This window comes from Hemiscyllium ocellatum, chromosome 15 (genome assembly GCF_020745735.1).
Source record: "Hemiscyllium ocellatum isolate sHemOce1 chromosome 15, sHemOce1.pat.X.cur, whole genome shotgun sequence".
Taxonomy (NCBI): Eukaryota; Metazoa; Chordata; class Chondrichthyes; order Orectolobiformes; family Hemiscylliidae; genus Hemiscyllium; species Hemiscyllium ocellatum.
Genome location: NC_083415.1, coordinates 50142137 through 50259743, shown reverse-complemented (window position 1 = coordinate 50259743; position 117607 = coordinate 50142137). Strand labels below are relative to the sequence as shown.

The window sequence follows — 117607 nt, the reverse complement described above, 5'->3', positions numbered from 1 at the left end:
TCCCCAGTGCTCCAGGTGAGCTCTCACCAAAACTCTGTACAATTGTACCAAGTTGTCCTTACTCATGTACTCTAGTCTCTTTGCAATAAAGGACAATATGTCATTTGCATTCCTGATTCCTTATGTACCCACATGATAATGTTCTGTGCTCCTTATATGAGTACACCTAAGTCTCTATGAACATCAGCATTTATAAACATTCAAGTCTTTTCAAAAAAGACTTTCTTTATTTCTATTCTTACTAACAAAGTAAATATTTCCTCCTTCCTCAGATTATCCTTTTCTTTGTTTCCTCCTCATAGTTTATATTCAAACCTAACTTGATGTTGTCAACAACTCTAGGTACATTACATCTCTTTGTTCAACTCACTGGCTTACATTGTAAATACCTGAGGCCCCAGCATTGAATCTTGCAGCACATTACTTATCTCATGTGTCAACTTGAAACTTCCTCAAGTCTAATTGAGTCTTGTCCATTAACCAACCTCTTATTAATGCTAATATGTTGCCCCTGTCACTTGTGAGTTGACCTTTCATCGTTCTCAAATACCTTTTGAAACCCTGAAGTACCACATGCATTTATTTCCAGTTATCTACTTTATTGGCTCTGCAGAAAACTGTAAACATACTTCCCCTTCATAAAACCACTTGACTTTGTCTCAAGATTCTGTGATTTTCTAAGTGTATTGTTCAGACTTCTTTTTAAATATATTCCAACATTTTCCCAACAACTGATGTCAGATTAACTGGCCTGTATTTCCTTGTTTCCTCTCTTCTCCCTTTCTTGAGTATTGGTGTTCCATTCACTAGAACTCTTAATCTGCTCGGATTGTTCTAGAATCTGGAGAATTTTAAATTCTCATAGCCAGTGCATCCATTATTACTTCAGCTGCCTTTTTCAGAACACTAGGATACAGACTCTCACATCCTGGAAACCTGGCAAGTTTTAGTGCATCAAGTTTCTCAAGTACTTTTTTCTCCATTGATGTTAATTATTTTAAGTCCCTCGATCTTATTAGGCCTTGGTTGCTTTCTATTTTTGAATGTAACTTGTGTCTTCCACTGTGACGAAAACATTTGCTCAATGTCAGCCATTTCCTCATTCCCCATATTAAATTGTCCTGCCTTTGCCTCTCAGGAACAAATATTTGTTTTAGCCACAGCCTTACAGCCTTTTTGGTATGAAGTTCTTTAAGCATATTCTTTTTTCACTTCCTATTAATGTTTTGGTCAGTTTGCTGGTTTTTAAATGCTCCTAATTCTCATGCTTAATGTTAGCTGGTTGTTGGACTGGGGTGGACAAAGTTAAAAATCACACAACCCCAGGTTATAGCCCAATAGGTTTATTTGCAAGCTCTAGCTTTCAGAGTGCTGCTCCTTCATCAGGTAGCTCATCAGAGATTTTGAACATATATTCTGCTTCTTTTTATTTCTAGAGTCTAAAAGAAGTGGGTGTATTGTAAGAGGTGGAAGAGGGGGTGCTGGGGGATATTTGAATGACCATCCCAATAATATCCAGTTCTTGGTTAGCAATGTTGCCAGTGAAACTGCACCAGAACATGCTAGGTGCCCTGCCAGGCCATAGCCATGTTTTGAGCCTCCTGGTACTTGAGATGTAGTGAGGGTGATCTCTCTTCGGCTGCAGTGTAATCTGCTTTCCACCATGTTGCAAACAAGCAGTCAGAATATTTATCACTTTGAATGACCTCCTATATTGAAGTCCTTATCTGGAAACAAGCAGGAGTTTTGTCCCTTGCAAGGCTAGCAGGAAATGGCGTAGTATCTGGATTGCAGTCTAAGTTGAGAGCCTACTGACCTTACCCCACTGGTGTGCTTGAAGTGGCGAAGCATACAAGAGCATTCTGATGGCTTGTCCATAGCATACCCATCTGCTTCCAGCCTGCCTGAAAGAGAAGTCACCGGATGGACCACCTTCCCTTGGACTTGATGAGGGCCTTGCTGTTTAATGACCATTTAAGGCCCTTCTTGCATTGCTATTGACATGCAGATAGAGGCATACACTTTGTGGGAAGCTCGACAATATTAGCTCCATATGCTAATGTTAGGCATTGGTGGGAACCTCTTTTGGGGTCAGCCTAGGACAATTAGAGACACTCCACCCAAAATCAATCCACCAATTTTACCCAGTGTCTTGAACCTGACACCCTTCTCAACAGTTGTCAAGATCTCTGACCCTGGACTGATTGTAGTCTCATCACTGGCCACTTCTTCCAGTTGGTGCTGGTGTACTTACAGAACTGTCAGCCTGGAAAACATCTGTTTAGGGCAGGACTTGGGATCATTAAAGTTCAGCAAAGCAGGACCAAGAAACTGATAAAGAAGAGAATAGAACAGAATAAGCTAGCAAATAACAAAAACAAAAGACTGTAAAATCTTCTGTAGTTATGTAAAAAGAAAAAGATTAGCAAAGTCAACTATATCCATTATAATCTTAGAAATGAGAATTTATGATGGAAAATAAGAAAATGGCTGGAAAAACCCTGGGATCTGATGATCTACATCCCAGTGTTGAAAAACTGGCTACAGAGATTGTGAATGGATAGGTGACCATCTTTCAAAATTACATAGTTTCTGGGACAGTGCCTGAAGATTGAAAAATTTAAAATGTAACCTGATTATTTAAGAAAGGAGAAAGGGGGAAACAGGGAACACCTGTTAGCCTGATGTCATTATGAGTCAGAGTCATAGAGATGTATAGCACGGAATTAGACACATCGGTCCAACCCCTCCATGGCGACCAGGTATCCCAACCCAATCTAGACCCATCTACCAGCACCTAACCCATATCCCTCCAATCACTTCCTATTCATATGCCCATCCAGATGCCTTTTAAATGTTGCAATTGTACCAGCCTCCACCATATCCTCTGGCAGCTCATTTCATACACCAGCCACCCTCTGCATGAAAAAGTTGCCCCTTAGGTCTCTTTTATATCTTTCCTCTCTCACCTTAAACCTATGCCCTCTAGTTCTGGACTCCCCCACTCTAAGGAAGAGACTTTATCTATTTATCCTATCCATGCCCCACAAGATTTTATAGACCTCAATAAGGTCACCCCTCAGCATCCGACACTCCAGATAAAATAGCCCTAACCTATTCAACCTCTCCCTTTAGCTCAAATCCTCCAACCCTGGCAACATCCTTGTAAATCTTTTTTGAACCCTTTCAAGTTTCACAACATCCTTCAAATAGGGAGGAGACCAGAATTGCATGCAATACTCCAACCGTAGCCTAACCAATGTCCTGTATAGCCACAACATGACCTCCCAACTCCTGTACTCAATACTCTGATTAATAAAGCAAAGCATACCAAACGTTTTCTTCACTATCCTATCTACCTGCGACTCCCCTTTCAAGGAGCTATAAACCTGCACTCCAAGGTCTCTTTGTTCAGCAATACTCTATCGGACCTTACCATTAAGTGTACAAGTCCTGCTAAGATTTGATTTCCCAAAATGCAGCACCTCGCATTTATCTAAATTAAACTCCATCTGCCACTTCTCAGACTACTGGCCCATCCGATCGAGAGCCCGTTGTAATCTGAGGTAACCTTCTTCGCTGTCCAATTTTGGTGTCATCTGCAACTTACTAACTATACTTCTTATGCTCACATCCAAATCACTTATATAAATGACAAAAAGTAGTGGACCCAGCACTGGTACTTGGGAAAATACGAGTTATAATTTCAAAGATTGTGATAACTGGACACTTAGAAAATAATGATCTGATTGAGTATAAAGATTAAAAAGAAGCAAGAGTAGGTCATTCAGTCCCTCAACCTGCCATTCTACAAGATCGTTGCTGATCTGGCTCATTCCTCAACTCATCTTTGAGCCAGCTCCTCATAGCATGTCTCCTAGTTTAAATTACCCTCACTAGTGAAAACATTTTCTAATATTTACCCTGTCAAGCCCCCTCAGATTCTTACGTATTTCAATATTTCTTATTGAATGAGTATTCAATGAATAAAGGCCTAACCTGTTGCGTTGTTCTTGATAAGTGAATGCCTTCATATCAGGAATCAGTCAAGTAATGAATCTCTTTGAGCTTGTTCCAATATCCACAAGTCCATTGTTAAATATAGGGACTGAAACTGTTTACCAGGTGTGGCCTCACCAACACCCTCAGCAGTTGTAACAAGTCTTCCTGATGTTTAAACTCCATTCCTCTATCAATAAAGGCCAAAACTCCATTTGTCCTTGCTTAATTATTTGCTTTCACCTACATGTTAATGTTTTGTGTTTCATGCCTAACAACACTGAGATCCCTCTGTGCTACACATTTTTGGAGTCTGTCTCCATTTAAATAATAAACTGCCTTTTGATTCTTCCTAAGAAAGTGCATGACCTCACTGTTTCTGACACTAAACTCCATCTGCCAAGTTTTTGCCCACTCACACAACTCTTGCAGATTCCTTGCATTTTTATGACAAGAGACCCTCTACTTATTTTTGTCTCATCAACAACTTAAGATGTTTCTGCCCCCCTTTCAAGTCAACAGGGTAGAGACAATATGGACCCATGGAAAGGAAATAATCTTTGACAAGCCGGTTGGAGTTTTTTGAAGATATTGCTAGCAGAGTAGATAAGGAGAAAGCAGTGACTGGCTGTATTTAGATTTTCAGAAGGTTTTTAATAGAAGGGCTTGGAAACAAAATTAGAGCACATGGGATTTGGGGTCATATTCTGTGATGGATCAAGGATTGGTTAATAGAATAGGAATGAACAAGTCATTCTCACATTGGCAGGCTGTGACCATTGGCAAGAATCATTTATAATTTAGAACATAGAACATTACAGCGCAATACAGGCCCTTCAGCCCCCAATGTTGCACCGACCTGTGGAACCACTCTGGAGCTCATCTAAACTACACTATTCCATTCTTGTCTAAATGCCTATCCAATGACTATTTAAATGCCCTTAAATTTGGTGAGTCTACTACTGTTGCAGGCAGTGTGGTCCACTCCCCTTCCAATCTCTGAGTAAAGAAACTATGTCTGACATCTGTCCTATATCTATCACCCCTTAATTTAAAGCTATGTCCCCTCGTGCTAGCCATCACTATTCGAGAAAAAGGATCTCACTGTCCAACCTGTCTAATCCTCTGATTATCTTATATGTTTCAATTAAGTCACATCCCAACCTTCTTCTCTTTCACAAAACAGCCTCAAGTCCCTCAACCTTTTCTCATAAGATCTCTCCTCCATACCACCCAGGCAACATCGTAATAAATCTCCTCTGAATCCTCTCAAAAGCTTCCACATCCTTCCTATAATGTAGTGACCAAAACTGTACGCAGTACTCCAAATGTGGCCACACCAGAGTTTTGTACAGCTGCAGCATGATCTCACGGTTCCGAAACTCAATTTCTGTACCAATAAAAGCTAACACACCGAATGCTTCACTAACAACCCTATCAACCTGGGTGACAAGTTTCAAGGATCTATGTACCCGGACACCGAGATCTCTCTGTTCATCTACACTACCAAGAGTCTTACCATTAGCCCATTACTCTGCAATCCTGTTACTCCATCCAAAGTGAATCACCTCACACTTTTCCACATTAAACTCCATTTGCCACCTCTCAGCCCAGTTCTGCAGCTTATCTATTTCTCTCTGTAACCTATAACATCCTTTGTCATAATCCACAACTTTACCAATCTTAGTGTCATCTGCAAATTTACTAACCCATCCTTCTATTGCCCTCACCCAGGTCATTTATAAAAATGACAAACAACAGTCGACCCAGAACAGATTCTTTCGGTACCCCATTCGTAACTAAACTCCAGGACGAACATTTCCCAACAACCACCACCTTCTGTCTTCTTTCAACTAGCCAATTTCTGATCCAAACTGCTAATTCACCCTCAATCCCATGCCTCCATATTTTGTGCAATAGCCTACCATGGGGAATCTTATCAAATGCCTTACTGAAATCTATGTACACCACATCATACCACATCATATGCTTTACTCTCATCAACCTGTTTGGTCACCTTCTCAAAGAGCTCAATAAGGATTGTGAGGCACAACTTACCCATCACAAAACCATGCTGACTATCCCTAATAAATGTTCTTTTCTAGATGATTATATCCCTTGTAAGCCTTTCTAACACTTTACCGACAACCAAAGTAAGGCTCACAGATCTATAATTTCCAGGGTTTTCTCTACTCCCCTTCTTGAACAAGGGAACCACATTTGCTATCCTCCAGCCATCTGGCACTATTCTTGTAGACAATGATGACATAAAGATCAAGCCAAAGACTTGGCAATTTTCTCCTTGGCTTCCAGAGAATCCTAGGATAAAACCCATCAAGCCCAAGGGACTACTTTCCAGAATTACTGACACCTCGTCCTAATGCACGTCAATCCCATCTAGTCTAGTATCCTTCATCTCAGTATTCTCCTCGACCACATTGTCTTTTCCTAGTGTGAATACTGACGAAAAGTATTCATTTAGCACTTCCCCTATCTCCTCTGACTCCATGCACGACTTCCCACTACTATGCTTGATTGGTCCTAATCTTACAGTAATCATTCTTTTACTCCTGATATATCTATAGAAAGCCTTTGGGTTTTCCTTGATCCTATCCGCCAATGACTTCTGATGTCCCCACCTGGCTCTTCTTAGCTTTCCCTTTAGGTCTTTCCTGGCTAACTTGTAACTCTCAAGTGCCCTAACTGAGTCTTCACATCGCAATGTAAGCTTTCTTCTTCCTCTTGACAAGAGATTCAACTTCCTTAGTAAACCACAGCTCCCGCACTTGACAACTTCCTCCCTGGTATAGGTACATACATATCAAGGAACCGCAGTAGCTGTTCCTTGAATTAGCTCCACATTCCAACTGTGCCCATCCCCTGGAGTTTCCTTCCCCATCCTATACATCCTAAATCTTGCCTAATCACAGTGTAATTGCTTTTCCGCCAGCTACAACTTTTGCCCTGCAGTATATACCTATCCCTTTCTATCACGAAAGTAAATATAACCAAATTATGGTCACTATCACCAAAGTGCCTACCTACTTCCAAATCTAACACCTGGCTGGGTTCTTACTCAGTACCAAATCTAATGTAACCTTGCCCCTTGTCGGCCTGCCCAAGTACTGTGTCAGGAAACCCTCCTGCACACATTGGACAAAAAACTGATCCATCTAAAGTACTTGAACTGTAGTATTCCCAGTCAATATTTGGGAAGTTAAAGGTCCCCATAACAACTACCCTGTCACTCATGCTTCTATTGAGGATCATCTTCGCTATCCTATCCTCTACATCTCTGGAAATATTTGGAGGCCTATAGAAAGCTCGCAACAGGGTAACCTCTCCTTTCCTGTTTCTAATGTCAGTGCATACCACCTCAGTAGACAAATTCTCAGATTTCTCTGAACGTTGCGGAATTTCAGCAACTGTAATACTGTCCTTGACTAACAGTGCCACACTATTCCCTCTTTTACTATTTTCTCTGTTCTTACTAAAACATCACCCAATATTTGCAGTTGTGGCTTGAAGAAACAATATCTCTCATCTATATTTCCATTCTCTTTTTTGTCACTTCAACCATGCCACACAGAATTAAATATCTTGAACATGGACACTTCAAATACCAAGTAAAAGAGCTGTGTCCATTATTGGCAGACACATGTTGATATGGGTGGAATGTCTCAGTGACTTTGATTTTCTTCAGACTTGCTACTTCCTTGTTAATCATGTTTTATGAGAGAGAATTTCCAAGTAAGTTAATCCTTTGTCCATCTACAAATCTGTTATCAAATTTGCTAAAACTCCAATTAATGTCATTAAAATCTTCGAGTAAAAAATGAGGTCTGCAGATGCTGGAGATCACAGCTGCAAATGTGTTGCTGGTCAAAGCACAGCAGGTTAGGCAGCATCTCAGGAATAGAGATCTGCCTAACCTGCTGTGCTTTGACCAGCAACACATTTGCAGCTAATGTCATTAAAAAAAAAGTTCTCCTGTGGGACATTGGCATCACTGGGTGGCCAGTATCTATTGCCTGTCCTGTCCCTTGCCACTCTTGAGAAGGTGTGATGAGCTGCCTTCTTGAACCACTTCAGTCCCTGTGCTGGAGGTTGAACCACAACGCCCTTAGGGAAGAAATTCCATTATCTTGACCCAGCAACAGTGAAGAAATGGTGTTACATTTCCAAGTCAGGATGGTGAGTGTCACGGAGGGGAATTTGCAGCTGGTCGTGTTCCTATGTATCAGCTGCCATTGTCCTTCTAGAGGGAAGTGGTCATGGGTTCCGAAGATTCTGTCTTAGATTCTTTGGAGAATTTCTTCTTGAGTCTTGCTGGAGTTGCACTTAACCACACAAGTAGGGAGTATTCCATTATACTTTCTACTTGAATTTTCTAGATGGTGGACAGGCTTTGGAGAGTCAAGAGGTGAGTTATCCACTGCAGCATTCCCACCCTGCTCTCATAGTTACTATTTATATAGCCAGTTGAGTTTCTGGTCAATGGTAAACCCCAGGAGGTTGATAGTGAGGGATTTAGTAATGATAACAACATTGAGTGTCAAGGGTGATAGTTAGATGTGTCTCTTTTTGGAAATGGCCATTGCCTGGCATTTGTTTGGTACAAATGTTATGAGATCTATTAAAATTAGATTCACTACAGCGTGGAAACAGGCCCTTTGGCCCAACAAGTCCACACCGACTCTCCGAAGAGCAACCCACCCAGACCCATTCCCCTACATTCACCCCTGACAATGCACCGAACACTACAGGCAATTTAGCATGGCCAATTCACCTAACCTGCACATCTTCGGACTGTGGGAGGAAACTGAAGCACCCAGAGGAAACCCACGCAGACACGGGGAGAATGTGAAAACTCCACACAGATAGTTGCCCGAGACGGGAATTGAACCTGGGTCCCTGTGAGGCAGCAGTGCTAACCACTGAGCCACCATGCCGTCCCCATGGCAAGGGACCCTCAGTGGCGAGGGATAGGATGGGCACAGGCGGTAGGTGCTGGCTGACTAGTGATGTCAATGTCCCACAGGAGAATTTTTTAAAAATTACCTGCTGCTTGTCAGCCCATGCCTGGATCTTGTGTTGGTCTTGATGCAATTGGCCATCAAAAGCTTCAGCATCTGAGGAGTCACAAATGGTGCTGAACATTGTGCAAACATCCCTACCTCTGACATTATGCTAGAGGGAAGGTTATTGCTGAAACAGCTAAAGATATTTGGGCATAGGACACTATCCTGAGGAACTCCTGCAGAGATGTCCTGGAGCTGAGATGACTGACATGCAACGACCACAACCATCTTCCTATGTGCCAAGTACAACTCCACTGTGGAGAGTTTGCCCCTGATTCCCATTGACTCCATAGCTGCTAGGGCTCCTTGATGTCACGCTTAATTAAATGCGGAATTGCTGTCACTCTCCCCTCACCTCGGGAATTCAGCTCTTTTTATTATGTTTGAACCAATCTTGAAATGAGGTTAAGAGCTGAGTGGTCCAGGCAGAACCCAAATTGGGCATAAGTGAGCAGGCTGTTGCTAAACTAGTACTGTGTGTTAACGCTGTCAATGACTCCGATCACTTTACTGATGTTTGAGAGTAGACTGATGGAAAAAGTGAGGACTGCAGATGCTGGAGATCAGAGCTGAAAATGTGTTGCTGGAAAAGTGCAGCAGGTCGGACAGCATCCAAGGACAGGAGAATTGACGTATTGGGCATGCCCGAAACGTCGATTCTCCTGCTCCTTGGATGCTGCCTGACCTGCTGCGCTTTTCCAGCAACACATTTTCAGCAGTAGACTGATGGGGCAATATTGGCCAGCTTGGATCTGTTGTTTAAATATCAGTCAAAGAGTGCTACTTAGTGCACAGGATTAAGGCCACACTGAAACTGAGATCCTTCACTCTTCTTTTCTACCCTGTATTTAACTCTGACTCTTGCATGTTGTCTGAACCATTTAAACAATACCATTCACATTATCTTGAGTTTATTGCATTTTAACATGATAAACTAAAGAGCAATGTACGTTTTAGGGACTCTGCATCTTAGTTTGGCATATTAATAAGACACCTTTTTGATTTTATGTCTTTTTAAATCAAATTGTGTATCCATGTTCACTGTATGTTGTGAGATGATGATGCCAAAGTGCTTTCTTGGGCACCTTCCATCCCCTCACTTCAGTTGACACAGTGTGCTTCAGACAAAATGTAGAAACTGAGGTTCTTATCCTTTTGCAAAATTGTTGCAGCCGTACCTGAGGAATTAAACTCAGGTTATTTTCTCTGAAATGGTTCTATGATAATGTTGATGAGTTACAGTTCTTATTCCTTGATAGTGCCATGCTTGTTTCTGCTAGATGGGTGCTTGTTAATCTCTCAATAATTTTCTTCCTGAAGTAATCCCTTTAAGAGGTGAGGATTTCTAGCCAAATCATCAAGGTGAAAAAATATTAAGCTTCTAAATCTATTCATTTCATCTATATTTTGGCTCTCCGGAATCTTTTGCAAATGGGTTGTTGCTTCTGGGAATTATTTTAAAGGACCTCAATTTTGATCTAATGTCTCTTTGATTTTCTGACTGGGCTCAATGGGCAGAATCTGTTGAGACAGTGGGGTCTTGTCAGTTGCTTTGAGAGCTGGCAACAGACCCATGCTGCTTCTTCCTGGGAAGGTGTGTTGAATCTAATGCTAATCAAGCTCTGGGCCTTCACCTGGAAATAAGATGCCATAAGTAAAGGTTTCACCTAGTGAGGGCTGCCAACCACTAGAAAGAGGCCATGGCTACTGTGGAAGAGCACCCAGGATCAGGGTAGGTTCTGGGACCAGGGATCGCATGGAGATGTGGAGGCAGTGTTTTTCAGTAGACACCCTCTTACCTTACTTTTACTCCCTTGGTCAGGTATGAAGTGCCTTTGGTCAAATCCATCCCACTCCCAAAGGTGACAAGCTGCTTGATGTGTTGATCATGCTCCCTGCAGCTAGGTTAATTCCAGAAGTGGTGAGCAGAGACCTTCAGTTAGCTATAAGGGACTGTATTAGCAAAGGGGCACGAAGGTCAACCATAGATTCATCGAATATCTACAGTGCAGAAAGAAGCCATTTGGCCCATCTAGTCTACACTGACCCTCCCACTCAAACTGACCCTCTCCCCATAACCCTGCATTTTCCAAGGTTAATCCATCTAGTCTGCACATCCCTGGACAGTATGAGCAGTTTAGCATGGCCTATCCAGCTAACCTGCACATCTTTGGACTCTGGGAGGAAACCAGAGCACTTGGAGGAAGCCCACACAGACATGGGGAGAATGTGCAAACACCACGTAGACAGTTACCTAATGCTGGGATCGAACCTAGGTCACTGGCCCTGTGAGGCAGCAGTGCTAACCACTGAGCCACCATGCCACCCATGGGTTTTCATTCCTCAGACTTCATTTTAGTGGAGGCATTAAAACAGTGGTAGTGTTTGGGCATGACACAAGCCTCGCCTAATTAAGTGCCCTTTCTGCACTGAAACTCGGCATCTTCCAGAGCTGAAGTTTCCATCCAATGAATCTGTGGAAGAAGTGAAGCAGTTGTTCATATGCTCACTTGGAATAAGCAGGAATCCAGAAATTAACAGATTCACAATAAACTTCATCTGCAATTGATTTTATCATTTTAGGACACCATTTTAAGATCACAATTTGAGACATGCAATATTTTCCAAAAAAAGCAAGAGGTCACACAGAAATCATTATAATTTAGGTTTACTTTTTCATAATTTTTTTATTGGCGAAGATTTCATCATGTGTGATTTGTTGAGAAGTTATAACTGACATGTGAGATAAGTTGCATTTTTGCTATATGCACTGAAATTCTCAAACTTACCAATTGAAATTGGGTATTTCCTCGTAGGTTATTGTTACTCTTATAACTGATGTGTGTAATGGCCTGTGAAAACAAAACACTAGCTGACTAGCATTTGTGTCTTTTTAATTACATGATTAGCTCAAAGATCTGTAATCAAATCGAGAGCATCTAGTAACAGAAACAATTCTGTATTTTTGAGCAAGCTCTTATAAATGGTCAATACAAATGTTTTTCTGTTTTACAGTCTCTAACTGCCTAATGTATATCATTTAATTTACACTATTAGCAAACCAATGTCTTGGCAGCTCCTCGCTTATCATAAAAATTCCCATTGCTGCAGTATAAGTTGAACATTAGATACATTTTTACAGCCCAAATGAAGAAGGAATTTTCGTCTGTTCCAGATTTAATTTAGTGGTTGAATAACGTGTTAAGTTAGATGTTGATGTCTGCTGTGTGGTACCTAATTGATCAAGATAACTTTTTAAAATGACTGTTGCTGTTTTCTGAAACTATGTATTACAGAATAGTGTAGTGTGGGTTTGAATCTATCATTTCTTCACACAGCGAGTTTCCAACATTAATAAATTGCTGGGACAGTTAAAGAGCACAGTTGATGTTGTTAAGAAGGGTACATATTCACCATGAATTGTATGTAGAATGCACTTGCAGAACTTCAGAAGCAGGGTTCCTGGTTAACCCTCTGTTTGAATGAGGGATCTTTCAAGAGTGGGACAGGATGATACATTGACCTTCCTAATTTTGGTGCAGACCATTGAAGGATGTGACTGGACGTGTAGCCTATAAGATAAAACCATTCGGCCCATCGAGTCTGCTCCACCATTCAATCATGACTCATACATTTCTCAACCCCATTCCCCTGCCTTCTCCCTGTAACCTTTGATCCACATGCTAATCAAGAAGCTATCTATCTTTGGCTTAAATATGCTCAATGATTTGGCCTCCACTGCCTTCTGTAGCAATGAGTTCCATAGATTCACCACCCTCTGGGTCAAGAAATGCTCCCTCATCTCAGCTGTAAAGGGTCATCCTTTCATCCTGAGGACATGCCGTTGGGTCCTGGTCTCTCCTAGTAGAAACATCTTCTCCACGTCCACTGTATCCAGGCCCCTCAGTATTCTAGAAGAAAAGGTGAGGACTGCAAATGTGGAGATCAGAATTGAAAAGTGTGGTGCTGGAAAAGCACAGCAGGTCAGGCAGCATCCGAGGAGCAGGAGAGTTGACCTTTCGGATATAAGCCCCTTCATCAGGAATGTCATTCCTGATGAAGGGCTTGTACCTGAAACATTGACTCTCTTGCCCCTCAGGGTTCTGCAAGTTACATTGAGATTCCACTTCTTCCTTCTTAACTTCATTTATTTAGTACAGACCCTGAATTCTCATATGACAAGCCCTTTATCCCTGCGATCATTCATGTGGACCTCCTCTGGACCCCATCCAATACCAGCACGTTGTTCCTTAGATATGAGGCAAAACTGCTCACAATACTCCAAAAGCAATCTGACTTGAGCCTTATATAGCCTCAACAGCACATCTCTGCTCTTGTATTCTAGCTGTCTTGAAATGAATGCTAACATTGCATCTGCCTTCCTAACTGCCAACTGAACCTGCATGTTAACCATCCTGAACTAGGACTCCCAAGTCCCTTTGTGCTTCAAATTTTCAAAGCCTTTCCCCTTTTGAAAATAGTCCATGGTTGTATTCTTTCAACCAAAGTGTATAACCTCATATTTCACCACATTGTATTCATCTGCCACTTCTTTCCCCACTGTCCTAGACTGTCTAAATTCTTTTAAAGATTTTGAGTTCATTATTAAGAACAAGATTGCAGAGTACTTGGAAATGCATGATAAAATAGGGCTGAGTCTACACAGCTTAGTCAAGAGGAGGGGATGCTTGACAAATCTGTTAGATCTCTTTGTGGAGGTAATGAGTAAGTGAAACAAAATAGAGCCAGTGGATGTGATCTATTTGGATTTCCAGAAGGCTTTTCACAAGGTGCCCCCGACTCTCTCGAAGTGCTGATATGCGACTGGTGTCTTCCACCGTGAAAACTGATACAATTACCTAGTCAGTTCCTCTGCCATTTCTTTGTTTCGCATTGCTACTTTTCCAGTCTCATTTTCCAGCAGTCCAATGTCCACTCACACTTCGCTCTTTATATATCTAAACAAAAACTCTTGCAATCTTCTTGTATATTATTAGCCAACTTACCCTCATGTTTCATCTTTTACCTTTTTACTGCTTTATTAGTTGTATGCTGATTTGTAAAGGCTTCCCAATCTTCTGGCTTCACACTAATCTTCACCACATTATATGCTTCTGTTTTGCTTTTATGCTGTCCCTGACTTCCTTTGTCAGCCATAGTCACCTCACCCTCCCCTGAAAATATTTCTTCTTCCTTGGGTGAATTTCTGCTGAACCCCCAGAAACTCTTGCCATTGCCATTCCACCACCTTCGCTGCTTGTATCCCATTCCAATCACCTTTTGCCAGCTCTTTCCTCATGTCTTTGTAGTTAGCCTTTGTTATGTAATACAATTATAATTACATCAGACGTCTCTCTTTCAAACAGCAGGGTGAATTCTATCATATTATCATTACTGGCACCAGAGGTTCCTTCACCTTAAGTTCCATAATCAAGTTTGCCTCATTAGACATCACCAAATCCAGCGTCGTCAATTCACTGGTGGGCTGTACCACAAGCTGTTCCAAACAAAACCATCTTGTAGAATTCTACAAATTCATTTTCTTGGCTACCAACCTGATTTTCCCTGAACACCTGCATGTTGAAGTCATTGTAATAGCCAAGATGTAATTTCTGATGTAATTTCTGTCCCCGATGTTATTTTTGCCTCACATCCTGACCTCCTAGGAGGCCGCCAAAACTCACATCAGGGTATTTTTTTGTTTACGGTTCATCAACACTATCCACAAAGATTCTACATCTTCACGACCTTATATCACTTCTTGCCAGTGATTTAAGTTCATTTCTTAATAACAAGGCAATCCCGTCCCTCCTCCCATCTGCATGTCATTTTGATAGGATTTGACCTTGGATATTTAGTTCCCAGCCCTGAATCTCTTGCAGCCACATCTTGTACACACAACATCATACCCAGTAATTTCAATCTGTGCTACAAACTCCATTTATCTTGTTTCATATACTGCATACATATAAATACAACACCCTCAGTACTCTATTGACCAACCCCTTTCTCATAGATTCCCTTTTTCTGCTGCCCGTCAAGTCAGATTGCACTCTGTCCTATTACTTGTTCTGAAAACTTTAATAGGTTCTCCAGAGTCTTCCCAAATTTTAACTTGTTTAAAGTCCTTGTGACCTTGAATTACCTCGAGTTGTACCATCAGTTCTTCTACCACCTTCTGAATCCTTCATGCATTACGATACAAAGCCTTTAAGTTTGTTTTATTATCCTTACACATTTTTATGGTTCCTTCATACACTATGACATTCACGCATTCCATCCCTTCCTTTGATTTTGTGGAAGCAATCAAGCCATCTCTAACCAGCCAACCTACGAAGCCTTCCCCTTCAATTTTATTAGTTTCCACGGAATTGAATTCCTCCCCCTCCCCCCCCCACCTCCCACTCTATAGTTTAAAACCCTACCTATAGTCCTAGGTCAGCAATTCGCCAAGATTCTGATGCCAACACGATTCAGATGAAGCCCATCCCATTGGAACAGCTCCTTCCTTCCCCAGTGCTGGTGCCAATGTCCCATGAATTTAAATGCATTTGTCCCACACCAACCTTCAAGTCACGCATTTACCTGTTTAATCTTGTTAGCTCATGGCTGAGGTAGCAATCTGGAAAATTTTTTTTTTTTTAGTTTTGCTTTTAAATTTAGCCCCTAGCTGCTCACATTCCCTCAGTGGAACCTCTTTCTTCTTTCTACCTATATTGTTTGTGTACCATGACAACTGGATCTTTCCCCTCCCACTCCAAGTTCCTCTGCATCCCAGATGAGACATCCTGAACCCAGGCCCAGGCAAGCAACACAGCCTTCAGGATTCTTGATCCTGGCCATAGAGAATGGTGTCTATTCCCCGACTATATTGTCCCCAATTACAGCTGCGTTTCTTTTTTCTTCGCCTCTTGAATGGCTCCCTGTGCCACGGTCAGTTTGCTTATCCTCCTTATATCCCCCATTCTCATCCACACAGGAAGCAAGAATCTCAAACCTGTTAGGCATGCTCAAAGGACTACTTCAGTACTACTTACTGGATTCCTCTACCTAACTCACTCCTAGTCACACTCTCCTGTCCCTGACCACTGACCAAATTTGAAGTAGTTAATCTAAGGGTGTGTGACTGCCTCCTGAAACACAGCGTCCAGGTAACTCTCTCTGTCCCTGATGTGTTGCAGTGTTTAAAGCTCAGACTCCAGCGCATCGACTCAGAGCCAGAGTTCCTCAAGCGACCAACACTTGCTGCATGTTGCCATGATTTTGAATGTCTTCCATCAGCTGTGAGAAGATATTATATGCCTGTACTTTCAGTTTAGAAGCCATCTTCTTCAGAAATCAGGAAGTTTAACTGGGGAAGATCAATTTCAAACTATGAATTGGTTGACAGGGATGTGGTAGTATCAGCTGTACAAAAGTGATCCGACAAGCCTCACAATTGTATCTAATTATATCAAAGAAAATTCTGGTGCTAATAATTGCCAATAGTGTCTAAACTTTCTGTTATAAGAATTTTTCATTGGACCAATGCTCTGGAAGAAAGCTAGAAATGTTCATGTGAGAAATTTGTGTCGCAATACTTCACGAATATTAGATCAAAAAATGTACCTTTTCAAGTTATCTACTTTTGGGGATATGGTAGCATAGCAATACTTTTAGTGGACTAGTAATTCAGTACAGCAGGTCAGGCAGCATCCAAGGAACAGGAAATTCGGCGTTTCGGGCCAGAGCCCTTCATCAGGCTCTGGCCCGAAACGTCGAATTTCCTGTTCCTTGGATGCTGCCTGACCTGCTGTGCTTTTACCAGCAACACATTTTCAGCTCTGATCTCCAGCATCTGCAGACCTCACTTTTTACTAGTAATTCAGTAGCCTTGGCTACTGAGAACTTAAGTTTAAATAAAAATATTAAATGCCCACATGCTATACTATGTCCATTTACAAATTTCAAATGGCTCCTCATGCTTTCTATGTTCCTGTTAAACCCCCTAGCTGTTTATATGCTGTCTGCCAACTCATAATCCAACCACACCCACCATCCTTTTTCCTTCTGTATGCAAGACAACAAATGTCTGCCTTGGGCATACCTCAGGAGGCATGCTGACAGAAAATAAACACATGTACCTATAGGTAATATTTTTAAAAATTATAAAACACAGTTGCATTGATACAAAAATATCAAAACATTGAAATTCCTTCAAATTCTTTAAGCAAACTAACATTATGTAAGTGCTTAATCCCTTATATAAACAAACTTCTTCATTCTATGCACAGTTGGAAATGCACATCAAAGTGATGACTTGATACACCTTTTGTGAAAATTGTAGTGAGGAAAATCAGTCATGCAGGACAAATTCTATAATCATTTTTGGCAACTGGAGCTCTGAAGTACCGAGCACTTTGTTTAACTCCATGCATTTGTTTGGATAGTTCCTTGACAGCTTCGGCAGTTCCTTTACAGCTTTGGTGTCCCAATCATCATACCAGTCATCAGCAAAGTGATGGAAGAGGTTGTCGGCAGTGAGATCGAGTCACATTTGCTCAACAATAACCTGCTCACTGATGCCCAGTTTGGGTTCTGTTAGGGCCATTCAGCTCCTGACTTCATTACAGCCTTGGTTCAAACATTAACAAAAGAGCTGAATTCCAGCAGAGAGGCAAAAGTGAATGCCCTTGACAACAAAGCAGCATTTGATTGTGTGTGACATCAAGGACCGACAGCTCCTTGGAATTGGAATCAGTGGAAAACGCTCCTCTGGTTGAAATCAGTCCTGGCACAAAGAAAAGTTGTTGTTGCTGGAGTTCGATCATCCCAGTTCCAGGACACGTCTACAGGAGCTCCTCAGGGGAGTGTCCTCGTCCCGACCATCTACAGCTGCTTTATCAATGACCTTCCCTCCATCATAAGATCAGAAGTCGCCATGTTCGCTGATGATTACACATTCAGCACCATCCATGACTCCTCACGTACTGAAGCAGTCCATGCCCAAATGCCACAAGAAAGGACAACACCAGGTTTGAACTGATAAGAGGAGAAAGTGAGGAATGCAGATGCTGGAGATCAAAGTTGAGAGTGTGGTGCTGGAAAAACACAGCAGGTCAGACAGCATCTGAGGAGCAGGAGCAAGGGCCCTTCATCCGGAATCATCAAGAGCCTAACGGATGAAGGGCTTTTGCCCAAAACATCGATTCTCCTGCTCCTCGGATGCTGCCTGACCTGCTTTGCTTTTCCAGCACCACACTTCTGAACTGATAAGAGGCAAGTAATCTATGCGTGAGGCACGTGCCAGGCAGTGACTGTCCCCTACAAGAAAGCATCTAACCATTATCCCTTGATATTCAATAACATTACCATTATGGAATCCCAACTATCAATGTCTTGGGGTTGCCATTGACAAGAAACTGAACTGGGCCAGTCATGTAAATACTGTGGACACAAGAGCAAAGGTCAAAGGCTGGGTCTTCTGCAGCAGGTGACGCATCTTGATATAGTTCCTCATCTATATCACACAGCAACAAATGTAATGGAGTATTCACCACTTCCCTGCAAGAGTGTAGCTCCAATAACACTGAAGAACTTTGACACCATCCAGGATACTCCATTTGATTGGCACCCCATCCACCATCTTCAATATTCAGCAGATCTTAGATTTCCTGCCTTCTTCCAGCATTTTCACCAGGGTTAGTTCACTCTCTATTGTGGTGAAAATATTGGACTTACTTATCCTTTTGAAGTTGCCCACTAAGCTACTCAGTTACTTCAAATGACTAAAAAGAAGATTTAAATGGTTCTGAAACTAGCAGCATGGCCACCTTCACAGGAGCTAGGGACGGGCAATAAATGGCAAGCCTTGCAGCATATTAAAAAGGAGAGAATTACTTTTCTGAGAGAAAAACACAAACAAAATATTTTACATCTCTATGTGTTTTACAAACATTGAAATACTTTTTGTATTATCATCGTCATTACAAAGTAGGATATGCAGGAGTCTATATGCACTGCAGATTTCTATTAATAACAATGTAATAATGAGTAGATAAACTAGTTTTCTGTGATGTTGATTGAAGGATAGCTGTTACCAGGGATAACTCCCCTGCTCCTAATCATTTACATCACCCAGGCAGTCAAATGGAGCCTCAGTTTAGTATCTCAATAAAATATAGCAGACCTAATGGCGCAGCACTCCCTCAACTCTGCCCTTAGGAGTCTGCCTTGATTTCTGTGCACAATCCCTGGAGTGGATCTTTAGTTAAGAACCTTGTAATGTGAGAGTGAGACTGAAAAGCTATTGTCTATATCTCAGTAGTATTGGTAGGATGAGGAAGGCTGATCACAGCTACACTAGCCTATGTTCTCATCTAACATGCACACATACAATTTCCCATTGAATCATGAGCAGAAACATTGACTTGATTTTTTAAAAAAAGATTATCTTGTCCTTGTTTGACCTCGTCAACATCAGTACCATATTTATCGTATGCAGGGGTTTGTCATCGTTTGCCCAGATGGAATTTTCTCAGGCCCGCCAATGCAGCTAAGATCAGAAGGTTTTAGAATGGCTCAGTTTCAGATCAGTGGCTGATGAGTTCCCAAGTCTGGCTGATCTTGGCAGGCACAGGGTAGGAATGGCAAGGCCCTCTGCCTTGACGGGTAGCTGCATTGCAAATTGAAATAAACAGATTAGGGATATCAATATCATTTTCTCAGTTGTGGATGAGCTCTCAAGTAAGGCCAAAGCATGACAGGTATTTGGATGTAATTTCCTGGGGCCCAGTCAGGGTCGGGAGCCACAAGCTCTCCTCTCCACAGTGACCCTGCCGCTGTGGCCCACGCTTAATTTTTACAGAATGGAAATGTCTCCAGGGGGTATCTCAAGATGCCCCCTCCTATAGCAGCAGTGTTGACTTTGGGAAGGTGAAGCCACTGTCTCTCCAAGTTTACAGCCCACCTGATAGTACCAATAAGGCCTGCTCCCTCAGGAACAGGGTGACTAACCTTAGTTGGATTATAGGCACAGAAGCAGCCAATTAGGATATTGCCTTCAAGTGCAAGGTCAGGACTCAGAAATGGTCCAAACCCACATTAATTTGAAAAGAACATGCTATTCAGTGATCATGACAGATTTGCAGGTACTGTAGTTTTTAAAATATTTTTCAGAGGTTAAGTAATATCATAGTATCGGATTAATCTTAGCCATGGAGTGGAGGTCAGGGAAGACAGTGGTGGGGATTTGGCGTTAGATAAATTAAAGAGACTTTTGCTAATTCTGCACACTTTTATTTTTTCTTTGTGCTTAGTAGATTTTGAGGTTTAGGCTTTATACCTAGAAAGAAAGTATTTGATAAGAATCAGAGAAATCTCCAGAAGTATAAGCATTGGTTTTTGTCAGTGACTTGCTGATTTTTATGTTAAAGTGAGTGGTCAACCAAGTTGTGAAATATGCAGCAAAAATACAGCTTTAAGTGACAAATATGGCAGTTTCAAAAGTACTTCATTTAAAATCTGTGAATCAGTTTTCTTTTCACCAGTTTTATTAATTTATTGATGCTAGATTTTTTTTCTCTTGCAGGCACAGTACGGAAACTACCAGCAATAGGAAACAGCTGATTGCCATCTCTGAAACAGTCATGTATGCACAACATCCTTCATTGATTTTTACAGACTAAAATGAAGCATGGACTGTCATATTTCATTTTTGAGAGGTAGCTCAAAGCAGCTTCTGGATGTTGTAGAAGTTTTCATTCTTTTCATGGTGAATAGTAACATTGCACTACCGATGACAAGCCAATGCGTATTAGTTTTAGACTTGGTGCTGTGAATATTGTACGTTTTAAACTGTTGCACTGTTGTACAACTGCATCTGTTTGTTAATAGGATTGCAACCTAATACTAGTGCACTTCCACCATGGAAACACAAGATGGTTGGTTTTATAAGTTATGGGTGCTCTCTAAAGCAGTGAATTGCCCTGTGGATTTACGCACCTGTGTGTTTATACTAAACTTTGCACTAAGTTTTTTTCTTCCATATTAAATGCAGCAACCAAGTATCGGATAATGGTCACTAAAATTTCACTTGTGTTTTCAGTAAGGTCGAATGGGAGTGCAATATGTAAAGTTGCATATTGAGGAAGTATGTTGTCACCTGACCCTAAAGCATAGGTAAATTACATCCAAGTGAGGATTTAATTGTCAGAGGTAGTTGCTGTGGTGCATTTGATTTCTATAAGGGAGGCAGTCAATTCTATGTTAATTCTTAGTGCTTGTCCACAGATTGATACCCATAATTCCTCACCATTTTTTTTTGAACAAATGAAATGTTGGGTATGTACGACTATCACTTGAATCAGGTGAAAATGGTATAGAGATCAATACTTGGAGAGTTATATGGGCTTGATAATAATGGGGCCATCCAAAGGAAAATATGTAAGTTTTGACTAGTGGTACACTTTCACAATTTTTTTTATTGTGCTCATAATGAGAGTGATGTGTATGTGAAATAATGTTAATAATAGAAAAGCAATTCTTTTGTTCTAATTTAGTGTCTGCAAAATGTTTCCTCAAAAATGATTTTTAAAAGTACCACCAGAAACAGTTGTATCTAATAACTTTGTATTTATGAGTGCAATTGTTACATAACTGAGTATTGAAAATATTGTATGTCATTATAAACAGATATTATCTATGAGCCCATAGTGACTTCTACTTTTAAGCTCTAAAACTAGTTCTAATGCTTACAGTCATTTTGCAGGAATTGTTCAATAGATAGGAATCAATTTTGATATACTTTATGTTTTTGTAGTTTACCTTTCTAGCAACTTGTCTTCATTCAGTAGCTGTTAGGACTTAGTACAAATCTAAGGATGGCAGTATTTTTAGATTAGAAACAAAGCCTTGTTACAGATGGTATGGTGGCCAAATGGTTACAACACTGAGTGTCTTCCATCAGAAGACCACCAGCTTGAGCTCAACTTCGAATGCTGTCTGTATGAATTCTATAATTTGCTTGCAGGCCTTTAGGCACAGTGGCATATTAACCAGTCCACACTAATTTGAGCAAAGGTCTACTTGTGCTTATAACAGAGAAGTGTTGGCAACAATTATAAAGAAAACTGTAAACTGGGCCATGCTATTTACCAAACTGTAGGGTTCAGGAAACCTCATGAATGTTGGAGGGGTGGGGATATATTGGGAACAATTGGAGTACAGTTTCAGAAGTATTACAATAAATGTGTTACATTTACATTCATTATTGATTACCAGTTTAACCAGAAAAGTGTGTTCTTGTTCTAAACATTGTTCAGGAAAAGATTCTAAAACACACAGTCCAAAGTCAACCATTTTGTGTAAATATTAAAAACATTCCAGAGTGCACCAGCTTGTCCAATGTGGGAATGTAAGGACACGTAATTTATTGAGCACTGATGGTTATACAGTTTGCTGTAAGATTTGTATTTGTGTACAATCACATGAACATTTTGCATTTCATTTGCCAATTGTTTTTTTGGTTTTGCTGTTAAACAGCCAAATAGCTAAAATACAGATTGTACTGTGACAATCATCTGCTTGTTTTCAAGAAACAAAAAACTTGAGATTTTAGTATACCGAATTTTTCGACGAAACTTGTTGTAATGTTATATGTTAAGTCTTATCTTCTCATCATTACTCAACATTTAGTGTTTTAGATAAATGTGTGTGCATCTCTATTAATGGAGGCAACTGCTGTTTGAATTTAGTGACGAAAAGAAGTTGAAATTGTTGTAAGTACAAGTGAGTTGAATTGTCTTGCCTGTACTAGACATTTTATGTTGCTACTTAAAAGTTGTTACAATCTAATTTTAAAAGGAATCTAATAAATCACTGAGTTAATTCTATTTTTAACGTGCTGTTCACATGCAAACATCCATCAAATAGGATTGTTTGCATTATCCTTCTTTGCAAAACAAGACACCTGTCAATAGTAACTCAAAATTAAGACATGGTAATTGGCTAGCTTTCTATACAGCGGTGAGGCTTGAAAAACTCTGCAGAAAGTAAGGAATTGGAGTGGATAATTATGAATTTTAATGGTAGTTTTATATTACAGCAGTTAACGTCCTGAATGCATGTCATGATTCAAGGATAACTGTTTTGTGTGTAGCAGACTAGATATTCCAGGCTGCAGTGGTAAACATTCACAGTCTTCACCCAATACTCCAAAAGATGCTAATTCTGAATATGTTTGTTCTTGATATGTTCTTAACTGACCTGTGCCAAGAAATCCTTTTGGTTTTGTTGAGTGATGTTTATGGTTCCAAAATGACAAATTCTGAAATTGAATCATATCACTCGAGCAATTTGACCAGTGCCAGGAAAACTGCTAGTTTGTCATTTTAAAAATCTGACTACTTCATTAATGTACTTCATTCAAGGGAAGCTTTAACCCCTATCTCTGGCTTTTCCATATGATTGACTCACAAAACCTCAGAATAACTAAGGGTGAGCAATAACTACTGCTTTTCCAAAGTTACCCTCTTCCAGAGGCTAAATAAAAACATAATTAACAAGGTTAAGCATTCTAAACAGTGGATATTTGTATAATCTCCACTTAAATATGAAAAAAAATCAACATTTTATGGTGTGGGGAAATGTACAATTATTTTCTGAAACAAATGATGCCCTGAGAAATCTAATGGTCTCTCTTTCATTTTGCAGAATAGAATGTTGCAATGCCTTTGGTGGTGAATCACTTGTCATTGCGCAACAGGTCTCTGTTATCACTCACATCCTAACAGAAAGTATTTGAAAACTTCAGTTTATTATCTATCTTCAAAATATAATTGTGCATAGTCTTGTGGTGCAGTGAGTTCATTCTAATTAATTCCAAATAGGAACTATGGCTGCCGTGTTCTTCTCTCTAATAAAAGTTCACCTCCATAACTCATTGTTTACAATTTCAATTCTTAAATCCCAGAATCATTCTTATTGCTCCTCTTGAAACTTTTTTTTCATTTTACTGCACACATTCCATATATGGCCTTGCCTAAGATCTGTACAAAGTTGGAGTTCCTTGTTTTGAGATATTTGTGTGCATCTCAGTACCTGGTTAGCCTTGAAGATGAAATTGAACAAAAGAAATTTGCTAAATAAATTCTGCTGCATAAGGTTACTCTTACAATTGTAAATTGGCATAGATGAGGTTTGTGTATTAATATAGCATGTGTGCAAGCTGCCTTCCATAAAGAAATTATGGCTACCACGATAAAAATAAATACTATACCTTAACAATATAAAATTGTTGTAAAATGTCAATGTATAAAATACTGTCACACCTTGATCATGCCAAAACATTTGTTTGTAGTAATGTAGATTTGAGTTTGCAATAAAATTATTTAGAAAATTTATATTTGTACGTTCAGTTGGATTTGGGGGCATCACTGATCTACTTTTGATCTGCACAGTTTGTTTTTTGAATTATCTTTTGGAAATCCATGGTCTTGGGTTTTTGGCATCTGAAGAATTAATGCCAGCTTGAGTTAGAAACATGTCAACAGCAAATGCAATTACTAATAATTCCCAAGCAAGTTTGGGAATTGGGCGATACATTTTGAGGTAAGAACTTTGAAAGGTTGTGGTGGATTTTTCTAAATTAATTCATAGGATGTGAACCTTTGGGCAACGTTTGTTGCTCATCTCTAACTCCCTTGAGAAGCTGGTCATAAGCATCCTCCTTGAGCAGTTGCATTCCAGCTGCTTTAGGTACATCTATGCCATTCCACTGTTTTCCACACAGAATTGATAAGTTACCCTCACCCTCACTCTTATTTTTAAGAACTTACTGGATTGGTACACTTACTTGAGTCAACTAATAAAAATAATTATAGAATCACACAGCCTGGAAACAAACCCTTCGGTTCAACATATGCATGCTGACCAGGCATCCTAAACTGAACCACTTCCATTTGTCTCTGTTATGGACCAGGCCAGATACCACCCCCCCCCCGCCAAAAAATATTTTAAGAAGGTAGCCTAGACCCTAATTTTTTCTTAATTTAAAGGTTGATGTGAAGTGGGTGTTCCAGGTGTGGTGCAACTGCTCAAACGTAAAGCAACACAGAATTTATTTAAACACAACAGTTGAAACATGAACAAAAGAAAGTGGAATTTAGAGTAACTTAGCTATTGGAAAACGTAACTGACCCAATACAGTAACTTGACTAATTAACTGTTCCATTACAGTAACATTCCAAAAGCACACCCCTTGGCAAAAAGGTAAATTCAAACTCAGATTCTTACAGGCAGGAAGGAACAACATCCAGAGAGTGATCTCAGAGAAAGTCAGAGGAATTCTTTACTGAAGCTTACAACTCTTCTGGACTCACATATGTTGTGACTGTGACAGCTAAAAAAAAAACCAGGAAGCCTGAACTGGGAAAACTGCCCACTCCCCTTTCATTATTAAACTGTTTTATAAAAAAAATTCCAAAGGCCTCTTAAGCTTAGACTCTTCAGCATTTCTGTCTTTACAACATCTCTTTAAAAAGTTATTTTGTCCTTGTTTTTTTGTAAAGTGACAGCATTGTCACACCAGCATTTGGCCATATTCCTCTAAACCTTACCTTTTCATGTATCTGTCCAAATGGTTTTTAAATTTTATAATTGTACCCACCTCTCCAATTTCCACTGGCAACTCATTCCATACATGTACCACCAAAAATAATTGCCCCTCAGATCTCTTTTAAATCTTTCCCTTCTCACTTTAGACTTATGCTGTTTAGTTTTGGCATCCCTTAGAGTTGGAAAAAGAACTTGGCTATTCACCTTATCAATGCCCCTCATGATTTTATACAAGGTTCATCCCTCAGTCTCTGATGCTCCAGGGAAAAAAAGTCCCAGCCTATCCAGCCTCTCATTATTGATAGTATCTTTAATTTAACACCTATTTTCACATTTTAAACAATTCAAATTCCTCCAATTTCACCTTGAATAATGGATAAGATAATAATAAGTCAGGTAATAAATTCACCCTCAATGTGATTTAGAACCCTCAATGTAAAAAACATCTTACTTTTCCTGTTTTGTCTTTTTCACATCCCTTAATGTAATATTCCCTTCAAATTCTGAAGAAGGGTCACTGAACCTGAAACACTAATTCTGCTTTCTTTCCAAAGATGCTGCCAGATCTGCTGAGTTTTTCCAGCAATTTCTGCTTGTGTGTCACATTTACAGTATCCACAATTTTTGTCTTCTTCACGTATTTCAATTTTTTTGTTTCTACCTGATTTGATCTAATTCACCCCTTCTCTGTTGTTTATTTCTTTATCTATTTTTAACTCTTAATTTAAGGGATACATTGTTAGTCACATCATCCATTAAGGTCTATAAGCTCTGTTATCCTCATCATGCTGGTGTGAGCCCACCTAACATTTCCAAGCTGTTTGGAAGTGAACAGAGAAAGATCGATCTGGTCATACTGTGAGATGACTCACAGCAGCAAGAACCAGTTGTTGTGAACTTCACGTTTGTGGAGAAAGTGAGGACTGCAGATGCTGGAGATTAGAGTCAAGAATGTGGTGGTGGAAAAGCTCTTCAGGTCAGGGCTGCATCCGAGAAGCAGGAAAATGGACGTTTCGGGCGAAAGCCCTCCATCAGGAATGTCTGATGAAGGGCTTTTGCCTGAAATGTCGATTTTCCTGCTCCTCTGATGTTGCCTGACCTGCTGTGCTTTTCCAGAACCACACTCCTGAACCTCAAGTTTGTGCTAACCAAACACAGACTGGGTATTGTTCCACATTGCGGATTACCTCCAGTCTGTACGTAAGAGGGACCCTGACTTTCCCATAGCCAGTCATTTTAACACATCATCCTGCTTTAATGCCCACATGTCTGTCCTCAATATATTGCAGTGTTCCAGTGAATCAGTGCTAACTGGAGGTGCAACATCTCAACTTCAGAGTAAATGCTTGACAATCCTCTGGAATTAATATTGAATTCGACACCTTTTAAATTGTGAAAATTTCTCCTTTTTAAATTGGTTATCGTGTCCTCCCCTCCCATCCCCATCCCACTTACTGGCCTTTCAAGTCTGACAGGAGACACATCGTTGTTCTACCATTCTCACATCCCGATCACTTAATGGGAACTATCAACATCTTTTGTTCACAGGCACCCTACACCTACTGCCACCCCCTCCCCCCCCCCCCATCTATTGCATAAATGCTGTCTCCTCTACACTTCAGCTCTGGCGAAGAGTCATCTAGACTCGAAACAATTGCTTGCTGTCTCCCCATCGGTGCTGTCTGACCTGCTATGATTTCCAGCATTGGTTGGTTTCAGTCAAGTTTGTGACAGTGCTTGTTCTTTAATGTACGGCCCTCCAATAAATTTCCATCTGCTTTATTTAAAATGAATACTGTATTTTATTTTCATTTAGAATTTAGTGAAATTGCGCAGTAGATCACTGTTTCAGGGTTTTCCAGTGTAGGTGAGGGTGTAACTTTCCTAACTGGAACAGCTCCTCATAACCACCACTTCCTTGTGGGTGGGACTAGCGTGGGGGGGGCGTGGTAACAAGGCTCCACCCCCCTTGCTTGGGCAGTGACCATCATTGCCCCGCCCCTTGTCCCTTGGAATGGCTAACAAGACGCCCCGCCTCTATTCCTGTGGTGACGGCTGTCAGTCACTAGGAGCTCTGGGGATGCGGCCATTCTTAGCCCCTCCCCATTCCATTGGGGGCGAGGCCACTAGGCCACGCCTCACCCCACCGAAAGGCGCGTGGTCAGCAATGTCTCCGCCTCGTGCCTGCGAGGGTGTGGTCACCTGACGCCCCAGCCTTTTGGCGGCACGGTTTCTCCCACCTCTGTGCCCTTTGGGGGTGTGGCTCCCATAATGACCCGCCCCTAACTCCGTGGTGATGACGCGCCCCGCGCTCCGGGGCCGTGGCTATAGTCACCCCGCCTACATGCCTATTCAGGGTGTCGTCATCAGACAATCCGCCCTAACCCAGTTGTCACCCCGCACTCTGGGGGGCGGGTCCATTATTGTCTACGCCCCCTGTGCCATTGGGGGTGGGTCTACCAGTTTCCCCGCCCCTTTGACGCTGGGGTGGTTGGCAGAAGCACCGCCCACTCTGGTTTCCGTGGCAGCGGCTGGTGAGTATTTGGCGGGTGGCGAGAGAGTTGGGTTTCTGAGTCGTTTTCTTTCCACCCGGGTATGGGCACCCTCTTTCAGCCGTAAGGGGAAAGGTTTGCACTCTGTTGATGATATCCAGAGGCCGCGTGTGAATCCCCGGACTCGCGTTATGAGCACAGCTGGCTGTAGGCCTCATTGCGGCCCTGATGGAGAGGGGCCTGAAAAAGCCTGGAGATGACCAGGGTCACCACTGCACTGATTACTCCAAACACTCAGCCAATTCTGAACAGTCAGACTGCACTTGAAATGTTAATATTCTTTAATGGATTTTGCCAGCTTTTTTTGTTTACTATTTCAGATCTTCAGCATCCACTGTATTTCACTTGTTTATTATTCAGAAATGACCAAGTTTTAGCAAAGTTTCAAACAATTCTGAGTATGATTCTAATCCTTAACCATTTATTTCAAAAGGAAATGTATTTCTCTCATTCGGAAGAATAAAATTATTTTAACCTACTAAGTATGAAGGAAGAAATAGTTAATAATACTTAAATAATTTCTCAAAACCTTTTAAGGCAGTTGACAATTGTCTGAGTGTCTACTTGTAACTGTAAGAAATTGAAATTGGGCAAAAAAAGACTATTTCCTGTACTGATCTTTAGTTAATCACCTTGTGGATACCAGACCTGTACAGGAGAAAATGTAATTTGAATGATCAAATGATATAATCTTGTGAATCTACTTGTCAATCATAAGATTTGTTGGAAATATTCATATATTTTGGACTTTTAAAGTCAAAAAGCCATTGTTCAAAGTGATTAATTGATTGTTATTTGCTACATAAAACATTTGAAATTGCAAACAGCACTTAGCCCATCAAGTTCACTTTTTTACAAATACATTGGTGTTCACTGGATCTTTACCACCTGTTTTCACATATCATAATATTTAGCACTGGAGGTGATTGTAGCCCACTTGATCAGATGTTTGCCAGAATTCCTTACAGTTTCATCTCTGGAATTCTTGCAGTGGCAAGTCTTACAAAACTGTATTACCTCTGTTAAATGCACTGTATATTCAAATCTTGCAAAATCACCACTCTTTTTTGTCACTTCTGGCCCTGCAAATCTCTCAAATTTCTGCATTCCTCTTACAAAGATCATTCAGCACATCAAGTCTGTCCTGCCAAACATATACTAATGATAAGCTAGTCCCACTTTCCCACACTAGGCCCATAGCTTTGAATGCTGTGACATTTCAAGTATTCATCCAATTACTTTTTGAAGGTTATGAGGTTATCTGCCTCAACTATCCTCGTGCTTTCCAACCCCCCCAACCACTTTTGAGTGAAAAATATTTTCCTCAAATCTCCTCAATTTTCTGCTTTTCATTTACAAGTGTGGCTCCTTGTTGTTGATTTCACCTAAGATGAATTCTGGTCTTGTTCATCTCTAATATTTTTTAGATTAGATTAGATTTACAGTGTGGAAACAGGCCCTTCGGCCCAACAAGTCCACACCGACCCGCCGAAGCGAAACCCACCCATACCCCTACATTACCCCTTACCTAACACTACGGGCAATTTAGCATGGCCAATTCACCTGACCCGCACATCTTTGGACTGTGGGAGGAAACCGGAGCACCCGGAGGAAACCCACGCAGACACGGGGAGAACGTGCAAACTCCACACAGTCAGTCGCCTGAGTCGGGAATTGAACCCGGGTCTTCAGGCGCTGTGAGGCAGCAGTGCTAACCACTGTGCCACCGTGCCGCCCCGTAATATCCTTTACTTCATCATTGACAACCTTGCATACAACAGCCTTGGTCCATAGTTGTGGAATTTGTTCTCTAAACATCACCATGTCTTTAAAATATCCCTTAAAACTTAGCTCTTTTGACCAATTTTTAACTTATTTGTCTAATATTTATTTTTATACCTTGATTTCAAATTTTGTTTAAAATACTCACGAAGTGCCAGGGTTAGAAGGTTTGAGCTATAGGGGAGAGGCTGAATTGGCTGGGGCAGTTTTCCCTGGAGCGTTGGAGGCTGAGGGGTGACCTGATAGAGGTTTATATAATCATGAGGGCATGGATAGAGTAAATAGACAAGGTCTTTTCCCTGTGTTGGGAGGAGTCCAGAACTAGAGGGCATAGATTTAGGGTGAGAGGGGAAAGACTTAAAAGGGACCTAGGTGGCTACCTTTTCACATAGATGGTGATGCATGTATGAAATGAGCTGTCAGAGGAACTGGTGGAGGCTAGTACAATTATAACATTTTAAAGGCATCTGGTTGGGTATATGAATAGAAAGGATTGAGAGGAATACGGGCCAAGTGCTGGCAAATGGGACTAGATTCAGATATCTGGTTGGCATGGACGAGTTGGACCAAAGTACATCTTTGTGACTCATGCTAAAGGAAGGATAGAAAGGGAGGCAAGAGAGGAGGAGGGGTGGCATTTTAGATAAGGGATAGCATTGCAACTGTGTTGAGGGAGGATATTCCCGGAAATACATCCATGGAATTTATTTGGTGGAACTGAAAAATAAGGAAGGGATGATCACTTTATTGGGATTGTATTATAGACCCCCTAATAGTCAGAGGGAAATTGAGAAACAAATTTGTAAGGAGATCTCAGCTATCTATAAGAATAATAGGGTGGTTTTAACTTTCCAAACATAGATTGGGACTGCCATTGTGTTAAGTGTGTATGAGAAAATTTTCTGATTCAGTATGTGGATGAACCTACTAGGGAAGGTGCAAAACTCTTGGGAAATAAGGCTGGGCAGGTGACTGAGGTGTCAGTGGGAGAGCACTTTGGGGTCAGTGACCATAATTCTATTCGTTTTAAAATTGTGATGGAAAAGGATAGACCAGATCTAAAAGTTGAAGTTCTAAATTGGAGAAAGGCCAATTTTGACAGTATTAGGCAAGAATGTTTGAAAGCTGATTGGGGGCAGCTGTTTGCAGGTAAAGGGACGGCTGGAAAATGGAAAAAATTAATTGAGGGTTTGGTTAAGAAAAAGAAGAAAGCATATGTCAGGTATAGACAGGATAGATCGAGTGAATCCTTAGAAGAGTATAAAGGCAGTAGGAGTATACTTAAGAGGGAAATCAGGAAGGCAAAAAGGGGACATGAGATAACTTTGGCAAATAGAATTCAGGAGAATCCAAAGAGTTTTTACAAATACATTAAGGATAAAAGGGTAACTAGGAGAGAAAATAGGGCCCCTCAAATAGGGCCCGTGGTGGGTGGCACGGTGGCACAGTGGTTAGCACTGCTGTCTCACAGCGCCTGAGACCCAGGTTCAATTCCCGACTCGGGCGACTGACAGTGTGGAGTTTGCACATTCTCCCCGTGTCTGCGTGGGTTTCCTCCGGGTGCTCCGGTTTCCTCCCACAGTCCAAAGATGTGCAGGCTAGGTGAATTGGCCATGCTAAATTCCCCATAGTGTTAGGTAAAGGGGTAAATGGAGGGGAATGGGTCTGGGTGGGTTGCACTTCGGCGGGTCGGTGTGGACTTGTTGGGCCGAAGGGCCTGTTTCCACACTATAAGTAATCTAATATAATCTAATCAGCAAGGTGACCTTTGTATAGAGCTGCAGAAAACGAGTATTTTGCATCAGTATTTACTATGGAAAAGGATATGGAAGATATAGACTGTAGGGAAATAGATGGTGACATCTTGCAAAATGTCCATATTACACAGGAGGAAGTCCTGGATGTCTTGAAGCACATAAACGTGGATCAATTCCCAGCACCCGATCAGGTGTAACCTAGAACTCTATGGGAAGCGAGAGAAGTGATTGCTGGGCTTCTTGCTGAGATATTTGTATCATCAATAGTCACAGATGAGGTGCCAGAAGACTGGAGGTTGGCAAACGTGGTGCCACTGTTTAAGAAGGGTGGTAAGGACAAGTCAGGGAACTATAGACCAGTGAGCCTGACGTTGGTGGTGGGCAAGTTGTTGAGGAATTCCTGAGGGACAGGATGTACATGTATTTGGAAAGGCAAGGACTGATTAGGGATAGTCAACATGGTTTTGCGCGTAGGAAATCATGTCTCACAAACTTGATTGAGTTTTTTGAGGAAGTAACAAAGAGGATTGATGAGGACAGATGTGATCTATATGGACCTTAGTAAGGCATTCGTCAAGGTTCCCCATGGGAGACTGATTAGCAAGCTTAGGGAGAACTAGCCATTTGGATGTAGAACTGGCTCAAAGGTAGAAGACAGAGGGTGTTGATGGTGGAGGGTTATTTTTCAGACTGGAGGCCTGTGACCAGTGGAGTGCCACAAGGATTGGTGCTGGTTCCTCTACTTTTTGTCATTTAAGTAAATGATTTGGATGTGAGCATAAGAGGTACGGTTAGTAAGTTTGCAGATGACACCAAAATTGGAGGTGTGGTGGACAGCGAAGAGGGTTACCTCAGATTACAAGAGTATCTTGACCACATGGGCTGAGAAGTGGCAGATGGATTTTAATGTGAGGTGCTGCATTTTGGGAAAGCAAATCTTAGCAGGACTTATACACTTAATGGTAAGGTCCTAGGGAGTGCTGCTGAACAAAGACACCTTGGAGTGCAGGTTCATAGGTCCTTGAAAGTGGAGTCGCAGGTAGATAGGATTGTGAAGAAGGTGTTTGGTATGCTTTATTTTATTGGTCAGAATATTGAGTACAGGAATTGGGAGGTCATGTTGCAGCTGTACAGGACATTGGTTAGGACACTGTTGGAATATGCGTGCAGTTCTGGTCTCCTTCCTATTGGAAAGATGTTGTGAAACTCGAAAGAGTTCAGAAAAGATTTACAAGGATGTTGTCAGGGTTGGAGGATTTGAGTGTAGGGAGAGGCTGAACAGGCTGGGGCTGTTTTCCCTGGAGCGTCGGAGGCTGAGGGGTGACCTTAGAGGTTTACAAAATTATGAGAAGCATTGGTAGGGTAAATAGGCAAAGTCTTTTCACTGGGGTGGGTGAGTCCAGAACTAGAGGGCATATAGGTTTAGGGCGAGAGGAGAAAGATATGAAAGAGATCTAAGGGGCAATTTTTTCACACAGAGGGTGGTATGTGTGTGGAATGAGCTGCCAGAGGAAGTGGTGAAGGCTGGTACAATTGCAACATTTAAGAGGCATTTGGATGGGTATATGAATAGGAAGGGTTTGGAGGGATATGGGCTGGGTGCTGGCAGGTGGGACTAGATTGGGTTGGGATATCTGGTCGGCATGGACAGGTTGGACCGAAGGATCAGTGTCCATGCCGTACATCTCTATGACTCTAAGTAGTTAGTGACTTTTAATATGTTAGAAGTTCAATATGAATAAAATTGTTATTGATTTGTTATTTTAATATTTATATTTGTCAGCCTAGCTGTCTGTAAGACAAACCCCATCACTCATAAAGTTGCTTCCACTGCAGATTTCCATAGAAGGTGTTTGCTTATGTCGACATGTGGCATGTTATTTGTTGGTATACGTTCAAGCCAACAACACTGGTGCGAAGTTTCTCCATAAGTTGCTTGAAATACGCCAAAGCCCGAGGCCTCAGGAAGAAGAAAGAGCTTTCTGAAAAGAAACTGGTAATATTAATCAGTCTTTCTTAAAATCTTCAGATGTCTTAGTAACTTTGAAAGGTATATAGTCAGAAGGTAGAAAAAAGAATTCTAGTAGCCATATAATGGCTATGAATATGCATTCATTTTGTAACCAGCAGCAGCTGAATGATGGCAGTTATTTATTACAATTACTGTTTACAGATTCAGTGTAAAGTTCTGTAATGGAATTTATGATTATTAAAGAGATGAGTAGGAGAAAGTGAGGACTGCAGATGCTGGAGATCAGAGCTGAAAATGTGTTGCTGAAAAAGCGCAGCAAGTCGGGCAGCATCCAAGGAGCAGGAGAATCGACGTTTCGGGCATGAGTCCTTCTTCAGGAATGAGGAAAGTGTGACCAGCAGGCTAAGATAAAAAGTAGGGAGGAGGGACTTGGGGGAGGGACGTTGGAAATGCGAGAGGTGGAAGGAGGTTAAGGTGAGGGTGATAAGGTGAGGGTGATAGGCCAGAGTGGGGGTGGGGGCGGAGAGGTCAGGAAGAAGATTGGAGCACCGCCTTCCTAACCTGCAATCTTCTTCCTGACCTCTCCGCCCCCACCCCCACTCCCACTTCCACTCCCACTCTGGCCTATCACCCTCACCTTAACCTCCTTAGAACATAGAAAAATACAGCACGGCACAGGCTCTTCGGCCCTCGATGTTGCGCCGATCCAAGCCCACCTAACCTACACTAGCCCACTATTGCATTTCCAACACCCCTACCCCAAGTCCCTCCTCCCTACCTTTTATCTTAGCTTGCTTGGCACACTTTCCTCATTCCTGAAGAAGGGCTCATGCCCGAAACGTAGATTCTCCTGCTCTTTGGATGCTGCCCGACCTGCTGCACTTTTCCAGCAACACATTTTCAGCTGAAGAGACCAGTAGCATCATACTCTCTTCAGGGTTTCTTGGACCTATGTCTCTTTAACTAATCAAATTGAACAGTACTTACTGAAACATGCAGAGTCTAACCAGGTAAATTTAGGTTAATTAATGTTGAATTACATGCATTCAACAAAATAAAGGGCGGAAAGAGTAGTGGATTAAATAGATATAAAAATCTGAACAAATAAGACTGCACATTTTAAAGTTTCACTGCCAAAAAAGTTGCTTGGTGGATTTATGTTGTTATATGTTTTTTTCTGGTATGCTTATGGGATTGTATTGGATAAGTTCTACAACTCCATGCTTTTTCATGTGTTGGAAAATCAAGTCTCTTGAAGAGGCACGAGTGTAGATCAGCTTCAGGGGTGACCAGGCAACCCTGAAAGCAATTTCCTGATTTTTAGCAATTTATAAAAGCGGGAAGTTGCTGTCTTATTTATTTCTTACAGTGAGTGCTGTAATCTCACCATTTTATTACCACAGCATCTAGGGCATTGTTTACAGAGCTCTCTATGATCACAGTCATGAATTACCAATAAACATGAGTGCCTACAGTTCCATAAATCTATATATGTAAAGTTCTCTTACAAAAAGGAGAGTCATTTTTGATATCTTTTGAGGAAATTTATTCACATAGTTAGTTTGCTTTAAGGAGTTTTTGTTTAATAATGGGATTGTAACGTAGTTTCAAGCCATAACATTTCTTATCATTTAGACCCGTTACTTTGTGGATCACCGTACAGTCAGAGTGTATGGAGGGAGAGGTGGTGATGGAATATGCACCTTCCACAGTGAACCCCGCAAAGAATTTGGAGGACCTGATGGTGGAAATGGAGGGGATGGCGGACATGTTATTTTAAAAGGTAGATTGTTTCTTATGATTGGTGAGTGGTGCTTGCCCTCCAGGAGGGGCCAGTATTCATTCATTAGCATCAGTTGGCTGTTTGAATCTGGGGGGCATTGTAATCAAGCCTAAACCTGATGTGTATAAACTTCTTGGAGAGGTCACTGGGTATTTATTTGTCGTCCTTTACTCAGGATGTGCTGAGGTTAATCGAAGCAAGCATGCTGTTGCTATCATATACGTTTGCTAATTCTACGTAGTGCAGAATTGAATTTGGTTGTATGGCTCAGTTATTCATGAGATGTACTCCAAGCTGTTAAGAAACTCCTGAGTGATGTCTCTTTTAAGAAAAGACTGGAGTCTCTACTACTGATGCTGACCGGGGCCTGGAGTCTCTCTCTCCGAGCTGACCGGGACTTGGAGCCTCTCTCCATGCTGACTGGGGCCTGGAGCCTCTCTCCATGCTGACCGGGGCCTGGACCCTCTCTCTCCGTGCTGACCGGGGCCTGGACCCTCTCTCTCCATGCTGACTGGGGCCTGGACCCTCTCTCTCCGTGCTGACGGGGGCCTGGGGCCTTGCTCTCCGTGTTGACCGGGGCCTGGGGCCTTGCTGTCCGTGCTGACCGGGGCCTGGAGCCTGTCTCTGTGCTGACAGGGGCCTGGAGCCTGTCTCTGTGCTGACCGGGGCCTGGACCGTCTCTCTATGCTGACAGGGGCCTGGAGCGTCTCTCTATGCTGACAGGGGCCTGGAGCGTCTCTCTATGCTGACCAGGTCCTGGAGCCTGTCTCCGTGCTGACCGGGTCCTGGAGCCTGTCTCCGTGCTGACCGGGTCCTGGAGCCTGTCTCCGTGCTGACCGGGGCCTGGAGCCTGTCTCCGTGCTGACCGGGGCCTGGGGCCTGTCTCCGTGCTGACCGGGTCCTGGAGCCTGTCTCCGTGCTGACCGGGGCCTGGAGCCTGTCTCCGTGCTGACCGGGGCCTGGGGCCTTGCTGTCCGTGCTGACCGGGTCCTGGAGCCTGTCTCTGTGCTGACCGGGGCCTGGAGCTTGTCTCCGTGCTAACGGGGATCTGGAACCTCTCTCCGTGGTGACCGGGGCCCGGAGCCTGACTCCGTGGTGACCGGGGCCCGGACCCTGTCTCCGTGGTGACCTCTGAATGTTCCAAAGTATTTTGCAGCTAATGAAATATTTTATAATTGTAGCTGTTTCAGTACTGTAAAGAAATGTGGCAACCAATTTGTACACAGCAGGGTCCAGAAACAGTGTTGAGATTAACGGCCAGGTAATGTTTAAAGATTTTAACAGGATCAAGTCAGACATGTTCATCATGAGCCATCATAGTAGTAGCAGTGTCCAGTTATAGTAAGCTTTGGGAGAGTGCAAATTGACAATGTGTGCTGACTTAGACTGCAGTAGATGATGTTGACATGTGTACAGCGTGGTGTTCTTTGAAGCTTGAGATTTTTGAGCGAGCAGCTATGAAGATTTCTTTTGTCTGAGGTTTGGTGAAGGATGAATATTGGTGGGGATACAGGGAGAGCACCTTTTGCTCATCCTTGCGTCATGTCATTGATCCAGATGTTCATCATGAGGGCAAACAGGACTTCTGTTTCAGAAAGCTTGGTCATGTTCTAAATGCAATGTAATCATTGATCAGTCAAAACCCTGTCAATGTAGACATTTTTTAAAAATCTAATTTGCATTTTTAGATTCCAATTTGGAAATAATTGAAAGCATTAGAGGATTACAGTGCATTGTAAACATTGTAACCTTGTATTTAGTTTGTTTTTAAATGCTATCTCATTCTAGTTTTGCACAATACAAAAAGTCCTAAGCAGTTTTCCAGAATAAAATGGTGGTGTAAAGAAATAGTGTTGTTTTGTTTCACTTGTGTCATAATAATGGTCGTCACAGCGACAAGGCTTCACACTGTGACTTCTTTGTCATGTTGTTTTGTTTGCGTTGATAAAAAAGCAATGCAATAGTCTTCTTTATGAGGTAGGTGTGCATTCCACCATGCAACGTGTCACTGTTTTATTCTTACTGCTGTAGAACATTATTGATGGTGACTGTATGGCAGCTATACCTAAAGGAAAAAAAAATTTAATTGTTTTCCTGACTTGTTAATGAATTAAATCTCAGCTTCAGGTTTATTTTCTTGTTTGGTAACATATAAAATTTTAATTCATTTTTCAGTTGCTCGGCAAATAAAATCACTGTCCTCTATTGTATCCCTTTATCGCGGCGATAATGGAGAATCTGGCGGAAGTAAAAACTGTTATGGAAAAAAGGCACCTCACACTTACGTATTGGTGGGTAGCAAAAATTTCTCAAGGTTTAGAATCTTTGAGTTTTTATTGGCTGGATTAAATTGTTGTTATGGTCTCAGGTGCCGATTGGTACTATAGTCAAAGAAAATGGGAAGGTCGTGGCTGATCTCTCATCTCACGAAGAGGAATTTGTCGCTGCCTATGGGGGACTTGGTGGCAAGGGCAATCGCTTCTTTCTGTCAAATGAAAATCGGGCACCAATGACTGCTACCCCTGGGGACTTTGGTCAGGAACGGGTCTTGCAGCTGGAGCTCAGAACCATAGCTCATGCTGGAATGGTATGTAAAGATGCAAACTGTTCTTTGCTACTTTTTAACAATGCAGCACAATGCCGTGACTGAAAATACCTTGGTTAACCATGTAAGGCTATACTTTGTGTAACTTTAATTTGTGTCTGATTTCTGATTCAAAGTATTCATCCCATGGGCAAAAGTTCAGACGTATTTTATCAGAATTAATTGAATGAAACTATTTCTATCCTGCACTTTCTTATTGAATTCATTCTTTTTAATGATGCCTGAAAGTCCTATGACTTCCATTCAACATGGATTGTCTATGAATCAATGCATTTGCACTTGATACTGATAACTTAAATAATGTCAACACTGAGTGTTTTAATTGGAAAGGCATTTACGTTACTGACAAATGACTCCTGCCTTGAGGCATTACCTAACTGACAGAAATTGATCAAGAACAGCCAGTGGCTTATCCCTTCCGCATTCCCCCTACTGCTTATCTTTATCTTCTATGTCAAGCTGCTATATTAGATTAGATTCTCATTAGATTCTCTACAGTGTAGAAACAGGCCCTTCAGCCCAACAAGTCCACACTGCCCCTCTGAAGAGAAACCCACCAAAACCCATTCCCCTACCCTATATTTACCCCTGACTAACACACCTAATGCTGTGGGCAATTTAGCATGGCCAGTTCACCTGACCTGCACATCTTTGGATTATATCAGTTGACAAATGAAACTTGTCATACCTTTTTAATGAATCCTTAATATTTTTAATCATTGTTATCTCTGTGCTACATTAGATAAGCGGATTCAAAGTGGAAACCATTGAGAGATTGGCCTAGTGATAAGTAATTTATAATGACTTAGCTCATCACGCTTCATGGCAGAATAAATTAATGCAAAGATTTGCACCATTTGTGACTTCCTAAACTACTGTAAAGTCAATGGTGTTCAAGCACAGTTGCTGATATAAAGAAACTTAGGAGTCATTTTAATTTCCAAAATGTAGTGAGATAAAAGATGAAATAATCAGGTTTTTCTTTTAAAAGCAATATCGGCTGCAATAGCAGAATTGGTGGATCTGTTTGAAATAATAAGGATCACTTACCACCATCAAAAGATATTTACACCACCCCGAGGCCATCAGAATACAACCTTCGTCTCATCAGATGATATGGTTGCCATAGCACCAACGCCAATAAGAAGGGAGCTACCAGATTCACTGTGGTTATTTTCACTGATTGGCAGCTCCAAAAGACCAATCCTACAAAACCATTAGCTGAGAGGCCAAGCACCGATATTAGGCTTTTGGCTTCCTTTCATACTTTGTGATATGAAAGGAGTGGAACAGCAAGATAGGCCAGAGTCTTGCTTTCCTTTTAACCGTAACAAGGCTGTTGGAACCCTAGACCTAATCATTAATGTACAGTATGTGGCATGTAATTTGTTAATTTGGTATTTATGCAGAATCTTGTGAAATAGGGTAAAACTAGCTGTGCAACTGTTACCTGACTATTCATGTCTTTAATTTAAAATATCCAGTTTGTTGGTCTGTATTTGTCCCCATCACATTAGATTGCTGACTAGTTTCTTACAGAATGTAGGAGGAGTTAATATGGGAGTGTGTCTGAAATCCGTCAGGGGCCTTAGGGTGTCTGGGAGAAGTAATAGTAACTAAGTTTGATGAGTGAAGTAAGAAATTTGAAGTGTAACAGGTTTTGCTATGTTTGAGCACATCACTGTTGCAGGATCAATTTTCTCAATAGTTATTGAAACAATTGCCTGCTATTATCTTCAAATTGCTTATTTTTTAACCCTTTTTAAAACATAATTGATTGAACTGCATTTGTTTTGGTCCTGCATTACTTGGCAAGAAAATTTAACCTTATTTTGTATTGTGATAAGGTTGGTTTTCCCAATGCTGGAAAATCCTCTCTTCTGCGAGCAATCTCAAATGCCCAGCCAGCAGTAGCAGATTATCCGTTTACTACATTAAACCCTCATGTTGGTGTGGTGCATTATCAAGACTTTGAGCAGATTGCAGGTAAATCACGTTGTTACATGTGCATTTTTACATTGCTTATTTTCTGTTGAAATTGAGTGACTTAAGATTAAGTTTCTACATTGAAAGTTTAATAATGCCTTTTTTCCTTATTAAGAAATAAGTCTGACAGTTGTCTGTACATTTAGGGAGGAATGCTTCTAATCCAGGGTTTGTATTTTAGATGAGAAAGTGAGGTCTGCAGATGCTGGAGATCAGAGCTGAAAATGTGTTGCTGGAAAAGCGCAGTAGGTCAGGCAGCATCCAAGGAACAGGAAATTCGACGTTTCGGGCATAAGCCCTTCATCAGGAATGAGGAAAGTGTGTCCAGCAGGCTAAGATAAAAGGTAGGGAGGAGGGACTTGGGGGAGGGGCGATGGAGATGTGATTGGTGGAAGGAGGTCAAGGTGAGGGTGATAGGCCGGAGTGGGGTGGGGGCGGAGAGATCAGGAAGAAGATTGCAGGTTAGGAGGGTGGTGCTGAGTTCGAGGGAATCGACTGAGACAAGGTGGGGGCAGGGGAAATGAGGAAACTGGAGAAATCTGAGTTCATCCCTTGTGGTTGGAGGGTTCCCAGGCAGAAGATGAGGCGCTCTTCCTCCAACCGTCGTGTTGTTATGTTCTGGCGATGGAGGAGTCCAAGGACCTGCATGTCCTTGGTGGAGTGGGAGGGGAAGTTAAAGTGTTGAGCCACGGGGTGGTTGGGTTGGTTGATCCGGGTGTCCCAGAGGTGTTCTCTGAAGCGTTCCGCAAGTAGGCGGTCTGTCTCCCCAATATACAGGAGGCCACATCGGGTGCAGAGGATGCAATAGATGATGTGTGTGGAGGTGCAGGTGAATTTGTGGCGGATATGAAAGGATCCCTTGGGGCCTTGGAGAGAAGTAAGTGAGGAGGTGTGGGCGCAAGTTTTGCATTTCTTGCTGTTGCAGGGGAAGGTGCCGGGAGTGGAGGTTGGGTTGGTGGGGGGTGTGGACCTGACGAGGGAGTCAGGAGGGAGTGGTCTTTTCGGAACGCTGATAGGGGAGGGGAGGGAAATATATCCCTGGTGGTGGGGTCCGTTTGGAGGTGGCAGAAATGACGGCGGATGATACGCTGTATACGGAGGTTGGTGGGGTGGTAGGTGAGGACCAGTGGGGTTCTGTCTTGGTGGCGGTTGGAGGGGCGGGGCTCAAGGGCGGAGGAGTGGGAAGTGGAGGAGATGCGGTGGAGGGCATCGTCGATCACGTCTGGGGGGAACCTGCGGTCCTTGAAGAAGGAGTCCATCTGGACTGTACGGTATTGGCACTGGTCCTCCTGGGAGCAGATGCGGCGGAGACGAAGGAATTGGGAATATGGGATGGCGTTTTTACAGGGGGCAGGGTGGGAGGAGGTGTAGTCCAGGTAGCTGTGGGAGTCATTCGGTTTATAGTAGATGTCAGTGTTGATTCGGTCGCCCAAGATAGAAATGGAAAGGTCTAGGAAGGGGAGGGAGGAGTCTGAGACGGTCCAGGTGAATTTGAGGTCGGGGTGGAAGGTGTTGGTAAAGTGGATGGACTGTTCAACCTCCCCGTGGGAGCACGAGGCAGCGCCGATACAGTCATCGATGTAGCAGAGGAAAAGGTGGGGTGTGGTGCCAGTGTAGTTGCGGAAGATGGACTGTTCCACATATCCTACGATGGGACAGGCATAGCTGGGGCCCATGTGGGTGCCCATGGCAACTCCTTTAGTTTGGAGGAAGTGGGAGGATTGGAAAGAGAAGTTGTTCAGGGTGAGGACCAGTTCAGTCAGTCGAAGGAGGGTGGGTCCTTGGACTCCTCCATCGCCAGAACATAACAACACGGCGGTTGGAGAAAGAACGCCTCATCTTCCGCCTGGGAACCCTCCAACCACAAGGGATGAACTCAGATTTCTCCAGTTTCCTCATTTCCCCTCCCCACACCTTGTCTCAGTCCATTCCCTCAAACTCAGCACCGCCCTCCTAACCTGCAATCTTCTTCCTGACCTCTCCGCCCCCACCCCACTCCGACCTATCACCCTCACCTTGACCTCCTTCCACCTATCACATCTCCATCGCCCCTCCCCCAAGTCCCTCCTCCCTACCTTTTATCTTAGCCTGCTGGACACACTTTCCTCATTCCTGATGAAGGGCTTATGCCCGAAACGTCGAATTTCCTGTTCTTTGTATGCTGCCTGACCTACTGCGCTTTTCCAGCAACACATTTTCAGCTTTGTATTTTAGATTCCATTATCTTTTCGCCTACATCAGCTCTGTTGCTGCCTTTTTGAATGCTGGACTCCCTGGCAGGGTGTGTTTGCTCAATTAATGTTGCCGTTTTGTAACTTGCGCACAAGACAGTGCTTCACATGTGAGCCTTCACGAGGGAATTATAACAAAAAATTATCTATCTATGAGTTTAAGCTTTGTTCAGTTTCAAACATAATTTCAGCGAAGGTGCGACCCTGTTTTCACTTTTTCTGTACAGCAAAATACAGAGGAACCTCAATCATTCAAAGGACACGGGCAAGGGCTATTTTGTCCGGTTAATTGAATTCCGGATAACATAATGTAGCCAAGCAACAGGACCTCGTGAGCTTGCTGGATAATCCAGTATTCAGATAATCGAATGCCGGATAATCAAAAGTCCTCTGTAGTGTGACATCTCAAACAAACACAGAAATATCCAACACAATTTAGCATGTCTGGCAACATCTGTGGGGACAGAAACAGAATTAATGTTCTAAAGAAGTAGGATCAGATTCAATGTTTAATTCTGTTTCTCTCTCCACAGATGCTGTCAGACCTACTGAACTTCTCCAGCACTCACTGTTTTATAACTGCTGTCTTGATCTTAAAAAGAATGCTTGAGTTTGGTTTCCATTCCAACAACAGCACCAAAATCATCCCAGTCAAAATACTGATGGCCTGCGCTTCAGGCATAGAGGATATTCTTTATTTCTCAGCTGCTCCACAATGCGATATAACTAACCAGTTATTTAGGGTCTGCTTCCATGCTGTATGACCTATAAATACCCTTAATTGTTGAAGTTTTACCAAAGATATTTTTCAAGGCTTGTAATCAGGCAAAATAGAATTGACTCTCAGCCAAAGCAAGAAGATACTAAAAGAGACAAGGTGATCAAACATATAACGTTAATTTTGGGATAGTGTAGGGGTCGAGCTGAGAATAGTTCACAGATCGGTGCAACATCGAGGGCCAAAAGGCCTGTTCTGTGCTTTATTGTTCTATGTTCTATTTCTATATTCAAAAAGTAGGTTTTAAGTAGTGTAGAGAGATACAGTTGCAAAATGGTTTAGGGCTGAGATGGCTGAGGGCATGACTGCTACTATTGGGTGGGTGAAGAAAGCAGACAATACAAAAGAGTTTTACATTAGGAAAAAACAAAAAAAGGTAACCTTTCAGTGTTGGTGTATGTTTTTTTAACACCGGACAAGAATTGCCTCCCATAAAGGTTTTAGTCCTTTTAAAATTCATTGTGTCTATGCCTATATCAATTGTATTTTTAGATAAGGAACAACATATATTTTCATCACAAACTAACTTGAAGCGGCTGTAATTGTGCATTTCATTTCTGCAGTTGCAGATATCCCTGGAATCATCAGAGAAGCTCACAGAAACAAAGGCCTAGGAATTGCCTTCCTGAGACATATTGAACGTTGCCGCTTTCTACTGTTTGTGCTCGATCTTTCAAAATCAGATCCTTGGCAGCAGCTGGAAGATTTAAAGTATGAACTGGAGCAGTATGATACAGGATTAGCAGAAAGACCATTTTGTATAATTGGGAACAAAATAGACCTTCCAGAGTCCAAAGCCAACCTTGTTCTGCTTCGAGAAAAGTTAAGGAAGCATGTAATAATTCCAGTATCAGCACTAACTGGTGCAAACGTTGAAGAACTTATATTGCATCTCAGGGAACTTTATGATGGATACCTGGAGGATGCTCAGATTAAAGGTTGCATGCCAGTCAAATGGTAAAATTATACTTGAGGAAATACATATCCAAAATAAATTATTAAACTGGTCAAAAAATAAATTGAGAGATTCTTTTGTTGTGAACAGAAAGCATTATAGACTTTATGTTCCTTTACATAATATGCAGTTCTGAAGAGAAATAATCACCAATGCTTTGTTCCAGTGAAAATAAGATTTCTGCTGATATCTAGCATGTCCAGTTCTTTTCTATTTTTGTATTGAAAATAATCTTGATCTTTTCACATACAGAAAAGATTGTTTTCTTTCAGAATAATTTAAAATGCAAACTGAGTAAGTTGGAGCATGACATTTAGAAGTGAAACATGATTTGAAGGAACAAATGAGTTTGGTCCAATGGTTCATAAAACTCTCCACTGCTGTGGGGATGGAGAGTCAGGAATGCATTCTTCATCTTATACCTCTGTTTGTTTGAGGTAGAAATAAATTATTCTGATTAGACAAATCTGCAATTTTGTTACATAATGTAACTATCAGAACAGTAGAAGGTAAACTAGACGGTCTTTGGCTTTTTTGCAACCGACAGTTCTTGTGATTCTGTGTAACTGACAGGTTTTGTAAATGATTTTTGTTTCATTGTACATCTGGTTTTCTATTTTCTCAATATGCCTTTTAAACAACACAATGGGCAATGAATTGGGTTGAAGTGCAGTCGTTGTAATGTAGGAAAACAGGCAGTCATAGTAACAAGATAAAAGAAAATCTGTTTAATTCATTAATTGAAAATTAATGAAATATTGCTGTTCCATTTGAAACACTTTCTGAGATAGCATTTAGGCAATTTAGAAAAGTATGGAGATATTCACTTTAATTTTCAACATTAAGAGTTGGTTTGTTTCTGGTTAAGATGGAATGTCACTTCTTTCAGGTGCCTTCTTTATTTGCAAAGCTAAGTTGTGATCTGTCAGAGACCAACAATGAAGGGGTGAATTTGAGGCATCTGTAGAGCGAGAAACCAAGTTACATTTTGAGTCGTTTATGATTTTGGAATATATTGGGCTCAAAACTTTACCTCTATTTTCTCTCTCCACAGACTCTGCTAGATTTATGTTTCTCCATGTCCTTATTTAATATAACATATGTTTCCTGGTTGGAGCTTACATTTTCAGAGATTGGTCCACGCGCATAGACATAAAGCTCTTCTTGAAATTCATATTAATTGTTAGATGTATCTTTTACAGTCTGACATTGATATCAATGTTTAACTTTAAATTCCCAAGATGTTGAAGAAATCCTTGAGGTGGTTTTATCATGTATTTAGGCACAGTACTGGAATCAAGCCTCGCTGTACATCTCTATGACTCTATGGTGTGCGAACTCCTACTCCCAACAACACTTACATTGCTTTTCATGTGTCCTACTGGTGCCTGACTCAGAATTTGCACAGAATCTTTAGCATTGCAGTGATTTGTAAAGAGTTGAAAGTATCCTTAAAATTGTCTATTTTCCAACCTATGTGTTTTAAGAGTTTCATTGCCAATTTAGACATCTTGTATAAATTGCACAAATCTGGCATGTTGTCAGCGTAAAAGAAGTGGAGAAAATTAAGCAAATGAGGAATTTGATTAAAAGCATTAATGAACTCTTTAAGTTGAAGGTTTACTGGAATTAGAACATTGTAATAATGAAGGAAGCTGCTTTTTGGCTGTGTGAAAAGACTATTCAATTAATCCAATCTTCCCACTGTTTCCATATGATCACCTGCAAATATTTCCTTTTCAAGGATATTGAATTCCCTTCTAAAAGTTCCTTTTGAATCTGCATCCATTACCTTTCGGCCAACACATTCCAAATTATAACTTTGTGCTGTTTTTTAAAAGACAAACACCTCATTTAGTTCTCCCAATTACCTTAACCCTGGTTTCTGGCCCACCTTATCAGGTGGGACAATCTCTATTGCAAACTGTCATTTTGAACATCACTTTTATATCCCTACTTTAGTCATCTTTGTTGTCAGGAGAACAATCTCAGCCTGTCTGGTCCCATCTTGTAACTGAATTCCCTCAGCCCTGGTACAGTTGTGGTAAATGTCTCATTCTCTCATACTTTTAAAGTGTAATGCCAGAATTGAGCACAGTGCTCCATTTAAGATATAATCTGTGATTTATAAAAGTGCAGTGTATTACTTTTTTTGACTCTGTACCTCTAATAAAGCTAAGGATTCTAAATGCAGATCTTAAAATAGCCTTTATCAAATTGCCCTTCCAACTTGAAAGGTTTGAACCCTCTGGGCTCTTCCTGCACTCACTGTCAAATTATAAATATTTAATTTCTGTTGCCTAACCACTTTCTTCCTTTTCCACTTCACACTTCTCACCATAATGTTTTATTCTGAGATTCTGAAGAAAGGTTACTGTACCTGAAGCATTATATCTGCTTTCTCTCCACAGATGCTGCCAGACCTGCTGAGTTTTCCCAGCAATTTCTGTTTTTGTTTCTGATTCCCAGCATCTGCAGTTCTTTGGATTTTTAAAAAAAAGTTTTATTTGACTATTTCACCCAGTTTGGCCTTCATCTCAGAATCTGTCCTTCCCACTGTTTATTGCATTTCCAGATTTTGGATCAAGTGTGCACTAAAAGTATAAACTGTAAAACCAACACCAGGAACAATGTTGTATGTTCCCTGTGGCTTAGTTGGTAGCACTGGTCTGCATTGAAGTCCTGTTCCAGAGACTTGAGCACAAAAATTTGACCTGACTTGCAGCTGAAGGAATGCTGCACTATTGGGGGTGCCATCTTTTAGTTGAAATGATAAACAGAATGGTGCGTGCACATTTAGCTGATGTAAGATATTCCATGATATTATTTTGAAGAAAAGCAGGGGAGCTTTTCTGGTCAATATTTCTCCCTCAATCAACCAGTAGAATCTCTTTCAGAGCATTTTGCTGTTTGTAGAAATTTGCTGTTTGTAAATTGTTACCATCTTTAGTATGACTTCTAAAATACTTTATTTTCTTGAAGTTTATTATTGATATCCTCGGGTCATGAAAGGCACCATATAAACACAATTTTTTTTATCTCATGTTCTCTGACTTAATGTACATTTGTATCTACTGCCACCCACCCTTTTATAATTCAGTGGATTTCAATTTTGAAATGCCAAAGCCCATCATTACAAGAGCACATCCAAGTTTGGGAAGCGTACAGGGAGCAGTCAAAATAAATGTACATGTACCAGGTGAAGCTAAGAGTGTAAAAGACCTTAGAAATATGATGCAGTAATAAGTAATATTCAATGGAACAATGAACATTGGTACCTCCTCCAAAAATGTAGAACCTTGTTGAATATACATTTCATAAAAACATGAGAGCAACCTGAAGATATAAAGGAATTTAAATGAAACATGACATGCGTGTAAGATTTAACGTCCCATATATAATCGCATTGTTACGACTTAATAGAATTCGTTTGTCACATTAAAAACTCATCAATATATATTAGCTTGTGTTGATCCTTTACACGACATTCATTTTGCCATGTTTACAATTACTATGGTGGCCCATGTATCAACAGTCAATAGTAAAGGGTGGGGGATGTTCCTTGAATTCCTCCCACCCCCACCAGCTTAGCAAATGTTACCTCCTTGGGCTAAAAGAGTAGGGCGTGACGCTGGGGAGATGTACAATGAGAAGATCCGAGGTGAGAGTAACTCACCTCCGCTCACTGACAGGTCAGATGACAGTATTATTGATGCAAACAAAGGGAAGCAGATGCTGCCTTTACGCCGGGCGGCAGGGATCAAGCTATGCTTGGCCGTGAGAGAAGAACTCGGAAGCAGTGCCCAGCCGTGCCATTCCAACAATAACCAGGTAAAGGAGTCGAATAATAAACATGGATTTTGTGTTCTTTTTACTCACAATTGGATTTTATTGTCTCATAATATCTGTGGACAAATTCAGACCTTAAGACTAATTTGGTTTCTGCATTTCTACACATTGGTGCATCACCGGAGGTTATAGCACGCAATGCAGAGATGAAATCATTCAATCAAGACAGCTTGAAATTAGCAAAATCTCCTCGCCTTGGTATAATTATAGATTTTGTGAATGATTTTTTTTCATATTTTATCTATTCAGTTTGTTGATTTTCGGTATGTATTTTAATTTTAAGCTTTGATTTATTTTTACTTAGAAATGAGACTACCATAAAAGAATAAGTAGCAATTTTTTTAAAATTCCAGAAGGGGGTAGAGTAGTGCTTCATTTTTTTTGTCACAATATCATATTTTAGTGAGACAACCAGGAGAATAATTCATTTATTGTAGCAAACAATTTATCACTTAGATATAAACATGTTCCTTGCCTCTGGGCCTTTTCATGCAAAATTACAATATTCAGCAAATTATGTTAAACGTGATTTGTGTAAAGATTCAGTGAATTTGTTTTGCGGCATTGCAAACTGGCCTCAGCATAACTGGCTTGGGCTTTGCAGTGGTAATGCTGGTAAAGCTATCAGCATTTGCCGTTTACTGGACCAAAACTGACAACTACTTTGGGAGTCCAACAGTGTGCAGATTAACATGGAAGCTGCAAATGTGTTGCTGGTCAAAGCACAGCAGGCCAGGCAGCATCTCAGGAATAGAGAATTCGACGTTTCGAGCATAAGCCCTTCATCAGGAAGAGATTAACATGGAAACCGAGGTTGCTGTCAGTGATTTTATACTTCTCCACAGTGAGGTTTCCCACCATATATACCATGCTTAATACCATCTATGAGCAGTGAATGAATTGGTATGAAGTTCCACTCTTGTCAGTCTCACTGTAAAATGCTTGAAAATGTTACACTTAAATATTGTGAACGTTGGATTAGAGTAGGCATATTGTTATCGTCTTTGTAGCTGACGTTTTAAAAAACTTTTAGTTTTGAAATTCAAAACTCAAGGATTCTCAAAATGAATGAAGTCACAAGATTCATTGTTTAAAACAAAAAAAACATGAATATTATTAACTACACTCTTTTAAATCATCAATTATATATTAAAGAAAACAGTTACTGAGGGCAGAATCCTCCCAGCCCTTGAGCTACATGGCAACTCTGCCAGAGCTCCTCTAGCTTCCTTGATGCCTGTCTTCAGACAATTCAATTCACACCATGTGATATCAAGAAAATGTTGGAGTCACTAGATACTACAAATGCTCTCAGCCTTGACAGTAGCATTCTCGCAATAGTACTGAAAATTTGAGCTCCAGAATTTGCCACTGCCCTTCTGGAACATCTGCAACACTGGCATTTACCTGACCCCATGTGGAAAATTGCCCAGATATATCCTGTGTGCAAAAAGCAGGACAAATCCAACCCAACCAAGTACCACCCCATCCGTTTACTCTTGATCATCAATAAAGTGATAGAAGGTGTCACCAACAAGCAGCATTTGCTCAGTGACACTCAGGTTGGGTTCTGCCAGGGTCACTGTGTACTTGACCTCATTATAGCCTTGGGTCAAACATGGACAAAACAGCTGAATTCCAGAGGTAAGGTTAAAGTGACTCCCTATGATGTCACATTTGAACATATATGGCATTAAGGAGCCCCTAACAAAAATTGGAGTAAATGGGAATCAGGAGAAATCTCTCCATTGGTTAGAGTCATACCTAGAATATAGGAAGGAGGTTGTGGTTGTTGAAGGTCAATCACTTTAGCTCCAGGACAACTCTGCAGAAGTTCCTCAAGGGAGTGCCCAAGGCCCAACCATTTTCAGTTGCATCATTGATGTCCTTCCCCCATCATAAGGTCAGAAGTGGGGATGGTCACTGAAACTTGCACAATGTTCAACACCATTCGTCTTTAATGGCATATCCTCCAGAGAGCAAAACAAGGAGTTGCCACTAAGTGAGGATGTTCCAAAATGCTTTGACACTAAAATCCTCAGATATGAACATGTTCCTTGCCTCTGGGCCTTTTCATGCAAAATTACAATATTCAACAAATTATGTTAAACGTGATTTGTGTAAAGATTCAGTGAATTTGTTTTGCGGCATTGCAAACTGGTCTCAGCATAACTGGCTTGGGCTTTGCAGTGGTAATGCTGGTAGAGCTATCAGCATTTGCCGTTTACTGGACCAAAACTGACAACTACTTTGGGAGTCCAACAGTGTGCAGATTAACATGGAAACCGAGGTTGCTGTCAGTGATTTTATACTTCTCCACAGTGAGGTTTCCCACCATATATACCATGCTTAATACCATCCATGAGCAGTGAATGAATTGGTATGAAATTCCACTCTTGTCAATCTCACTGTAAAATGTTTGAAAATGTTACACTTAAATATTGTGAACGCTGGATTAGAGCAGGCATTTTGTTATCGTCTTGGCAGCCGATTTTAAAAAATACTCTTAATTTTGAAATCCAAAACTCAAGGATTGACTAAATGAATGAAGTCACAAGATTCATTGTTTAAAACAAAAAAAAATCAAAGAACATGAATATTATTAACTACACTCTATTTTAAATTGTCAATTATATTAAAGAAAACAGTTACTTATGGCAGAATCTTCCCAGCCCTTGAGCAAAATGCTTTGACACTGAAATCCTCAGATACTGAACCAGGCTACATCCAAATGCAGCACGCCCTGGACAATATCCAGTTTTGGGCTAACAAATGGCAAGTAATAATTATGCCACCAAATTGCAGAGCAATGACCATTTTCAATAAGAGATTACATTACTATCACTGAATATCTCACTATCAATATCTGAGGGGTTACGATTGATCAGAAACTTAATTGGATTAACCGTGTAAATACTATTGTTTAAAGAGTTGGCCAGAGGCTAAGAATCCGGCAACAACTAATTCACATCCTGACTTTCCAAAGCCTGTCCACCATCTACAAGGCATAATTCAGGAGTGTATTGAATACTCCAAGTTACCTGGATGAATGCAGTTCCAACAACACTCAAAGAAGCTTAAGACCATAAGACATAGGAGTGGAAGTAAGGCCATTCGGCCCATCAAGTCCACTCCGCCATTTAATCATGGCTGATGGGCATTTCAACTCTACTTACCCGCATTCTCCCCGTAGCCCTTAATTCCTGGTGACATCAAGAATTTATCAATCTCTGCCTTGAAGACATTTAGCGTCCCGGCCTCCACTGCGCTCCGTGGCAATGAATTCCATAGGCCCACCACTCTCTGGCTGAAGAAATGTCTCCGCATTTCTGTTCTGAATTGACCCCCTCTAATTTTAAGGCTGTGCCCACAGGTCCTAGTCTCCTCGCCTAACAGAAACAATTTCTTAGCATCCGCCCTTTCCAAGCCATGTATTATCTTGTAAGTTTCTATTAGATCTCCCCCTAACCTTCTAAATTCCAATGAGTACAATCCCAGGATCCTCAGCCGTTCCTCCTATGTTAGACCAACCATTCCAGGGATCATCCTTGTGAATCTCTGCTGGACACGCTCCAGTGCCAGTATGTCCCTCCTGAGGTGTGGGGACCAAAACTGGACACAGTACTCCAAATGGGGCCTAACCAGAGCTTTATAAAGTCTCAGTAGCACATCGCTGCTTTTATATTCCAACCCTCTTGAGATAAATGACAACATTGCATTCGCTTTCTTAATCACGGATTCAATCTGCATGTTTACCTTTAGAGAATCCTCGACTAGCCCTCCCAGATCCCTTTGTACTTTGGCTTTATGAATTTTCTTACCGTTTACAAAGTAGTCTATGCTTGTATTCTTTTTCCAAAGTGCAAGACCTTCCATTTGCTCACATTGAACTTCATCAGCCATTTCCTGGACGACTCTCCCAAACTGTCTAGATCCTTCTGCAACCTCCCCACTTCCTCAGTACTACCTGCCTGTCCACCTAACTTCATATCATCGGCAAACTTCGCTAGAATGCCCCCAGTCCCTTCATCCAGGTCATTAATATATAATGTGAACAGCTGCGGCCCCAACACTGAACCCTGTGGGACACCTCTTGTCACCGGCTGCCATTCCGAAAAAGAACCGCCTATCCCAATTCTCTGCCTTCTGTCAGACAGCCAATCCTCAATCCATGCCAGTAGCTCACCTCGAACACCATGGGCCCTCATCTTACTCAGCAGCCTCCCGTGTGGCACCTTATCAAAGGCCTTTTGGAAGTATAGATTAGATTAGATTAGACTTACAGTGTGGAAACAGGCCCTTCGGCCCAACAAGTCCACACCGACCCGCCGAAGCGCAACCCACCCATACCCCTACATTTACCCCTTACCTAACACTACGGACAATTTAGCTTGGCCAATTCACCTGACCCGCACATCTTTGGACTGTGGGAGGAAACCGGAGCACCCGGAGGAAACCCACGCAGACACGGGGAGAACGTGCAAACTCCACACAGTCAGTCGCCTGAGTCTGGAATTGAACCCGGGTCTACAGGCGCTGTGAGGCAGCAGTGCTAACCACTGTGCCACCAGATAGACCACATCCACTGGGTTTCCCTGGTCTAACCTATTTGTCACCTCTTCAAAGAATTCTAACAGGTTTGTCAGGCACAACCTCATGTTGACTTGTTCTAATCCAACCCTGCTCTTCCAAGAATTTAGAAACCTCATCCTTAACGATGGATTCTAGAATTTTACCAACAACCGAGATTAGGCTATTGGTAAAATTCTAGAATCGACACTACCCAGGACAAAGCAGCCCGCTTGATTGCCAACACATCCACAAACGTTCTCCCTCTCCACCATCAATGCACAGTAGGAGCAGTGTGTCCTATCTACAAGAGGCACTGCACAAATTCACCAAGGTTATTTTATACAGCACCTTCTAAACCCATGACTACTACCATCTTGAAGGACAAGATCAGCAGACACATGGTAGTACCAACACCTGCAAGATCCCCTCCAATGCATTCAACATCTGAGTTGGAAATATATCGGCGTTCCAACACTGTTGCTGGGTAATAATCCTGCAACTCCCTCCCACATGACATTGTGGGTGTACCTACACTACATGTTTGAAGTAATTCAAGAATTAGGTCACCTCTATCTTCTCAGTGTCAACTAGGAATGGACAATAAATGCTGGCCTAACCAACCACACCCACATCCTATTAGCTAATAAAACAGACCAAAGGGCCTGTTTCCATGCTGTACATCTCTATGACTCTAAAAGAAACATTGCTTCCAATGGAACTGAGTTGGCTGAAGTCATCATTTTAGTATAGGCAAGGATTCTCAAATGAAAAAAAACAGTTTATTGGTTTGTTCATTTCATGTTTTTCCTGTTGTGTAATAAAAGTTAATGTTCGAAACTCTTGGCAGTCTTCACAATATTCAAGGCTCCCACAATGAAACATCACGATGTTTTCTGTGCATATATGCACTAGGTAAAAGACAGCAATCCTCCAGAGATCTGACATTGTGTGCACCTTAGACATGATGGTTTCTCAATCCTCATTCTTGATGCTGCAGCTGATATGACAGTCAACCACACAGGTGATGATTCAAAGCAAAAATGTATTTTTAAACATGAGCTTCCAGATACAATGAGGGGACATCAGTGCCACTTCCGTGCCCTTATTCATTTTCCTTTCCCTCCCATTACATCCAGGTGCAGTGCCAGGGTCAGCAGCCAGAATGAGAGGAGTCTATACTTTATTGCAGTCTGTTGCAATTGGAACTTTGGACGGATGACCCAGGGTACATTCATAGCTACAGGGCCCAGACAAGCTGAGCGAGTCCTGGACAGATGCAGGCTCACCCTCCTCAGAGTTGAGGGTCACAGGCGCATCTGGAGTATCCCAAAAGGAGTCTTCTTGGGGGTGCTGTACGGACTTCCTCCTCTGGCTGAATGAGTACCAGCATCACCCTGTCTCCTGGTGAGGAAGAGGCCCCTGGATTGAAGTGAAAGGCACTCTTCCTCCTGTCATCTTGTTGCTGATGCTGAGAACCAACAGTGACAGTGATGGAGTGCAGGTCTGCATTCATCTTCGGCAGCCACTGAGTGTTCTACTGGACCTGGTTGTCTCCATGGAGACAGCTGAATGCGTGCATGCCACAGTCAGCATTGGTACACAGTACCCTACCAACCTTCCATCCAGTTTCTCAAGTGTCTCTGACAAACCTGGCTGCTGCTCCAGTGTCAGTGCATTTTAATCAAGTTATTAATAGCTGACACCGTGGAGCCCTCACCAGCCTGGGGCTGAGCAGGTGCCTGGTCTTTGGCAATCTTCCAAGTGCCAGCAACCTGGGGTGTTTCTTCCTCAGCCAGCTGTAGAGATACAGCAGTGATGCACTCACTGCAATGTGATCTGGACTTTAATCTAGCTGTCATCCTCTCTGTGGTGCCAGCATGTGAGCTGATGGAGTGGGCAGTGCAGAGCCTTCCTCTGAGGGAACTGTATCTTCATCCTCAGAGGTAGATGGTGGCTGCTAATTTTTCATGGCTGGAGGATGCCTGAGCCTACAGAAAACAAGAGCATGAAGGAGTTGAGTAATAGGGATGGAAGCTTTTGCATCTTTAAAATAAATTAACAATTCGGTGTTGATATTGGACAAATCAAATAGCATTTGACAATTAATCTGACTTGGTTGTCAAGATCAATCTCTTTTTGAAGGAGCAGCACTCCAAAAGATAGTGCTTCCAAATAAACCTGCTGGACTATAACCTGGTGTTGTGTGATTTTTAATCTTTTTGCAGGGCATGAGCTGATGAATGTTGGCTACCACACTACCCACCTTGGCATACTCTGCTCTATTGCAAGCAACCTTTGCTTGGTATGAGATACGAACAGAAACTGAGTGAGATGGTACAGCTGTTAATGGTGGTGCTGAAGGGGTGAATAGTGGTGAAGTATTCTGAGTGAGTAAATAGGAAGTGCAGAGGGATGGAAGACTGGTAGACTGGGCGGATGGGGGTGGAGATGAGTGTGATTGAAGGGACATGCTGTATGCAATAGTGAGAATAGCAGACCATGAGTCTTGGTGGGAGATAGGTCTGCTGTCAGAGGTCGAGTGGATATGCAGTTGCAAAGAGAAGTATTTCTCTTCTAAGCCCTCCTGTCCATCACCCCTTGCACTAGTTCCTCTAGATTCCTGCCAGCCTGAGGTGCCAACTTTTTTCAGTCGACCATCTCTGATGCAGTTTTTTACTCACTTGACGTCCAATTGCAGGTTTTTTTAAAAAAATACATTTTAGCTAATGCAGCATTAACTGAATCTGACTTGGAAGGAATGGTCCCTGCTTTAACACAAAAACACACCCAGGAACCCACTCACTAAAACCACCCCCTCACCCCCACCCCCATATTTAATTTCTGTTACCTTAATTCAATCACATTGAGTAATTTTGTATCTGAAATGTAATATAGAAGCAATAATTTTTTTTCTTTTTAACTTACTCATTTGCGTTTTATGAGAATACTTCAATGCAATTGGTTGCTTACCCTGCTAGCTGACACTGCTGCTAGAGGACAAATCTTCTTAACCTTTTCTAGATTTAAACTGGAAGAGGAGATGTTTGGCCCCAGAAGTAACTAGGTCTTGTCAGGTAGCTTAAATTGAAATCAGGGAGAACTGCAGAGGCTTCACAACTAACTGAAAAATCCAGCCGATAGCAGGGTAATTCAGCTTTTAGAATTTAAATTTAGGTTTGTGGTTAGAAATGTAATAGATTAGGTTTTGATGAAAAATCCTTATCCAGTACTAATTTACACCTAGATTGTTAGCTACAATAAACCCCATTATTACTGTAGAAAGTTTGCTTTAAAAAAAATACATTTTAGCTAATGCAGCATTAACTGAATCTGACTTGGAAGGAATGGTCCCTGCTTTAACACAAAAACACACCCAGGAAACCACTCACTAAAACCACCCCCTCATCCCCACCCCCATATTTAATTTCTGTTACCTTAATTCAATCACATTGAGTAATTTTGTATCTGAAATGTAATATAGAAGCAATAATTTTTTTTCTTTTTAACTTACTCATTTGCGTTTACCTGAAATATATATAGTTTGAGGGTGTTTTTGCTGCAAGGTGGTTTGAAATTTGCATTCATTTAAAAGTAATATTAAAAGTAACCTGGGGGAATTGGTTTAGCTTAGTCGGCTGGATTGTTGGTTTACAGAGCAGTGTGATACCAACAGCTTGGGTTCAATTCCCTTCACCGGTTTGAGGTCACCACAAAGGAATCTCCTTCTCGACCTCTTCCCTTGCCTGAGGTCTGGTGGCCCTCAGGTTGAATCACCACCGGTCACTTCTGTCTAATAAGAGAGCAGCCCCCATGTTCTGGTAAGACTACGCTGACACAACAACAACAAATTATTGCTTGGATGTGGTGTCACAACTTGAGCACATTAAAACCAGACAATGTGAGCCCTATTGCAGAATCGTTTCAACCCACTTTAGTTTTGTGCAAAGTCACGGTTTAACAATGCTGTTGGATTTCTCAGCTATTTTGTAAACTCACCAATTTTTTTTGACATAAGGAAAATGTCTGAGCCCCCACCCCTGTTTCAGAGACAAAAGTTAATTGTCCTGAAAGTGCAGATACATACAAGCACATGTTGTGAATTATTTTGTGTCCTCGTGCCTCATTGTCCAGCTTAGATCTGATAATCCTGAATCATCATGCACATGTACTATTCCAAAGATTATTGGCTGCAATAGGTGTGCAAGCTAATTGAACCTCTAGATGCTATTCCCTCAAGAAGGTGTAATTGAAAAATGTTTGGTTCTTTACTTTAGCTGATGGCAACGATGTGAGTGGCATGGATAATGACTGCAAACAATGGGCACAAGTATTGTGGAATTACCTTCGACTGGGTCAACCTCTTGTAAAGGTAGGAGAGCCTTATAAATGACTAGCTGGAAGACAAACTGTAGATAAGCAAATCTACAGAGAAAAGCATTTTACTGATTAATTATTATCAAATTAATTTACTTGCTCCATTCACATGCCTTCGATTCCAAGCCCCTTCCTGACCCCTGTTTTAAGCTGAAACTGACTTTGAAACAGCAATGTTACAACTGTGCCATGTTACTATCAGCTAAACCTGCAACCTCCGAAGTGTCTTCATTACAAGACTATAGACTTGCCCCTCTATGGCAGCATTTGTCACTGATCTGACTTAACTCATTTACTAACAAAGCATTCAGCTGTGCTTCTGTAAAATCCAGACTGAACTATTTCAAAGTGTTTAAAAAGGTGTTGCTGGAAAAGCGCAGCAGGTCAGGCAGCATCAAAGGAACAAGAGAATCGACGTTTCGGGCATAAGCCCTTCTTCAGCATCCTTTGATGCTGCCTGACCTGCTACGCTTTTCCAGCAACACATTTTTAAGCTCTGATCTCCAGCATCTGCAGTCCTCATTTTCTCCTATTCCAAAGTGTGTCAGTCAGCTACCCATCCTCCACCCACTATAATCATCAGCTAATCTAAAACTCTGCTGTCCTTATTACAATTAGCGCCAAGTCAGACATACCCATCACACCTATGCTTGCTGACCTGTGCTGACTCCTGGTTTCCAGTGCCAGTTCCAACTCAAAATCCTCATTCTGCTGTTCAAATCCCTTCAAAGCCTCATCCTTCTGACGCTGTCTGATTCTGTGACCCTCCAACTCTGATCTCTTACATAGCCACTTAATTTGTCTCTGTTATGCTATTATTGTGCCTTTAGTCTCCTCAGCCTCATGCTCTGAAATGCCCTTCCTCTACACTTCTCCACCCATATCTTATTAAGGCCTTTAAGATTCCAGTTACTGCTGCTTATATCTCTTACTTTGACACAATCAATTTAATCTGATTGTGCCCCTGAGAGGTACTTTGGGATATTTATACACATTAAAGTTTCAAATTGGTGTTCAAATTTCAAAGCAAGTAAATCCAGCTCCAAGATGGCTAGTGAGAAACAAATGTATAATTGTGCATGTTCCTGATCATCCTTCAAGGTTGGCAAAATTGGCAGCGCAGTGGTTCAGTGGTTAGCACTTCTGCCTCACAGTGCCTGACACCCGGGTTTGATTCCAGCCTTGGGTGACTGTGCAGAGTTTGCATCTTCTCCCTGTGCCTGTGTGGGTTTCTGCCAGGTTCACTGCACACAGTTCAGGTTAGGGGGATTGGCCATGTTAAACTGCTCCACAGTGGAATTGGATGGGATGCTGGGTCTGGTTGGGAGTTTATTCAGAGGGTCAGTACAGACTCGATAGGCTGAATGGTCTCTTTCTGTGCTGGAGGGTTTCTAAGTGTAGGCTGTCATGTTAGTGTTTTTTGTGAATTCCTCAGCTATATAGTATGAATTAGAATGTTTGGACGTCCATTTATGTCATGTTTGTGCATGTTTTATTCTAATGTTGTTTTCAAGAGGAACCTGGTTAGTGCTTTGCACAAGTGGTAACGAGGCAGGAATTTACAGAAGTGTAGTATTGAACTAAAGCTTATTCATATACTCTTTATTAATACACATCTTCAAACAGTGCAGCACACATGTACAAAGCTCAATTATCTCACATACTATTTTAATTCAAATTAAGTCCTGCTCAGAAAACAAAAACTGTCTTGGATAAACAAATGAAAGCAATCTTTCAGCCTTAGTAATCACTATATGCTCTGCTGTTTCACAAACGAAACATCATCTGTAACTGTAACAAACTATAATTATTAATTCCAGGCATGTAGAAAAGAGTTCTAGTTTTAGAGAACAAAATTGGAGGGGCTTAAGTAGCTAAGTGTGATTGAAACTTGTGGCAATTGCAAGTTTATAAACTGAGTGGGAAAATCTATTATAGATGCTTGGGCATCATGGCCTGTGAAGGCTCTTACTGGGTTGGGGTGGTAAAGCAAAACTGTGCCTGATTAAGTAAAACACCCCAACGGCAAAACTATAAAACAAAACCCATAAAATAACAAAATATCATTAGATTGAGAGGAGTTGGTACTGGTAAGAGAAACCTTTTTCTCTTTGATGGTAACATTTTCAGCTATACCATGGGGCAAAAGCTCAATTCTGACAATGAACTGGAGCTGTACTCTGGAAGCATCTGGTAGCCTGTGCTCTACCTGTTTCCAATGCTAGCCTGTTTGAATACAATTGCCATTTTAAAAGGGAGGGCTTTTGCGTTGCTATATCAGGAGGGAAAACCAGTAAGACTGGTGAATGATTCATACTGGTCTGCCTCACCTTGCATATGTCAGAATGTAGCTCCAGTGTAACCAGTACATTCATCTCTAGGAATAACTGTTTTTTTTACTGTTTTTTCCCTTTTGACTGAGTAGAAAATTACAATATGCCATTTCCCAACATATATTTGTGCCATAAAATAGGGAGAAAAGTTTCATTTCTTAATGCTGAATTGTGTTCAGCTTTATGCTGTGTCAGTACCCTCATCTCATAGGAACCAAATTGAAACTGCTCCAACACAGCTCGGGCTGCATTCTTCCATCAGTTTGCGATGGTGTCACTTTTGTTTGGCCACTTACCTGATTTGAACCAGGGACCAAAAATGAAAGAATAGTTTTGATTACATTCCCTACAGTCTGGAAACAGGCCCTTCAGCCCAACAAGTCCACACTGACCCTCTGAAGAGTAACCCACCCAGAGCCATTCCCCCTACGCTATATTTACCCCTGACTAATGCACTGAAAACTATGGCCAATTCACCTCACCTGCACATCTTTGGATTTGGGAGGAAGCCAGAGCACCTGGAGGAAACCCACGCAGACAATGTGCAAACTCCACACAGACAGTCACCCGACGTGGGAATTGAACCCAGGTCCCTGGTGCTATGAGGCAGCAGTGCTGACCACTGAGCTACCTGCCACCCCGAAACTCCCTAATCAACCTGTTGAGAGATGTTACAGCACACCTCTGGAGCAGGTGGGACTTAAACTCAGGGCTCCTGACCCAGAGGTAGGGACAATACCACACCAGGAGAGCCCTCTGAATTACTTGAGATTTTTCTTCAATTGAATTCACATTTTATCATCAGCTATGGTGAGATTTGAACCCATGTTCTCGAGACATTTACAGGGGGGTTATGAATTCCTAGTCCAGTGACACTACTACACTAACTTCTCCCTGTTCAGTATTGCTTTATTTTTAATTAAACCACCACCAACTCAACAGTGTGAAGAATTAAACTAAAAATTTACAAGCACTGTCTGCCTCTCTTCTGACTCACTTCATTTATTTGTTTTTATCTCCAGAAGTACTCTTATACAAAATAGAACATTTTTTTCCTATCACCATACCACAGTTTCTCATCTAACAATTACCACCAGTAAATCACCAAATTTCTAATTGAATCATTCATTTGCAAAGTCTCTAAGGACAATGCAGACCATCAAAAGTAATGGCGAGGTAGGGAGAGAGGGAGAGAGACTGAGTTAAAATAAAATTGGAAGGAAAGATAAAACACTGTACCCCCTTTAGTACCCACTTACTCTAAAGGCATCGAGATTATAGTTGGATCACGTATACTTCCTATCCAAGGACACCCGGGTACAAATGTAGTTGTGGAAGCGGGGTAGATGGTCAGTGGCTCTGACCCTTCCACTGCCTGCTGTCTGGACCTGTTAATGGTGCTGATTCACTTTATGTTAATGGTGCTGAGTCACTTTATGTTAATGGTGCTGATTCACTTTATATTTTTGGTTCAAAATAAAGTGCAGCTGCAAAAAATCTAACTTGCTAAAAAGAAGTGACAGGAACTGCTGCACATTGACTCCAGGGAATTGGAATAAGGAACAGAGATACAATAGCAATGAAGAGACACTGGTGTGCCTGCTTGAGCAAATCAGGTGAGGGGCTATCTTGAACACAGAAGCAAGATATTGCTGAGGCTGGTATCTTAGAATAAAAACCTTAAAAATACTAACAATGCTCAGCATTTCTGGCAGCATCTATCAAGGGAGAGATAGGTAACATTTCAGCTTATGTGCTTTTCTCGGTAACATTTCACATCGCTTTGTGCGAGTCTGTTATTAGTATTGATGTGGAAATTGTTGGTAGTGAGTACAAGAAGGCTGTTTGAGTGTCCCTGTGTTTCAGAGTGACGTAATAATAGGTCTGGGGTGTCATGACATTCGGGTGGCTGAAAAAGCTGCAACTCTTTACCTGGAAAATTGGGCTCCGTGGATACTATTTACTGGCTACCTAGGAAACCATACTGTAGGTAAGAAACCATATTTCTTAAACAAATGCAGATAAAACAAGTGGCAGAATCATTTTTTCACCAAGAGACTTAAGCTTGGAGGAGGGCCTAAAACGCAGGGAATATTTCTGCTTGTAAATGGATCGAGCTTTCTTGGACAATTATATTCCTCTGAGCCCATTACTGACTCATATGCAGGAAAAATGCTGGATTTTCAAGAGAAGGTGGACACGAAGCTCTTACATCCCCAACCACCATCACCACTATCTGCTGGGCCCTACCAGCTCCAACTTCCAGGCACCATCTTTATAAAAGTACGTGGAGAGCAGTTCACTTTCTGCAACCCATTACACAATCTCTGTTCATCTTCATCTCCACCCATCCCAGGTGATCTCACTTACTCGGAACAAAGGCATCGCTATGGTTTGTAACGTTTCCCATCCTGGATGTTAAATAATATCATACTCCAGTGTCACAAGAAGGTCAATGACCTGGTGCACTTTACCAGGATCGCAATGTTTCATGCTCCTGTAAGCGAGGGTTAGCTTTGTAAGCTTGCCCCTGCAGAGAACTCCCACACACAAGTTTGGTTACCAGGCATCTCCACCTTACGCTACCATGTTACTGGCTGTCACACCTCTGCCAGGGCTCACAGCTAAAACAAAAAAAGGAGCTACAACATTCAGTAGCTCACAGCTCACCGACCCTTCGCCACAACTAGCAGAATGTAAATGTCTGATAACTTCCAACGTAGACCTCAACAAAACATGGCTTCAGGATGAGCACCTCACAGATACCTCAGATTACTGCAGTTTATGGTTCTGTATTGATTAGGATCAACTCTAGGTCTCCAATGACACTGGAACACCTTTAACTCCTATTTCCTCCACTAACCACTTTCTTCTTACTTGTAAAGCACATGGACAATGACAGCTCTGGGAATGAACTCTTCAAAGTGTTCACATACCTACACTAATATCTCTAAGCGCTTCTGACCCTTGTGATGATACTGTGGCTTTAAGAGGTATATTTTGTCCTTTGTTTTGAAGCGAGTGTTTAAGTCAGAAGTAAAGAGCCTGGTTATGCAGAGCCATTAGAGTAAACAGTTTGTGAGGTCTTGATTTCTTTTTTAAAGTTAGAACCATAGAAGCAGCATGAATGGGGGGGATCAAACTTTCACAGAAACAGGAGTTTTCATTTCGGTAGCGGTTGTTGCTGGGGTCTTGAATTTGTGGGAGCTATTTTTCCTCACTTGCTTACAGCTCAAAGCCTGGGGTTCTCTTACTGCTGCTGGAGTTGCATGTGAGACAGTCTGTTTGCCTTTGTCAGGGTGTGTTTATGGGATATAACTATACTGGAACAGTTAATTACTCATAGTTACTGGATCTATTAATTGGTTAAGTATTTTGATACAATGATAGCTTAGACAATTCTTTTCGTTTTTTTTCTTTTGTTTTTTTTAACTATTTGTGTGAATAATGTGTGTTTTGCTTCAAACCAGGTAATTTGACCAGTCGAATTGCATCTGGAATACAATACCTTACGCTTACCTTTAAAATAAAAAAATAATATATTTTGGTCTGGTTCATAATACCATCTCCATGCACACAACCTGCAGAAATATACCCAGGCAAGGGGAGGGAGAACTATTGGGGAGGGTCATTGGAGTAGCAAAGGAGATGTAGGGCTTCACATTCCCTTTGAAGAGCAGGGTGTCCAGCTGGCTAGTGAGGCCAAGTGTGCCAAAGGAGATTTTGGGTGTCTAGAGCTAACTAGTGAGAAAGCCTTGAAGCAGCTTCTCCCATTGCCAAATAGCAATGTCTTAATAAAACTTCACAACACTAATGAGTCTTTACTTTGCTACTCAGTATCTGGATACCCTTTTCCTAAGCCATCTTTACCAGTACCCCACCAAACATGTCAGAGAGAATGTCATGACCCTCAGAGAATGCAAGGCCTTCCTCCTCACCCTCCACCAGCACAGAATCATTCACCTCAGTGGGTAATGTATCTAGAGTCATATTCTGATGAGCACTGAGATAAGCCCACAGGTGGAGCTTATCCTTGACATGACCCTATGATTCACACATCTGTAGTTGGCTACACTCTCTCCCACTAGCCTGCTCGACAATGCTGAAGACTCATTCCCCACTTCATATACTATAGCTGCAGTCCCCTGAGCCTCAAGTCTTTGCTTCAGTTGCTGCTTTTCCATCCTCCTCCTGCTTAACCTTAGTCATGCTATTACAGCTGCTGAGCTGAGTTGGACAAACATCTGGCAGGAAAATACTGATCTGTGAAGAAATATCAGGAATGCAATTAATATTTTCTGTCTGAGACCTTGACATTTTCATTATACCCTTGGATCTTCATCAGGGTGAAAGCCTGCCTGATGGCAACTGTCCATGTTGAGGTACATCCTGCATGACCCCTGACTGGTTTGTCCCTTTCTGATGGTGCCATGTAAAAGATATTTGTAGTCTTGTTCTGTACACCTTCCTCTTGAAAACGCTTTCCCCTTCATAACCGTAAAATAAAACAAAGAATTGTGGATGCTGTATATCCAAAGCAAAATAGAGAAATTGCTGGAGAAACTTGAGTCCAGTGACCCTTACTCTGCTTTCTCTTCACATATGCATCCCATTTTCTTCCCTCCATTGCCTAGGATCTTCCCATTGCTGCTAACAAGTTCCAACAGTATCTCCTGACTCCTCCTAAAGGTTCACATTCTGTGCATGCACACCTAGTGAAATACTTTGCCAATAAAAAAAGATGGCTGCAGCAAAATAAGTATGAGTGAACTGGAAGGAATGACACCTCTGGCATTACTGGCGGAGGTACTGCACATGTGCAGTTTGCACATGCATACTGAGAGAAGTTTGGGGGTGTCAGCAGTCTCTTCAGATCCATTCCCTACTTTTGTTTCCCAGCAGCCCACTTTTCTATGAAACTTTTCTGTTGATCCCCCTTTTCAGTAGAGTCCCGTTTCCACTTCAGAGCCTTTTTCATTGAGCTCTCCTTGTCTGCCCTAGTCCGTTAGATGGTATCATCCAATTATGGCTGCCTCACTTGTGAGTCCAGTCATCCTTCTCCCATTACACTACAGTCTACTTTTAAGAGCTACAGCAAGCAAGGCCACAGATAACTGAGACTTCACATGAGCTGGTGGACCCTGTTAAGCTTCACCCAATACACAATGAGTGTTTGCATGATGAAACAGCTTGGTCATGATGAAGCTAAGGAGCTGAACAAGTTCCTACTCATCAGAGGTTTGGGGAAGAAGTCCATGCCTCCAGGTACAAGCTTTAAAAGAGTCATCTGGTATATGACCAACATGTCTTGGCTAACAAGACTGCGCCCATTATTATACAGAGGAACATCATTTATCCGGTATTCAATTAATCGAATTTTGGATTATCCGAACAAGATCGCAAGGTCCTGATGCGTGGCTAACTATATTATCCAGCAATGATTATCCGGCATTCGATTAACTGAGTGAAATACTCACCACCTGTGCCCTTTGGATAGTTGAGGTTTCTCTGTAAATCCTTGGGCTGGGGTGTCACTGAGTATTCATGGCATGCTAACAAATGCAGGAGAGGTTCTGAAATCTGATCATCTGATAGGTTCTGAGAACGTAATCCACAATCTTTATCCTGGCATTCAGAAACTGAAATTTTGCCTCCCACCCTATTAATTTGCCCACCTACCTGCCTGCCCATCCCTCGAAAAGCTTAGGGTAGAACCAGAAGATTCTGCCCATTGTGATGCTGTTGCATATATTGCATATATTATTTTCTGGCATTACTATATCTTCTAATGTCGTTCATAGTTTGATATAGCAGCCTTATGACTTTGCATTTATAATTACCCTTTTGTCTTCGTAAGGGCTATATTTGAAAGATATCCTTTGGGTAAATACTGTTGTGCCTCTTTAAATTCAACAATGTATAGATAAACATACTGAAATTTCCACTCTTTGTAATTTTGTAAATACATTAGCTTTGAGTTGCATTTTATAAATGGATTTGTTAAGTGTTCGTGGAACATAAGAAAAATTGAGAATTGGAAGAGCCAGCCATTAAATCTAGCTGCATCCATTTGTACCGCAAAACCAGTGGGGGGCGGCTGTACAGGACATTAATTAGGCCTCTGTTTGAATATTGTGTGCAATTCTGGTCTCCTTCCTATCAGAAAGATTTTGTGAAAGGGTTCAGAAAAGATTTACAAGGATGTTGCCAGGGTTGGAGGGTCTGAGATACAGGGAGAGGCTGTACAGGCTGGGGCAGTTTTTAGGGTGAAAGGGGAAAGATATAATAGAGATCTATGGGGCAACTTTTTCACGCAGAGGGTGGTACGCATATGGAATGAGTTGCCATAGGATGCGGTGGAGGCTGGTACAATTGCAACATTTAAGAGGCATTTGGATGGGTATATGAATAGGAAGGGATTGGAGGATATGGGCCGAATGCTGGCAGGTGGGACTAGATTGGGTTGGGATATCTGGTCAGCGTGGACGGGTTGGACCAAAGGGTCTGTTTCCATGCTGTACATCTCTATGACTCTATGACTCCAATTTCAACACTTCTCCATTTCTCGCACCTGCTTTAGACATCCGGCAGTTTGTCCATTTACAGGTCCAGCATCAAGGACTTTAGTTACTGTGCAGGTGTCCCTCACAGCTGCCCTCCAGTCCTCACCCCGCAGCCATTACAACTAACTTCTAGCTGATGACAGCCCTTTCTGCAGAGAATAAATAGATGGTGAGCAGTTGACAATTGTCCCAATCTAAAAGGCATTTTCACAGTCAGAGACCTACTTGATTGGACTATGTTACCAGTTATGTTCACCTCCCTTTTCTGTATTGCTTTCAAGTGAAATATGTGGAAAGTTGAAAGCTAAGCCAATAAACTGCAGATTTGACCCCTGATTATTCAACGAGATAAAGGTGCAAGGGATAGTGTTCTGTCTTGAAGGATAAACAAAGACTTTTGTCTATCCTTTCAATGCAGTTCAGACTGCACTTAGATTAGACATTAATTACAAAAAATGGTCATCAATACAAAATTCTATACTAATATAGTAGTGAAGCAAATACCTCCTTGCTTTAAATATTCAAATATTAACATGTCACACTGAAGAAAAAGTACAAAAGTTTTAAATATGGAATCCAAAAGTTTATCTGGAAGACACAGAATCACAGAAACCTTAGGATGCAGAAGGAGGTCACTTGGCCCATTGTGACTGTACTGGTTCTCCAAAAGAGCATCACCAGTGACATTTTCCAATCCCCTTGCACATTGTGTCTATTTAAATAGTCATCTCTTGAATGCCTCAATTGAACCTGTCTTCCCCACACTAACAGGTAGTGTATTGCAGCCCTGAGTCACTCATTCTCTGAAAGAAAGGTTTCTCTCACATCATATTTGTTACTTTTGCAAATCACTTTAAATGTATCGTCTTGTTCTTGATATTTTTACAAGTGGAAATAGTTTCTCCCAGTCTCCTGTATCCAGCTTCTTCCTGATTTTGAAAACTTTTATCCAACCTCGTCTCAGCATTCTTCTGTTCAACAAGAACACTCTCAACATCTTCAATCTGTCCTCATAACTGAAGCTCCTCACTTGCGATTTTTGAGAAGATTTGTAGCTCAGGTTGTAAGTTTCTTGCTGAGCTGGAAGGTTTGTTTTCAGATGTTTCGTCATCATGCTAGGTAACATCATCAGTAAACCTCTGATGAAGGGCTGGTGATATTGACCAAGACACATAAATAGAAATTGGGAGATAATACCAGCCCTTCACCAGAGGGTCACTGATGATGTTACCGAGCATGGTGATAAAACAACTGAAAACAAACCTTCCAGCTCAGTGAGCAAACTCACAACCTGAAGCTTCTCATCCTTGGAATCTTTCTTGTGAATCTCTTCTGCAGTCTCTTCAATGCGTTCACATCCTTGCTACAGTGTGGCATCCAGAACTGTACACTATACTCCAGCTCAGGTCTAACAAAGGTCTTGTACAAGTTCAGTACCACCTTGCTCATGTATTCCATGCCCTTATTAATAAAGCTCAGAATGCATTAATTGCTCTTTTAACTATCCAGCCAATTCCAGTGATCAATCTGTACACATTCCCAGGTCTCTGCTCCTGCACTTCCTTTGTCCCATTTTTGCTGTTATGTGTTCACATTCTTCCTTTCAAAATGCATGACCTCACATTTCTCTGAATTCAACTTCATTTGCCTCATATCTTCCCATCTGTCATTCTGTCTATACCTCTTTGATGTTCTACATTGTCCTCCTTACCGTTTACAATGCTTCCAATTTTTGTATCATCTGCCAGCTTTGAAGTTGTTCCCTGAACACCCAGGTCTAGATTATTAATATACAATGGGACATTGTATACCCAATTTGAACAATAACCTTGGATGGAATTCAATGATGCTCAAGTTTCTGAACAGCTGTTTTCAAGAAAACCCCTGCAGCTCTAAGGCAGACTCATAACAGGGTCAAATGAAATTAAGAACTGTGGATGCTGGAAATCTGAAACAAAACCAGAAATTGCTAGAGAAACGCAGCAGTTTTTAGATCAGAGTGGTGCTGGAAAAACACAGCACGTCAGGCAGCATCCGAAAAGCAGGAAAATTGACATTTTGGGCAAAAGCCCTTCATCAGGAATAGAGGCAGGAAGCCTCCAGGGTGGAGAGATAAATGAGTGGGTGGGGGGGGGGGGGGGGGGGGGGGAAGGTAGCAAGAGTACAATAGGTGAATGCGGTGGGAATGGAGGTGATAGGTCAGAGGAGAGGGTGAAGTTGGTAGGTGGGAAGGGAGATTGGCAGGTTGGACCGGTCATGAGGACAGTGCTGAGCTGGAAGGTTGGAACTGGGGTAAGGTGGGGGGAGGGGAAATGAGGAAACTGGTGAAATCCACATTGATGCCCTGGGGTTGAAGTGTTCTGAGGCGGAAGATGAGGCATTCTCCCATCAGACGTCAGGTGGCGAGCGAGCGACAGTGGAGGATGCCCAGGACCTGTATTTCCTCAGCAGAGTGGGAGGGGGAGTTGAAATGTTGGGTCACGGGGCAGTGGGTTTGATTGGTGTGGGTGTCCCAGAGATGTTCCCTAAAGCGCTCTGCTAGGAGGTGTCCACTCTTCCCCAATGTAGAGGAGACTGCATTGGGAGCGATGGATACAATAACTGACATTGGTGGATGTGCAGGTAAAACTTTGATGGTTGTGGAAGGCTCCTTTGGGGCCCTGGATGGTGGTGAGGGAGGAGGTGTGGGCACAGGTTTTGCAATTCCTGTGGTGGCAGGAGAGGGTGCCAGGATGGGAGGGTGGTTTGCTGGGGGCGCGTGGACCTGACCAGGTAGTCACAGAGGGAATGGTCTTTGCGGAAAGCAGAAAAGGGTGGGGAGGGAAATATATCCCTGGTGGTGGGGTCCATTTGGAGGTGGCGGAAATGTCATTGCATGATGAGGTTTATGCGAAGGTTGGTGGGGTGGACAGAGAGGACAAGGGGGGTTCTGTCCTTGTTACGGTTGGGGGGGAGTGGGGTTTGAGGGCGGAGAGGTGGGATATGGATGAGATGCGTTGGAGGGCATCTTCAACCACGTGAGAAGGGAAATTGCGATCTCTAAATAAGGAGGCCATTTGGTGTGTTCTGTGGTGGAACTGGTCCTCCTGGGAGCAGATACAACGGAGGTAGAGGAATTGGGAATAGAGCATGGCATTTTTGCAGGAGGTATGGTGGGAAGAGGTGTAGTCAAGGTAGCTGTGGGAGTCGGTGGGTTTGTAAAATTTGCCTAGAGAAACTCATCAGGTCTGGCTGAATTAACTTTGCAAGTCCAGTGACCCTTCTTTAGAATTGAAGAACTGAAGTTCTGAACAAAACATTAACTCTACTTCCTCTCCACAGATGCTGCCAGACCTGCTGATTTTCTCCAGCAGTTCTTGCTTTTGTTTCACATAAGGGTCAAGAGCTTCACAAATGTTATCCTACTGGACTCTTCACATTTTTGTGAAGAAGATAATAAATTCACTTTATCAATTATATTTAAAATTAACAAAATTAATAAATAAGCTAAGAAGATTAAGGTATACTTGTTTTGGTCAAAAAGAATGCAAGAGTTTATTCTGAACATAATTAATGTTATATTTATGATGAAGCCTTGGTGAATTATTTAGGTATCCACTTTAGCTCAGCAGTAGCTTTCTTCTCTGAGGAAGAAGTTATGGGTTGATGTCCTACTCCAAAAAGTGCAGTATATAACCTCGGCAGGCACTTCTATGCACTACTGAGGGACAGCTGCACTGTCAGAAGTGCTTTGCTTAAATTTCAACAGAACATCTCTATTCCATCTTAAGTGGATGGAAGAGATCCCATGAACTATTTTTAAAAAAGTAGTGTTATTTTAATGCCTAGGCCAGTATTTAGCTCTCAACAATATCAAAATAAATCTGTTTATTCATTCCATTGTTGTGTGTGGGAAATTGCTGTGCACAAATTAATAAATGCATTCCCAATATTACAGATGTCACTACATTTCAAAAGAATGCCATTGCTTGTAAAGCAGTTTAGGATGTCCTCTTGTACTAAAGAGGACCAATAAATGGATAGTTCTTTTTTACTGTTTTTGTGGATTCCATTTTTATTGTTTCAGAATATATTTGTCGTTGCAAATTTATAATCCATTCCATTGAGAACAATATGCATTAATATGATTTTAAATTGTAAACAATATTTGCATTGATAGAGGCAGGTAGCACAAATAAAATTAAAATTAAAATTGTTTATAAAATATATTTTAATAACAGAAAATTGTTTAAATATTTCATTTACAGTTATGAGGGTGAGTAAATCTGTTGAATGACTTTCTGCCTTATTAAGCTCCAGTGAAGCATTTGAACAGAGAAACATAGAAGATAAAAGCAGGAGGAGGCCATTCGGCCCCTCAAGCCTGCTCTGCCATTCATCATGATAATGGCTGATTATCCAACTCAATGGCCTAATCCTGCTTTCTCCCATAACCTTTGGTCCCATTTGCCCCAATTGCTATATCTAGCCGTACTTTGAATACATTCAATGTTTTGGCATCAACTATTTCCTGTGACAATGAATTCCACAGACCCACTACTTTTGTGGTGTTTCATCTGTTAAAGTAAATTCAAGTTGATTCTATTGTTGATATAACTCAGATATTCAGTACGTTCTATAAAATATGCTTCATTATTAACACTGGAATTCAGATACCACTGCTTTTATTCATTTACACTTAGAATCATAGAATTGTTACAGCACAGAAGAAGGCCAGTTAATTTGTCTCTTTACTGTCTCTTCCAACAATTAGTTCACATAATGCCTGACCTCTCCCCATATTTTCTGCACGCCCCTTCTCCAAGTATTTAGAATATTCCGAAGATGTATAAACATTTACAGCACAGAAAGATGCCCATCACATCTGTGGCTACTTGAAATATAGTTTTAAACTTTTAAAAAATTATTGTTACAGTAACAGTGATGTTAGCTGATGAATAATGCAGCCATCTATTTCATTATTGTTAATGACATTTAGAAACTCATTCCTCTTACGTGTTATCATAAATATGATTTTTAAAAACAGGAGTGTGGCATCAATCAGAGGCAGATGTTTTTGCTGAAACTGCCAGTAAATTAGGTGTACCAGCTGACAAGATCATACTGGAGAAAAAAGCCACCAATACGGGCGAGAATATAAGGTTTGCATATCAAACTCTGAAGGACAACAACATTCCAGGTACAGAACAGCCTGACCATTTATTATTCAGTTCATATTTCTTGTGGAGATTCAGTGATACAATGTTTCAATGCTATCCTTTCAATGGCCAGGAATTCCAGATCAAATGTAGACAGATTGTTGAGATGATGTCTCCTCATTCTGATGACTCTAAGGACTCTAAATGGAATGAACTGGTGCAGTCTCTTCCGTCTCTGAATTAAACAAAGTTCAAATTGTCAAACTGGTAGGATTTGAACTCACATCTCTTTGGATAGTCCAGCAGCATAGTCTAGTAACCTCACCCATGACACTGCTGAACCTGGAGAAAGTCAACCATATTTTGACCTAAATTATTACCAAATGTGGTTTTGTAAGGGGAAACGGATCGTAAGGGAAGAGTAGTTCAGGCCATTGGCGAGACACACCTGGATAACATGTAATTATTTAAAGAGTCATAGAGATGTACAGCATGGAAACAGACCCTTTGGTCCAACTTGTCCACGCCGACCAGATGTCATAGCCTAATCCAGTTCCATTTGCCAGCTCTTGGCCCATATCCTTCTAAATCTTTCCTATTCATGTAACTATCCAAATGCCTTTTAGATGCTGTAATTATACCAGCCTCCACCAATTACTCTGGCAGCTCATTCTATACACACACCACTCTCTATGTGAAAAAGTTACCCCTTAGGTCCCTTTTATATCTTTCCCCTCTCACCCTAAACCTATGCCCTCTCATTCTGGACTCCCCCACCCCAGGAAAAGACCTTATCTATTTATCCTATCCATGCCCCTCATGATCTTATAAATCTTTATAAGGTCACCTCTCAGCCTCAGATGCTCCAGGGAAAACAGCCCTTTAGCTCAAATCCTCCAACCATGGCAACATCCTTGTAAATTTTTCAAGTTTCACAACACCCTTCCAATAGGAAGGAGACCAGAATCGCATGCAATATTCCAACGGTGACCTGACCAATATCCTGTACAGCTGCAACACGATCTCCCAACTCCTATAACTCAATGCTCTGACCAATAAAGGAAAGCATAGCAAATGCCTTCTTCATTATCCTATCTACCTGCAACTCTACTTTCAAAGAACTATGAACCTGCACTTTCTTTGTTCAGCAACACTCACTTGCACCTTACCATTAAATGTACAAGTCTTGCTCTGATTTGCTTTTCCAAAATTCAGCACCTCCCATTTATCTAAATTAAACTCCATTTGCCACTCCTCAGCCCATTGGTCCATCTGATCAAGATCCAGTTGTAATCTGAGGTAACATTCTTCGCTGTCCACTACACCTCCAATTTTGGTGTCATCTGCAAACTTACTAACTATACCTCCTATATTCACATCCAAATCATTTATAAGTGACACAATGCAGTGGACTCAGCACTGATCTTTGTGGCATACCACTGGTCACAGGTCTTCAGTCTGAAAAACAACCCTCCACCACCCTCTGTCTTCTACCATCGAGCCAGTTCAAGAGGGACACACTGTCATAAGGGACAAGTCAGCGAAGGTTCAATAAGTTGGTTTCTGGGATGAAGTGGTTGATAGATGAAGAAAGTTGAACACATTGGACCTTCATTCAATGGGGTTTAGTAGAATAAGAGGTAATCTTATTGAAATAAATAGCATTTGAGGAGGCTTGACAGTGCAAATGCCGAGAGGATGTTTTCCCCTTGGAGGGGAAAATAGAACTAGGGGAAACATTTTAAGAATAAGGGGTTTATTCTCATTTAAGATGGAGGAGAGGAGGACTTAATCTTCAATCTTCTTTCATAGAAAGTTGTGGATTCTAAATCATAGAATCATAGAATCATAGAGTTTTACAGTACAGAAGGAGGCCATTTGACTCATACAATCTGTCCTGGCTCTTGAAATAGCTACTGATCTTGTCCCATTCTTCATCTCCTTAGCCCTCTAAATTCATCACTTCCAAATATATGTCTAGCTCTCATTTGAAACCTCATGGTTGAATGTATTCAATGTTGAGTTAGATTTTTTGATCATCAAGCAATTTAGGCCAACAGAAGAGCAGAGTTGAAGGCTTGGTCAGGTTATCCATAACAACATAAGAAGTAGAAACAAGTGTAAAGTATTTGGCCCCTCAAGCGTGTTCCATCACTCAATATAATTGTGGCTGATTTTATTTAATAATGGAACAGGGTTGAAGTGTCTAATATCATATTTGAGATCCAAGTAAATGAATAATATGTCCAAAATCACTCCAAGGTTGCCTGGTATAAGATATTACAGAGGTGAAATAGAAAAAGAATCTGCTGAGCTGAAGTTTTAGGCCACATTTTCTCTGTCAGCTGTCAGAATCAGAATTGTAAATCCTTTTATTGAAGAATTTGTTTACAATTCCGTATCTGGAGCACTTAAAAATGAAATTATCCCTAATTGCTGAAGAAGAAAAGTAGGAGCTCAGTTTTGTTGAAACAAAGGCAAACTACTGCAGAGGCTGGAAATCTGGAACAAAAAGAGATAATACTGGAAATACTGAGCAGGTCAGGCAGCATCTGCGGAGAGAACAATCATAACATTTCGCATTGACCACCCTTCATCAGAACCAAGAGAAGACAGAAAGTAAATTCCTGAAAAAACTGTGAAGAGCTCTTCCATTTGCTTATGGTCCCTATCTTTGAATCTTAATTTCAATGATTGTTGAAATTTGGAATCCTTTTGCGGACAGGATTTGAAATGTTGTCAAGTGCAGTGAAAAGTTTGAAATGTCACCTCTCAGCACCATCTTTGGTCCAGGGTACCTAGGCACAGATACTTTTAAGTAGTTACAGAGTAAAAGTTATAGTGTTGTTACAGAGTGAAAAACATTGATTGCATGGGAACAGTTGAAAAATTCCAGAATGATAGTAAGTGACCATAAATACTTAAGTTCCGGTCTGTGCCCACCAGACCCAGAGCAAGAAGCCACGGTGCCTCCATGTATCGGCCTCCATCCAGGACTCGCTCTGCCACCACTCTGGGACCTGGCCCGTTTCAGTCTGCTCCACCATGGGACTCTCCCATTCACTCTGCTCCGCAGTGGGACTCCCCCATTCACTCTGCTCCGCAGTGGGACTCCCCCATTCACTCTGCTTCGCAGTGGGACTTCCCCATTCCCTCTGCTCCACCATGGGACTCCCTCATTCACTCCGCTTCGCAGTGGGACTCCCCCGTTCACTCTGCTCCACTGTGGGACACGGCCTGTTCATTCCACTCTGCCATGGGACCCACCCGTTCACTCTGCTCCGCCGTGGGACCCACCCGTTCACTCTGCTCTGCCGTGGGACTCAGCCCATTCACCCCACTCCGCCATGGGGCTCAACTCAATTAATCTGCTCCGCCGCAAGAATCAACCCTGTGCTCACTTCGCTCCTCGATTCAGTCTGTGGTGGGGGGGGGGGGGGGGGTGGGGGGGGGAATGAAAATCTCTGAAGAGCAGAAATAAAGAAAGAAATGGGAAAGGGATTGGCACACAGAGGAGCTCCAACTGGAGCATCCTACTGTGCTGCCATCTTGCCAGAAGTTCTCTGTTCTTGACCAACTTTCAAGATTAACTTGTTGTTGGCTCGGTAGCATGTTAGAGAAAGTGGTTGTAAAATTCAAGCCTCAGTTGGCGTGAGGAAGGGATTGTAATGACACAGAGAAAGACATAGATGAAGGAAAAACCTCATTTAAAAATGCAGCATTTGGACTGTACTGGCAAATAAAAATTGTAATGCACTAATTTGATGAAAAACGTAATTCTAACTACAATTCCTAATTTTCGTGAGAGAATTGTGATTTTCTTTCCATTTGCTTTACTCTTTCAAATTTTGTTCCTCAAAATGCAACACACTATCTAGTGGGAACATGCTGCAAAATCAGCCCCTGCTACATCAGGAAGTTAACCTTTCTTTTTCTCTATCTAGAAGACCCTGTGCCTGCTCTGAGTGAGATTATCAATTAGCACTCAATTAGAGTTTTGCATTCAGCCCCATGCCCTGGGGCTGCTGAGAGCGAAGGAATGTGTGGACAAGGTCAGCAATGTTCTCATGGATTTGCTCGTGGACTAAAACAACACTTTACATTTTTCAGATGTATGTGTCCCATTAAATAGGAGGAAGTGGAGGGGGTGGGGTTAGTGGAATTTGGGCGCCTGGCTATCCACTTTTTTTCTTCATTCCTCTCCATGTCCAGGTGGCCTTGAGAAAGAAGTGTGAGGAGATGAATGTTGACCACACGGGTGCTGCTGGGAACAGAGTCTCTTCTAAGCTTTGGTGGCAACACCATGAGTCAATTGGGAAAATTCCATTTGCTTGGATCGCATTTTCTTTTAATTTGATCGGAACATATATTTATTTCCAATATTAATGGTGCCCTAAAAGAAGCCTGTGTTATGATGATACTGTAGACCTTTAAGTAATTATTTGGAGAGCACGCACACAAACCCACTTTGTAAAGTTTGTTGCACAGTTGGAACAAGTTCAGAAATAAAAAAAACCTAGCGTCTAGTGCAATAACCCACCTAGTTTGCAAGCTCTCAGCATTGCTTAATTAATGGATCCATTCCTCATTCCCAGTGGAAGGATACACAGAACAAGAACAAAGACTGACAGCAAAAACCTCACCTAGACAACAACAAGCACTTGGTTAACCAGAATCCCTACAACAATTCCATTCATTGTTGCTTCATCCTTTGTTGCTACAATTGGGAAGTTTTGAAGACCGCTATGGTCACCTACACCATGAGATATGGTACTTAGCCATTGCCAACAATTGCATCCACCATTGTTGGATACAATACTCTAGTTGGGGCCTAACCAGAGCTTTGTATTTGGGTTCAGTGTAGGTTCGCTGCTTTTGTCCTCAATACCTCTATTTATGAAGCCCAAGATCTGTTGATGTTATTACAGCATAAGTCAGATCACAGACTGAAATCTGATCTGATAGATCGTATTTTCTATTCTTTGGTTTTGCTGAGGTAGTCACTCACTTAAACAAAGAACACAATGTTGCTGATTTGAACTTAACAATGAAATAGAAGTTTATTATGCAAAAAATATGAAAATAAAACAGAGTAAACCAGACTATTTACCTGTGACATGCTTAATGATTTTGAAACACGTTTCATAATATCATCGTAGAGTCATAGAGTTATAGAGCACAGAAACAGACCCTTCGGTTCAACCAATCCATGCCAACAATAATACCAAACTAAACTAGTCCCTAAAGTCTGGTTGAAGATTTGTAGCTCGGGTGTCCGTTGTTGTGGTTCTGTTCGCCGAGCTGGAAGTTTTTGCTGCAAACGTTTCGTTCCCTGGCTAGGGAACATCATCAGTGCTATTGGAAGAAACATCAAAGCAGCGCTTCACAGGAGGCTCCAATAGCACTGATGATGTTCCCTAGCCAGGGAACGAAACGTTTGCAGCAAAAACTTCCAGCTCGGCGAACAGAACCACAATAAACTCGTCCCTTCAGCCGGGTCCTGGTGTGTATCCCTCCAAATATTTCCTATTCATGTACCTATCTAAATACCACATTCACAACTTCCTCAGGAAGTTCATTCAACACGCGAACCATCCCGTGTTAAAAAATTGCCTGTCATCTTTTTTTAATCTCTCTCCTCTCACCTTAAGAATATGCTCCCTAGTCATGAAATCCTCCATCCTAGGGAAAAGACAACTATTATTAATGCTATACCTCATTATTTCATAAACTTTTATCAACTCGCCTCTCAACCTTCTATGCTCCAGTGTAATCCCATTAAACCCTAAAGCTCCTTCTACAGTAATCTCACCAGAGACAATTCTCTTCTTTATCATGCCTGTAGGGCTTAGTTTAATTATGGCTTTAAATCCCAGTCTTGCAATTCTGATAGTTTCTTTCTGGAGTCTTATTGCAAATGATCTTCAACCATCTCAGCTTCAAACATCCATTTTAGGGTATAGTCTGGAACTTTTTCTAAACTCCGTACATTGACTAAAATCTGCTTCTTAACAATTCTAGGTAACTCCCCTTTTCAGGAACAATTGCATTACATTTCCAGCTTCAGTCAAGACTTCTGCAGAAAGGCTCGAAATGAAATCAAATTATGGTGTTTCCTCTGATCAAAAGAAAAGAATAATAATCCCTAACTTCTGAACTGGAACCTGATGCACAACTATTTACTTCCCCACTCATAAATTCTCCCAACATGAGCGAAGAAAACATTACTTTCCATGAAGACTTTCTCACACGCTGTGTTTTAAAAGAAATCACCATTGCTACAGAAATACTTACAAGTTAATCATTAAACCTCCTCAAACACCTAATACTTTTGACTGCGGCTCTGCTGCCCTTAGTTAAAAATCACACAACACCAGGTTATAGTCCAACAGCTTTAATTGGAAATGCTAGCTTTCGGAGCACCACTCCTTCATCAGGTGGTTGGACCATAACCTGGTGTTGTGTGATTTTTAACTTTGTACACCCTGGTCCAGCACCAGCATCTCCAAATCATTTGTGGCCCTTGATTACCAGCTTTGCCTTCAGTACTTGTGTTCACTCTTGCTTCAGCAGAAGTATTTGGGTACTTTTGTAAAAAGGCTATGTAATTACATTTTGTTATGTGGAAATGTTTTGTCAATTTTCTGTTTAATTCCAGCAAAGAGGATTATTCTAGTTCAACAGCCTTTTATGGAGCGTCGGGTTTATGCTACCTACCTTAGACAGTGGCCAGAAGACAAAGAAAATGTACAGGCCATAGTCACTTCACCAGTGATGGAAATGGATGAATACCCAAACAGTCACGTGGGTAATATGGACAACTTGATTGGGTACATGTTAGGTAGGTTGGGATACTCGAAGAGTTGTACTGAAATTTCAGGCCAAAATAACTTCTTGAAAAGTATTTCCTGTTATTCTATGATCATTATGTTGCTTACATAAGTTTTGTTATATTCATATTTAACGTGAGCTAACAAAAACTTTCATGTGCAATGTGGCAAGATATCAAGGGTTTTCAACCATTGTGTGAGGGGAGACCTTTATAGTTTCATAAAGCTGTGGATTAAAGAATTTATTTCATTTGTGAAAAAGACCTCTGATGGCATTTAATGTCTCCCTCAGAGGAGACAGTTCGGAGGCAGAGAGGCCAATGGTTGAGTGGGGGCAGTGCAGGGTGGTGATACCATTGCACCCACCCTGACTGCATTCTCATACAGTCTTCAGGTGGCTTTCCTGCCTGGAGGCCATTTGAGGTGTTAAGTGACAGCTTGAGGAGCCCCATCCTGCCATCAGTAGCATTCAACAACTGCCAGGTGGGGATGCCATCCGAGAAGTCACATAGAGAGCCCTCCTGGGTTTGGTGAAGGCCTATCAGGGAAGGAGAGGTGGGGGAAGTGTATCAGTCATTCGTGTGCACTTTTTGACCAGTCGGGCACCCTGCATCAGAAGGGGCATCCAAGTTGAGGAAACATCCTACTCCTCTCCTCTCTCCCCCATCCCCCTCCCTCTCTCCCAATGATCTCCTTCCTGTAGTTTCCATCTCGCCTATGCTCACCTCTATTTGGGGATATGTTGGTGATCCTCATGGCATGCACCACTGCTCTAGATGCATGGCACTGGAAAGCTGCCAGCCTCTGATTGCCCATAGTTCTATATAGACTTCTGCCTCAATATCCTGATTAGCTCCTAATAGCAACAAGAGCCTGTCACTGGTTCTCCAACTGATAGGCAACACTCCTGTCACCCACATTAAAGAAATTATCTTTTCCCAAATTATCTTCTATTATTTTGTTTTACGGTGATGATCACGTTTTACAATTTAATCATTTTTGTTTCAAGAGCTCTGACTTGTTCACAAGTCTGATGTGCAGCTTTGTATCAAATGCCTTTTAGAAGTCTATGTTAGTTCACGTCAACCGCATTGACCTGTTCCACCCTGTCTGTCTGGATAGGTCTCAGTGGTGTGCTCTTCAGAGGGGTGCTGTGGACCTAATTCCTTTGTCAGCCATTGTTGCATTGTCCTCCCTTAGTGTGTTTTTTCTTCTTCAGGATGAATTTCTGCTGTGCGTCTTCAATTACTCCCAGAAAATCCTGCCTTTGTTCCTTCACTGCTCAGCTCCCCTTCCAATCAACTCTGGCCAGCTGTTCCCTCCTGGCTTTGTTGTTCCCTTAATTCAATTGTTATACCATAACATCTGATTCCAGTTTCTCCTGCAGGGTGAATTCTATCATATCTATCAGAACCCTAGGGCTTCCATTACCTTAAGTTCAGAAATAAAGTCTACCTCATCACACATCACCAAATCCAGAATTGCCTGTTCCCTAGTGGGCTCTAACTCAAGCAGCTCCAAATAAAATCTCATAGACATTCCATGAATTTCATTTCATGGGATCCACTGCCAATCTGATTTTATCCAGTCCCCCTGCATATTCAAGTCCACCATGATTATTATAATGGTGCCTTTCTTACATGGCTTTTCTGCCATACATCCTGACTAATGCTAGGAGATTCAATCAGGCTTTCTGTCCTTTGCAATTCCTCAACTCTACCCACATATGTGCTACACTTTCTGATCCAATATCTCCTTTTGCTATCAATTTTAATTTCATTTCTTACTAATGAGGCAATCCTTCCCCCTCGTTCATCTACATCTCCTCTTAATAGAGTCCAAGTCTTTACCTCCCATCCTTGATTCCCTTGCAGCCATGTCTCTGTGAAGCCCATTACATCATACCTGTTGATTTTAGTCAATGCTACCGAGCTACTATTTCCTTCCTTTACTAAACATCTTGTATCCAAGAACATTTAGCACCTGGGTCTATCCTACTTTGAGCCAGAAATTTGTTATACACACAGATAACTTAATTCAACTTGACAATCTGCACCTGCGACTGACACCAATCTCAATATATTCGATCTATGCACAGTAACCTTGATTTGGACTTCATTACATTCTAACTTTACTCTGACCTGTTAACTCACTGTTCTGTATTCTGGTGCTATCTATCTCTCCCTGCATTCTGTGCTCCTTGGTGTTCCTCTCTGGTATCATCTTCTGGTTCCCACACCTCTGCAAGTTAGAATAAAACTTCCCAGTCATACTAACAAATGCCTCACAAGGAAGGTTTGATTTAGCACTGCTGCCTCACAGTTCAACTCCCGCCTCGGGCAACTGTCTGTGTCTACGTGGGCTTCCTCCAGGTGTTCCGGTTTCCTCCCACAGTCCAAAGATGTGCAGGTTAGGTGAATTGGCTATGCTAAATTGCCTGTCGTGTTAGGTGCATTAGCCAGGGGTGAATGTAGGGGAATGGGTCTGGGTGGGTTGCTGTTCGGAGGGTCGGTGTGGACCTGTTGTGCCAAAGAGCCTGTTTCCACATTGTAGTGAACCTAATCTAATCTAATCATTTAGCTCGCCGAAAAGAAGAAGGTATAAATAGACTGAGCCAGTGAGTGACAGAAAGATATCTGGTTGAGCTTAGATGGAAATTGTTAAGTCCTATTTAAGTGACAAATTAAGGAAAGATGTTTTATCACAGTTTTCAGGAGGTGCTTAAAGCATTTAGCATCCAGTTAATTACCTACTGGCATGTGGGTAGACATGATAACTAATTTGTGCGCAGCAAGATTCTGCAAACAATAATGATTCATTCACCTGCTTTTGTTTCTACAGGTTAAGGGGAGAATGTTGGTAAAGCATTGATTTAATTCCTTGCTTCTTTTTGAAAAACAATCTGGAATTGTTTGTCATGGAAGAGGCAGAATAGCTTCATCTTAATGCTTTATCTACTTTAGCTATACAGCATTATAGTTCAACTTTAAGTTTGTTAATATGTTTCTCTTCAGCTGTTCTGGAACGAATTCAAGATTACCCAAAGAAGGGTTTTCAAGTGGAGCAAGAAATCTTCCCTGAGGTTTATGATGCCCAACGGAAGCTACTGCAAGCTGGTTACCAACCAAAATAAACTGACTGAATACAAGAAAAAAAGATGGTATCACTTTAACTTTTATAATTGAAAGGACTTTGCAACTTTCCACCACTGTATTTTTGTTAAAATTGATTTTTTACTGAAATAATAATCTTTAAAGGAAGTTATGAGATTTAAGTAAATGATCAAAAACTATTTAACTATATTAATCTAGATTTTTGTATTTGACTTAAAGGGATGGAATGCCTGGTTTCTGTATTTGTGGAGCATTGAGATGGAATCATTAGATTTAACGGTTAACCTAACATTTCACTCCTTTACTGTGCTCGTCCACCTCATTTGTACATGTGAGTGGAAATGGAAATTCTACTGCCATTATTTACAGCACTCAAACAAACTTGAATCTAAAGTGTTCAAAACAAACATTATCCCAGTACTAAACATAGAATTGGGTCTGTTGTTAAGTGTCTCCTCCAGCATCTGTCTGGCCAACGCCTTGAGAATTGTCTGAGCCGGAATCTAGGCCAAACAAATATGGAAGCTACAGGGCCAGCATGAAGTTGGTTTTTAGCTGGCACATGACAAAATGAAAAACCTTTAAATTCTTTAAATGCAAAAGTTTAATTTAAACTTGGATATAAGTGCCAACTTGCAAGCTTCTTTTCCCAGCCTAGAGTGTCCCAGATTAAGAAGCTGTTTTGATACACCTGCTCAATCCTGACTATATAATGCCTTATATAGTGGCCAGATTGCACCATAAAGCACAAATCATAATTGATCTATAAGAATCAGTGGTGACCAGAAAACTCTTCAATATTTTCACTTTCATTAAGTTAAAAAATGAACTAATAGAGGCTGGTAATAAAGACTGAGCATGGAAGGTAGAAAATATTTATGTTTCAAAAGAGATATTTAAGTTTATGGGAGATTATTCATAAATAATTGAAGAGAAAGGACCTTATTTTAAGATGCGTTTATCATATTTAGTTTGCTACAATGATAAAATTGTAGCCATAAATTTACCCTTGGTACTTGAGTGACACTTTTAGCATTTTGTGAAATCACACTGCATCAACTGATTTCTTCTTAAAACAGGCTGACCCTGAGAGAGCCAGGCATTCTGAGTTTTAGGACAAGATATATGCTTCCTTAAGTTAGATGCTTCATCTATAGAATTCCTTTAAAGAAATTAAGTGTCAGACATAGTTAAGATTTCCTTCACACAATAATATGAAGTAGTTGAATTAATGCTTGTACCATGGCATCACTTGCATCACTTAGTGTTTATTTATTTCCTTTTTTTCTGCTGGAGACAGTGATTCTGACAAAAAAACACACACAATGATGCCATCAGATCTATAGGAACCACTCCAAGCAGTGAGACTAAGTTTAAGAAGGGCAATCCTCTGATTTGTTACTGGAGCATTTCACTTCACTGCCAACCATTTTTAAGTGATCATGCCAACTGTCAAAATGACATTTTCTACACAAGGATGTGGAGTGTATAGAAAGAAGAGTTGAATCAGCACAAATGTTATAACTATTATGTTCATGAGATTATTATTTTTAGAGACATTGTTTAAATTTAAGGTAAATACAAGTAGCCATGTGACCTGTTTTGAAGTTGGCCTGACTATATTCCTGGCTTGTTTGATTGTTAGAGATCAAAGGGAGGCTGGGTTGTTTTACTGAAAGATAGGTGAAAGGAAACAAATGACAGCTTATAAACAATGGCAGTTGTCTCTGAATAGACCATGAGTTGACTTTGAATCTCCCAAAGTTCCAAAAAACTATTATGTTTGAGGACTGTAAATATCTGTATTGTAAATCTGAGGTAGATGAATTTTTGTTAAGCAAACGTATGAAGGGATATCAGCCAAAGGCAGGTATATGGTGTTAGGCCACAGGTCAGCCATGATCTCATTGAATGGTGGAACAGGCTCGAGGGACTGAATAGTCTACTTCTGTTCCTATATTCCTATCTTCCTAAATAGCTAATTTACTTCTAAGATGAAGTGGAGTTGGTCCCAGAGATCTAATTAGCAATTTTACCCCAATGCAAGGCTAATGTGTTCCACATTTTTAAGTGGTCTCATTCCCCCTTACAATAGTTTATGGACTTGAGAATTTTTATAAACAACTAACTGTCAAATAACTTGTGGGCGGCACGGTGGCACTGCTGCCTCACAGCACCGGAGACCCGGGTTCAATTCCCACCTTGGGCGACTGTCTGTGTGGAGTTTGCACATACTCCCTGTGTCTGCGTGGGTTTCCTCCAGGTGCTCCGGTTTCCTCCCACAGTCCAAAAGATGTGCGGGTTAGGTGCATGCCCCTAGTGTTAGGTGTAGGGGAATGGGTCTGGGTGGGTTGTTCTTTGGAGGGTCGATGTGGACTTGTTGGACCGAAGGGCCTGTTTCCACACTGTAAGTAATCTAATCTAAATTCCACAAATATGGGATTTGTTACAATCTGAAACTAGTCATTTATTGAAATAAACCTCCTGATGATCTGATACAAAACACCTAAGCTGGTCTAAACCTCAATCGGTTAGTCTGATTGAACTTCCTCTGTTGTTAACTTCACCTCCCACCCAAAGCACACACTGTCACCCTGACTTATTAAAAAAATTTGACTGAAAAACCATAGGAAAAACCTTATATTTCTTCTCTAGACTTGACTCAATTCAGATGCAAACCTCCTGGATTTGGTTGGTATCCTCAAATTACATTAACTTCTCAGCTCCAATACCCAGCTTTGTCTGATAACCTCCATGCACTTGGTCCTTCAAGTGAGAACTGTAGGTCTGTGAGTTAAATTGATCATTTCTGAACATCCTTCCAACTGCAGACCTCCCAACCAAGGTCACTGTGGTTTGACTAGGACACTTACAATCCCCAGTATGGGCTGATCAGTTCTGCCTGAGTAAGGCTGACCAATTCTAATCCTTCCTCTGCCTGTATTTTGACCTAACTTTATCTCCTTTTGCGGTGATTCATATAAAACGACCACATCAAACATTTTCATTTTGTTCAGGATGTCTGATAGCTAATGCTACTTAGTGTATTTCACTCCAAATCGAAAGAATATAATCAGTGAAACAATCCAGTTCTCTTCCATGGAAGACCCAGGTCAGGCATCATAATCTGTTCACAATGGTCTAAATATCTCTCCTGCTATCTGGAGCTGACATGGCAACAGCACTTGGCTCCAAATTGGACAAATGTTTGAACAATCCATTGGCCTTCCCAATGAGAACGCATCATAGTAATAATAGCCAGAGTGTCATGGAGATGTACAGCATAGAAACAGACCTTTGGTCTAACTCATCCATGCCGACCAGATATCCTAAATAAATCTGATCCCATTTAGAGTCAGAGTCATAGAGATGTGCAGCATGGAATCAGACCCTTCGGTCCAACTCGTCCATGCCAACCAGATATCCCAATCTAATCTAGCACCACCTGCCAGCACCCAGTCCATATCCCTCTAAACCCTTCCTATTCATATACCCATCCAGATGCCTTTGAAGAGTTGCAATTGTACTAGCCTCCACCACTTCCTTTGGTAGCCCATTCCACACACGCATCACCATCTGCATGAAAAAGTTGTCGCTTAGGTCTCTTTTATACCTTTCCCCTCTCACTCTAAACCTACGCCCTCTAGTTCTGGATTCACCCATCCTATTTATCCTATCCATTTATGTCTATTTATCATATTCATCCCCTCATGATTTTATAAACATCTATAAGGTCACCCCTCAGCCTCCGACATCCAGGGAAAACAGCCTCAGCCTATTCAACCTCTCCCTATAGCTCAAATCCTCTAATCCTGGCAACATCCTTGGAACATTTTTCCGATAGGAAGGACACCAGAATTGCATGCAATGTTCCAAAAGTGGCTAACCAATGTTCTGTACAGCCGCAATATGACTTCCCAACTCCTGTACTCAATACTCTGATCAAAACAGGAAAGCATACCAAACAACTTCTTCACTATCCTATCGATCCGTGATTCTACTTTCAAGGAGCTATGAACCTGCACTCCAAGATCTCTTGGTTCAGCAACACTGCCTAGGATATTACCATTAAGTGTAAAATAAAGTCCTGCTAAGTACCTGCTTTCCCAAATGCAGCACCTCACATTTATCTAAATTAAACTTCATCTGCCACTCTACAGCCCATTGGCCCATCTGATCAAGATCCCATTGTAATCCAAAGTAACTTTTTTCACTGTCCACTTCACCTTCAATTTTAGTGTCATCTGCAAACTTACTAACTATACCCCTTATGCTCACATCCAAATCATTTATTGTTCCATATCCCTCTAATCCCTTCCTAATCATGTACCCATCCAGTTGCCTTTTAAATGTTGTATTTATACCAGCCTCCAGCACTTCCTCTGGCAACTCATTCCATACACGCACCACCCTTTGCATGAAAAGATTGCCCCTCAGGTCCCTTTTAAATATTTCCCCTCTCACCTTAAACCTATGCCATTTAGTTTTGGACTCTTCCACCCGAGGAAGAGATCTTGTCTATTTATCCTATCGATGCCCCTCATGATTTTATAAACTTCTATAAGGTCACCCCTCACCTTTGACAATCCCAGGAAAACAACCCCAGCCTATTCAGCCTCTCCCTGTATCTCAAACCCTCCAACTCTGGTAATATCCTTGGAAATCTAGTCTGCACCCTTTCAAGTTTCACAACATTCTTCCAATAGGAGGGAGACCAGAATTGCACACAGTATTCTAAAAGTGACTTAACTAGTATCCTGTACAGTTGCAACATGACCTTTTAACTTCTAGACTCAATGCTCTGACCAATAAAGGAAAGCATACCAAATGCCTTCTTCACTCTCCTATCTACCTGTGACTCCACTTTCAAGGAGCTATGAACTTGCACTCCAAGGTCTCTTTGTTCAGCAACACTCCCTAGGGCCTTACCATTTGCTCAGTCTTTCCCTGAGAAAATGATAGAATTTCTCTTATTGAGGCATTGCCTTTCACTTCTCTGAATTTAACCTCTTACTACATAGTCCACTCTGTGCATTTGTGCTCTGGGGTCTTTCATATTCCATTTGAAGGGATTCCAGTCTCACACATTGCCATGGGGAAATGGGCAGAGGAAGCCACTCTGAGATCAGGTTACAGATTTCCCTACAAATCAATGAAACTGTCACAGGCGGGCAAAAGTTATTTTGTGCTGATTTATAGCTATCCGAGAGACAAAAAGCAAAAGATGGAGGAAGCCATTTTAGCACGTGAATCAGAGAAAATGTTGACTCTATTGTTCATCCAGCTGGATGGAAGTTTACACTCAGGTTGAAGGAACAAGGTTCATGGAGATTTATAGGCAGTTGGAAGATATACCTCACCTGGATTAGAGGGAAAGCCTCAAGGGTAATACTTTTAGTGAAAGTTAGTTTTGAGATCAGAAGTTGAAATGAATAAGCAAGCAAACCTTTGGGAACTGAGAATAATTTTAGGCAGGTCATTGGAGAATGAAGTACCCAATTAATGGGTAATGTAATGTAAAACTCTAGCAGGAAATGTTTGGGCATGCTAAAAGTTAAATGGGGAATCTGTTGTTTAAGCTGTGCGTTTAATTATATGTTTTAACCACAAAAATAAAGAATTGTTGAGTTACTGGGTTTGATTCTTAAATGTCATCTGTAATAGACTTGTAAGTTGCTTTTTAGTCATTTGTCACAGCAAATGTTTTAATCGATGAAATCTCTATATGTCATTGTTTCAGCTGTTACCTAGAAATTCAGGCTTTACATTATCAATTGTTATGAAATTTGTAATATAATAGCCTGGGCTGGCTTTAAGGCATCATTAGAGAGTTGAAAATACAATATTTTCAACTTGAGATGAATTAGAATGAAAAGGCAACCAGAACAAAATGGCATCACTCTGCAAAGTGAGGTTATATTAAAGAGAAGAATTATTCGCAGATGGTCTCAGTTGCCACTTAGTAGCTGGTTACAATAAGCCTGGCTGGCAACAAAATAGAAGGCATTGCATCTTAACAACAAAGACATCAAACCAGAGATGATAGAAAGATGATTATCTGCGGCAATTATATTAAAAAGGTAAAAACAGAATACCACAGTGAAAATTAATCCTTCCATCCAAGGACCCTTATGATGTATGCATTGGGATATTTGAAGAATAAATCTGTCCCGAAGCAAATATTCTCATTAAGAAAACATTCATATTAGCTTGCTAATTAGCTGGTTTTCTAATAATTGCAAAGCACTCCATCCAGCGGTCCAGCTGAGAACTGTCAGTACACATCTTAGTTGTCACTTAAGTGGCGATGACGAAAATGAAAGGAGCAGTGCTTTGAGGGAAACTGTGCAGGTGGTTGCTTGGCAGCAATAACCATGGATTTCAAATTCAAGTGTTCCACTATAATCTTATTCCTTTCTTCTTCCCCCGGAGAGATCATTTAAACCATCTCGCAATGCGTTACAGGATCTGTTTCATCTGAATCAACTTTGGCAGAGACTTAAATTGTCATCTTTCATTTTGTATGAGCTTGGTCTGGAGAGTTAATCATTTTAGGAAGAAAGTCAAATTCTGTCCTGAAGTTTTGTTTTGCTTTTTACATTTGTGTGCTTTTAACTCACTTAGAATTGTTGATTAATACATTAAATATGGTATAAGTGACCTGATCATGAACAAAAACATCACAATTGAATTTTGTAACATAGCTATATAATGAGCAGGTTTAAAAAAAAGTCTTTAACACTGTATCATACATGTCTTAACATAATGATATAAATTCAATAACGTAATAAAATTGGCATTTTATTTTCCACAATTTGCAACGGTGAAAGATTGTTTCTGTGGTTCTCTGGATAGCTGTATCCAAGGTAACCAGTAGTACTCCATAGCAACGAAGCAGCAGGCTTCCTATTCGACTGATGGAACATTATGACTGCCAACACTGTGATACTGGTTTTACAGGATTAGAGAACTGTTATGCAATACTCAAGGGTAAGAGGGTAAATTTTCTAACCTGCTTTCATTTTTTTCTCAACTCTTGGGGTGTGTTGGTGAGAGGGTATTGTCACTAGACTAGTAAACCAGAGACTGATGCTAGTTCTCTGAATGTGGGTATGCATCCCACCCTGGCAGATGACAAAATTTGAATTAAATGAACTATATCTTAAAAAAAAAGACCATGAAACATTGTTGATGGCCCTTTAGAGAAAGGAATTTGCCAGGCCCAGCATTCCTGTGACTCCAGACACCTGGCAATGTGATTGAATCTGAAATGGCCTAGCAAGCCATTCTGTTGTATCAAACTACTATGAAAATATAAAGCATGAAACTTGAGAGACCAGTTCAGAAACAGTTACAGCAAACACATTACATTGACTCTTAAAAGAACTGATCCACAGATTAATCAAATAATGGAATCCTACTTTACTGTCAGTGTACTGGACACCAACATCATTATCCCTATGTACATTGTGTCTCACAACAATACCTTTTGTTGATTACACCTTCGGGCTAATCCTTCTTGACCTACTCCAGATGGTCCTTGTATCACAGATGCTAGTTTTCAGCCTTTTTGATTCACTTCACATGATGTCAAGAAAAGACCAAAAGCACTGGATGCTGCGAAATCTATGGCCCCTGAAAATATTTCAGCAATAGTACTGAAGGCTTGCTCTCCTGAACCAGCTGTTCTATTATAGCATTTAACATCTCTCCAAACGATTTGGAAAATTGTCTGGATCTGCCTTGTCTAGAAAAACAAATGAAAAGTCCTGCCCTGCCAATTACTGTCCATCGGTCTTCACTTGATCATCAGCAAGCTGGTGGGAGGGTTCTTTCCCATTTAACTTGGGCTTTACTAGGGTCACTCAGTTCCTGACCCTATTACTGCCCATTCCAAACGTGGGCAAAAAAACTAAACAGAAGAGGGGAGGTTAGGGTGACTGCCCCTGAGATCAAGAGCCCTAGCAAATATGGAGTCACTAGGAATGGAAGGAAGACCTCTGCTGATTGGAGTCATTCCAGGCACAAAGGAAGGACAACTAAGTTGTAGACAATAGACAATAGGTGCAGGAGTAGGCCATTCTGCCCTTTCAGCCTGCAATCATCTCAGGTCAATCATCTCAGTCCCATGACACCACTGCAGGAATTCTTACAGCAGTAAAATATATACAATCAATGGTGAGTCACAGATTTAATGAACATTGTTTTTATTGCAGGGAAACTATCAAACTCTTTAATGAGTATATCATTTAATTTTTGAATTTAAAATGATGTGCAAAATACTGGCTTTTTCAAGATAAATATTATTTTGCACAGGTTTTAGAACAAGTGAACCAAGCATCAACCATAGCTCAGTTCTATGGTCTGGGTTTAAGTCCCAGATCAGAGTTTGAGTGCAAAAGCCAAGACTGACATTCCAGTAGAGTACCAAGGGAGTGCTGTACTGTTGGAGATGCTGTCTTTCAGATCAGATGTTAAGCCGTCTGCTGTCTTACATGAGTGGAGAAAATCCCAAGGCATTATTTTGAAGGAGGAGGGGAGTTATCCCCCATGAACATCTAAAAAGAACAGATTATTTTGTCATTTTCATGTTGTTTGTTATGTACACTTTGAAAGTACTTCCTTGATTGTAAAGCACATTGAGAGTTCTTGTGGTTTTGACGTGCATTATATAAATCCAATTGTATCTTTTCTGGAAGTTGTTGAATGCAGTATTTGGGTGTAAGCAATTAATGTGTTTACCTTTATACTTTCAGGCTGTTTCAACACATTTACACTAAATGAGTTATCATTTGTGTTACTGCAGTGGAATGTAAAAGGGCATGGATATTGGTCTGACTCAGCAGTTCGTTTTTGTGAAACAATTATTTGGTCACATTTATTAAAATGTCATGACCAAAGGAAGTGATTAGAAACAAGATTGTTTCTTAGTAGGATTAAAATCTGACATTTTATCAAAATTGAAATACAATTCATTTTTATTAAGGTGTCACATTGCAAGAAAATTCCTTTTACTTATCTCTTACCATTGGTATGAAAATTGTATAATTTTGTTTTGAAGTATGATGCAGGTTGGAAGCATTTTAGTTGCTAAGTTTCTTTGACATGAACTAAGTACAACAGATACATGAAGATGGACCCAGCCCATTCGTCTGCAACTTGAATATTTAAATGTGCAGATGCAGATGTTTAGTATGTGAAAAGTGACTGCTGTCTTTCTCCCAAACCCGCTTGGAAGAATCATAATGCATGCAACAAAGTGAATAAGTGAAAATGTAGACTGTATCAACAAAGTACACAAACTACTTCCTGTGCCTTTCTGTTATTTACCAACATTTCATTTTAGACCTGTTAGATACCAGGTGACAATAAGATTTAATATTGCTACCACACAGTGTTTGAAAAAATAAGAAATAGGAGCAGGAGTCAGCAAATGGAACTTTTGATCTTCTGCCTCATTCAGTGAGATCATAACTGATGTTCTACCTTAGCCTCCCCTCTCTGCTATATCTATTAGCATCCTCTCTGCCTCGCATTTCTACAGCAACTGAGCTTCCCCATCTTTTTGTGGAGGGAATTTCAAAGGTTCACCAAACATTTGACTGAAGAAGTTCCAAATGGCTGATCCTTTATTCTGACACTGTGATCGCTAGAATCCACAGCGAGGGGAAACTTCCCTCCAGCATCCATTCTGCCAAACCACCCCATAAGAATTTCTAAGTTCACCGAGATTACTTCTCATTACTGTGTTTGTATGACCTTTACCCTTTAAGATGGTTTTAACATATTTACATTAAATGGGTTAACATTTGTGCTACTGAATGGAATGTAAGACAGACACATATTGGTCTGATTCAATATAGGGACTATAGGTGCAGCCTATTCAGTCTGCAATGAACAATGCCCAACACCACCCCATGCACCATCACCACTGTACATGATAAACCAGACATTGTTTCACTACAGTCCTATGAAGAAATACCTCTTCACTCATATGTTCCAATTGTTTTGCAATAAAGGCTAACATACCTTTTACTCTCCTCGTTGCTTGCTGTGCTTAAGATCATAAGACATAGGACTAGAAGTAGGCCACTCTGTCCATTAAGTCTCCTTTACCACAAAATGAGATCATGATTGATCTGTTAATCGTCAACCCGACTTTCCTGCCTTTTCCCAATATTGATTCCCAAGTTTATATGTAAATTTCCTGTGATTCAAGTACAAGGACACCCAAGTTCTTCACTATTAGGCAGATTCCCATATCTGCCCTCCCTTCATATTTAGATTATGTTTGGTTAGAGACAATGTTTTGTACCTGTCAATATTGCATGGATTATTTCAGAAAATGGGGAACTCTGAAAGATCTAAATCAATGCATCCACTATCCATGTGTCCAACTCCTTTGTAGCTCTGAGATATAGGACAGCAGGTTCAGGTGATTTGTTGGTTTTTTTGTCCCATTAATTTCCCAATATTATTTACTTACTGATAATAATTCCTTTAAATTCTTTATTCTCGCTGGTCCCTTGATTTTTCGTCCTTCTGGATTTTTTGTGTACCTTTTAATTATATAAAGTATTTGCTAAACATCTCAACAAATTCCATATTCCCCATTATACTTTGTTGTCTCAGCCTCCAACTTTCCCTAACCTCTGCTTTATCACATATCTCTACATGCTCCACAACAACATAAAGCTCTCCTCTAGGGAGCAGAAATGCTAATGTTTACTGGATAAGAAATGCAAAAAACTATAAAGGGTAAAGTCACCATAGACCCAGTGAACTGTAGAGCTGTTCTCTTGTCAGCGAGAGAGGCAACTAGTTTAATGTTTATCTGAATGTCACCATGTTTTAGGGAAGGGGAGTGATTGAGATAGAGAGTCCTTCGTGGTAACCTCAACCTGTGCGGAAATTGAATCCACAATTTTTGCCTTGCAAACCACCCATCCAGCCACATGAACTAACCACACACCTGTATATGTATTTATTGCCAAGATGAAAAGACAGTCAGAGAATTTTAGATTCAAGACTCTAGACTGAAAGTATATTAGTACCTGGAAAGTCTGACCAACAGGGGAAAGTGAACACTCCAGATGCTGGAGATCAGAGTCGAGAGTGTTGTGCTGGAAAAGTACAGCAGGTCAGGCAGCATCCGTGGAGCAGGAAAATTGACATTTTGGGCATAAGCCCTTCATCAGGAGTCTGACTCACAGTTGTTTTTACATGTGAAAGTGCTATTGCTAACAACAGAACAGCTTTTCCACCTGCAATATCACCCATTCATCTATTAACCACCACGAGTAAATCACCCATATTTTCAATTGTTCAATTTATATCCGGGCTCCATTGAGGGCAATGGATCTGACTCATAGTATCTGCGCTTAAGATGCTGGAGGGACACTTGTGTTGAATGGAGAGTCTACGCCGATGGGACTGTTGGAGATTGTTGGACAGCATTTCTGAAAGTAAGGAGAGAACCAACAAATCTCAGCCCTTACACAAATCTTTGAAACAGTACTCAAACCGAATATTTAATGTTGCAATTTTGGATAAGTATCTTATTTGCATTTTGGGTTGTACGTTAGAGGGTGCAGAGGGAAAAATGAGTGAAGAAGTTTAGTTTAGAGAGTAAGTAACTGTGTTCACTCTATCCTTAATAATTTTAATGTAATCGATTATTTAAGATAGTGTAGTTGCTAGTATCCATGCTGTTTGGCTTTTGTGAAAAAAAAATGTTATTGCTTTACATTGTAAATCTTGTGGCTTTACATTTTTATGTAAATACCTGGAATTTTGGATTCTAAAAATAAATAAATAAAGACTGGTCTCTGCTGAAACCATATTAGCACTTTTCAAAATGATAACCAACAAATCTTAGGTACTTCAGGTTGAATTAGAAGGGTTTTTCCCAGTGCTGCACTGACAGTTCTGAGCTTTGGAATCTGCTCAGACTCCGCAGGGTAGATGAGAACTGGTAAAATACTGAAGTCAAATATGCGACCATCTGGTGCGGAGGCAGGTGTTCTATAAGCCGCATATCTGGACTCACACAGATCCTCCTTCCCGAGCAAGAACTTACAGATCCATTAGCATCTGAAAAAAATGTTGACATTTAAAATGCATACGCTTTATTAAAACTCACAACTGGAAAATAAATCAGCCTATTTATAGGACAGAACTAACAAAGCTTTCTTTAATTCAGTTTCACAGACAGTCTTGTTTATCTTCCAGTTGCATATTCTGATAAACCCAGTAACCCACTTTTTCCTTTCTCAAATATTGACAGACTAAAGCTTTATGCTTGTACTTACACATTCTACTTTTTTTTCTAATCCTAGATGTTTATTCTACAAGTTGATTTAACCCCTGGATTGTGTTGACATCCAGTTGGATACATGAATTCAACAGATGAGGTTGACACCTCACAACGTCTTAGTGGTTAGCATTGCTGCCTCACAGTGCCAGGGACCTGGGTTTGCTTTCAGCCTCAGGTGACTGTATGGAGTTTGTATGTTCTCCCTGTGTCTGTGTGGGTTTCCTCCAGCTGTTTTGGTTTCCCCTCACAGTCCAAAGGTGTGCAGGCTAGGTGGCTTAACCTTAGGAAATTGTGGGGATATGGGGATAGGGTGGGAAACTGGATCTGGATGGGATGTTCTTCGGAGAGTTGGTGCAGACCCAATGGGCCAAATGACTGCACTGTAGGGATTCTTTATTTCTAATCTTATTGTTACCTTGTTATTAAGAAACTATTGTCAACATGTGCTTCTCTCTCTCTGTCTCAAACATAACATCACTATCAACTAAGAAAGAGCCTATAAAATGCACCCCCCAACCCCCATTTTCACCCCCCTCGGTATAGATCTAGCCGCCTGTTCAGTTGTTCACTAAGAACCTGGTTATAGGGCCATGGAAAGTGCACAGGTCAGATGTGCAGAACAACATTGCTCCTCAATGGAAGAATGGGATCAATGAACTATCGTGCATTTTGTATCTGGGACGTGACAAGATTTTGCAATGTATTTATGTTCAGATCATGCATCAAGTTTTCTGAAGGTTAGAATCTGATTGCATTCATCCATTCTGTTGAGAATTGAAATAATGTGCAGTCATCTGGTGTGGAGGCAGGTGTTCTATATATATAAACTGTGTCGCTAGACTCCCTGCATTCTTCCTAATATATAAAGGGTAAGGTTATTGGCATCTGACAAGTTACTTCACAGTTAAAATTCCTTTGTTGAGACCAGAATCTCCAAGGCAAGCCAGTTTCTTTGTCGAATGTAGCCAACTAACTTGTAATAGGTCCAGTTCTGCAGAGGGACGTATACTTTTTTTGCAGTTTAACTATTCAGCAGGGAGATATTCCAAACACTTTTAATCAGAACAGAGATCTTTTTAACTTTTGTGATAATGTTGTTAGCTAGCATGTTCTGTTTCCAGACTGACTAAATATCCTGGCTTGAACAAGCCTGCCTGTTACAAAAAAAGTGCACAGCTTGCACTAAAAGAATAGTTTAGATTTATGTTTTTGGATGCATAGGCACACACTTGTTATAATGAAATTTCCAGAAGTAAAACTTGAGACTAAAATGAGCAGGTCTGATTCATTTTGTATGGTCTAGTAAAACCAATACATTCATTTCCAAATATTTCCTGACTGTTTTTTTTCCATTGGGTTATTAGACATGATATTGAAATCAAATAGTGTGATGCTGGAAAAGCACAGCGGGTCAGGCAGCATCTGATGAGTAGGAGAGTCAACATTTCAAGCCCTTTATCAGGTATGTTGGGGGAGGGGATGCCAAAGGGGGCTGAGAAATAAATGGGAGGGAAGGTGGGGCTGTGGGGGGAGGTGGCTGGGAATGCGATCGGTAGATGAAGGTGGGGTGTAATGGTGATAGTTCAGAGGGGAGGGTGGAGTGGATAGGTGTGAAGGAAGATGAACTAGTAGGACAGTTCAAGAGGGCAGTGGGGAGTTGGATCTGGGATAAGGTGGGAGATGAGGAGATGAGGAAACTGGTGAAATTGACATTGATCCTGTGTGGTTGGAGAGTCCTAAGGCGGAAGATGAGGTGTTCTTCTTCCAGGCGTCGGGTGGTTAGAATTTGGTGGTGGAAAAGGCCTAGGATTGCATGTCCTTGGTGGAGTGAGGGGTGGTGGTGAGGGGTGGGGGGTGTTTGGGTGGGGGAGGGTAGGGGGGATGATGTTGAAGTGTTCGGCCACAGGGTTGTGGGGTTGATTGGTGCATGTGTCCCAGAGATGTTCTCTGAAACATTCTGCAAGTTGGCATCCTGTCTCCCCAATGTAGAGGAGACCACACGGTAGATGAGATATTTGGAGGTGCAGAAAATCTCTGACAGATATGGAAGGATCCTTTGAGGCCTTGGACAGATGTGAGGGGGGAGGTATGGATGCAGATTTTGCACTTCTTGTGGTGGCAGGGGAAGGTGCCAGGAGTGGAGAGTGGATTAGTGGGGGTGTGGACCTAAAGAGGCAGTAATGGACGGAATGATCTCTACGGAATGCTGAAAGGGTTGGGGAGGGGCATATATCTCTGGTGGTGGGGTCTGACTGTAGTTGGCGGAAATGGCAGAGAATGATGCACTGTATCCAAAAGTTTGTGGGGTGGAAGGTGCAAACCAAGGGTGTTCTGTCCTTGTCGAGCGACTGGAGGGTTGAGGCTCAAGGGCAGAGGTAGGGAAGTGAAGGAGATGCATTGGAGGGCATTGTTAACCACTTGAGAGGGGTAATTGCAGTCCTTGAACTAGGATGCCAACTAGGATCTTCTGGAATGGAATTGGCAGAGGCAGATGAATTGGGAATAAGGGATAACATATTTACAGGAGGCAGAGTGTGAGGAGGTGTAGTCCAGGTCGCTGTGGGAGTTGGTTGGTTTGAGGTAGATGTCATTATTGAGTGGCTTGCCAGAAATGAAGATGGAGAAGTCTAGGAAGGGGAGGGAGGTGTCCGGTGGCCCAGGTGAATTTGAGGTCAGGGTGGAAGGTATTTGCGAAGTTGATGAACTGTTCAACCTCCTTGTGGGAGCACAAGGTGGTGCCGATACAGTCATCGATATAATGGAGGAAAAGGTGCTGAATAGTGCCGGTGTAGCTGCGTACCCGATGAACAGGCAGGCATAGCTGGGGCCCGTGAAGCTGTCCATGGCTACCCCTTTGGTCTGAAGGAAGTGGAAGGATTCGAAACAGAAATTGTTGAGGGTTAGGACCAGTTCAGCCAATCGAATGACTGTGTTGATGGCAAGGTACTGGTTGGGTTGGCGGGAGAGGAAGAAACAGAGGGCTTGGAGGCCTTCGAGGAGGTGTACAGGGACTGGGTGTCCATCGTGAAGATGAGGCATTTGGGGCTGGGGAACCCAGATTCATGGAGGAGGTGGAGGGCTTGGGTGGTATCCTGAATGTATGCAGGGAAATCCTGGACCAAGGGAGACAGGACAGTGTCAAGGAATGCGGAGATAAGTTCAGTGGGGCAGGAGCATGTGGAGACAATGGGTCAACTGGGGCCGTCAGGTTTGTGAATTTTGGGTAAGAGGTAGATATTGAAATCCGGTCTGTGCAGTCCCAATTTCAACCTGTCATCCAGTTGGGACTGGGCTTGTGGGAAGTTCAAATATCCAGAGTGTTTAGCATTGCATTGTTGCTTCGTGCCATTTTAAACATACACTTCTCAGAGTTGGCCAAATGCCTGGTGTACAAACAGATTAGAGAAAACTCATGGAAGTATTAAAATCACAGTGAAGTCTGCAGATACTGGAGATCAGAGTTGAGAGTGTGTTGCTGGAAAAGCACAGCAGTTCGGGCAGCATCCGAGGAGCAGGAAAATCAACATTTCCAGCCTAATTCCTAATGAAGGGCTCTGGCCTGAAACATCAATTTTCCTGCTCCTCAGATGCTGCCTGACCTGCTGTGCTGTTCAAGCAGCGCACAGGCATAATTAAGAGGCCAATGCAATTTTAATTTAAGACAATAGTGGACCCATCAGGTGCCAAAATCCCCTGCAAAACCTAGAGGTAAGTGAAACATTGTAACATGTAGGATTCTTGAGGTACTTGATGGGGTAAATGCTGAGAGGATGTTTCCCCTCATGGGAGCATCAGAGCCAAAGGGCACAGTCTCAGAATAAAAGGGATGCCACTTTAAGACTGAGATGAAGGGGAAATACTGGTGAGTCTTTGGATCTCCTTACCACAGAAAAGTGTGGCATAAGAGTCATTGTATATATTTAGGCTGAGTTCGATAGATGGTTGATCAGTGAGGGAAAAAGCAGAAAGTGAACGTAACAAATGTCAGGTCAGCCATGATCCTATTGAATGGCAGAGCAAGCTTGACGGGCTGAATGGCCTATTCCAGTTCCTATTTCTTACAGTGTTATGTTCTTCTGAAAACTGGAGCCAAAAGAATTGAATGTTGTTCTTGAACCCAGAAAGAAACCTTTGCATTCCCTCTGCCATGACTCCTGAGTGATGACCTCCTAGCAACCTCACTCGCAATCTCTTCCACTCTAAGCACATCTTGAACTGCTTGTTCCTTTGGGTCAACTCATGGCCATCCCTTGCCACCCAAAACTCTTCTTCCATCCACCAAACAAGTTCAAGAACAAAAACAGAAATTGCAGAGAAATTCAGCAGGTCTGGCAGCATCAGCGTTGAGAAAGTAGCGTTAATGTTTCAGGTCCAGTGGCCCTTCTTCAGAACCAAGCTCAGGTTTCAGGTTCCATGTGGATAGGGCATGCCAGTTTATATCTTCCAGGTCTCGTTTACAGAGAATTTGGCGGAGTGAAGTTAGTGTTACCTCCTGCTTCTGAAGATTGACATCAAGTGTTACTGTCAACAGCCCATTTATCCTTGGGGAGGATCGGTCAAGAGTCTAATTGTATCCCCATTGATACCGATGCACCAGAATGCACATAGTAGGATCCGCTGCACCATAAAGTGCTGGAATCTTGATGGATTTTCTTTTGCCTATGGGACCAACTACAATGAAATAGCTTTGTCAAGAATGGAGATTGAAATGGAAACTTCTTGACCTAGTTGCCCACCTGAATGTTCTGTCGTTTTCTGTTTAATTTAATCGTAATGATCTGGAAAGGGATAATCGTTAATTATGGCCTTTATTCATAAAGTGTGTGGACCATCATTGAATTCCCCCACCATCAACACCCTGGAGCATTACCTACTGATCTGAACATTGACTGGACCAGATACAAAAATGCAGCTAAATTTGGGAATTCTGTGCCAACTGACTCACCTCCTGATTTCCTAGAGGCACATTTAAGAGTGCGATGGGATATTCTTATTTGCCTGGTAGTGTGGCTTCAGAAACACTCAAGAAGCTAGGCACCATCCAGGACCAAGCAACCAAGGGCAGCATGGTGGCTCAGTGGTTAGCACTGCTGCCTCGCAGCACCAGGGACCTGGGTTCAATTCCAGCCTCGGGCGACTGTCTGTGTGGAGTTTGCACGCTCTCCCTGTGTCTGTGTGAGTGTGCTCTGGTTTCCTCCCACAGGTGAATTGGCCCTGCTAAATTGCCCATAGTGATAGGTGCATGAATAGGGGAATGGGTCTGGATGAGTTACTCTTCGGAGGGTTGGTGTGGACTTGTTGGGCTGAAGGGCCTGTTTCTGCACTGTAGGGAATCTAATCTAACCCACTTGTTTAGCACCACATCTCCCAATTTAAATGTTTTCTCTCCTTCCACCACTGTGTCAGCAGAGTGTACCATCTACAAGAGACACTGCAGAGACACACCACACCTCCTTCAAGTGCACCTCTCTGCCTTCAAACTCTACCATCTAGAAGGCCAAAAGCAACAGATAAATGGGGACACTCCCAACTCCAGCTTCACTTTCAACTTACAAATATCCAATGTATGTCCATGTAAGACAAAAGACAATAGGGTGCAGGAGTAGGTCATTCGGCCCTTTGAGCCAGCACCGCCATTCATTATGATCATCCACAATCAGTATCCTGTTCCTGCCTTATCCCAATAATCCTTGATTCCAGCTCTTAAAGATAGTCAAATCAAGGGTTATGGGTGTAAGGCAGGAACAGGATACTGATTGCAGATGATCAGCCATGCTCATAGTATGGTGGTGCTGGCTTGAAGGACCAAATGGCTTACTCCTGCACCTATTGTCGATTGTCTTACTTGGACATACATTGCTATTTAGTCTAGTTTTTGGGTCAATATCCTGAAATTCCCTATCAAATAACATAAACTGCAACAGCTCAGGAAGGCAGCTCATCGTTATTTTCCCAAGGAAATCAGAAATGGGGAAAACATCCTGGCCTTGGTTCACCCACATGGTGTTAAGTAATTTTAAAAGTAGCTCTATATTGAAAATCACACAGATAACTGGCTTCCCTACCTAGTGTAAAAGATACTTTTTATACCTTAAAGCTAGTAGAGGGAGATGATATATCATATTTATCACATTTTGTACATTTCTCCTGTTTTCATTTACATAGTATGTGGCTGATCCAACATCTCCCATTTCACACATGCTGCAAAGTTAAATTTTCTCTCAATGCTCTTTTGGTCAAGAATACAGTTCCGATTTTAATGCTCGATTAAAACTTTAGTTTTGATGGGGACCATGTTATGCTGACACCTGCTGGTCAAAGGTTGTCAATTATTGGCTTTTTACAACGATCATATCACCTTGTACTATTCTTTCACCCAATCTCAACATCGTGCAGAGGGAAGCTAATTGATGCTTTTGTGCAAGAAATAACTTACAATCCTCTTAAACTGCAACTGCCATTATAGCCAGGAAATATAGTTGGAACTTTGAACAAACCAAGAGAAAATGGACACCTGTTTGAAGCAACCTGAGAATAAGTGATGGAGTGAGAAAGGATTTGGAAGCAGATCCAGCAAGATGAGATTCCAGAAAATGAGTGAGCAGCTAGTTTTAGTAATTAGTAACACGTCTCATTAGTCAGGTTGGACCACTGGAGAAGATTACGCCCACAACAGGAACAGCCTTGGCACCAAATACCTGCTACATTTGTTTGTATTGCAAGAGTGACTGCACTTCAAAAGCAGATGTGAGAGTGAAGTGCTTTGACACATCTGGTTTTATGTGGACAACATTATATAAATACAAGTTGGCTCCTTTTCAGTTGCAATCTGCTGTTACTGATATTACTTAAATCATTTGAGAAAACATGAGGACAAAATGCCAATTTCTTGACTCAATTACGAATACTCAAGCATTACTTTCATTGCTTGCTATTTGCTCTGACACCAGTCAGGTTTTCCACATAATGTGATTGTAAAGATTGTACAGAAGGCACATAGAATGTTTTCCTTCATTGGCAGAGATATTGACTACAAAATGATGGATATAATGATGGAACTGTATAAGACATTGGTGAGGCCACAGCTGAAGTAGTGTGTACAGTTCTGTTCACCATATTACAGGAAGGATGAAGTTGCTCTGGAGAGAGTGCAGAGAAGATTTATTGGGAATGTAGCCAGGGCTGGAGAATTGTAGCTATTAGGAGAGATTGGAGAGATTGGGGTTGTTTTCTCTGAAACAGGGAAGGCTAAGGGGTGACGCGATTGATATATATTGAATTGTAAAATGTAGAGATAAGAGTAAACAGAAAAAACCTGTTTACTTTGACAGAGAGTTCAAAAATCAGGGGTAATAGCTCCAATCTAACTGAATAGATTCAAGAAAGGTTAGAAGGGCGTAAGGAATTTTTTTTATGCAGAGGGTGGAGAATTTCTAGAATTCTCTGCCTGAGTTGGTGGTGGAGGCACGGTCCCTAAACTCTTTCAAAAGTACCTAGATATGTCTCATAAGTGCTGTAAGCTGCAGAACTGTGCAGGAAGATGGGATTAAAAAGGACATCTGTGTATCTTTGGGTCAGCGTAGACAAGATGGGCTATTGTCCCCTTCTGTGCTGCATCTTTTCTGTGGTTTTGTGGACTCCAATACAATCAGTAAGAAAACACTAAATAGCACATACATTCTGGTAAAAGCTGTGTGTAAACTTAGGGAAGCCTCTTGTTTAGTTCCCTATTTCCTTGATGCTCGCCATCCCAATAACGTTAAAGTATGGGCTCTTGAAAAGTGGAAACCTCCTGTTTTCTATCCTTTAAACCAGAAGCCATTACAAACTCTGTTAATATCCTTGCTCATTAGCCACAACCTAACCAACATAAAAAAAGAGATTGCCCACAATACTGACACACAGCTGAAGGCCTAAACCAGCAGAAAGTGCCTCTGTGGGAGGGGTACCACCCTTGAGAGAGACTGTAGCACAGGAACATGAGGAGGATATTCAGCCCATTGAGTTTACCAGCCAATCTACTTGGTTGGTGCCAGTAGCAGATGCCCTTGAAACTGCAATCAGGCCTTGTGAGGAAAAGCAATGGATCCCAGATTAAAACAGATCCGGGGATCTAGAAGTGGTGGATAGGTGATTTCTAGGGTTGTGGTGGGGTGCAGTGGGCTTGAAAGTGAGCTAGGGAAGAAGTGGCATAGTGGTAATGTCACTGGATTAATAACCCAGATTAATGTTCTGGGGACATTGCTTCAAGTCCCACCAGAGTATATGCTGAAACTGGAATTAAATAAAAATCTGTGACTAAAAATGGCAACTGAGTAATGAATGTGGATTTTCATTAAAAACTCATCTGACTTGTAATGGTCCAGGCCAGACCCCACAAAACATCTCAAGAAGGTAGCTCAGACCCTAACTTTGCTAGTTGTTTTAAGCAGGTGTAAAGTGGATACTCCAGGAGAGATGACACTGGTCAAACCACTTTTTTAAACAAAGCGGAATTTATTTACAAGATTACTGAGTGAAGCTTAAACAAAAGAATACAGAATAACGTACCCTATCCAAAAACCCAACAGATTATCCCAACTTAATGATGCTGTTTCAAATACTTGCAACAATCCCCATAAACACCCCTTAGCTCAAAAGGTAAAATCAAACACAGGGTCTTAGAGGAGAGAAGTCAGAGAGAGAATACCAGCATCAACCTGTTTCTTTGGGTCCAGCACTACTGCTAAAAACCAAACCAAACGAAAGAAAAGCTGAGCAAAGAGAGCTGGCCACTCACCTTTCATTGTACAAGTGTTCTTCTTAAACCCTTCTGCCTGAAGCAGTCTATGTTAGCTATTATCAAATTAGCCCTAAAACCTTTCAACCCCAAACTTTTCGGAATCTGTGCCATTTACAACCTCTCTGAAAAAAAAGCCAAAAACAGCATAACCTTGTGCTTCATCACTGGCTCACTAATGTTCTTCAGAGAAGGAAATCTGCCATCCTTGCCCAGTCCAGGCCTACCTATGACTCCAGGCTCAGAGAAATGTGGTTGACACTTAACTGCTCTCGGAGTAATTAGCCCAGTTAAGGATGGGCAACCAACATTGCCTCAACTAGCAACATCTGCAACCTGTGAAAGAATAAAATAAAGTTGGCTTTTTCTTATTGGGAGGCTGGTACCCTTGATGCTCATGATGCATGTCACTTCCTTCTCACCTCAGTTTGTGTAAAAATAGATTCCGTACTCTCTCTCACTCCCTGCTCACATCAACTGCATAACGGTGTGTAGACTGTGTAATATTCAGGTCAATTGGGTTCCTAACAAACTGAATTGTCCACTAATTATTTTTTCCAAAAGTGGGTAGACTGCTGATTGTGGGCCTTGCCTCTCTGTATTATAGGCACTGGCTTGGGGATAGTTGGGCAGGACGTGGGCTATCTGCCTGTCATAGTTTACGTGTCACCCTCCACTAAAAACACTGCTGCCCTATGTGCATTTACAGTTATAGAGTCATAAAAATGCACAGCATGAAAACAGACACTTCGGTCCAACTCATCCATGCCGCCCAGACATCCTATATTAACTTAGTCCTATTTGCCAGCATTTGTGCCATATCCCTCTAAACCTTTCCCATTCACATACCCATCCAGATTCCTTTTAAATGTTGTAATTGTAGCAGCCTTCATCACTTTCTCTGGCAGCTCATACCCCTGTGTGAAAATGTTGCCCCTTAGCTCCCTTTTAAATCTTGCCCTTCTCACCTTAAATTTATTCCCTCCAGTTTTGGACTGTCCTACCCTGAGGAAAAGACCTTGGCTACTCACCCTATCCATGATTTTATAAATCACTGTAAGGTCATCCTTCAGCCTCCAACGCTCAATGCAAAATAGTTCCAGCCCATTCAGACCCTCCTTATAGCTCAAACTCTCCAACCCTGCAAACATCCTTGCAAGATGGCAGCAGAGTAGGAGGCTTCACCTGCAGCTCCCCTGCTCCACCTATTCTTTTTCTTTCTTTTCTCTTTTCAGCAATCCTGGAGCAGCACAAGGGGAAGTGAGTCCTGGAGTAGAGTGAGGTGAGGTGAGACTCAGAACGGCGCGGGGGGACATGAATTCCTGAGCAACACGAGGGAAAGCAAGTCCCTGAGCAGTGTGAGGGGAAATGAGTTCTTGGACAGCATGAGGACAGGTGAGTCCTGGAGCAGCGTGAGGGAATGTGAGTTCCAGACCAGTGTGAGGGGAAGTGAGTCCCAGAACAGCACAAGGAGAAGTGAGTCTCTGAGCATCACGAGGGCAAGTGTGTCCCAAAGCAGTGTGAGGGGAAGCGAGTCCTAGTTTAGGTAAAAACAATGACTGCAAATGCTGGAAACCAGATTCTGGATTAGTGGTGCTGGAAAAGCACAGCTGTTCAGGCAGCATCCGAGGAGTTCCTGTTGAATTGCTGTGCTTTTCCAGCACCACTAATCTAGAGTCCCAGTTTAGCATAAGGGGAAGTGAGTCCCAGAACACAGTGAGGGGAAGCGAGTCCCTGAACAACATGACGGGAAGGGGTTCTTTGGCAGTATGAGGGAAAGCGAATCCCTGAGAAGTGTGAGGGAAAGCGAGTCCCTGAGCAGCATGAGGCGAAGTGAGGTAGAAGACAGAGGGAGGTGGTGGAGGGTTGCTTTTCAGACTGGAGGCCTGTGACCAGTGGAGTGCCACAAGGATCGGTGCTGGGTCCACTACTGTTTGTCATTTATATAAATGATTTGGATGTGAGCATAAGAGGTACAGTTAGTAAGATGACACCAAAATTGGAGGTGTAGTGGACAGCGAAGAGGGTTACCTCAGATTACAACAGGATCTTGATCAAATGGGCCAATGGGGCAAGAATTGGCAGATGGTGTTTAATTCAGATAAATGCGAGGTGCTGCATTTTGGGAAAGCAAATCTTAGCAGGACTTATACATGTAATGGTAAGTTCCTAGGGAGCAGTGCTGAACAAAGAGACCTTGGAGTGAAGGTTCATAGCTCCTTGAAAGTGGAGTCGCAGGTAGATAGGATAGAGAAGAAGGTGTCTAGTATGCTTTCCTTTTATGGTCAGAGTATTGAGTACAGGAGTTGGGAGGTCATGTTTACAGGACATTGGTTAGGACAGTGTTGGAATATTGCATGCTGTTCTGGTCTCCTTTTTATTGGAAAGATGTTTTGAAACTTGAAAGGGTTCAGAAAAGATTTACAAGGATGTTGCCAGGATTGGAGGATTTGAGCTATAGGGAGAGGCTGAACAGGCTGGGGATGTTTTCCCTGGATCATCGGAGGTTGAGGGGTGACCTTATAGATGTCTATAAAATTATGAGGGGCATGGATAGGATATATAGACAAAGTCTTTTCCCTGGGGTGGGGAAGTCCAGAACTAGAAGGCATAGGTTTAGGGTGAGAGGGGAAAGGTATAAAAGAGACATAAGGGGCAACTTTTTCACATAGAGGGTGGTACGTGTATGGAATGAGCTGCCAGAGGAAGTGGTGGAGACTGGTACAATTGCAACATTTAAAAGGCACCTGGATGGTTATATGAATAGGAAGGGTTTGGAGGGATATGGGCCGGGTGCTGGCAGTTGGGACTAGATTGGGTTGGGATATCTGGTCAGCATGGACGGATTGGACCGAAGGGTGAGTGTCCATGCTGTACATCTCTCGGACTCTATGAGTCCCTGAGCAGCGCGAGTGGACGTTAATCCCTGAGCAGCGTGAGCCGAAGTGAGTTTCTGAGCATTGTGAGGGGAGGTTAATCCTGAGCCACACAAGGGGAAATTAATCCCGGAGCAGTACGATGTAAAGTGAATCCTGGAGCAGTGCAAGGGGAAGTGAGTCCCAGAGCACTGCAAGGGAAATGAGTGCCTGTGCAGTGTGAGGTGAAGTAAGTCCCTGAACAGCATGAGAGCAAGTGAGTCCCGGAGCAGTGCGAGGGAATGTGAGTCCCAGAACAGCACCAGGGAAAGTAAGTCTCTGAGCAGTGTGAAGGGAAGTGAGTCCTTGTCAGTGTAAGGGAAAGTGATTCCCTGAGCAGTCTGAAGGCAAGTGAATCCCTGAGCAGCGTGAGGGAAAGTTCATCCCTGCCCAGAGCAAGGAGAAGCAAGTGCCACAGCGACATGAAGTGAATCCCTGAGCAGCGTGTGTGGAAACAAGTCCTGGAGCAGCGCAAGGGGAAGCGAGTACTGGGACAGCGCAACATATCTTGAACTGAATGCTGGTGCAGTGCAACATGGAGGCTTGGAGTGGAAAGGGACAGTAGTTGGACTGGGGTCTGGCAAGGATGGTCAGACCACGTACTCACTGAGCTGCTGCAATGTTATGTCTATTTGAAAGTCTTTAATGGATTGTAATGTCAATCCTTTAATAATGGTATAACTATCTTATTTCTATAAGTAATGTTACTACTTTTTCTTTTATTCTCTTTGTATCTAAGAGTTGTACCTATGTACTTATACCTAAGATGGGGCCATTAGAGGCTGCCCTTGTAAACGCTTTTCACTCCTGTACTTCTGTACAGGATATTCTCTTCTATTTGAACATCTTTTCTGAAGCTTGTCAAGTTTTATAACATCTTTCCAATAGCAGGAAGACCAGAATTGAATGCAGTATTCCAAATGTGGCCTAACCAACGTTCTGAATAGACAAACTAGAACTTTTTCATTGTGGTTGAGAAAATGTAGTCCTGACCTGATAGAGGTCTTCAAGATTGTGAGGAGTTATGATAAACACAAATAGTGATAGATAATTTTCTCCAGTCAGAGAAATGTTAATGAATGGGCATCAATTCATGATAATCACAAAATATGAGAGATGTGGCAGAATTGCTATGACATCTAGGAAGATTCATGCACTAATTATTTGAGAATCCATCCTCAGCATTGACCTGAAATCAAATGTTCTTCTCAAAGGTTTGCTAAGAGGTGACAAACACAAGAATATGCTGCATGATGGCACAGTAGTTAGCACTGCTGCCTCACAGTGCCAGAGACCTGGGTTCAATTCCCGCCTTAGGCAACTGTCTGTGTGGAGTTTGCATATTCTACCCGTGTCTGTGTGGGTTTCCTTCGGGTGCTCTGGTTTCCTTCCACAGTCCAAAGATGTGCAGGTTAGGTGAACTGGCCATGCTAAATTCCCGTTAGTGTTAGGTGTAGGGGAATGGGTCTGGGTGGGTTGGTGTGGACTTGTTGGGCTGAAGGGCCTGTTTCCATACTGTAGGTAATCTAATTATGATGTTCCAGTAAATTAGAAAACTAAAGACTCTTTTAGCTCCTTCGCATTACATTCAATGTTTAATAATAATCAGTTAGTCAGACAACAATAACACTTTTAAATTGTTAACTAACTTCTCGTGACCTACCTGAGGAACACTAATTGAAATTATTTGAGAAATCAATGTGAAATATCTATATTAATAAAACAACATTTTAACATGGTCTTGAGCTCTAACAGAGCCTATTCAAAGTGAAGATATAGCACAAAATCTAACTCAATAAATTAATGTATTGCTCTAAAGCTGTTATTGTAGAATATTAACATACAATACTGGATGTGAAAATGGATATTACAGGTAATATTCAGAATCACTATAATGTGGATATAAACCATTCAGTCCATCAAGTCCACACCCACCCTCTGAAGAGCATTGTGCCCAGACCAAGCCCCATTCCTGTATCTCCCATGTCCAATTCACCTAACCTGCACATCTTTGTACTGTGGGAGGAAATCTTCGAGGAGAAAGTGAGGACTGCAGATGCTGGAGGTCAGAGCTGAAAATGTGTTGCTGGTTAAAGCGCAGCAGGTTAGGCAGCATCCAAGGAACAGGATCGCCCCTCCCCCAAGTCCCTCCTCCCTACCTTTTATCTTAGCCTGCCTGGCACCCTCTCCTCATTCCTGATGAAGGGCTCTGGCCCGAAACGTCGAATTTCCGGTTCCTTGGATGCTGCCGAAACTGCTGCGCTTTAACCAGCAACACATTTTCAGCTCTGATCTCCAGCATCTGCAGTCCTCACTTTCTCCTCGAAGATTTTAACCTACTGCGAATCCTCTTGCAAGGATGCCTTCCTTGAAGAAGCTCTCTTCCTCCCTCTACAAGGATCTCAGTGAGTCTCTCTCTCACTGCACCACCCCAGGTCATCTCCTCTGCACAGAAGCTGTTCAGCCACGTTCTCAAACAGACTCGTTATTCCCTTGAACTCAGCACCGCCCTCCTAACCTGCAATCCTCTTCCTGACCTCTCCGCCCCCACCCCACTCTGGCCTATCACCCTCACCTTGACCTCCTTCCACCTATCACATCTCCATCGCCCCTCCCCCAAGTCCCTCCTCCCTACCTTTTATCTTAGCCTGCCTGGCACCCTCTCCTCATTCCTGATGAAGGGCTCTGGCCCAAAACGTCGAATTTCCTGTTCCTTGGATGCTGCCTAACCTGCTGCGCTTTAACCAGCAACACATTTTCAACTGTGGGAGGAACTCAGAGCACCCAGAGAAAGCCTATGCAGACACAAGGACAATGTGCAAACTCCACACAGACAGTTGCCTGAGGATGGAATTGAACTCAGATCCTTGGTGCTGTGAGGCAGTAGTGCTCACCAGTGTACCACTGTTGTGTGTCAACATTAATTCAAAAGTACATTTTTCTTCCATTTCAAAGAACAGCTCACTGTTAATTGGACATGCACATAGTGCAAGAAGTACACGTGAAGGAATGACTGGAAATTTATTGACCATCTCTAGTTCCCCTTAAGGTAGTGGTAAGCTGCCTTCTTCAATCACTTATTTAATGTAGTTAGATCCACGTTGAATTAGTGTGAACATTCGGACATTTTAAACCAGTGATACTGAAGGAACAGTAATATATTTGCAAGTCAGATGGTGAATGGCTTGGAAGAGAACTTGCAGGTGATGGTTTTTCCATGTATCAGCTACTCTTGTCCTTCTAGAGGATAGTGGTTGTTGGTTTGGAAGATGCTGTCTAACAAGCCTTGGTGAATTTCTGCAGTTTGTCTTGTAGATGGTACACGTTGTTGTTACTGAACATTGTCAGGGCCCATAGCCTTTGCAATATCCAATGCCTTGAGCTATTTCTTAATGTGGTAGGAGGAAATCGAATGGTTGAGTAATGGCATTTGTGACACTAGAGATTTTTGGAGGAGCCAAGACAGATCACCTACTCTGCACTTTTGACAGAAGATTGTTGCAAATGCCTCAGCCCTAATCTTATCTTTAGCTGGACTGTCAAAATGACACTACACCACTTTTCTAAGGGGCAGGACATACATAGAATCACTCCCAACAAAGAAAACCATCTTTTTCAGGTTTTTAGCTCCATGTGGAACTACAGGTCTCTGAAGAAGAGTCACACTGAACTTGAAAACTTAAGTAATTTCCTCTCTCCTTAGATGATGCCAGACCTGCATCGATTTTTCAGCACTTTCCAGGTTTATCACTTTGAACATGTAATTGTTTCATTCTGATATTGATAACCGTAACCATATGAAGGCTAGGGCCTTAGGTGGCACAGGTTCCACTAAGGCTTATAGAAAGCATAAAAGGTGGATGATTGGGAATCCTCCCAAGCTTAACAAGGATTACGCAGGAATAAGATCCATCAATTCCATTTTAAGAGACTTTAAAGAATAATAAAATTGGACAGAATCCTGCTTCATCCCTAAAATCCAAATAGTTTCTCCTAAGTAAAAGTCAGACCTTTTGAGACCCACCTGTTGTATTATGAAATCAGACTGAAAGGAGGTTGGATGGGTTGTTCATTAAACTGAGATAGCTTGAGGGATTCACTCTCCAACTATGTGTAACATTAGGCTTAAAGACAACCAACTGATGTGAGCTCATATTCTGACCTCTGACTGGGACAATGAAAAGTTATGATTTGAAGTTACAATCTACAGGTAGTTTGACTGTGGGGTTTTCCAGTATACACTTTTGAGAGAAGAGGATGAGCTCCACTTGTATGTTGATGATGTAACAGATGAAAACTGTGCCCAGTTGATCCATATATTGTCACCTTTGTTTCTCAGCAAGCTTTATCCTGCTACTTTCCAAAACGGTGGCACGGTGGCACAGTGGTTAGCACTGCTGCCTCACAGCAACAGAGACCTGGGTTCAATTCCCGACTCAGGCGACTGACTGTGTGGAGTTTGCACATTCTCCCCGTGTCTGCGTGGGTTTCCTCCGGGTGCTCCGGTTTCCTCCCACACTCCAAAGATGTGCGGGTTAGGTGAATTGGCCATGCTAAATTGCCCGTAGTGTTAGGTAAGGGGTAAATGTAGGGGTATGGGTGGGTTGCGCTTCGGCGGGTCGGTGTGGACTTGTTGGGCCGAAGGGCCTGTTTCCACACTGTAAGTAATCTAATCTAAAACACCACTAAGCAGTGACAGCCTCCCCATTTAAATATGTGTTGCTGGACTATTGCCATAGGGAACGTGGTCTTTAGTGTTGTGGGGCAAAAGAGTTTTATAAAAGCTCTTTTAAAACTTTTGTGACATAAAGGATACAGAATTGGATTAATAGCAGAGTTAATCCACAGAAACCAGAATGAAGATTCATACCAATCAAGTGCGATGCAGGTCCCATGACATCCTGCCCTGACAGCCATGAGCAAGGTATATGGGCCCAACAAATGTCAGAAATACAAACAATAACAGCAAGTGATTTTGCAATTTGTTTGTCCCTGGACAATCTAAAATGTTGCACAACATTCTGAGAAATTAGTTTAATTTTTCTCTTTGAAAATGGCTGCGATTGTGAAATTCCTTCTTTCATTAAACATTTTTCTTCACTGGGTGGAATTGTTTTTCCTAGATTGGTTCTGTGTTTCAAGTGATCTGACCTATTCCCCTTGACTTTTAGATCAGTGAACCTTGTTGTTGAATCACAAACTGTTGGCTTGATCAGTTTACTTTACAAACTTTTAAGGAGCATGCTGAATCAAAATTTGCTTCTAAGTTCTCGAGTGATGGTTTACTTTGCGTGGTGTTCCAGAAGTTATTTGACTGTGTCCTTATTCATTTCTGAACTTTGAGGGATATGCTTAGGTTGAAATACATGACACTGATGAAAGGTACAAAGAACTCCACTGTTGATACTGTTATCAGAAAGTACCAGTTATAGTAAAATTCAGCATAACACTCTCCCTCAGGCCCAAAGCTCCTGCCAATTATATATTCCCAGGCTGTTATTGCTGGGCCATACAAAAGGAATGCAGTGAGCCAAAGCAGCATCATTTTGATGCTGCATTTCTTCTCTTCCCTTGCTGAACTTGATATGAAACCTAGGTAGAATTTAGACAATAAATAAGTGTTATTAAACCTAACATTTGAGGTGTCTGAGATAGTTGTATGTACAAGTGAATTATAAACATTTCAAAATACATTTTCTAAACTGTGTCAAAACCAGACTTTCTGTATAAAACTGCTCAATTAATTATAAAGATAACACTCCGCAGAGTATGCATACATTTTTAGCCAGACACCTACACTGCTATTTCTCAAGAAGGGTAATTGGGTGTATTTGCAGAGTTTAAACCTTTTGTTGTTAATATTTATATCTTTGCTTGAGTAAGTTTTGTTTGCAATAAAACTAGTTCTATATTACTTAAGGAACTGGCTGATGTGTTGCTGATACTAAGCTATATTTGATTTGATTTGATTTAACTTATACTGTCATAAGTACCTAGGTCCAATGAAGTGTTTTGTTTTGCACACAGTACAGGCAGATCATACTAAACAAAGTGTATTAGTGTAGTACAACAAAGTGAAGAATATAATCTTACGGCTGTAGAAAAGGTGCACAAAGAGTGAGATCAACATTGAGGTTTAACATTTGAGAAGTCCATTCAGAAGCCTTATAACAGTGGAGAAGAAGCTGTTCTTGAATTTGTTGGTATGTGTGTTTAAGCTTTTGTATCTTCTGCCCAGTGGAAGAAGTTAGAAGAGATTATAACCAGGGCAGAAGGGGTCTTTGATTATGTTGGCTGCCTTCCTGAGGTGTTACGATACTGTCTGATATTTATTTGACACGTCCCTTTTTAAATTCAAACTTTGTTATGACCCAGTAGAGGAGTAGGAATGGAATAGAATCAGTTCATTCCTCCAAACTCAATCTTAACAATAGGACACAGCATTAGGATAGGGAAATGGAAACTTCCCAATTCTCCAGATTGGATATCATTTGATCTAAGGGAAAGACTTCCAATACTGAGAATGAAATGTGGAATATAGTAAATTATTTTACTCTGATATTCTGATACAAATTGATTAGCAGAAAGTTTACCAGAAACAGACATGTACCTGAAAGCCTCTACATTTTAAAGGAAAAAATATTTGGGAGGAAAATACAACTTGCTTAAGTTAACTGTTAAACAGTATTATTAGGCTTGTACTTTAGAATAGCATAATAACTGAGAAGTCAGTTGAGATTTCATTGATCAAATCTGTCAGAAAAATGTCAACCTCAATAAAATAAAAGTTGAAAAGTTTGTTGTGAAGATTGTAAGTGACACAAATCTATACATTAACTTGAGTCATAGAGATGTACAGCATGGAAACAGACCCTTCGGTCCAACCCATCCATGCCGGCCACATATCCCAACCCAATTCTAGTCCCGGCCCATATCTCTCCAAACCCATCCTATTCATATATACATCCAAATGCCTCTTAAATGTTGCAATTGTACCAGCCTCCCCGCTTTCAAGGAGCTATGAACCTGCACTCCAAGATCTCTTTGTTCAGCAACACTCTCTAGGACCTTACCGTTAAGTGTATAAGTCCTGCTAAGATTTGCTTTCCCAAAATGCAGCACTTCGCATTTATCTGAATTAAATTCCATCTGCCACTTCTCAGCCCATTGGCCCATCTGGTCAAGATCCTGTTGTAATCTGAGGTAACCCTCTTCGCTGTCCACTACACCTCCAATTTTGGTGTCATCTGCAAACTTACTAACTGTGCCTCTTATGCTCGCATCCAAATCATTTATGTAAATGACAGAAAGTAGAGGTTGCTAGCATATTCTTGGTATTGTGAGAAATAGAAGACAATGTTATTTGCTTTTCAATATTACCTGGTCAGTTATATGCACAATTTTCTCTGCTTTGTGTTTGTGTTGTTCTGAAGTAAGCTGAGCAGTAAAATGGAGATATATTGAGGATTGTTTATGCTGTATGAGTGGATTTCACTAGCATTCCATGTTGTGCCAATTAGTGGACAATAATAAAATCAAGATAATATGATGCTTAGAATTTCAAATGTGCACTGTTGGTGAAAATAGAGTTTGGGGCGCACATCCCCACATTCTAGTTTATATTGTTCCCTTTACACTCACTGCTTCTCTTCCCAGGTCAATCACTCAGATTTAATCACACAGGATAATATTTATCCTCAAAGTGACTTTCAAACTCTTCTGTAAGTATATATAGATAGAATTTGTCTTAGATTATTCTAGCATATCTTGTATGAAGTTTCATCAAAGTAAAATGGACATCCCAAAAGCCACTTACATACTGATATTTAATAAAAACTGAACTACAAGAGAAAGGCAACTCAAATATAACTCAGCTTTTGAGTTCAACCCATGGGTATTGGAGGTGGGAAGATAGTGAATTCAAAAGGCAAGGAAAGAATATAACAGTTGATTGGATTATTTAAAATGAGAGGTAAAGATATTGGTTGCAGTAAGGAAATTGCAGGAAGACAAATGATTGATTTGAATTCAAACCGGTGAAAGACTTAATGATAGGTGTTGTGGGTGGGAGACATGTGTGATGTGAGAGTTACCAAGCTTTGACCCACATTCCCCCCATTCCCCAAACCCGATCTCTTGTACAATCATTGCTTCCTTTTCCCCACTACATAATGTCATGCCACCCACCATCTCCTGGAGGATAACATGTAGTGAGATCGAAAGATTGCACAGCCAGCATTGGGAAATCATTCCAATAAAAGGTTTCCCTCTATTTTCCCAGCTCCAGCACCACCCAATCCATCTCAACCCACTGCCTACAAGCTGACACAGCACTGTGAAAATTAAACTCCAAAGGATCAACAGAACAAATATTACATGCAAATTAATGTGTGAGTGAGGATAACTATTTAACTTTGGGATATATGATGCCCACCTGGTTTGGGGCAGGTTGTGGACCTGTAATGTTCAAATTATACAGGACAGAGGATTAACTTTGTGTTTGCATTTGATTTGACTCATCGGTCTAGTCTCACAGTTGAATCTGCCATAACTTATCAGGACCATGTTAAACACTGAAGATGTACAAAGGAGGTAATCTATCACCAGCCAGAATTCACAGCCAGTCTTGTGCAACACCCATCGGCCAGTCAGGACATAGGGAATGTACAAGGGGATGCAAAACGCCCCTGGAATGGAATATAAACTACGATTAAGAAGTGAACAGTTACAATAGTATCAGAACATGATTAATTCAACAAAGTTAGAGCTTGGGAAAGTTAGTTTGAACCAGGAAAAAGGATGGATGGAAAGGTTTCAGGTGTCATTCAGGATCAAAATTCATACTGTAAGTTTACTTGCCACGGTTATAACATATATCATAACATTGAGCAACACATTTACAGTTGAATGTGACAAGTCCACATGTGAAAAATACAATATTGAAGACGATTCTGAAGAAGGGTCACAAGACTTGAAAGGTTATCTCTGCAGATGTTGTCAGACCTGTTGAATATCTCTAGCACTTTCTGTTTTTGATTGAAGACAATTCAGTTGACAGCGCATATAAGTAACTTGCATGACTTTGTGGTATAGTGCTGAGCAGACAGTTTCTTCACAATGTTTAACACAGGCTTACTGACGACTTTCGACAAAGTATAGAAGGCAGACTGAGATGCAAGTCCCCTCACGAACAGTTAGGAAAATGGAAAATGAAGGTGAGACGAAACACAACAAGGAAACTATGACACCTGGAGAATTGATGGTGTAAAAGCTGGATGCATTTTCTGGCTGAGCCACTGTTGACCTTCCCACTGAGAAGTCTGAGATGGACAGGTTTAAGGGGAAGAAATTATTTTGACTCCGCAGACTCTTATCCACCACAAAGGCCAGGATCACCAAAGCATTCCCGAATGTGGTGACGACCACAAGGAGAACCATCAAAGTGATCAGGAGAGCGGCGGAGGTGGCCGAGAATTGGTAGAAAGGGGGGCGTCCGGCTAAGCCGGTGATGAGGGAGAGGTTGGAGGGCAAGTACTGGGAGCTGTTCACTTCAGCACGAAGAGAGGCATTCAGCAGCGGCACTGCCCAGGTGATCGCATACAGGGTCCCCAGTTTGGCCATGGTGCAGCGAGGGCAGAGCTCAAGCAGCCACAACTGACCCTTGGCACTGTGTGAATCCTGAACTTGTGCAGTTCTGGCTTAGGACTGCCAGAGGACACAGACTCCCCATCCCTCACTCACTCAAAGGCCAACATTATCATATCAGGATTTACAAACCAGCCAACATCATCATGACAGGACTTACAAAGGCAGAAAATAACCCTAAAATCCATTAAGAAACCTGAAGATACTGGGATGGGCTTATGGAGTTGAATCTGAGTGGGATCTGTACGTGAGATTGGCTGTAGTTATATTATTGCTGATGTTTTCTTCAGTTGTATTATGTGACAATGAATCCGGATTCAGAAAAAGAGCGGTATTTTACAAATGGGAGTGGATATTTTTCAGGAAGAGGTTTTGATAATTGAATGCAGCAAACTCTGGAAGGACATCCTGCAGCAGCCCTTAACATTTTCCCCAATGTGAGCCCTCATTTCATGTTGCCAACAGTCGCGATCCTTCAGAAGATGATGAGGGAGGTGGAGAAAGGCCTATTACAGCAAGGGAAAGTGGGTATCAGCTATTCCTGACTCAGAGTTCGTAACTTGGTATCCTGAATTACACTTTGGGAAGCCCTGCCTACTGCAAACACACAATCCACCCAAGATAGCAGGGATATGCTCGCAGCCATAGGAACAAAAGACATGGGAGCAAGAGTAGAGCATTTGGCCCCTGAAGACTGCATCATCATTCAATGTATTCATAGCTGAGCTATGACCTCAACTCCAATTTCCTACCATGGAGTACACACAGCACAGAAACCAACCCTTTGGTCCAATGAGTGTTTTTATTTTATTCATTCACTGGTTGAGGGTGTCACTGGCTGGGCAGCATTTATTGCCCATCTCCAATTGCCCAGAGGGCAGATACAAGTCAACCACATTGCTCTGGAGTCACATGTACTGAAAATGTGTTGCTGGTTAAAGCACAGCAGGTCAGGCAGCATCCAAGGAACAGGAAATTTGACGCTTCGGGCCAGAGCCCTTCATCAGGAATGATCTCATTCCTGATGAAGGGCTCTGGCCCGAAGCGTCGAATTTCCTGTTCCTTGGATGCTTCCTGACCTGCTGTGCTTTAACCAGCAACACATTTTCAGCTCTGATCTCCAGCATCTGCAGACCTCATTTTTTACTTGGAGTCACATGTGGGCCAGACCAGGTAAGGATGGCAGCTTCCTTCCCTAAAGGGCTTTAGTGAATGAGATGGGTTTTTCTGACAATCGACAATCGATTCATAGTCATCATTAGACTCTTAATTCCAGATTTTCTTTTCATTGAATTCAAATCCCACCATCTGCTGCAACGGGTTTTAAACCCAGGTCTCCAGAACATTATCTGCGTCTCTAGATTAACAGTCCAGCGATAACACCATTAGGCTATTGCCTCCTCTTGTAAGGGTCTTATAAGTTAGGCTGATGAACTCAGGGCGTGTATGAGAACATGGAACTGGGATGCCATAGCTATTACAAAAACTTGGACAGAAAGGATGGACAGGATTGGCAGCTCAATGATCCTGGTTTTATGTGCTACAGGAAGGATAGAGAGGGAGCCAAAAGTGGTGTTTTTGATTAAGGAAAATATTATTGCTGAAGACAGAGAAGATATTTCTGAGAGAACATCCTTTGAAAATATATGGGGTGAAATTAGAAATAAGAAAGGGATGATCATTTTGATGAGATTTTACTGTAAGGCCCTAATAGTCAAAAGGAGATTGAGGAACAAATGTGTAGAGAGATTAGATTCCTTACAGTGTGGAAACTGGCCTTTCGGCCCAACCAGTCCACACCGACCCTCTGAAGAGTAACCCATCCAGACCCATTTCCCTCTGACTAATGCACCTAACACAATGGGCAATTTAGCATGGCCAATTCATCGGACCTGCACATCTTTGGACTGTGGGAGGAAACCCACGCAGACACAGGGAGAATGTGCAAACAGGCTGGAATTAAACCTGAGACCCTGGTGCTGAGGCAGCAGTTCTAACCACTGAGTCACCATGCCGCCCAGATCTCAGATATATATAAGAATAATAGGGTTGTAATGGTAGGGAATTTTAATTTTCCCAACATAGACTGGAACTGCTATAGTGTTAAAGGTTTGGATGATGAGGAATTTGTTACATGGGTTCAAGAAACTTTTCTTTATCATAATGTAAATGTTTCTATTGGAAAAGGAGCAAAACCTGACCCTCTCTTGGAAAATAAGGCAGGGCAAGTAACTGATGTGATAATAAGGAACACTTTGGAACTAGTGAACATAATTCTATTGGTTTTAAAATAGTTATGGAAAAGGATATGCCTTTCATCAATGTTAAAATTCTCAATTGGAGTAAGGCAAATTTTAATGGTATGAGTCAAGAACTTCCCAAAGTTGATTAGAGTAGACTGCTTCCAGGTAAAGGAATGACTGACAAATGGGAGGCTTTCAAATGTATGATAGCAAGACTTCAGAGGTATTATGTTCCTGTTTGAGTGAAAGGTAAAGCTGGTAATATCGGAAACATTGGATGAATAAAGGTATTGAGGTTCAAGTCAAGAATAAATATATTAGATAAACACAACTGGGATCAAATGATTCTCTTGGAGAGTACAAAGAGTGTCGGGGCTTTCTTAAGAGGGAAATCAGGAAGGCAAAGAAGGAATACGAGATAGCCTTTACAGATAAGGTTAAAGATAATCCTGGGGGATCTAAGATGGCGGCGATCTGAGAAGATCACACTGCAGAGCTTTGCATTGCAGCAGGAGCAGGACAGTCCTTTAACCCACCCAACCCAGGTCATCAGGATTTCTTGGGGCGCTGGAAAGATTGTGTAGCCCCAAGAAACATTTAAAAATTGACTTACCTGCATTTTCTGCTGTCCAGAAATGCCTAAAAAAGGAGGAGGAGCATCTGAGGCCAGGCCTGTAGCTCAGCCTGCAGCAGCCTCAGAGCAGATTACTCTCCAGGACCTGGTGAACCAGCTCTCAAAATCTCGTAAGATGTTGGGGAAACAGATTGAAGAGAAGCTGGCTCCAGTCTCTCTCATGCTGCAGAAGCATGAGCAGCAGCTGGGAGAGCTGGAGAAGAGGACAGATGAGGTGGAGCATGGGGTC

The 117607-nt window shown here is 41.6% G+C and overlaps 3 protein-coding genes across 3 annotated transcripts; 2 read left to right on the top strand and 1 right to left on the bottom strand.

The window, feature by feature from the left end:
* Positions 1-28134: 28134 nt before the first annotated feature.
* mtg2 (mitochondrial ribosome-associated GTPase 2) lies at positions 28135-44237 on the top strand. The gene is made up of 7 exons (XM_060836115.1): positions 28135-28207; positions 33601-33760; positions 35372-35519; positions 37695-37810; positions 37888-38106; positions 39972-40110; positions 43683-44237. Exons 2-7 carry the CDS (start codon positions 33632-33634, stop codon positions 44078-44080), a joined length of 1149 nt encoding a protein of 382 aa, XP_060692098.1. The 5' UTR covers positions 28135-28207; positions 33601-33631; the 3' UTR covers positions 44081-44237.
* A 3614-nt stretch (positions 44238-47851) lies between these two features.
* On the top strand, positions 47852-80876 carry LOC132822780 (uncharacterized protein SCO4629-like). The gene is made up of 6 exons (XM_060836113.1): positions 47852-47905; positions 56770-56864; positions 61069-61192; positions 70792-70944; positions 77562-77744; positions 80748-80876. Exons 2-6 carry the CDS (start codon positions 56793-56795, stop codon positions 80864-80866), a joined length of 651 nt encoding a protein of 216 aa, XP_060692096.1. The 5' UTR covers positions 47852-47905; positions 56770-56792; the 3' UTR covers positions 80867-80876.
* Positions 80877-106330: 25454 nt separating this feature from the next.
* LOC132822631 (histamine H3 receptor-like) lies at positions 106331-114477 on the bottom strand (the record flags this gene model as incomplete). Its single annotated transcript, XM_060835880.1, is given in 6 exon segments — positions 106331-106368; positions 109617-109790; positions 109793-109913; positions 110087-110448; positions 113373-113560; positions 114161-114477. Coding segments are annotated over 6 exon segments (1200 nt in total), but the record flags the coding sequence as incomplete, so codon positions are not given.
* Between the last annotated feature and the right edge of the window lie 3130 nt (positions 114478-117607).

Bases quoted from the DNA above. Each gene is read 5' to 3' on its own strand.
- LOC132822780 (XM_060836113.1), top strand. From the start codon at position 56,793: ATGGATAATGACTGCAAACAATGGGCACAAGTATTGTGGAATTACCTT. The intron at 56,865-61,068 runs GTAGGAGAGCCT...CCTGTGTTTCAG, and splicing joins TGGGTCAACCTCTTGTAAAG to AGTGACGTAATAATAGGTCT. The intron at 61,193-70,791 runs GTAAGAAACCAT...TTTTAAAAACAG, and splicing joins CCTAGGAAACCATACTGTAG to GAGTGTGGCATCAATCAGAG.
- mtg2 (XM_060836115.1), top strand. From the start codon at position 33,632: ATGTGGCATGTTATTTGTTGGTATACGTTCAAGCCAACAACACTGGTG. The intron at 35,520-37,694 runs GTAGATTGTTTC...TTCATTTTTCAG, and splicing joins CGGACATGTTATTTTAAAAG to TTGCTCGGCAAATAAAATCA. The intron at 40,111-43,682 runs GTAAATCACGTT...TCATTTCTGCAG, and splicing joins AGACTTTGAGCAGATTGCAG to TTGCAGATATCCCTGGAATC.